At 35.2% G+C, this 144,179-nt stretch overlaps 1 protein-coding gene across 2 annotated transcripts; it reads right to left on the reverse strand.

The window, feature by feature from the left end:
• Positions 1–100,903: 100,903 nt before the first annotated feature.
• Positions 100,904–103,839, reverse strand: LOC149562267 (protein SULFUR DEFICIENCY-INDUCED 2-like). 2 transcript variants are annotated; one of them, XM_089825798.1, is made up of 6 exons: positions 103,521–103,839; positions 103,104–103,344; positions 102,797–103,009; positions 102,232–102,387; positions 102,088–102,149; positions 100,904–101,708 (listed from the first exon to the last, which is right to left on the reverse strand). In XM_089825798.1, the coding sequence occupies exons 2-6, from the start codon at positions 103,251–103,253 to the stop codon at positions 101,378–101,380; spliced, it is 912 nt and encodes a 303-aa protein (XP_089681924.1). In that variant the 5' UTR covers positions 103,254–103,344; positions 103,521–103,839; the 3' UTR covers positions 100,904–101,377. The 2 variants fall into 2 exon arrangements, with proteins under 2 accessions (XP_089681924.1, XP_089681925.1); XM_089825799.1 differs by having other exon boundaries at positions 102,797–103,013; positions 103,521–103,718.
• Between the last annotated feature and the right edge of the window lie 40,340 nt (positions 103,840–144,179).

Raw genomic sequence — 144,179 nt, forward strand, 5'->3', positions numbered from 1 at the left:
TGATGTTCCATTCTATAGCTATCTTTAATCTTGCTATGAGAGCCTCATATTCAGCTATATTGTTGGTGCTAGGGAATTGTAGCTTGAAGGCTTTTGGAATGTAATCTCCTTGAGGTGTCACCAACAATATTCCTACCCCTGATCCATGAGATGTATATGAGCCATCAAAATAAAGTTTCCATGGGGTCTGTTCTTCAATTAGATAGATATGCTCATCTGGAAATTCTGTGATCAAAGGATATGTATCTACTAGAGGTGCATCAGCTAGGTGATCTGCTATAGCTTGCCCTTTGATTGCCTTTTTGTCCACATACTGGATGTCAAATTCACTAAGGAGCATAACCCATTTGGCCAAACGGCCTGTAAGTGCTATTCTAGAGAGCATATACTTGAGAGGGTCGATCTTGGAGACTAGTTGGAGGTATGACTTAGCATGTAGTGGTGAAGCTTTTGAGTTGAGAAAACAACTGCCAAACAAGCTTTTTCCATAGGAGTATAATTGAGTTCATAACCAACTAGGGTTCTACTGATGTAGTAGATGGCTCTTTCTCTGTCGTAGTCATCGAGCTATGCTAGAAGTACCCCTAGAGCAGTAGGCGTTGCTGATATGTATAAGATCAAGGGACAACCAGGAACTGGTGGAACCAAGATAGGGGGATTGATGAGATACTGCTTGAGATGATCGAAGCTGCATTGACATAAAGGATCCCACTTGAATTTTTCATCCTTCTTTAGTAAATGTGCAAATGGCATACACATATCTACAAGCTGGGAGATGAAGCGTCAAATGGATTAAAGCTTTCCCTAAATAGTGCGAAGCTATCACAGCGTCTGGGGAGGAGGCATGTCTAAGATAGCCTTGACATTCTTGGGGTCGATCTCTATACCTCATTTAGAAACTATAAAGCCTATAAGCTTGCCAAATGTGATCCCAAAGACACATTTCTTGGGATTCAGCATGAGATGATATTTGGCTAACCTATCAAAGACTTTCTCTAGGTCAGCAAGATGATCCATGAAGGTGTGAGATTTAACCAAGATATCATCCACATAATCCTCCAAAATTCTATGGATAAGATCATGGAAAATGGTTGTCATAGCTCTTTGATAGGTAGCCCCAACATTCTTTAGGCCAAAAGTCATCATGTTGTAGCAAAAGGTTCCCCAAGAGGTAGTGAATGCTATCTTATGTTGATCCTCTTCTACAATCTTGATTTGATTATACCCAAAAAATCCATCCGTGAGGGACAGAATTTTATGTCCAACTGTAAGGTCTACAATCATATCTATGTTGGGTAAGGGAAAATCATCTTTTGGACAAGCTTTGTTAAGATCTCTGAAATCAGTGCAGATTCTGATGTCACCGGAAGGCTTAGTGACGGGGACCATGTTGGAGATCCACTCTGAGTAGTTGATAGGTCGAATAACCTTAGCAGCTAACATTCTTTCTAATTTAGCTTTGACCAGTAATGCCACCTTGGGGTGCATTTTTCTAAGCTTTTGTCTGACAGGCTTGATCTTTGGATCAACTGCAAGATGATGAACTACAAGCTTTGGATCAAGTCCTGGCATGTCCTGATATGACCATGCAAATTGGCCAATGTTCTCTCTTAAGACCTCAAAGAGGACGTCAGCTCAGTCTTGTGATAGGGATGCAACAATGTGAACAAGTTTGGGGATCTCTAAAGAATCGATGTTGACTTCTCTAGTATCCTCAATTAGAATAGAAGACACCTCTGGTTGATTATCTTGAGGAGGCAATGCTAAATCCTCATGTTCTGCTTGTGACTCTGGATTTTCTTGCTAAGGGGTTCTCTTTGCTGTCTTAGCTAGTCCCGAATTCACCTTAGTTCTAGTTTTGGCTGTATCAAAACTAGGTTGGGGATTTTATCCAAAATACCCCTTGGGATCTAGCTTATAGATATAGGCAAAATCTAGCTTTGTTTGCTTGTGAGGAGTTTTGGCTCGCATGAATCTCAGAAGTGCTTCCTCTGATGTGAACTCATCAATGTGTATGATGCTTTGTTGGTCCCAATCTATTAGTTGTGGATGGGCGAGTGGTAGGTCAATGAAATGGATGGATAGTTCTTAGAGAACAGAGTCTCCGAGGAAGATTTGGTCTAGGATACCATCATAGGCTCTCTTTTCAACTTCCTCAGGAATGTCTTCGATTTTGACAAGGTCACGATGAATGTTTGAAAAAGCGTGACCATTCTCATTGGTGCTCCTAGTTATGGGTATGCCAAAGCCAAGACCTGACTTTGATTCCCACTTGTGTGCTTTGATGGGGCATTATATGCCTCTTTCCTTTGGTCCTAGACCGCCACCTTGATAGTTCCATTTATCAGTGATGAGCTTATGTTCTTGGGGATACTTCTGGTTGAAGTGATCAAGGCATGCTTGATTTCTTGGAGTTGCATCCTTATGTAACCAATTGTTGACATCTAGAGTGAGCTCCTCATGAAGAGGGACTTTCAAGGATATAAAGGTTGTTGGGCCAAACTGTTTGGATCAAGGAGGTGGAATCTCCTTAGCTTTGTGATATGTCAGTTGTCCATGGACGTGTGGATCAAGTGGGAGTGCCTCGACAACAAATGCATCTAACAGACTATACTCTCCACAGCCTTTGTTATTGATCTTTATGGTAGATAGGGTGGAGGCGAGGATGGTTTCTGGGTCATTACAAGTGTGGGATGAGCCGGCGATGGCTATGCCGATATCAATTCTAGGGCAATGGTTTGTATATGAAGCTTCAACCACATTGCAGTAAGAAAAGGGTTCTAGATCGGCATGGATGGTTACCTTAGTGCCTTGATGCAGAAATTTGATGCACTAATGGTAAGTGGATGGAATGGCTTTCATGGCATGAATCCATGGGTGACCAAGGAGGATGTTAAATGGTAGGTTTAGATCAATAACATGGCAGAGTGTTTCTTGGATGATTGGCCCAACCTTGATTGGCAGCAAAATAGTTCCTTCTATGGTTCTTTCCAAGTTGTCATAAGCTTTGATGGTGATAACCTCACTGATGATATCTGCCTCAGTATACCCAGTGTGTTTTATGAATTTTAGGGTGCAAATATTCAAGGCTGATCCATTATCTATCATTACTCTTTTTACGGTGAAGTTGGATACCATGATGGCTATGTGAAGCGAAAGGGTGTGATCTGGCTCGACCATGGGTATGTCGGTGGGTTTGAATGATAGGGCACATGAGGAAGATAGGTGTCCAATGAGATTACAAAAATTAGTAGCATTGATATCTGAAGGGACACAGGATTCTATGAGAGCACTGTCAAGGATTTTTTTTATAGAGGATTGGTACAGAGAAGGTCAAAAATGGAGATTTGGGCTGGCATGTTCCCGAGGTGTTCCAAGATATTGTGCTGACTTTTTCATGGAGCTGATGGTGCTAGTGAAATTGGTGGGCTTGTGATGTTAAATCGTGCTCTTCGAGTGGTGACTACACACTCATTGTTTGGTCCTTGGATATTGATAACATTGACAGAAGGGTCTTTCTCAGATATACAACCTATGAGGCTACCATAGTCTATATAGGATGAAGTGTGGTCATTGTTCTTCCCATGCTATTGGTTTGGCTGGCGGTTGTTGGTGTTGTTGTTGTTGGTTTGGATAGATGCTTTTCCAGGATTTTGGTTGTTGTGAGGAGAAAAAGAATTTTGATAAATTTGTAAGCCTACATTGGGAGAGGTTTGGGTACCAACAATGATTTCTTTCCGATCAATGAGGTCCTACACATAATATTTCAGTTTCATGCATCTGAGGGTGGTGTGACCTTTTACCCTATGAAATTTGCAATACTCATTGTCTTTGTACCATGCAACTTTGGATTGGCCTGGGTCAATTTGCTAGGTAGGAGGAAATTTGATGAGGTTTTCCTTAGTCAATTTCTCAAAAATGACATCCAATGGCTCACCAAGGGGTGTATAATTTCTAGGTGCAGGTTGGAACTTGGGCTTTGGTCCTCCAGCTACATTGATGGCATTAGCTTGATTGCTAGACCCTTCAAAGTTGGGTCTTGGATTGTGGCCTTGATAGCTTTGGTGATTCTGGTGTTGGTAGTTGATAGCTTGTTGATTGTTTGGTTGATAAGGTGGGTTGGACTGATTTTGGGAAGGACCAACAATATTCACATGTCTGGTGTTAGTGACGTCGTCTGTTGCAATGTGCTTATTTTTGTTCCAATACCTAGACTTGTCATTGGAATGTGATTGATTTTGGTTGGCTTCCTTGTAAATCTTGACCACACCATCTTTAATGAGTCCTTGCTCAAGGATCATTCCTTTTTCTTTGATATCTTTGTAGGTCTTCAAATAGTTCATGGTCATGTGGTGAGCCAAGATGGGATGGCCATTATCAATAAATATTTTCACCAAATGGCATTCTGGCAAGGTGCAAGAGATGCGGGTGGTAAGGGTTTGCCATCTTTGCAGATATTCGAGAAGGCTTTCTCCACCTTTTTCTTAGTGTGGACAAGATCAACTACTGAGATCTCTGTTTCAACAAGATGGGCATATTGGGCTACAAATGCCTCAAACAATTTAGCAAAGTTTTTAATTGTGCCATATGGGATTCTATAAAACCATTCAAGAGCTGGCCTAGCCAAGCTTTTGGGAAAGAGATGCAAGAGGAAGACGTCACCGTATGCCACTTCTTAGCAGTGCATGTAAAATTCTTTGATATGTGTGACAGGGTCTCCTTTTCCTCTGAATTTGTCAAACTTGGGTATCTCAAAGTGTTTGGGAAATGGAGTCATAGTAATGGCTCTATCAAATGGATAAGGACACACAATCTCAAACTTGAATGTCTTCGGATCATTCCCTTCTTGGATGGCTTTTAGAGCTATCTTCATTTCTTCCCATTCTGAATTGATGGATGATGGCTGGGGTGCCCCCAATATAGGAGCACTCTGAGGTTGGTATGTGCTAGATGGGGCTACTGAATAGGGATGGCTTTAGGGGACTTACTAATAGGGATTGTACATTGCTTGAGCAACTGAATGGTGGATGATGGGTTGCTGAGGTGGAGGTGGCACATATTGCTGCATGTGTTGTGAGGCTTGCTGCTGATATTAGATTTGAGGTTGGGATTGAGGAACATAAGCTAGCTATGGGATAAATGGATTGCTTTTTGGAGGTAAGGTATAAGATGGTTGTGAAGCTTGGGGAAAGGATCGGGGAGCTTGTGGAACGTGACTTTGGATTTGATGAGTTTGACCAATATATGTGGGTTGTGCCCCCATTTGGGAAGGTATCTGCAAATAATTAGTGGCTGGCTGGGGTGGTGGATTACCTCCTAGAAGTGGCATAGAAAAATAGTTGGTAATAGGAGGTAATGGATTAGTTGGTGGTGGAGGTGGTGGGAATTGAAAGCTTGGGAATGGAGCTGATGGGGTTTGATAGCTTGGTGGCAAGAGCTTGGGTCACTTGAGAGCTTGGCAGAACATTAGTAGTAGCTTGTGGGGTTTGATAGCTTTGTGGAGTGAGGGTAGTAGCTTGTGGATTTTTGGTTGATGGCACTGAGCTCCAAGGACCTAGTGGAAATGATGGAATTGTGTTCTCAGCTGAGGTAAACAAGTTGGGGGTGATGAAAGGTTGATTACTTGGCCCCATGGGTGGCATCCCTATTGTATATTGCTGAAGTTGGCCAAAATGCTAGCACTGATTTGAGAGATGGGTGGATTTGGAAGGCTGGGTTGGAGAGCAGTAGCAGCAATAGTGAAGGGAGTTAATGGTGAGGTGTTTTGGTCAAAGATAGTTTGGAGTGGTGAGGTATGAACCAAGGGTGGAGTGGTGGTGGCTAGATTGGCTTGTGGAATGGAGATTTCAACTTGGGTGGAGGATGGTATGTTTGAGTCTGTTGGATCAAAAGGATTGGCTTAAGGCTCTTCTTTTGGCACATATTGAGGATAATCTGAATCATAAGAGCCTATGGGTGGTGGTAGCTACCCAATAATGGGTGAGATAGATCTGATAAGGGAGGAGGTCTTCCAAATTTGGAGGCTCCTATATTGTCCCTTTGTAAGTTAGCCATGATTGTTTCTTTGTTCTTGTCTATAATGGCGTTCACCAATACTGCATTTCCTGGTTGGTTCATGAAAGCTTCAATGTCAGTAGGTGATGGCATAGTGTTCTCTGGGCTGAAGGATGGTTGAGTGCTCAAGGGGAGCAATGTTGTTTGATCCAAATGATAGGGCTCCATTGTTTCCTTCTTCTTCTTGGCTAAGCGAGTGACAGGTGGCATGAAAATGTTCCTAGGGATGCAAATGGATGCAAAGGGGGAAGGCTTTTCTATGCAAATGATTTCCTAGGCTAAGGCAAAGCTATATGACAAACCTAAGGAGGATTGGGTTGGGGATTCTAACTTCAAAGATGTGTCACCAAATTATGAAAGGTTTGCTTTCCTATGTGCAAGCTTGGTAGTGATTGTGTCAACTTAAGGATGGACTAATGATCCTTTAGGAAGAACATGAGATTGACCACTTGTGTATCCCAACCTTTAGCTCAAGGTGATGAGGGATGACAAGTGACAAAGCTAGATTACCCTAGACAAAGCTCAGTCAAAGGGATAACCTTGGTGAGGCTAGTGGATTTGCAAGATGGTAGGAATGGCAGACTTTTGGCAAGGTGACAACAATTTTGAAGGCTTGGATGTGAAGTTTAGGCTTTTGGGATGCTAGCTAGGTTAGAGGGGATTGGTTTGGTTCTAAAGCAAAGATTTAAATGAGATGGGTGAGCTAAAATTCTTAAGGGGATGACTAAGGGTGGTTGGCTTACCTACAAGGATGACTCTAAAGTGGAGCTTATGCAAGAAGATGTGGAGGAACAAGGGGGCCTAATCATAGAAATCATGCCTAGTTGGTAAGGCATAAGCATGGTTAACTCTTGGATGCTTGCTAAATTTGATAGTGTGATCTAACCAGGCATCATGAAGGGCTTCATCGGTAGCTTTGTCTTCTACTTTGTGGAGTTTGGAAATTCGAGGGCTTAGTGTTACTTCTTTTTTCTTAGCTGCAATTTCTTGGTATGTTTGAGATGGCTTGAGTTTGGCTTTGTGAGACTTCTATTTGGGTTTGGGTTGTTCTGACATAAATTCCTAAATTTGCTTGGGTTAGAGAGATTTTGGTTGTTTTGCTTCAACTCGTTTAACTTCTAGAATATCCAGTGACTACGCTAAGTATGCCCTAAGCTAGGATTGACCAAGTTTGGCAAACATTCATTCAACAAGTAAAAAATCAAGCAATAGATAAGAACAACTAGATAGAAATTTTTGATTCTCAGAATGTGATACTTGCGCCAAGGAGTGTGTATGTTTTACAAATGTTTCGATCAGTCACTTCAAACACATTAACACCCTAGATGGTTGTCTACAAGGCTGACAGTTGGTTTAGCTAGGGAGTCCTCAATATACCCAAAGTATGTGAGGCCCAAATCCGTAGATGAAAACAAAAAGATGTCACATAGACAAGAGGAGCGGTAACCCACTTCTCCTCTTTCACTTCTCAAGGGTATAAAGTTCCTTGAGGCTTAGCCCGAGTGACAAAATCTTGATCCCAAGAGAGGTGTCTTTGGATTCACCTCCCGATCTTTATACTCCACCGAAATGCTAGAATTGAGGTCATCCCAAGGGGTGATAAAATCCCCAAGCAAGCCTCCTAAAATTTAAACAAGATTTTGGATCCTAATCTTATGCACCCAAAATGGCCTTGAAAGACGACAAGGGGAGAGAAGACTTGGATGATCTTGGGCTAAAAGACAGAATTCTTTTCCAACTGACGCTTAAGTTTTTCTGATCTAGACCTTGCAAACACACATGTTTAGGATGCAAATTTTCAATTCCAACTTGAAGCGTTAACAAAAGTAAAAATTGATCGAAGAATGAATACACCAAGAAGATTTAGGGTCAACAAAAGTAAATTCGCGCGCCCGGAGGCCCTCCATGTCAAGTATCGATTGATTTTTCTTTAAGGCATTCAAGATTGAGTGTGAGTTTGTTTTAAGCCCAAAATAAATATGTGTGAAACTTGGTTTCAAGCACGTGCCTAGAGGCCCTCCACGTCAAGATTTATTCAATTTTCATGCCCAAATGAAGTGTTAGCGAGACTAATGTTCATTCAAGAAATGTTCTAACTTAGAAAAACCAATAAAAACTCAAGTGAGTGGAGTTTGATTTTTGTGGAGCACTTAACACCTTCTTAGGTAGACCCATCCCCATATATGGCACTGATATTGCAACCAATGGTTAGAATGATGGGTGATTAAAGAGCGTTAGTCAACAACAAATTCACTCAAAGTGTCTTTATTTGTTTTTATAACTTAGAACGTTTCTAAAATGTAGATTCTTTTTATGCCCCAAAAGATGAAGTGTGAGATATTGTAATGATTAATTGACTTTTTGCATTCAAGATTGGATTTTTTGTTTTAATCATGCATTCATAAAAAAAACAAACTTGATTTTAATCCATGGCACTCAAGAGTGATTTTAGCAACATGCATTCAAAGACAAGTGATTAAATATTCAAGTTTTTTCCTTTGACCATTCAAGATTGAGATTTTGTGTGTTGTTTTAAGAACTTTGAAGTGCTTTATTTTAACCTTAGATCATTCAAGATTGTTTTTGATTCAAAAGTGAAAATGACTTCTTTGGACTTTGGTTTTTATTCAAGATTTTGTGTTCCAGTTTGCATGTTTTAAGCCCAAAAATGATATTCTTAGATTGTTTTGATGCATGAAAAACCTAAGAAACATTCAAGATTTTGCAACAAGAAATTTGTTTGGAACAAATAACAAAGCTTTTAGGAAAATTTTGGCAACCATTTAGGACTCTTAGTTTTCATGAGATTTTTAAAAGAACTTTAAAATATTTGCAAATGAGGTTCATTTTATCCTTGATTGATGCTTTGAGTTTGATTTAGATTTTAGTGTGCACTTAGTGTTGATTTTGAACCTTTTGAAATGGAAACTTGAAGTTCTTTTTAAATTCCCAAAAATGAAGTGTTCCTAACTTTGCATGAATGCATCTAAAACCTTGATGTTGCAAGGATGCAAATGATTGGATTGGTTTAGTTTCACTTGTTAAAAGATTTTTATTTTTATTTTTGCAAATTTTTAATTTTTTAATGGATTTAAGTATGATTTGGCGGTTCATTTTAAGCACTAAAAAGAAGTGTGTATGATTTTGCTTCCCTAAAAAAAAAGGCCAAGATCTCCCACAAGAAGAAGAAGAAGAAGTAGATGGAATAAGAAGACTATAGACAAGAAGAGGAAGAAGAATTCCAAGTGCTTTGTCCACTTATAAGCTTGAAAAATCTGCAAACACTATGAGATAGACTATGAGTTCCTTTGTCTTCTTCATGCTCATGTGGACCTACAAAACCAATTTATACAATCCTACCAATCACAAAAACAAGCAAAATTAGCCAAAATTAGCAAATGAAATACAAAACTTGACTAAAAAAGCTAATGAAGATGACCCATGCAGAGTCCCACCAGGCGTGACAAAATGTATATGAGCAATGTTAGTATGCTAATAGAAACCAAATTTAAATAAAGCTTCTACAAACTTAAATTTTTTTATAAACTTCAAGATAGATTAAGATGAGCTCTCAATTGACAATATGAGCCATTAATGGGCTCTCTCAATGAGAATCTCTCTTGTTGAGTGGCTTTGTATAAATAGATAGGATGTATGCTCAAGCTTATGCTTCAAAAAGGGCTTCAAATGGAGTTGGAATTTGGGTGTGAGTGTATGGTTTTGATGTAAAATGGCTTCTTAAAATGGCATTATGACTTTACTTCATGGATTGTGTTCTTTTGCAAAGGGGAAGGATCCAATTTATAGGAAAGAGGCTTGAGGGATTGAGGGCTAAGATGCAAGGATAGGGAAAAGCTCATGGAGGGCTCAGATTGCATGAAAGGAGAGCACATGGATTATGCTTTCTTACAGCCAATCAGGGAGTGACACATGTCATAGGGTGAGAGGATGGAGAAAAGGGAAAGGATGAGTCAAAAAAGGAGGCTCAAGGGATAAAATCATCATAAAGACCCTCATAATGGCTTGTAAGAGCAATGAAAGGGCTTGGAAGAGTCATTTATGGCCTAGTGGGCTTCATAAAGTTTTATGGTTGGGATATTTTGAAGGAGATGAGAGGAATTTCGACTTGGGCTTGATTAGGAAGGTCTTAAGCTTGCTTAAGATTGTGCAAATGATTAGAGGATGGATTAGGATGGTTTAGGATTAGCTTAGGGATAGGCAAGTGGATGGCATTTAATGAGGGTGGGTGAAGGAGGAGATATTTGTTAACTTTGGCTTGGGTTAGTAAATCTTAACCCATGTTTAGGGAATGTGACAAGGTTAGGAGGGGATTAGGATTAGGTTTAAAGACATCTTCTAGAAGAGTCTAGAGTTTGGATGAGGATAAAAACTTTCTAGAATAGTCTAGAACTTCCTAGGATGAGGATGAAGACTTTCTAGAAGAGTCTAGAACTTCTTAGGATGAGGATAAATTAGATTTTTAGGAAATAAATAAAATTTTATTTATTTCAAGGGTTTGGGTTGAGGAGATATTTATTAAAACTTTTTTAATAAACATGAGGATTAATATTTAATCTTAATTAAATATTTTGAGTTGGGATTAGGGGTAGGAAATGATGGGATTAGCCTTTAACCAAAATTAAAGAAGGATTAGAAGATTCTGGAAGAGGTTAGTGGTCTTAAGGAAATTGGCCAAGTTTTGCGCAAAAAATAATTTTTTTATTTATTTTGGGTATTTTGGTCAATTTATTAATTAAATAATTAATAAATAAGGAAATAATGTTTAAATAAGATTTAAACATTTTTGGGAGGGATTCCTTAATTAAATATTTTTAATTAAGATAAAGGGATTTAATGGCATAAAAATAAATAAATTAATTAATGATGATGTCATTAGGATTTTTTTCAAAAAATAAAAATACTTTATTTTTAAAGGATTTAGGTGTCTACAGGTAAAAGGTGATGCAATTGTTAAGTTTAAATCACAACCATTAGATTATACCCTGATCAATGACCATTTTTCAAAATTTTGGCATTACATACACAATTTGACTATTGGAGCATTAATGGTGTATCAAAGAGAATTTGTATAGAGAAATTTTGCATAAAACCTATGATTCATTCCATAATCAATTACAAAGCGAAAGAGATTTGAAGCACAGTGAACCAGAGCTTAGAGTTTGAATTTTTCACATAGTTAATTGTTGCAAATAGATTTTTTTTGAAACAAAAAATTTATGCGTGAGTGCCCAAAACTTTTGTCATCTAAAGAATTCTAGTGTAAATTTTATTGAATTGATAAAAATGCCTCTATGAAGATATTTATTAGGAAAGGTAGATTATGAACATAGGAATGTGAACGATGATTTCCTAGAACAATTACCCCTCTCCACCAATGAAGTAGCTAAAGGAAAAGAGTTGGTTCCTAAGAAACCTAAATTGTTGATTGGTGAAGGATTTTATGACAAGGCCAACTAGTTGGAGATGCCAAGACAACAATGGGTGGCCTTGAATTGTTCAAGAAATGGCTCTTAAAGAGAAAAAACATACCTCATTGAGTAATGTATGGGAATTCAACATTGGGAAGTTGATTATCCTAGGTGTTTTCTTTGACAATGACTTGCAAGGAGGGAAGAGAAAGATAGCTGGAAGATAATCCAACTAATTGCGAAGTGCTCCTTCCCTTGTCCCAATACTTCCCCCCGATCCTATTGTGGAGATCCCAAGTATGCTCTAGTAGCCAAAATTATATATAGCCACTAAACTGAATGAAGAAAATGCAAAAATATGGATGTTGCATGTAGAATTGGGTGTACAACATGAGGATAGGATCAGAGATCTACAATCCTATTTTTAGTGGATAGAGTTAATTGGACCCTATTTCATTTTAAGTTGTCTAGGTTGGTGGAGATATGGAGAGAATTGAATAATAATGAAGCCACTTTGAGATCAATTTTGTATAAGTGGATAAGCAGAGATGATTCCATCACTAATTTGTGCTTCTCTATCATTGATGTAATTGATGACCAAATAAAGAAAAAAATTGACCAAGCAAGTGATTTGATGATTTTTTATTAGAAAAGAGATATGTTGTAGAGAAGATTGAAAATGTGTTTCTCTAAATATCTCATTAAAAATATTGATCTCTTTCCCCATGTTCCGAAAAACTTACATACCATAAAAAATAAAGATGAATGGGAAATGAGTTAAAGGAGCTAATGGGCATTAGAATGAATGATGTAGTCAATAAAGATAACTACATTTGGTTTGTTAGAACCAATAAAGAGTTAGTCCAAGTGTAGCTATTCTTTGATTCTTTCCATGCAGATTTTGAGGAAATAAAGAGGTTGATCAAAGATGTATTGAGAAGAGAAAAGGATATATTGAATTTCAATTGGCTATATGACACAATTGTCAACCAATGGATGGCATATTATTCTTTGGCTACACAGTTGTTATAGGTGGCTTCATAGGAAGGGATCATAGATAAAGAAACATCCATAGAGGAATTGTAGTTGGTTGATACAACTACTCAAACTGATAATATAATAGATAATCAACACTTGCAATAGACATTCAAGTGTCAAAGCTTGGCACAAAAGAAGAAGATAAAGTGGTCCCACAACCTAACAAGCAACAGGAGAAAGAAGAACAATCATCAGGTGTAGTGGAGGAATATGAAACTACCAAAATAGAATTGGCCCCACCATAAAGCAACAAATGAAAAGATCATTCTATTATCAAGAAAAATACCACAAGTTTTGATTCTTCTTGTAAAGTTTTTTATAGAGATAGTTTTGTCCTTTTTTAAATTTTTTTATTTTAAGGAAAGATGTCATTTTGCCTCTAGACCTGAAGCTTGTTGCAACTCACACTATATAAGTGAGTTTCCAAGGCTAGAGGAGGGTTCGAATTTTTTTGTTACAACAAGTTTTTGTAAATTCTAGGTTGATTAATGCATAATGTAATTTTGTTGCAAATTTGAATATGAAATTTAATAGTGGTTGGTCTATACGTGTTATTTTTCTAACAAGGATAAGCATTCTTATTGTATACAATTTCAAGAAAGTTAACATAAATACAAAGAGTTAACTGTTCATCCTAAATCTCATTTCTTCACTTATCTCCATTTTGTTCTCTGGAATTCGATTGCAAAGTTCATTAAGTAAATAATCTAATCTAAAGGGTTATGTAAATGCTTAATGCAAGATGGGAAGAACTTTATGGTTTTCAATCTGAATATATGAGAAGTATGAGATCTAGAAGTGAATATTGATGATCTTTTCACAAAGTGTCAAGATAAGACCCAAAATTAGGAGTGTAGTCCTTGTGAGTTATAGCCCAATGGAAAAGGCACTAGCCATCCTTATCAGTTGATCTAATTGGAATGTTATGCTTAATGCAAAAAACATATATCAATCAATCTTTTAATGTTTTGTTGTTCAAATCCAAAATGGCATCCTATACTTGATTCGTGGGATTTATGGTTTGGTAAAGTAGCTAATTATCATCTCTTTATTGCTTTTGAATTATAAGAAAGAATGATAAATCATCTTTTATTTCTAGAGTTCATATTGAGAACATTGACTTTAGAGTAAAATAAGAATGAATTCCTAGGGTAAACCTGCATGAATCTTGTAGAATTCAAGAGGAAAAGACCAGAAGGTCTTTTTATTTTGTTTCTCAAAATACCCAAAATGGTTTTTAGCTCATTCCTAGGTTTTCTAACATTCTAAGAGGTAGTTGAAACTCTGTCAAATCAGAAGCCAAAAAAATGGCTACTCTACTATGGAGTTGTGTAAAGAAGTCCATTGTTTGAACTATTGTAGTCTCTGGTGTAATTTGTAAGTCTTTAGACATTCTTCAATTTTTGTTTTACCCATGTTCGTATTGGTCTCTTTCTAGTGACAAACCTTGATAATCTTAAAAAAAATTCAATACAACAGGATGAACATGACATGGGTTTTTTTCTGAATAATGCCTTGTCTACATTATAGAGTTTATTTTTCCCAAGTGTTTAGTATAAAAGTTTTTCTATATTGGGCCCTTGTGTCAGATCTACGACTAAGTGTTTTCTTTTCCCATGATTTTTTCCATTTTCCAAGCCATTTTAAAATTATTTTCCCTTCATTAGGTGGCAACTTGGTCAAAGGTTATATAGCTAGTGCTAAATATGTTTTAAAGTGATTAATCCAAAATGGTAGATAAAAGGAAAAATACAAGAGCATTCACAAAATCCAACCCAAAAGTGTCATTGTACATAGACTTACCTCATGTGGGTAGGAATAACCGAGCAAAGAAAAAGGGAGATTCGAACCACACATGGAAGCCTAGAGACAATGCCTTTGTTCAACAAATGATAGAAAGAGAATCCTCTTTTACAAATTCTAAATTTGAGAACACTAGACTTCTAGATGAAATATTCACAACCCCACTACCAAAAGAGAGGATATACCAAGATAAAATTTTCTTTTCTATAGGAGATGTCTCTTTTAGACCTAGTATGGAAAAAGAAGTAAACTATAGGAGGGAATACAAAAATGCTCTAAATATTAGACCAAAATCTAGACAATTTAAATAAATTGAGAGAAACCTCATAGATCTAGATGATCTAGCTGATTCAAAGAACACTACTACAAATACCATGAACTATTATCAAAAATTGAGAATCTTAGGAAGAAGGTTGCAGAAGAAGATACCAAATGCATTCATTTGGAAAAAGAGAATGAAGATATCACCAGGAATTCTCTCAAAGAAAGAGAAGCTTTTCTTTGAAGAACGTAGGCTTTGAAAGAGAAAAATAGAAAATTACAAGAGAGGACTTCTACTTTGCATACAGATGTTTTTGGGGATGTTGGAGAAATAAGATCAAAGATTCAAGACCAAGAACATTTCCTGAGAGAGAAGGGATGACTTGTCATCTTACATGTTCATCCTTACAAACCTATAGAGGAGAAATTTATAGATTTAACTATTAAGAACCCTAATAAAGGAAAATAAAAGGTTATAGGGATACAAATCAATGAACCTCGAGCTTCCACTAAAAATCCTATCATGTCCAAGCTTGATTTGGAGTTAGAAAAAGAAGAGAAGGAAAAATAATATCTGGCTAAAGAGCTTCAAAAGGTTGAAAATGAGGCTCCTGCTGTAGAAACAAGAAGGAAGGTACACTTTATCAAATCCACTTTTTCCCTATTATCCTGGCCAAATCAGCCTTCACAAGCCATGTCTTCTATTCTAATTTGTGCACCTATACTAACTAGCCAAAATTTCTCTAAGTCAACACCTACTTCGCCTTCCACAGTAGCTAGAAAAATACCTGCTACCTAACAAACCCAAATCCCTATGCAAACTCAAGGGGCAGGACCAAGCACTTCTAATATTGTAGGTTCCAAAGAAGACCTATCTAAATGGAGAAATATAAGCAGATGTCTTTTCTAGGTATACCTAGTTTTCCTCATCCTATCTCAAATGATTTGAGAGACACAGTCATTAAGTTTTCAGGCAATAATGCTATAACTGGTGAATAGAATCATAGAAAATTGATTAACATGTTAAATGATTATGAAGTAGAGCATGAGGATATAGTTATGAAGTTTTTTGTACATTCACCGACTAAAGATGCAAGGAATTGGTTTAGAAGGCTACCTAATGACAGTATTGGCTCTTTGAATGATTTAGAGAATCTTTTTAAGGATCAGTATGGTGATAACACTAATGCAATTTTTATGCTAAATGAGTTCAATAACATAAAGAAGAATCCAAATGAATCAAAATTTGACTTCAATGTAATATTCCAAAAGGGAATGTATAAGTTATTTAAAGTAATGAGATTAGGTGATGATGTATGTCTTACCACTTATTTCAATGCTTTTGCTAGTAAGATGGCCTATAAGAGGTAAAGATTCTAGGTCATTGAAGGATGCCTATAAGATGATTGTCAACATAGAGAATAATAGGAAAACATCTAGTAAGCTAGGGAGAAGAGATGATCCAAAGTTATTTAATCCTAGTGGTAGTAGAAAAGAGGGTGACAAGCCTATTACAACTAAGAAACCTAATGATGATAAAATGGATCAAGTTTTGAATCTACTTAAGAATCTAAATCCATATATAAATCTTGCAAATAAGCCAAATCCTAGTGAGAAGCCTCAATTCAATAACAATTACATTAAGCAAACCAGAATGCCGAACTATCCCTATACCACACAATGGAAATATGGTAAGCCCATTCCTAATCCTATCTAACGTACAAAGGATAAAGGTACACTAGATATCCTAAAGATAAATTCTATAAATATGATGGAAGATATGCCATGGTGTATTACATGTCAATCTCCTCATTCTACTAATTATTGCTTAGTTTCCCAATCTTTTTCAAAAAATCAGAAAACACATTGGGAAGAAGGTGAAGAAGAAAAGAGTCATGAAGATGTGGCATGTAATGTGATTAATTTAGGAGATAATGGTAAGGAATCTAATTTAGAAGACTCTGAGATCGATGTTGGTAGTCAGAGATATATATATCAATTGCATCATTAGCATGTATTTTCAGATGATGATGAGTAGGATGAAAATAGGATGTGCAACATGACATTAGACATCGAGCATATGAATTTGAGGAAACCATCTAATGAAGAAATTGATAGGATAACTACTGAGATGGTAGCCCAAGTGCATAGTACTTATAATCTCAGAAATAGAATAGTAAATAATACTGTTGAGAAAGGATTCGATATTTTCATCTAGGACAATCTCATAAAATGAATGGTCAAAATAAAGGGGATAATCCAATAATAGTCAAAATCAAGACACTCAAGGTCAATACACAAGACAAGAAAATGAATCTCGATGTCATCAGACAAGTGGAAGAACCTATTGTCCAAGTACAAATTACTAAAATTAATCAATTCAAACCTCTTGTATATGATCTTGTTGACATGATTTCTATTCTATTATGGGTTTCTATTAAAGTCCCACTATTTGAAATATTTAGGATAGAGAAACATTAGAGTAAAGCCATCTCTTGGTTAAGAGGAATAGGGAAAAATAATATTGTTGAAAATGTTAGAAACAATAGTCCACCAAAATAACTTATCATTTCCTCATCTAATTTTAACTGCATATAATAGATACTTAGATGTATCTCCCATAACCTTGGATAGTGAGAATACTCAACTAGTCATCCAAACCATCTTGATCTTTTTGTTGTTCTTCTGTCAGATACCACAAAAAACTATTATGTTGACATCAATGAAAAACTTAGTCATGAATGTAACATATCATCATAGTAACATATCTACAATACTAAGATGCGAGTGACTCCCTAGAGAGGGAAACCAAGCTTTCCTTCCTGCACTCTGCCAAACTTAAAGTTGATTCTTTCCTCCAAGTCAATTCTTAGATTTATAATGAAATAATGGGGTTGAGGAAGAAAGTGGAAACTTTGCAACATAACCAGGAGGCTGATTGGGCTATTATCAAACACTTGGAGGTGCAAATAGGATACATCCCAAAAAAACTTAAGGATTATGAGCAGAATCTTAGAATGCTTATCAAGGAAAGTGGAACAAAAATGGAGCAGGTTACTTCAAGCATCTGTGCTGCTGCGACGAGCCTAGGCAAAAGAGAAAATGAAGGAACCATATCTTTGGAGGGTCATAGCAATAGGACAAGACAGAGTTCAAGGAAGAAAGCCTTGATTGTTGCTACTTCTTCGGTCGCTAACTCCATCCAGGATATGGCTATGATTGGTAAGGAGGCAGTTAAGATTATCACGAAACTGCAATAGTTTCTTTGGGTCTTCTTTTCTAATTGGGTTCCTGCTTAGTTCCTTTTTGCTAGTTGTTACATTTGGTTCCTATGTTTGGTCCTATTTTCTAGTTTTTAGTTTAAAACTGTATTGGAGGTTCCAGGTCCTTGTAAAACCTGGGTTCTTTAATTGGACTATGTAAGTGGTTTCAGGTCCCTATAAAACTTGATTTTGGTGCTGCTTCTAGTAGGTTTAAGGACTCTTTTCCTAATGGTTGTCTTGATTTTTCCTTTTTGAGGATGTGAAAGGGTTTTGAGGTCCCTTCAAAACCTATTTTTACTATAATCTAAAACATATCTACAATACTCCCCCATAGGAATATAATCAGCATTCATGCTTCCAATAATCTCCCTCTTTGGCATTGATGGCAACATAGATGAAAAACATGTAGTTCCAAGAATACCAACAAAAGATTATTTATCTTTCTTTTCAAATCCTCTTCATCAATCATTCTCCCCCATTGACATACCTCAATGTACTTTTTGTCAAACTGTCATGCCATGTTGTACTTCTCTCAAACATGTTGTACTTCTTGTTCTTACTTTTCTTTTCTTCTCCTCATGATGTTTTTCATGTCATACTTCTCCCCCATTGACATAAATGTCAAAATTTTTAGCAACCATCAAACTCTACAACAACTCATTCTTACGAGCTCAAATGTCCAAAGACACTATTTAAAGCAACATCCAACAAGAGTCCTAGATGACTCTATCCATCACAAATTCTCCCCCATTCAAGAAGCATCAACATTCAATCTAGAAAAATAATGGTTCTTTGTTACACTAGACTAATGCATCATTGCATCATCTACTCTGATGTAGGAAGAGGCATAACCCCTAGCATACCTCACAAATACTTAGAAGTCTCTTTGGGAAGAGACTTAGTGAATATATCTATAATCTGCTCTCTAGTGCTCACATACTCCAATCTAATTTCCATTTTTGTAACTTTCTCTCTCAACATATGATACTTAATAGAAATGTGCTTAGTCCTTGAATACAACACTAGATTCTTAGACATATTTATTATGCTTGTGTTGTCATAATGCATGACAATAGGTTCACTAATTTCTATCCTTATATCCTTCAGCATCTGCTTCATCCAAATAACTTGATTGCAAATGTTTGTTGTTGCAACATATTTTGCTTTTTTCTATACTTTGTGATGTACAATCCTACTTCTTATTTAGCCAAGAAACCAATCTTCCTCCAAGAAAGAAGGCTCCACCTCTGGTGTTATTTTTTTCATCCATACTAAATGCCCAATCAGCATCAGTATAAGCACTTAGAGTAAAACCATTAGATCTATCATACCACAATCTAAACTCTGTTGTTCCTTTTAGATATCTAAATATCCTTTTGACCGCTACATAATGTGCTTCTCTGGGATTAGCTTGGAATCTTGCAACAATTCCAATTGCATTTTCTATATTCGGCCTTGTGTGAGTCAGATATTACAACCCTCCAATCATAAATCTATACTTCTACTCAATAGTAGGTGTCTCATCCTTTGTAGATAACGTGTGTCCAATTTACCAAAAAAATTTAGTAAATCCTTCAAGTACTTAGTCTAAGAAATAAAGATTCCTTCTTTATTTTGTAAAATCTATAATCCTAGAAAATATTTATTTTCTCCTATCATGCTCATCTCAAATTTTTTCTTCATCTCTTCAGCAAATTTGTCACTTTCATCATCATTTCTTGCAAATATGATATCATCAAAAAATATTACAAAAATTGTCAAACCATCATCAATTTCTTTCTAATATAGATTACTTTTTGCCATACCTTTTCTATATCCAAGCTTTCTCAAATGCGTGTCCAACCTTGCATACTAGGTTCTAGGTGCTTGCTTTAAGCCATACAATGCTTTCTTCAGTTTGCATACTATGTCCTTACCATTTGTCAAAGAAAAGCCTTCAGGCTGCTCTATGTATACTTCTAAAAAATCTCCATTCAAAAATGTTGACTTAACATCCATCTAATACACTTTGAATTTATTTAGTGTTGCATAGGCTAAGAATAATCTTACTACTTCTATTCTATCCATTGGAGCATAGGTCTTATCATAGTCTATTCCTTCTTTCTATAATGACCTTTACATACCAATCTTGCCTTGTTCCTTACAACTTCACCTTGTTCATTCATCTTGTTCCTGAATACCCATTTAGTTCTTATCATATTCTTGTTTTCTGGTTTGGGGACCAATTCCCATGTCTCATTCTTCACTATTTGATCCAATTCCTCTTTCATGGCTTGTTTCCAATAATCATCTTGACATGCTTCATCTGTGTTCTTAGGTTCAACTTAAAATATCAAAAATATAAGTTCTTCATTGACTTTGCTTCTTATTATCACACCTTTATCTTTGCTTCCAATGATCTACTTGGATTGTTGATTCTTCATCATATTCTTCCCTGAAGTAGGAGCTGTTATCTCAACTCTTAGCTCTACTAAAGGTTTCAAGCTTTTTTCCTACCTTAGCTCTCCTTCATTCTACAAATCATTGTTAGTCTCAAGAAATACTTCATCATTCCTTGGTTTAGTAACAACATCATCATCTAAATTATAATCAGCTATTCTCTCTTGTGTCCTAAATTTCTCATCAATTCTCACATTTTCACTTTCTATAATAGTCTTGGTTCTTAGATTATAAGGTCTATAAGCCTTTCTTTTCAATGAATAACCAAGAAACATACCTTCATCACTTCTAGCATCAAACTTACCAATATCATCATTTCTTTTGATATAACACTTACTACCAAAAATTCTAAAATACTTAAATATAGGTGAGTGACCAAACCACAGTTCATAAGGGATCTTGTTTGTGTCTTTCATGGCTTGCACTTTGTTCATAGCGTAAACTATTGTATTCACAACTTCTCTCCAAAACATCTTGGATACATCATTCTTAGCTAACATAGCTCATGTTGCTTCTGTAAATGACTTGTTCCTTATCTCTATAATTCCATTCTGTTTAGGGGTTCTCAGAGCTGATAACTATCCTTTGATTCCATTTTCTTCACAAAACATGTTAAACTCATTTGAATTAAATTCTTCTCCTCTATATGATCTTAAACATTTAATCTTCATATTAGATTTATTCTCAACTCTATTCTTAAATATCTTAAACTTATCAAATGCCTCAAATTTCTCTTTAAGAAATGCAACTCACGTCATTCTAGAAAAGTCATCAACTAGAATCATAAAATACCTTTCACCATAGAATCCTTTAGTCTTTGTAGGACCGCCAAGATTTGTGTGTACAATCTCCAATTTTGTTGTAGCAGTAAACTTCTTGCTAGGAAAAGAAGTTCTATTATGCTTTGCCAAAACACACTCCTTGCAAGTTGTATTAGTAGGTTTTACAATCCAATACATCCTCAATGTTAGTTTTAGCATCAAAAGTTATAGATCCAATATCTTTAACTTGGCATGTTGCATTGTTTCCAACTCTAACAATGCCTCCATCCTAAATTTTGAAGTTAAAAAACTTTTTCATATCACCAGTCATATGATGTGAATAACTACTATCAATTATCCAATTAGATTTCTTTTCAAACTATGACACTAAAGCTACTTTCTCTAGACTTTCTTCTTTAATTGCCACAAATCCTATTTCATCATCACTAGTACTTAATACTTGTTCATCAGAAACATTTTCTTCATTTGCATACAAACACTCTCTATCTCTTCTAGGTTTGTAATTTCCTTTATACCTTTTCTCTCTTTTAGGACACTTAGATGCATAATGACCATATTCATCACAAGTCCAACATTTAAAGATTTTCTTAGCACCTTTTTCTCTTCCCTCTAGTACTTGTGCTCCTTGATAAACTAGGTTGAATATTCAAGGCACTAAAAGTTGTCTCTATTCTAGTCAATTCTCTAGACTGTCTAAGCTCATTCTCAAGTGCTTTAAGTCTTCCAAGCAATGTTTCTTTTGTGAAATCTTTGTACAAGATATCAAAAATTGTATCATTTGAACTACTGACTTAAATGGCGGTGTTAGAGTCTTCAATATCTTCCATATAACCTCATCATCTTCTTTGGTTAATCCTTGAGATTTAATACTTGCAGTAATTTCTGATATCCTACCTACATATGTCCTTACATATTTGTCTTCCATCATTTTAGTATCTCGAAATGCACAAATCCAACTTTGCAGCCTCAACTTCTTAGAATGTGCATCATCTTCAAAACTAGTTTCCAAAGCTTTCCAAATCAAATGTGAAGTAGCAAGTGATTTTACCTGATTGTATTCAATTTTAGGAAGTGCAATCAATAGTACTTCTCTAGCTCTCATGTCACACATAAAAAGATCTCTTTCATCCTCGGTATAATTTTCCAAATCCTTTTCAGAAATTATTGTCTTTGTTGATTTTGTCAAGATCCAATATCCCAAACCCATACACAACAGAGGTGTCTTCATCTATTCCTTCCAACTATCATAATAATTTTCCATCAAACTTTAGACTATCTTTCTTGAACATTTTCACCATGGACCTCCCAAACTTGTTAAACTTTATCTTCAAGGACTTGATGCTTTGATAGCAATTGTTAGAAACAATAGTAAACCAAGATAAATGAGAGAGGGGGGTGAATCAGTAATCCAAAAATTAAAATATTTATCTTCTTTAAACAAAATTAACCATTCAACCAAAGTAAACAACAACCATAATAAGATACACATAGACAGTTATACTAGATATGTTAACTAGGGGAACCCTTGATCAGAGGGAAAACCCCTATGTGAATGATGCTCACAAGATGAGGTACTAATATAAATATTCCTTGTTAGGAGTCTATTACAATATTTAGTAAATATGAGTCCATGTTAGGAGACTTTGAATCTCTGTTAGGAGATTCCAACTCTATTAGGAGTTGTGCCAACCCTATTAGGAGTTGTGGTACAATGTATGCAAGATGAGCCCACTGCCCAAACATGCAATTTCAACTACAAGAAGAGCTCACTACTCAAAAATGTAATTTACTATTATGTTCTTCTTTTCTTTTTTATGCCAATTGAACCAATCACTGTTAGACCTTGTAGAGAAGTCACAAATTTTGGATCCAAATATCAAACCTCAAATCACTCAACAAAACCTCAGCAATAAAGTTTCCTTCACTTCTTCTTTGCCCTACTCAACTTCATGTTTCTCACTTTCTATTGCTTTCAATCACTTCATGTCACACTTGATAAAGGAAACTATCCTTCCTTTATACCAAGTCTAAAAAATAATTCCTTGAATCAGCTGCTAGACCTTCTTAATTAATCATTATAGGACCACATAAAGAACATGTTACACTTAATGATAACATTAATCTTCTGCCTTGCAACTTGAATATCTTTTCATACATGTGATAATATGATTAGAGAACTTAGCCACATCATCACAAACATGTCTTATTCACATCCCCAACCTTGATTCTCAGTATAATAATTCTACTAAAAGATATAACAAGTTTACGAGAACATGCTACTGTAAACTCTATCTTAGAACAGACATCACCAAAACTTACATAACTTCTTCTAGAGTTATCATTTCTTCATCCAATGTTAACTACATATACTAGATACTCAGACATATCTCCCATAACCTTGGATAGTGAGAATAATCAACTAGCCATCTATACCAACTTGATCTTTATGTTGTTCTTCTATCAGATACCATAGAAAACTGCTATGTTGACATCAATTACAAACTCAGTCATGAATGTAACATATCATCATAGTAACATATCTAGAATACTCCTCCATAGGAATATCATTAACATTCATGCTTTCAACAAAAAATGAGTCACCAATAAGGAAGGAGGTACCATTTGTATTAAAAGAAAAGGAAGACAAAGGAATCATGTCCCAAATACCTCAAATTTATTTGGATAATTCATCTGCAACCTATATATAAAATATTGATAATTTCTTTCTTAGTCTAATCATAAATGGTAAAACCCTAAAGAATCGCATGATTTATTTAGGAGCCTTAAATATTGTCATGCCATTTAAGATTATGGAAGCCCTTAGTTTGAAAGTAGATGCAAAGCAGGGTATGTGTAGAGCTATGGATGCAAGAGAGGTCCATGTCATAGGAACAAACAATGCATTGCATTTTAGATTAGTTGCCTACCTTGATGTTAACTTAGCAATGACTATCTTATTAGTTGATATTTCTCCATAATATGGAATGTCTCTCTCAAGAAAGTAGACCATTGCATGGGAGGTAGCCTACAATGTTATTATTCTTATGCCACATTTCACATAGGAGATAAAGTCATTAAGGTCGATAGAGAGCCAAGAGTTACCCATATGTGAGAAAACAATATTGATACAAATGATACATGTTTTCTAGATACAGAGATGAATTCTTTCAGAGCTAAAATCACCATTCAAGAAATTGAAAATCCAACCCCACTAATTTCACAAAAATTAGTAATGTGCATAGACTTTGGTTGGTTAGCTAAATACCTCAGTAACAAAGGATTGGACATCCTTTCACATTGACTCCATGATTGGACAAAAATCATGTGTTTTCCTAAGAATAACACACTAACTTTATTTTATTTTGTCAACCTGGGAGCATAAGCTTGAGAGGGTGGCTACAAAGTATATGCTATGGTTCCTCTTTTAGTCATTACAACTAAAATATAAAAGGAATGTTGAAGGAAACTAAGCTAGGAACTGAAACGATATCTTATCTTAAATCTTAGAGTAATGCTACAAATAGTAAATCTATTTATGCACCTATGTTGCAGGAATAGCTTAATGATTATGTTATCAATGGTTAACAGAAGTCTACTTTGCAAAGAAACAAACAAGGAAATGAAATCTATTCTAACAAAGTAGTTCACTCACCAAGTGGGCCCCTTGGATGAGTGAATAGAAAAGATGATCAAGATAGAAGATGGAAACTTGAACTTTGTATTTTATTTATTCATAGTAAGAGATTACATCTGATTAAAAACAAGATTGCACACTATTGTTATGGGAAATCAATCTATTCTATCTTTCTCCTAGCCAAAAGCTCCTTTCAAAGCTACAATGAGCATTATTTAAAGGAAAGATACAACAACTTCCTACTTCTATGATCACTCCATCAATGAGGATCAATTACATATTCATAAAGTTTACAACAGAACTATCATTAACAGTGATTTAACTCCTCCAAGAATATAGTAAGTTGAGGAAGCTATATTTGTGCACTGTCATAATAGAAATCACACAATAATCTGCTTGTTGCAGTGATTCATCAATCTGGTCATCTTTGACTTAGCGTTGAAATGTTGACTTTGAATATATGCGCCAAGTACCTACAAAATATTGAAAACAACAAGTTCTACATGCATATATATTCATTTCATCATCAATGTTAGAAAAGGTATAACATTCAAACTATCACTCTCTGTAAATCCTATGGCTATAGGAAGGAATCTACCCAAATATACCATGGATGAGGAAACATTTATCAACATGTAATATTCCTTCATTATACCATAGAAGTCCATAGATTCAAGAAAACACAACATATATAAACTATATATATACTTCAATCTTCACATCTTAACATATAGATAATATATTCATAAAAACATAAGTTCCTTTTCTTAGACCATAGAGTCATAAAATGTTTCTACAAAGATAATTTTCTAAAAACAAGAATGGTGTGTACTTGGAGAGTTTAATGCACAATATCTCATAATATCCTTCTTGCATCAAATTTTATAATTTCTACACATGTACAAGTCTGTCACCCAAACACATTGCAAACCATCATTGAAAGTTAAGTAACCACTTTTAATGTCCTTCATTTCATAATGACACAATCATAGAATGACAAGTAATCAACATGTGACATTAAGCATGCAATTATTTCCAGTCATCTCAATGAACTTTTGAAGTTACATGCAATTTAAAATTGATTTGAAAGAAAATATTAAATATTTCCTTCCCCCGACTAAATAAAGGCATGGGTCCACTAGGTCAAGATATGCAAGAGTGAATATTTATAAACAATACCAAATCCTAACAAAGCATGAATAATATAAAATAAAAATAATGCAATGTTATGCGGTAGGCAATTGTTGTAGGAAAGGTTTTATAGAAAAGATCATCGGAATTGTCAGAGTCATGGGATGGAATGGTAAGATGGAAGAGAGAGAAGGTGAAGTGTAATGGATGTCAAGAAAGTACTTTCAAGAAGAAAGTGTTTATTATGAATGCCTTGAATGAAGTCAAGAAGTATCAGGATTTGGGGTAGGAGACCCAGACTCTTAGGCTACAGGATCAAAAATATTCTCATTGTGCTAGAAATATTGCAGGAACTCTTCATGGCTAATTGGTTTATTGTAAAGCTTGAGATGATGCCCATTGACAAGTAACTTGAAACAAACAAGATCAATGATAGATAGTTGAACTACACCATTTGGAAATATGGAAATAATCTCATACGGTCCTAACTAGCGTGTTTGGAACTTCCCTAGGTTGTGCTAGTATTTTGAGTCATAAAGGAGTGCCCAATCTCCTACAGTTTACGTATTCTATTTGATAAACCTGTCATGCCACTAATTTCTCTAGTGTTGAATGAGCTTAGTATTGTTCAATGCAGATTTCTTCCATTCATCAAGACTGTTTAAACTCAAGATTCGGTTCTATTCGGCAATAGTGAGTTCTATCTCGAGCTCTAAGGTAGTCCTAAATGTTTTATATTCAAATTCTATAATTATTATTATTGACTTACCATAAACAAGATCAAAGGGAGTAAAAGTAGTTGTGGACTTCTAGGTGGTTCTATAAGCCCAGAGAGCTTTAGGAAAGCATGTGGCCCAATCCTTCTTATGGAGTACTATAGTCTTGGTGTGAATGGATTCTAGCTCTCTATTAATAACTTCTACTTGATCATTAGCCTAGGGATGATAAGGTGATGATTTACCATGCTTGATAGTATACTCCATAAGATTAGTTATCAAATTTGATATAAACTGAGTCCCTTGATCAGATGTCAATTGCCTAGGAGCATGAAATTGTGTGAAAATGGATTCATACAAAAAAAATTCCATGTTGATATGCCTTGGGTATTTCATGGGTATAGGTTCTACCCATTTGGTTGCATATTCAGTGTACACCAGAATGTAGAATTTTCCTTGTAAAGTAGGTTCAATGGGTCCTACAAAGTCAATCCCTTATTTGTCAAAGGGTGTGACAACTACTTGAGGCTATAGGGGCATTTCATTTGATTTACTGGGTCTTCCTAGTCATTGACATTTGTCACAATTCTTTGTATATCTGGCTGCATCCTTGTAAAAGCTTGGCCAATAATACCCAGTTGTCAAGATTTTGAAGGTTTTTTCTTTTGGCTACAAAGTTACCTCCATAGGGTTCATCATGACATGCCTTCAAGACATCATATGTTTCATACTCTCTTAGACACCTATGCAAGACTTGATTAGGTCCAATATAGAACATAAATATAGTAATCCATGAATAATTAAAGCTCTTCTCTGCTAGTAACTTTCTTGCTTGTGCAAAGTGAACTGGCATTTTACCTGTGGTGAGGTAGTTAGTAATATAAACATACCATGGGTTTTGTGTGGACAACAGAAAAAGGTGCTCATCTGGAAAACTATCATCAATGGTTGTAGGATCATTAGCGACATGTAACTAAGAGAGAAAGTTGGCTACCACATTGGCCTTATCAATTTTATCAACTATGGTGGTGTCAAATTCTTGCATGAGCAACAACCAACAAGCCAGTCTTCCTAAAATTCTAAGTTTGTTCACCAAATAATTTATAGTAGAATGGGCAGTGTGAACCAATATTTTGTATCCAGTAATATAGTGCCTAAACTTATCGAGGTCTTAGATGGCTACAAATAATTCCTTTTCAATGATTGCGTAATTAAATTTTTCACCTTAAAAATTCTTACTAATGAAATAAATGGCATGTTCAATTGAGTCTACTTTTTGTCCTAGCATGGCACCAATAGTATAGTCTGAGGCATTTGTATGAATGTGAAAAAGCAAGCCCCAATTGGGTCCTCTCAAAATAGAAATTTTGGTAAGAACTTCTTTAAGCTGCAGGAAGGATGTTGCACAATCAGAGTCCTAAGAAAATTATGTATCCTTTTTTATCAAGTTGTAGAGAGGTGTTGCAAGTTGACTGAAGTTTTTAATAAATCTTCTATAATATCCAACATGTCCCAAAAAACTATGTGCATCCTTCTACTTCTCTGGCCTAAGAAAGGTATTAATGACTTCAATCTTTGTTGGATCTACTTGGATGCCCTTAGATGAAATGAAATGGCCTAGCACTACCCCTTCATCATCATAAAAAATTTCTCACTATTTAGGGAAAGGTTATAGTCCTGACATCTTTTGAGTACTACTTCTAAATTTTCTTTTTCCTCTTAAAAAGTGACACCATAAATAGTAAAATAATCCATGTAGATCTCCATACAATGATAAATAGAAATATCTAAAAAGATACTGATGAAAACTCATTGAAATGTGGCTAGGGAATTGCACAAGCCAAAAGGAAAAGACTGAGTAGGCAAATGTTTCCCATAGGTAGGTGAAATTTTTTTTTTCCTTGATCTTCTGGGGCTATTTGAATTTGATTGTAACCATTGAAAACCATCTAGAAAAGAAAAATACTTTTTTCCAGCTAGGTCATCAAGGACTTGGTCTATAAATGGAAAGGGAAAATGGTCCTTCTTAGTGGTTGAATTGAGCTCCCTATAATCTACACAAACTCGCCATTTTCCTCCCTTCTTGGATAGTATAACCAGGGGTGATACCCAGTAGCTATTAGAGATGGGGTATATAAAACCAGCACTTAGTAGTTTCTATAATTTATTCTTGATTATATCTTTTATGATAGGGTTAACTCTCCTCTAAGGCTGTTGAATAGGTTTGAAGTCAGGGCTAATGTAAATCTTCTGAGTGCATAGGATAAGGTCTAATCCTTTCATGTCCATGTAATCCCAAGCAAATATGTTTTGATTCTCATGTAATAACTACAACATAGATTTCTATTTAGCGGGTGATAAGGCATTGTTTACATTCATTTCTTTTCCTAGACCAAGTTCCATTTTAATAACCTTATCTACCATGAATAATTGGGGAACATGAGAAGAATCCATCTCATGAGGTAATAATGAATGGAGAAATTATAATATTCTAAATGATATGGTGAATTCAAGGATGGTAAAATGGTTTCTAAGATACATTTAGCTTGAGGACACATTTGAGATTCTATTCCATATTTATTCAAAATAATGGAAGAAATTATTTCATCTTCTTCTCAAGCATCTATAAATGATTCTCTACCTATCATCATCAACTGATGGATGGAATTGATTTATGTATCATCATCACCCAAGTTCGGCCAGATTACTTGGTAATCTAGTAATAATGGTTGAGCAAGGGAATATAAAGTCAAGTTCTTGTATGCATATCATTGGATATTCTCATCTTCCCAAATCAGCAAGCTATATAAGCATTTGCAGTGACCAGCCATGGTCTTCCTAAAATCAAAGGATATCCTCCCATATTAGCCTTTGGGGAGAGAACAACAAAATCAGCTAAATACTATGAGGAATTTAAGGTGACTATAACATCTTCTATCACCCCATCTGGTTTAATGGTAGAGCTATCAGCAAGTTGAAGTATGGTGGGTATCTCTATAAGGCCAATGATATGCAACCGAGAAAATGCCTCCTTTGTCATGACATTAATAGATGCTCCTAGATCAATCAAAACATTTTGAACTTGGATCCCATGAATAGTGACTGTAACTACAAGACTCCTAGGGTCAGAGTATTTAGGTAAAGTTAATTTTTGTAGCATTAAGTCAGACAATTGTACTAGGACATGAATGGTTTTTGGACCTTTCTTCTTCCTTCCTAGCTACTTAATGCATGTTTCCTTAATAGCTTTACTATAGCCAAGGGCATCCTTAATAGCATCTAGCAATGGTATTTTTACTGTCATCTACTTCAGTAGATTAAGAAAATTAATGACTGCATGGTTCTCCACAGGTTGGCTTTGTTCTATCAACCTATGGGAAAATGAAGGTTCTTTGGCTATAGGAGAGGTCTACTAATTTTACTCACCTATATGCTTAGCTGGAGGATCTTCAACTTTAGTTATTATAGGCTTTTTGGGTTCAGGAAGAGTGGTGCCTAACCTTAAGTGAATATCATTCAATGAGATGGCATAGCTTTGTTGTTGAGCTTGTTGTTTAGGATTGTTCGGATTAGGATTATGTTGAACTAGTAGTTGGGTCTGCCTGGGAGGAGTATTAGTGGCTATACAAGGAGTCATTAGAGCTTATTGCTAAGGTGGTGGTAATAGGGTTTGCTGACTAGATTGGGTATTCCAATGTTGAAGTTGCTGCCAATCCTACTGAGGTTTTTTCCAACTATTATTTCTACTAAAACCAATATTTTGAAAAATAAAATCATTGATTATTATTATTGTAACTTTGAAGAGTATCTTTTGGCATACCTTTTCTTTGAGCCCATGGCCTTCTTTGAGCGACATAAAGTACCTCTCCATTTTCATCAATGGCTTTGAACTTGTTCGGCATTAGTTGTCTTCCACACTTGCAACAAAATTACATCTATAGTTCCTTTTCTTTTCTCTACAATGTGGATAGCATTCAGTCGACAAGGAATTAGCTTCATCTTTCTTTCTTCTAGCTTACATGGTGTCTAGCTGAGTGGCTACATCATTAATGATGTCTTACTTGAAATCTAATAACAAATTAGATAATTCCATCTTGGATACTCCTGAACTACCATTAGAATTGTGTGGTAGATCTCTAAGTCCCCTACCTTTCTTCACAGTACCTCCGAAATAATTCAAGCATATACTATGTATATCAGTCCAAGTATTTTGAGTGATATCTCCTCCTGCCATAAGGTCTAGAGCTTCAATTCTTCCATCATTTACACCTCTCAGAAAAAGATGTTTCTTTGATTCATCATTCAATTGATGCTATGTATTACGTTGCAGATTAAACATGAACTGGGAAATATAATCTTCCAAGGTTTCATCATCTTTTTGGGACATTTTGAAAATGTCATCCCCTTTCAAATCTTGACCCCTACAGTATTCCTTATATTTTATGAGAAACAAATTGCTCATTGCAGGCCAATCTACTATAACATTGGCACCCAACCCCATGAACCATCTTAGAGCAGCTTCTTTGAGGGTAGAAGGAAACAACTTTAGTTTGTGGCATCAATTATCTAGTCATAACTTCTACATAGTATGTCAAACTCAAAGAGAAAGGTTTCAGGGTCTCTAGTGATAAGGCCATAAAACTTGGGAAGCACAGCAACAAGTATGTTCTTCAAATTTTGGTTATCTTTCTAAGGAGGGATAGGAAAAGGAAATTTTGGTTGAGGCTAAGGCTAAACCATTTCTAGAGGGGGTATTGGTAGTGGTGCTTGATAGATGATAAATGAAAGTGGATTATCTTGGTATTCATGCTCAATAAAGATATCATTCAGATAGAAGGATTCATCAGAGGATGAGGGTATTTATTCTTGAGCAGCAATGAATGGATTTTCAAAAGGTTCTTCTTCATTCTCACTGTGAGGTTCTTCAGGTTCGAGATTTGAAATGTCTTCCTGAAATCTAAACTAACATAATGACTTCAGGGTTGAATTAGATTGGCACCTTCCCTAGAAACGGAGCCAAAAATGGTCAGTCAACTAAAAACCTCAGTAACAAAGGATTGGACATCCTTTCACATTGACTCGATGATTAGATAGAATCATGTGTTTTCCTAAGAATAACACACATACTTAATGTTGTTTTGTCAACCTGGACGCATAAGCTTGAGAGGGTGGTTGCAAAGTATATGCATTGATTCCTCTTTAGGTCATTACAACTAAAATAGGAAAGGAATGCTAAAGAAAACTAAGCTAGGAACTAAAATGGCATCTTATCTTAAAGCTTAAAGTAATTCTACAAAGAGTAAATCTATCTATGCACCTATGTTGTAGGAACAATATAATGATTCTATTATCAATGGCTAGAGGAATAGTAGAAGTCTACTTTTCAAAGAAAAAAATAAGGAAATAAAATATATTCTAACAAGTAGTTCACTCACCAAGTGGGCCCCCTTGGATGAATGAACAAAAAAGACAATCAAGACAAAAGATGGAAACTTGAACTTTGTATTCTATTCATTCATAGTAAGAGATTACATCTTATTTAAAACAAGATTACACACTGTTGTTATGAACAATCTATCTATTCTATCTTTCTCCTAGCCAAAAACTCCTTTCAAAGCTACAGTAGGCATTATTTAAAGGAAATCTACAACAACTTCCTACTTCTATGATCACTCCATCAATGAGGGTCAATTATAGATTCATAAAGTTTACAACAGAAATATCATTAACTACAATTTAACTCCTCCAAGAATATGGTAGGTTGAGGAAGCTATATTCATGTGCTACCATAATAGAAATCACACAATAATCTAGTTGTTACAATGATTCATCAATCTGGTTGGCTTTGACTTAGTGTTGAAATGCTGATTTTGAATATGCACGACAAGTACCTACAAAATATTGAATGCAACTACTTCCACATACATATATATTCATTTCATCATCAATGTTAGAAAAGGTATAATGTTCAAACTATCACTCTTTTCACATCCTATGGCTATAGGAAGGAATCTACCCAAACATAGCATGGATGAGGAAACATTTATCAGCATATAATATTCCTTCATTATACCATAAAAGTCCATAGATTCAAGAAAACATAGCATATCTAAACTATCTATACTTAAATCTTGATGTCTTAACATATAGATAATATATTCATAAAAATATAAGTTTCTTTGCTTAAACCATAGAGTCACAAAATTTTTTTGTAAGATAATTGTCTAAAAACAAGATAAAAGGTTCTCAAAATAATGGCCTTTTAGAGGCTCATAAGACTCTCAAAATATTTGGACTATGTATTTTGATGGGGCTAATTCTAAAGAAGGGTCAAGAGTTGGAGTAGTTTTCATATCTCCAAATAAGTATACATTTAGGTGCTCATTCACCCTAAATTTCACTTGTACCAATAACATTGCAGAGTATGAGGCCTTGTTGCATGGATTGAAAGTGCCAACAAATCATGGTATCAAAAATCTATATGTTATTGGTGATTCATAACTAGTTGTGTCTTAGATTAGGGAGACATATGCATCCAAGAATAAAAGGTTAAAACAATATAGGAATTCTATTTGGGATCAGATTGAAGCATTTGATGCTTTTGGTATTTCTTAGATGGACAAGAGTGATAAAAAGTTGGTTGATTTGCTAGCTAATGTAGCTATTAAACCTGATGATATACCATTTGTTGGTGTTTCTAATATTGAAATGTAAAACAAGACATCTATTCCTAATAATATAGAGAACTAAAAGGTATTTGAGGATGATAAAGATATTCTAAACTTTCTCCTCAATGAAGACAAATACCATGGCTAGGAATTGGATTGCAGTGCTTTGGTTCAAAATATAGATGGCAAGGAGACCATTTTTGGTCAAGAAAATTTGCAATTGAAAACAAATAAAGTGCCCAAAGGATTGATGGTATTAGAGAGTGTCTTTGACAATCAAGATAGAGTACATTTAGAAGTCAAAGATAAAAAACACAAGAGCTTGAAGAAGTGAACCTTGGAACAATTGAGTCACCTAAGAAAGTGTACATAGGTAAGAATCTATCTCCTGCAATTAGAAAATCATTGATTGATTTGTTAAGAAAATTTAAACATGTTTTTGCATGGTCATATGATGACCTTAAATCTTATAGGGAAGATCTTTTTCAGCATGTAATACCACTGAGAGCTAGTGTCAAGCCTTTTAGACAAAATCAAAGACATGTTAATCCCACATTAGCCCCCAAAATGTAAGAAGAGCTTATGAAGTTGATGGATGGAGGGATAATTAAGACTATTAGGCATTCTTCATGTGTGTCCAACCTAGTGCTAGTTAGGAAGAAAAATGGTGAAATTAGGTGTGTGTTGATTTTAGAAATTTGAACATTGCTTCCCTTAAAGATAACTATGGTTTGCCAAACATGGAGGCTATGTTGCAACAAGTAACTAGGTTAGAACTGATGTCCATGATGGATGGTTTCTCTAGATACAACCATGTATTGGTTGATGCAAAGGAATAGTTTAAGACAACTTTCACAACCACTCGGGGAACAAATGTGTATGTTTGGATGCCTTTTGGTTTGATAAATGCAAGAGCTACATATGTGTTGTAGCTGCTATCAATTGCACTAATATTATATGGATCAAACATCTACTGCAAGATATGAAGGAAGAAGTGAATGAGCCAGTGATATATTATTGTGATAATAAAAGTGCTATCAACATATCAAAGAACCCTGTAATGCATGTTAAAACCAAGCACATTGCAATCAAGTATCACTATGTAAGAGAATTGGTGGAAGACAAACAAGTGAAGATGGAATATGTGAGCACAAAGGAATAGATTGCTGACATCTTTACTAAAGCACTACCTAAAGATTCTTTTGAGTATCTTAGAGATAAGTTAGGGGTGATACCCCTAGCTAAGGCTACTTGAGGAAAAAGAAAGTCTGCCTTACATCAAATAAGCCGATTGTTGAAGATCTTACATATTGATGCAGAGGATGTTTACTTTAGGATTCTTTCCTAGAGTAGAAGATGCATTGAAGTTCCAAATCAGTCACAATCAAGGTGATAGAGGGAGAAGTTGAATGAACCTCAAAAAGTTACACCTACACACTAAGATGCTAAAATGTCTTTGGAATTGTTGTCAAAGAGGGAGAAATTGTGAAGAAACTAATCAATAGCATGTGATGAATGTGGTCAAAATAAGATAGAGGGAGAAGTTGACTGAAGTAATCAGAAGTTGATCAAAATAGTAGAAGATAAGCAATACAGAGGGAGAAGCAGAAATGAAGCAATCAGAATAGTAGAAGGAGATATAAAGCTACAATTTACTTTTTGGCATTTGATTTACTGTTCTAACCTAGTTAGCATTTGGTTAAATAGTTTAGTCTGATGGTTGATCAGTTTGGTTTGACATCAATGCCAAAGAGGGAGATTGTTGGAAATCTTATTGGAAAACTCATTATTGAAGATCAATGAGGATGATTTTTGTAAAGAAGGAAGATTGTTGTTTTCAACCATTGTTTTGTCATTGATGTCAAACCTGCTATTTGTAGGGATGATATTTGCTTATAAGATCCAAGTACTATCACTTAGTTGATTGATGAAGAGGATTTGATCAACAAGATGTAACAAGAGAACCTAAGGAAAAGGTTGAGTTATGATGTTGTAATGAAGTGCAAGGATTAGTTAAGACAATGGTTAAATGATGTATTGATAGCATATTCAAAGATACAAAGGTTGATCACACATAGAAACATTGGAGAAAGAAGTTTTAACAAGGATGATTGTAAAGCTTAAACTAAGATCATTAATGGGTTCCGAACAAGTTAGTTAAAGCTGAAAAAATTCCTAGTTGGAGCTAAGTAACAGAAAATTCTAGTGTGTTTTGAGTGAAGATCAAGTGTCGAGCATCAAAAAACCCTAGTTGGTGCCCAGTGATCTTCAGGTGCCAAGCATCGGGAAAAACACAATTGATGCCGAGTAACACAGTATGTGTCGAGCACCAGTATTTCAATAGTGTTGAGCTGCTACATTATTTTAAATGACAAAGATTCATCAAATCTGAGCCAACAAAGTGGTTGTCTTGAATTTTGTGATCGAGTTCGAAGACAACAATGATGAGCTAGTGGCACAGAATTCTATGTAAACCATTTTTGGGTGAATTCTAAAGGATTATTCAAGAAGTTTCTAGAGGAAACAAAATATGGGTTAGATGCAATGAATCCTACCTAATCCATGCAAATTGAAATTAAAGAATGGAAGAATCAAATGGAAAAAGAACTCCATGACTTCTATTTAAGAAGTCATAGACCAAGAAGCAAATGTTGCTGATACTGTTGCCGATTGTTGAAGATCTTACATATTGATGAAGAGGATGTTTACTTTAGGATTCTTTCCTAGAGTAGAAGATGCGTTGAAGTTCCAAATCAGTCACAATGAAGGTGATAGAGGGAGAAGTTGAATGAAGCAACGAGGGAAGAGAAAGGTAGGAAGACCATGTAGCCAATTATGAATTGTTGCTTCCCCTATCCTAATACTTCCCCCTAGTCCTATTGTGGAGATCCCAAGCACATAGCTAGAATTCTATATAGCTTATGAACTGAATGAAGAAAAAGAAAAAATATGGGTATTGGGTGTGCAACACGAGGATGGGAGCAGAGATACTATCTTGTTTTTAGTGGATAGAGTTAATTGGCCCCTATTTCATTTTGATTTGTCTAGGCTGGTGGACATATAGAGAGATTTGAATAATATGAAGCTACCTTGCGACAAATTTTGGATAAGTGGATCAATAGAGATGATTCCATCACTGCTTTGTGTTTCTCTGTTGTTGATGTAATTGATGATCAAATAGAGAAAACTTTTGACCAAGCAAGTGATTTTTTGATTTTTTATCAGAAAAGAGATATATGGTAGAGAAGATTGAAAAATTATTTCTCTAAATATCTCAATAAAAAATTTGATCTCTTTCCCCATGTTTTGAAAAGGTTATATACCATAAACAATAAAGAGGAATGTGGAAGTGAGTTAAAGGATCTAATGAGCTTTAGAATGAATGATGTAGTCAATAAAGATAACTACATTTTTTTTTCTAGAACCAATGAAGAGTTAGTCCAAGTGTAGCTATTCTTGGATTCTTTCTGTGAAATTTTTTAGGAAATAAAGAGGTTGGTCAAAGATGTGCTGAGAAGAGAAAAGGATATATTGACTTTCAATTGGTCAGATGACACAATTTTCAACAAGTGGATGGAATATTATTCTTCAACTACATGGTTGTTATAGGTGGTTTCATAGGAAGGGATCATAGATAAAGCAACATCCACAAAGGAATTTTAGTTGGTTGATACAACTACTCAAACTAATGATATGGTAGATAATCAAGAACTTGCAATAGACACCCTAGTGTCAGAGCCTAGCACAACAAAAGAAGATAAAGTAGTCTCATAGCCTGACGAGCAACAAGAGAAAGAAGATCAATCATCAAGTGTAGTGAGGTAATAGAAAAATGCCAAAATATGTTATCAAGAAAATGACCACAAGTTTTGATTCTTCTCGTGCATTTTTTGATAGTGATAGTTTTGTCCTTTTGTAACCTTTTTTGTTTTAAGGGTAGCTATCCTTTTCCCTTAAGGCCTAAAGCTTGGTGAAATTCACACTATATAAGTGAGTTTCCAAGGCTAGAGGAGGGTACAAATTTCTTTTTGTTAAAACAAGTTTTTGCAAATTATGAGTTGGTCCATGCATACTGTAACTTTTCGCAAAATTTGAATATGAAAGTTAACAGTGGCTGGTCTATATGTGTTATTTGTATCATGATTGTATACGATTTCAAGAAATTTGATAAAAATATAAAGAGTTAATTGTTCATCCCAAATCTTGTCTCTTCACTTATCTCCATTTTGTTCTCTAGAATTTGATTGCAAAGTTCATTAAGTTGCAGTTGTAATTCATTTTGAATTATATTTCCTTTTTCTTTTGCTAATAATATAATGGGTTACGTAAATGCTTAATGTAAAATGGGAAGAACCTTTTGGATTTCAATCTAAAGATATAATAAGTTTGAGATCTAGAAGTGAATATTGATGATCTTTTCATAAAGTGTCAAGATAAGACCCAAAAATAGGAGTGTAGTCTCGATGAGTTATATCCCAATGGACATGGCACTAGCCATCCTTATGAGCTGATCTAATTGGAATGATTTGAATAATTCAAAAAACATTTATCAATCAATCTTTTAATGTTATGTTGTTCTAATCCAAAATGTCAACCTATACTTGATTCATGTGATTTAGGGTTTGGTAAAGTAGCTAATTATCATCTCTTTATTGATTTTGAATTAGAAGAAAGAAGGCTAAATCATCTATTATTTTTGGAGTTCATATTGAGAACATTGATTTTAGAGTAAAATAAGAATGAATTCCTAGGGTAAAGCCACCTAAATCTTGCCGAATTCAAAGAGGAGAAGACCACAAGGTCTTGTTAGTTGGTCATTTTATTTTGTTTCTCAGAATACCCAGAATGGTTTTTAGCTAATTCCTAGGTTTTCTAACATTATAAGAGGTAGTTGAAACTCCATCAAATCAAAATCCAACACATTGATAAGTTCATTGTTGTCCACTAGGATGATTTGGTAGCTTATTCCAAGGAGGTTGAAGACCACTACAAGCATTTAGAGAAAAAAATTGTAAAATCTTTGAAGTATGGAGTTTCACTCAACTCAAAGAAGTGTACCTTTTGAGTAACAAAGGGTAAATATCTTGGCTATATAGTATCCAAATATGGAGTTAAGATTGATCCAGAAAGGGTGGCACTAATAGATAAGGTCCCAAAACCAAAAAATGTTAAGGGTATAGAATCTTTTTTTGGTTGAGTAAATTTTTTAAGAAGGTTTGTAACAATTTTTTCTGAGATTAGTAGACCTATCTCCAAAATTCTTAAGTAAGGTGCAGTGATAAATTGGGAGGGTGAAACATCAACTACCTTCTAAGAAATCAAGGATGCCATAAAAGATGCTCCAGTATTGAGAACACCAGATTATGCAAAACCCATGCATATTTTTTCATTTGCATCCTTTCACACTATTGCAACAATCCTCCTTTAAAAGAATGAAGAGGGGTATGAACAACCTATTACATTTTTCAATAAATCACTTTAGCCTGTAGAATTAAAATATGAAATTAATGAGAAACAGGCATATGTTCTTGTCAAATTTGTCAAAGCTTTTAGATGTTATCTTGTAGGTGTCATTATTATTGCATTTGTGCCTAGTGCAACTAATAAAGATATATTTTCCCAATAGGAGGTGTCTGGCAGAATATGCAAATGGATTAATAGAATCCAAGAGTGTAATATTGAGATTCATCTTAAAAAATTGGTAAGAGGCCAAGGATTAGCAAAATTGATGGCTCAGTCAAATTTGGATGCTAACCAGATGAATGTTGTAGATGAGGATCATAGGTCAAACATGTGATATGGATAATTGTGAATGGTATAGAAATGTTATATACTATTTGCAACATATGGAAGCTCCATCTCATTTGTCTAATAATGAGAAGAGGTCTATGAAGCTCCAGGAAATGAGATATATTTTTGCTAGTGTGAATCTATTGTGGAGAAATTTTGAAGGTATATTGTTGCAATGCATTAATCATAAGGAATCAAAAAATTACTCGCTAAAATACATTCAGGAGTATGTGGGGGTCATTACATGGAAAAAACCACTGCCCATAAGGTGATGAGAGTTGGCTTCTAGTGGCCAAGTTTATTTAAAGATACACATGCTCTAGTCAAGAAATGTGATCCTTGTCAAAGGTTTCCTAGAAGGTTAAAATTATCTAGAAACACCCCTTTAAAGTCAATAGAACTGCAAGCACCTTTTTAGAAATGGGGAATGGACTTCATAGGTGAAATATCAACTAAGTTCAGTATAGGTTACTCATGGATTTTAGTAGCAACAAACTATTTTACAAAATGGGTAGAGGTCATTCCTACCAAAAAAGCTACCAGCATAGTGGTAAACAATTTTCTGTTAAATAATATTATAACTAGATTTGGGTGTCCTAAAAGGATTATGACTGACAATGCTATGTGCTTTAGATCAAAGGAATTCATAAAATTTTGTGATAAATATGGCATTACAAGGTTAAGATCATCCCCTTATCATTCACAAGGGAATGGGTAGGATGGGTCTACAAATAAGAGTCTGCTAAAAATTATCAAGAGGATGTTGGATGATAATAAGAAGGCATCAAATTCCAAGCTTCATCTGGTAGTTTGGGCTGATAGAGTGACTGTTAAAAAGGAAATAAGTGTTTCACCTTTTGATTTAGTATATGAAATCCAAGCTAGAATGCCTCAAATTAAATTGATAGGCCTATATAATTATATCTAGATGTATGATGATGATATAATAGATGATATTCAGGAAAGAATAGATGAATTGGTAGGTTTGAATGAAATTACGAAGGAAGCCTCCACCAAGAATGAAAAGTTGCAGTTGCAAGAAAACCATTTATATGACAAGAAGGTAGTGGCAAGACAATTTGAGCTTGAAGACCTGATCCTAATGTGGAATGCAAGGATTGAAGACAAAGGTAAGCATGGCAAGCTTGATCAAATTTTGGCTTGGCACATACTTGATAGAATCCACATGGGGTGAAGATTCATATATCTTGAGGGAATCATATATCTTGAAGGAATTATCAAGAAATATTCTTGAATTGTCAATTCATGGAAAATTCTTGAAGAAGTACTTCTGTTGAAAGTACTTTTCTTTCCATGACAATAGTTTAGGTCTGTGTACATTTTGTGAATCTTGTGTGTAGGTGTGTTTCTCTATATATATTTGTTTTGTTTTCATGTGTGTGTTCCTTGCTCTCTAAAAAAAATTCATTCTTGTCAAGTGTGTGGTCTATTTATGCCAGAAATTCTAAGCCCTCATATGAATATGGATTATTCATCATCCCCAAATAGAGCCATTGTTGGCCTAGTTTTTCACCTTGTGAAAAGTCCTAAAAATTTGTTGTGAAAATCTAGTTTTTCTATTTGAGTAGTTAGGGTTTTCTATTTTCTTGTGCAATTTTACCCTAGAAAAAACCCTCTTTTTTGTGCCCTTCTATCTCACAAATTTCTATGATGTTTTTGAAAAAAATTAACATTTGTATACTTTGCTAGGGTAGGAAATTCAAATCAAACCCTAGATACTAATGTAAAGTAATTCAAAAAAACCCTAGTACCACTTTATGTTTTATTATATAAGGATTTTCTTTGTTAATTTTTAAATCTTTCACAAAATTGGGTTATTTTCCTAGCTCCTGATTCTGTTCAACCCATGGTTTTATCGTGGTTACCTTGTATCCTGCATAAATTACTTTTTTTCAACTCAAGTTGTGAGTTGTTGTGATGACCCTCAGTCTCCCTCAAGATCTAGGGTTGTCATTATGTCACTATGAAAAGATATTGTGGTTTTAGCCTTGGTGACATAACAACAAGTTGGCATCTATCATGTGGGACTACAAAAGGTGTAGGAGTCAGATGCATCTTCTTAGCCATCAAATCTCTTCAGGATCTATGGTCATTGATATGTCTCTTTGGATAGTTGTGCAAATTTTAAGTAAGGTCACATAACGATAGTGTGCCACCTATGAACAAGGCCCATCCATTATTATAATGCTTGAACTCAACACCAGCATAGATCTCCTGAAGATTGATGATTGTCAATATGCCACTAAGGAAATTTACAAGATTCTTAATCTTGGTGACATAACAACAACATGCCATGTGGAATACCACTACAACATTTGGGGTCAATTTGTGATGGTAATTTGCGACGGTGGTGTAATTAATGGTTTTTTTTTTTTTTGCAATTGTCCTGAACACCATCACAATACCAATTTTTGTGTTGTAATTGTGATGCCTACGTGAGTCAAAAGAAAAAAGAAAACACAACATAAATCATTCCCTATTTTTTTTATTATGGACAATTGCACATGAAATAAAGTGGAGAGCTTTGAATGAGGGTGGAGAGCTTTGAACGTTGTCATACCCTTGTCATTGGTGCATTTTGTTGTTGTGATCTCTACATTTCATTTCCATGTCCTTGCTCTATGATTTCATTATTGTGTATCTCTGCATTTTATGGTTGTGACCTTGCTTTGTGATTTGGTTGTTGTGCCCTTGCGATCTCTACATTTCATTTTCATTCCCTTGCTCTATGATTTTGTTTTCATACCCTTGCTCTAGGATTTTGTTTCCATTTCATACCCTTGTGATCTATGTGCCCTTGCTCTATGATTTTGTTGTCATGTTGTGCCCTTTCTCTATGATTTTGTTTTTGCGCTCTAGCTCTACAATTTTCTTCAAGGGAGCTATGTAAATGTTGGTTTCTTTTCCTTCTAAATAGGCATCTCTTTGCATTTCCTTCTAAACATGTATATTTAGAGATCTTTTTTAAGGTGTGTTGGAATTAACAAGTGGGAAGATTTACTTCTAAGAGGGGGGGTGAATCAGAAGTAACTAACTTTAACCTTTTCAAATCCTCTTTACTAAAACCATTCACATGCATCTAATTTAACTAATAAACATGAAAGTAAAGATATGCATGAAAATAGACAACACACAAATTTGGTAACCCACAAACCCTCCAAAAATGAGAAGGTAAAACTAGGGTGGGGATGACACCCACAAAATATCACTGCAGCAATGTGTAATTGTTCAAGGTTATAATGCTTGACCACTTCCAATGGTCTGACCTGTGAAAGGCATGTCTTGTTAAAGACTTTACACTCTATTAAAAGTGACCTGGTTAAATGATTTCACTACCCTGCTAAAAGTAGGCCTAGTTAAAGGACTTTTGTACATTCAATTGGAATGCCACCCTATTAAAGGATTTACCAATGGCTGCTAGGCCAACCTAAGTTCATAGGATTTCCATATCTAATACAATTGCTAGAGAGTATTAGAAAAATTTGACCTAATAGCTTTGCAATCTTCAATTTCTTATTCTAGATCCTTGTTTTGCTCTTGTTGTTTTGATCCTTGCTTGATCTGATATGTCACTCTGTGATGTCCTGATACTCTATTCTTCAACAACTAGATTATGTGATGTCCTGATATCTATATTATACTCGGCATTTTCTTGAGAATTTGGTTAAGTGTGTTGACACTCAAATGTCAAAACCATTCTAAGACCAACTATCTCCCCCTTTGACATGAGTGGCAAAAACACTTAACTAAACATTGTAAATTTGATCTATATGAGTATACTACATATTTTGTTCAGCATATGTACAAGACTTCAAAAACTTATTCAAAATTCTGTATACCTCAAAATCTTGTAACTCCCCCTAAGATAATGTGTCATTTCTATTCTTGTAACCAAAATTCTTGTGTTGAATATGTCTCATGCTGATATATCTGATACTCTTTGCCTTATCTGCCTTTACTATATCTGTGTACCCTATTTCTAAATCCTATTCTCTATACCTATTCCCTTTTCACATCTTCTTGAAGTTTTGCATCCTTTTTGGCTTTATTACTTCCTCAAAAATGTGAATATGAATATCTCCTCCTTTGAATATTCTTACTTTGCCAAAAAAAAAATATTTACCTCCATAATCATCTTGAGAGAAGCATCCCAATTATCTAAAGCTATCTCTAATGACTTGTGTTGGATGGTTGTCTCTACTGCAAGATGAACAAGGCCTTCTAAAGTAGAAAGATTTGGGTCTTTCTTTAGTACATTTTTTGCATAGGCCTGCTCCTTATGAAGTACTTCCAGATGTGGAGTTATGGAGGATTGAATCTGCATCAATTTTGCCTTAATGTTGGCCTCTTCTATTGTCAACACAGCTAAGTCCTTCTACGTGTGAAGTGTAGCTGCAAAATGCTTCTCACTCTGAGCTGGATCTTTTGGCAGTTGAGTGTTGGAGATCTTTAGATTTCACTCCAAGCTTAGTATCCTTTGGCTTGTTTCCTATGTGAAATATGAGGAATCACACAACTTGGTGTACAATGAGAATACATTCTCAAGTACTTTCTTCACTTTTTAAATCTTCTTTGCCAATTCAACTTGAGAAAGTGCTATTCCACTTGATATCTTCTCATTTACTTTCATCTAAAATTTCTTTTCTGACCATTCTAATAATTTGACATTAGTTTCTAGGTCCTCATTCTGTACTTGGTCCACAATGTTGGATAGTTGCTCCATTATGGGTTGAGTTTCATTAGGTACTTGCAAGCTAAATGCATTAAGAAATATTTCTTTGATTTCTACCAATGCTTGCTTTTGCCTATACTTAGTTTTTAGTATCTCTTGCCTCTTCCTCCTTTCTAGTGCCTCTTGCACTTCATTTATCTATTGCAAGTTCATGGTTCTTGAGTCATAGCTTGGTATAACTATTTCTTCATCAAGTGTAAGGTCTCCATAGTGAAGTACCCTTGCAACCTTGGTAATGCTCGAGCCTAGTGTTGATATCTACAATGGTACTGCATCAGTGCTCAACTTCTTATTGGGAGTCCCTGAGGTAGGCACATTTACCAACATTTTTATTACCTCTTGCTCCTTAGGGGTTTTCTCTACTTTTGTCTCCTCTTGTCTACTACCTTGATCAATAATGACAATTTGAGGTGGTGCACCTTGGGTTTGTGCTACAAGAACATCTTGCCTTGTTTGTTCCTTTGTTTGCTTCTCGATAGTTGTCATTCTAACTGTAGAATCAACCTTATTCTTCTTGCTCTTTAGGTTGCTCTATTGTAGTTGTGTGAGGTTGTGTATATTGTTCTTGTGTGGTTTCCTTCTCCCTTGTTATTTCTGCTATAGCTTTCTGCAGTTCATCAACACTCACCAAAACTAGATTTGTGCAAAGTTGTGCTTGCAGTGTAGATTAGTGAAGGATCTTCTTGAGATCCTCTACAGTTAAAGGATTGATGTTTTGATTTGAAGTGTCAAGAACATCCTGTACATTTATAGTATCTATAGGTTTTGTGTGTGGAGGGCTTGGTGGTGGCAGTTGGGTGTCTTGAACACTCTGTTGTTCTTGCTGCTCTTCAGCTATTGCCTCTTCACCATGTGTTGTCTCCACTTTATCTTTTTCTTTCTCTTTTTCTTCCTCTTTCTCATACTCTTCTTCTTCTTCATCATTCCTACCCTCAAATGGGTCTTCCTATCCTTCTTTTATAGTTGTCAATCCATAGATTAATTTCCACATTTGTGTGGACTTCTAGACAACATCTTCAATTTAGTTCTGCAAAATATTGAAGGCTCTGTATTTGGGTGCAAATTCTCTCCCATGATTCTTATTAGCCTTTTTTATTTGACCTTTAGTAAGGTCTGGCATTACATGAGCCAATGTAGACTCTCTTATTTCTTTCTCCATTTTGAGACAATAATACCACCTATTTTCCACTAATGAACTTAGCTCCTTAGGCATTGAAGTGTCTAGTTCAAGTGGGTTTGTCTTGAACTTAGCCATCATAGTGTAGATGGACTCTTCCACTATGCTTTGTTTTTCTTTTGACAACTTATTAAATTCTATGGTCTTTAGACTAGATAAATCTGCACTATCTCTAATATTATCACAAATGTTTTTTAATTTAGATGTGATGAAATGGCTTACCAATCTAAATTGATCTTCATCAAACTTTGTTATTTCCTCATTTGATTTAGCGGGTGCAACATATTTTCTCCTTTTCTTCTTCTCAGTAGGTCTTGCTTGTTCTGTTGCCTTTTTTTTTTCATACTCCTTTGCCCTTGTGTTGTAGCCCTTGTATCAGCCCTTGTGGTTGGCTTGGCTAGGCTTGGCTTTGCATGTTTCTTCTTCTTCCCTTTAGTTTGGGCAATTGGCTACTTCTGAGCTTTCCCTTTCTTTGACTCAGCCTTTGGTGCTTCCTACTCGACACCTTCTTCTTCATCTGCATCTTCTCCCATACCTTGGGTTAGGGCAAGTAGCCCTTGATCTTTCTCTTCTTCATCTCCCTCGGCATCTTCACCTTCTTCTTCTGCTTCTTCTAAAATGCCTTCTCCAAACTTGGCTTTGAGCTTCTTTACAAGCTTGTCCTTCTTCTTCAAAGTGGAGGCAGTCTTCATCTCCATATCCACCTTGGATCTCACCATGTCATAGGTTCCAAATTTTGGTGCATTCTTGTCAATTTCTTTTGCTAATAAAGTAGTTATTGCTACATATGCTTCATCTATATTTATCTCATATCCAAGAGGTCTCAACCATCTCACTCTTGGTATGGCCACTTGTATATATGTATAGTCAATATCTACAAGAAAACAAACTTAATCTACATGTTTTTCCACTAAAGAAACTGGAATTTTGAGCCTCTACTTCATTGATTTATTACAATCCTCAAAATAACTAGTCATCAAGGTCTCAAAATTAGCTCTCATATGCTCTATGTATTCATTAACCTGAGCCATGTTAGACCCATCATTCTTCCATGCTACTTTTCCAAAAGAAGGAAATTCATTCTGTACATAAAAGAAAATACATATCAAAAGAGCACCAAATTTGCATTGCGCTCCCTTTGCTCTCCTGATTGCTGGCAAATTTTCATTTATCTGTTGTAGTTGCAACTCTGCAAGATCATATGTATGATCCTTCACCATTTTATATCTTACATCCACTATAATACAAAGCACACTGTTGAGTCTACTGGACTAGTAGAATTTGTGTGCAATGACCCTAATAGAAAAGTCAACTAGAAGGTCTTGGATAGTATCAATTGTCATCCCTCTCTTATTCCATTTTGCACCTGTGTTCTTCTCAATTGCCTCCTTAGAGTCACTTCTAAGGGTCTTTGGCCGATCTAGGGTTGGGTACCCTGTCACTCTATGAACAATTCTCTTTGTGATCTTGATAGGACTATCCTCCAAACATAAACTACCATCATGCACTCAGCTCAACACTAGTCTAATCCATTCTATCTTGAATACGACAGGGAATTCTAGGGCTCGTGTTAAACCCTTCCTCTCAACAACTTTGTACTCTTCCTTCCATACTCCATTATCACAAAATTTCTCATATGCCTCCCTCATTTCCATATCACCTATGGCTCCTATCTTATAGTTATAACATTTCCTTACGTCTTGAGCCATTACAAATTTTGGGTCTATGATGGAAAGGGCTTCGGCTAGGTCATTTTTGTATGCAACCTCTGGATTGGATGAAAATCAGGTTGCCTGACCTCTTTGGATACTAATTAAAATTCAAATGTTTCCTTTTCCTGAGTTTTTCTTGAGCTAGATGCCATTTTACCAAACTAGGGTTTCAACACAAAGAAAACACGAAACTACGTAGCTCAACATAGTTGTAAATACCTTAAAATCGATGGAATCGTGCTGGAAAGTTGTTGAAATCTTCTTATACACTAGTTTCTTCTCTTGGAATTCACTTTGTGCTCTTTCTCATCTTTGCTCTACATTCTCAATGAAGAAAAATGAATGGAAACATGATAATATACCCTATTTTCATCACATTTAATGCTCAGCATGTTTACACCTATCCACTTAGTTTTTGAAGGATTTTACATTACTCAGCTTCCACTGCCTTTTCATCACTCGGCTCCTACTAATCATTCGGCTTGTATAGTCTTTGGCAATCAACTCAGCTTATACTAAATTTTTAGTCAGCATCTGAGGACAACTCAACAATAGTTGTGATCTCTTGAATTTTTAGCTTTGCATCTTTGTTCATGCAGATCCATTCTTTTTTAGTACTTTCTTTTCTAGGAACCGATGCTTGATGAAACTTTGTAAATCAGTCCCTTATGTATTCTCTTGCTTAGTTTGATGAAGTGTGACCACTTGACCTGTTAGGTGAAGTGATCCCTTCATTTGATGTGCTAACCTCATCTTTCTTCTTCCATGTCTTGTTCATTTCTCCTTTGATCTTTACCTTTGTCATTCTTTGAATTGGGTGCCTTTGACTTTGTTGGGCAATTCTTGCTAATATGACCAGTCTTCAAGCAACTAAAACATGTGGTTTGGCCCAACCATCTGCTGTAGTTTCCTCTAAAATGTGTCCTTATGCAATTTTCAAGAATGTGTCCATATTCCTAATAGTAATGACAGCTATACCTCATGTTGCAGTCCCAATTATGGTGATGACCATGGTTACCTTCCCTTGTTTCCTAATTTGATGTCCACATAGGCTTTGATCTACACTCAAAAGCTCTATGTCCATACTTATTGCAATTGTAGTAGTGATCTTCAAATTTTGGTGTTCTGATAGTCCTAATCTTGTAGTTATGTGCTTGATGTCCTTGCTTTTTGCACTTATGACAATAACTTGCATTCTTAGGCTTGTCATGATGATGGGCATTCTTACTCCTACATACATTATAAGTATGTCCCTTTTTACCATCGAAATGATAAGTAGGTTTAGTGTTCTTACCTTTGTTACTCCTTTCTTTAGCAGTCTTGGAGGATTCTCCTTGTTCATTGCTAGTGTAACCAAGTCCTGAAGTATCATTAGGTTTGTTGAAGCTCTCTTCAATCTCCTTCTCTATTTTCAGATCATTTTACAAGTGTTCATTTTGCATCTTCAATGTAGAGATCTCAATGTCTTTGACATTCAGTTCATGATGTGCATTCATCATCTGACTCAAGGTGCCTAGCTGCATGTTTGAGATTTGTGCAAGCTCGGTTGAATTCTCTTCCAATTTGTTGGCAAGGTTTCTCTTCCAATGGCTTGCCCTATGAAACACCTATCCTATTAAAGACTTTACACTCTATTAAAAGTGACCTGGTTAAAGGATTTCACTACCCTACTAAAAGTAGGTCTAGTTAAAGGACTTTTGTACATTCAATTGGAATGCCACCCTATTAAAGGATTTTAAAATTGCTGCTAGGCCAACCTAAGTCCATAGGATTTCCATAACTAATACAATTACTAGAGAGTATTAGAAAACTTTGACCTAATAGCTTTGCAATCTTCAATTGTTGATTCTAGATCCTCGTTCTACTCTTGTTGTTCTGATCCTTGCTTCATCTGATATGTAACTCTGTGATGTCCTAATACTCTATTCTTCAACAACTAGATTATGCCATGCTACTCTATTCTTCACTAAGTCATTTACCCTTCTGCACTTTTCTGTAATTCCCCCATGCACTTCTATCTTGCATATCCTCTCTTGCATAATAGGGCTTCATCCTCCTTTTAAAGATTTTGAAGACTTAGGGTTAGGTATGAATCTACAATCAATATTAGATCTTCATTGCCCACTCATTCCTTGCATTTTTCCTATTGGTTGCATGCCTTCTCCATTTTTCTTATTGGTTGCATGTTGATTACATAGGTAATGTGAAAGATTTGTTCTTATCTTCAAGATCCTTTGAGGGTTTACATTTGAGTTTGTGAAGGCACAAACTCATATGCTGATTTCTATGTTACTCAGCATATACTAGTTGTTGATACTCAGCACTTATAGAAAAATTGGCTCACTCGGCTCCTATAGAAATTTTATTTCACTTAGCATCTATAGTGACTCAGCACCTATACTTTTCTTGGCACTTGAACTTTACTCGGCACCTAAAGATTGCTCAGCACCTAAAGTTCACTCAACACCTATTGAATTCTCTAGCTTGGCATACATTGTAGCTCGGCCTCTGTATTATACTTGGCATTGTCTTGAGAATTTTGTTAAGTGTGTTGACAATCAAATGTCAAAACCATTCTAAGATGAACAAGGTGTTTATTACATCTTAGCACAACAAAAAAAAGTCATCCAGTTGCATACATATTCCAGAATCCAAATAATAAAATAATAATACTCAGTCAACCCATGCTAAGTGACTTACCTCAAGATCCTCCACAAAAATAATGCAAACTAGGAAAAATGGGCAAAGTTCACAAGAAATTTTACAAAAACATATCATAGCAGATATTTTTAGAAAGAAACTAGCCATAATCTAGTTAAATGGTTCTAATTGTTGATTAGCTGGGTTGATTAAAAATTATTGTAGAACTATCATCAAATTAGGTCAACACCATGTTCTGGCTTCCAAGCTAACAGTTCTTCAAGTGCATTATCTTGTAAAACATTAATTTTGTTGAACAATTGTAAACTTTTAGAAAGTGCATTATTGTTTTCATGTATATGTATGTATGTATGTATATATGTATGTATGTATGTATGTATGTATGTATATAGAGAGATCTTGCGGATTGTGGATTATGGATTATAAACAAAAAAGAAAATAAAACACAACATTAATCATTCCCCATTTGTTTTGATTGATTGTGGAGAGCTACACATGAAAGAGGGTGAAGAGCTTTGAATGAGGGTGGAGAGCTCTAAATGTTGGTGGAGATTAATTGAGATATAGGATTTTGTTTTTGTTCCCTTATGATTGTTGCATTTCATTTCCATGTTATGCCCTTGTTCTCTTCATGCCCTTGCTCTATGATTTTCTTCAAAGGGAGAAGAGGCACCTATGTAAATGTTTTTTTTTTTTTTTCCTTCTAAACATATATCTCTTGTTCATATATAATAGCTTTGGTCATATCCAAGGTTAACAAATTATGATGATTGTATGCATATGTGCATGTATGTATGTATATCAATTCACTATGTGAACTACTTTACATGCATACATACACACTTGCATAGTACTTGTGCTAAATTAAATTAATCATTCATGTATTGAATTCACACAAGGAATTATCCTTGCATTCAATCAAAATTATTCATACCAAACTAGTATGCAAAAACTTACAGATTATATTATCTCTTGGTGATTGAGCAAAGATCTTGTGCATTATATCATCTAGGTAACGATCAATTCATTCACATTAATTCATAATAGGATTGAGAAGATGATCCATTTATGTTACTTTATACTTGTTTTATTGAACATTTTATTTAGCATAATTAGTAATACTATAATTATATAGCTACAGCTAGTACTCTTGTTTAATTTTTTAACCATATACATTTAAGACTATTATTTTTCCTTAAAATTAGATATTATATTTGTTATCACTAAAACACAGCTTTAGATCTCTTATAGTTATCTTTTTTAATTTCAAAATATTCATATTTAATGTGAACAGTTTCCACTACTAGACAGTGGAATAGCCACAATGTGGAGCCACATAGCTCATGACTTTTTCCACCAAATTATATTTTTGCCCTTCAAAAATATTATAGGTGAACGTTCTTCTAATTTTCCATACATTTAATCTTTTTTCACTTGTCATTTGAGGTAATTTTCTATTCTGAGATAGAGATGTTTATCATAAGGATGGACATACCAATTTTGATAATCCCACTTTCAAAGTTGATTCCCTTATCAAATTAATGAAACTACTTGCAACTGACACCTTGATTTTTTGCAACTTTCCATATCAACCATTTAGACAACCATCTTCCTCCTACCTCATCATAGCACACAACCCTTGTTTGAGGTTTATATCTTAGTTCCTCTTGGGTTTTGAAGCTCATTTAACCTATTTCAAAATGGTTCCATTGGTTCAAGGAGGTTCATATGTTTGATAAGTTTAGTGTCCTCGATTGTTTAGTGGTTTCAATGTTCAAAAGGCTCTTAGCTTGGATCAGATTACTGATATTCAAAGACTTTGTAGTTCAGATTGAATGGTTCATATCAATTTGTGCAGATGCTTTCAAATGTCTCCAAGAACATTTATGTGTATTTTGGTTCATAATAGTCCATGGACCACAAATCAAAATCAAAGTTCACATTTCAAAGGTTCATAACATAAAACTAATGATTCAATTTGTTGGTTCATCAATCTGAATGTACAATTCAATGGTTCAAGTTTGATAGTTCCAAGTAGCCCAAACCATTTTAGAAGACCAAGTCCAATGATTTGTATCTAGCAATTTGATGATATAGAAATTCAATATGGAAAAGGATATATTGGCATCACAAATGAATCATCCCATATCCATAAACAACATCTAATATTTTGTAAGTCCCTCTTCTCTAAAGACCCAATACATGGAGCCATTATCATCATGAGTAGACTCACTCTCAGACGAATTCAACTGAAAATATTCATACCAAACTAAGTATGCATAAATCTATACTTATAAATTATATTATCTCTTGGTGATTGAGTAAAGATCAAATAGAGCTTTCTAAAGTGATAAAATTGCATATGCAGATGTATGTATGTATGTATGTGTGTGTGAGCATGTATGTATGTATCTATGTATGTATGTGTGTGTAAATGTGCATATGTATGTATTTATGTATGTATGTATGTATGTATGTATATATGTATTAATATATGTATGTAAGTATGTATGTATGTATATATGTATCTTTTTATCTCATTGTCATGCCCTTGTGATCTTTGTATATGTATATATATATACATAGACACACATATGTGTGTCTATGTATTTATATATGTATATTAATAGAGAGATCTCTCTATTAATATACATACATGCATGCATAGAAACACACACATGTGTGTGCGCGCGCGTATATATACACACACGTGTATACATAATGAGAAGCTTCTTTATAGATACATACATGCATAGACACACACATATGTGTGTATGTATGTATATATACACATACATATACATAAAGAGAAGCTTTTCCAATCACCTACTAGGGGAAATATAAAGAGATACATGTTTAGAAGGGAAAAAAGAACATTTACATAGTTACCTCTTTTCCCCTTGAAGAAAAACATAGAGCACTACTAAATTTAGGCCCGAATACACCACAAAATACACCATCATCACAAATTATCATCATAATTTGACCCCAAATATTGTAGTGCAAAGGGAACATAGATCACAAGTGCACAACACAAAAAAAAAATCACAAAGCAAGGGCACAGAGATCACAAGGGCATGACAATGAAATGTAGAGATAACAAGGGCATGGCAATGAAATGCAGCAATCACAAGGGCATGATAACAAAATCGTAGATCTCCATTGATCTCCACCAAGGACACAACAACAAAATATAGAGATCATAGCAACAAAATACATCAATGACAAGGGCATGATAATGGTCAAAGCTCTCCACCTTTGTTCAAAGCTCTCCACCCTCTTTCACGTGCAGCTCTCCACAATCAAAACAAATGGGGACTGATTTATGCCGTATTTTTTTTCTTTTTGTTTATATCTAAGATCAACTTCACTTATGTTATAACTCTGGCATAGGTGTTTGATCCTCGATAGCTTTCATTTCAACATTTCAACATTCAAATTTTCAAGTTTCCTCTTCATTATACTGTCCATTCCACCCTAAAAACCACTTTGTTACTTCATTAAAATCAGGACTTGAACAAAGCCAATGATACAAAACCTATTGCCACTTTGAAAAAAAAAATGTTGCTTCCAACATTGCAACCATATGATAAATGGGAATAGCACATGCCCAATCCATAGCCCAATTAAATTGGTCTAGTTGTTCATTAGTTGTGTTGATTATAAATTCCTCTAGAACTGTCATCAGATTAGGTACGATAAAATGAACAATCAGTTGTTCCTAGCTAGCAGGATCAAATACAGTTTTCCAAGGTCATAAAATTGAATATGCAGATGCATCACTTGAATGCCACACATGAAGCACATTCCCAACCTTGAAACACTCATATAAGAAATTGCAAAGAAAATGCATATGCAATACATGACAAATTGCACAACTTGTAGTCTTTATATATATAGAGAGATCTTTTTAAAGGTGCTTATTACATATTAGCCAAAATAGAAAATTTGATCTAGCTACATACATATTTCAGAATCCAAATAATTAAACAATAAAACTCACTCAACCCGTGCTAAGTGACTTTTCTTAAGATCCTGCACAAAAATAATGTAGACCAGGAAAAATGGCCAGAGTTTGCAAGAAGTTTCAGAAAAACATATCATAGTAGATATTTTTAGAAAGAAACTAGCCATAATCTTGTTATATTGGTCTAGTTGTTGATTAGTTGGGTTGATTAAAAATTTCTATAGAACTGTCATTAGATTAGGTACAATAAAATGAACAATCAGTTGTTCCCAGCTACTAGGATCAAATACAATTTTCCAAGGTGATAAAATTGCATATGTAGATGTATGTATCTATGTATCTATATGTATTTATAGGTATGTATGTATATATGTACGTATGTATATATATATATATATATACATACATATATACATATATATATATATGTATATATGTGTGTGTGTAATATGTATGTATATACATATATGTATATATGTATATACATACATATATACACACACACATATATACATACATATATACATATATATATATACATATACATATATACATATATATATATATGGATATATGTATATACATACATATATACATATATATATATATATGTATCTATGTATATACATATATATATATGTATATACATATATATATATATATACATATATATATATATATATATATATATATATATATATATATATATACATATGTGTGTGTGTGTGTGTGTGTGTGTATTAGGTGATGAAACTTATGGATATAGTTATATGGTTAAAAAATGGGCACGGTTATATATTCAGAAAATGGGAGTATGCTTACACTAAAACACGTCTCACATTTAAACAATTAGGGTTTTTTGTAAGTTGCTTGTGGACTCAAAAGGATTATCATTTGGTGTTGTGGGTTATAAATGGAAATCTCTTTATTGTCTAACTATGGAACTGATTTTGAATTGGTGGGTACATTGCATTTCATTCATAGATTCAATAAACCTTTTGGTAGTGTGAGTTGTAAAGGGATTTCATGTTTATGATATGCTAATGGAGATGAGTTTCTTAATTGTAACTTTAATTGGTACATATGTGTGTAGGTAATGAAAGGATTAGAAGTTCCTGATGATCTAAAAATGGAAATGAGTTTCATACAAGTTGAAATGGTTCATGTGTAAATTATAAATCTTTTGGTATGGTGAAGTAGGTAGAGATTTTTTTTCATGATTTAATGTGTATGTTGTAAATTATCTTGTAGAATTTTTTTTTTGGTCTCATTATGGGTCTAACTTTCATATATATTAGATTGCTATTGGGAATCATGTGTAGACTTAAATATAGATCTTTTGGTATTTTTTTTGTGGACTACCTCTAGTAATAACCTTAATTATCACTAGTCATCACCCAGAGTTTGCATCCTACAAGGGAATATTGCAAGTCATCGTAGTTAAATGGAGAGAAGATTATGTAATACTTGTGTTTGGTGTTGAGGAAGGCAAGTGGAGACCAAAAAAAATTTCCTCTATCCTTTCCACATGACAAAAACGTTAATCCAATTTCATTCATTTTTGCGATCTGCACATCTGATGGCTTTCCCCATCCAAAATCAACCTTGTACAATGGAATCTTAGAGAGCTTATTTCATTAGTTCCATATACATACCCATCCATCATTGCAATCAACTTGTGTTATGCCATGAGATTCTCCCTTCTTCAACCGACCAACAAGTGGATAAAAATGCACTAAAATTGATGAGAGGCTTTTGTTCATGTGCTCTATGAATGAAGAGTACAACGAGAGGATTATATATGTCCACTAATGGAAGGTGATTAGACTTTATGATTTCAAGCATACTTTGTGTCCAACAATGAGACAAAGATGAGAAACAATTTGTTATTCCTCTAAATGTAGATGCAATACATGAAAAATTACACAACTTGTAGTCCTCTCGATATTTGGAATGTAAATTCTCAAAGACACTTGCAAGTGACTCCAATGTAAGAGTATCTACCACAAAAATTTTCTTGCATATGTTGCCACAGACTATCTCTCATGCCTTAAATTATAATCAAACTTATGAATACCTGCCTCTACCATATTTAAAATCAACTTCACATTGAGTTGTAACTCTAGCATAGGTGTTTGATCTTCGATAGATTTCATTTTAGCATTTCAGTATTCAATTTTTCAAATTTTCCCTTCATTATATGTTTGGTTTATCATTGATTTCCTCCAGTTTGATTATGATGCATCTCAACTAGTTGCTCCAATGATGCAATCACCCATCTATCACTAGATTATGCAAGCACTTGTTATTTTATAGAATCTACTGCCACTTTGGAAAAAATTTTGCCTCCAACATTAAAACCATATGATAAATGGGAATAACAGATTCCCAAGCCATAACCCAATTAAATTGGTACTTTTTGATTAGCTGGGTTGATTACAAATTCTTTTATAATTGTCATCATATTAGGTACAATAAAACAAACAATCAATTGTTCCCAGCTAGTAGGATCAAATACAATTTTCCAGGTGATAAAATTGCATATGCAGATGCATCACTTGAATACCATGGATGAAGCACAATGTATTGTCATGCTCTCCCTACGAGGATCCCAGATATCTACTACTATTGTTAATTTGGGCATCACTATATGATCCAAAATTTTATGAAGTACTAAAGCTAGTAGTAAACTCGCCCATGTCTCTAGAAAATGTACCATAGTTTTAGGGTCCCTTGGCTCCTAGGAATTTGTAGTAGCTACTCTCATAGCTAGAAAAATAACTTTAGTGAAGAGTTGAGTGTAAGGAGTTGAAGAAGCAAGTTCTGCTTCTGTATAAATACCAAAATCACAAGGCTCATTCCCTTACAAAAGCCATAACCCAGTTAAATATATGTATATATACAAGCCATAACCCAGTTAAATGGGTCTAGTTGCTAATTATCTAGGTTGATTACAAATTCCTATAGAATTGTCATCAGATTAGGTATAATAAAATGAACAATCGGTTGTTCCTAACTAGCAGGATCAAATACAATTTTTGAAGGTGATAAAATTTCATATGCAAATGCATCACTTGAATGCTAGGCATGAAGCACATTCCCCAATTTATAATGAATGGTTTGATGTAAAGGCTCCATATGCTAGCCCAATAATGGAAGCCAAGGATGTAACCATGCATGTATTGGCACACTCTCCTTGCGAGGATCCCAAGTATCTACTATTGTTGCTGCAATAGAAAAGAAAATGTAGATGCAATACATATATTGCTATAGGCCATATGGAGGACTGTCTAAAATAAACAAAAAAGAAAAGAAAACATGACATTAATCATTCCCCATTTGTTTTGTATAAATACCATAATCATGAGGCTCATTCCCTTGTAGAAGCCTCTACAACAATGACATTACCTCCAAACCATGCAAAGGATGCAGATGTATGTATGTATGTACGTATGTATGTATGTATGTATGTATGTATATATGTATGTATGTGTGTGTATATGTATGTTTATTTATGTATGTATATATGTATGTATGTATATATGTATGTATATGTATGTATGTATGTATGTATGCATGTATGTATGTATGTAGGTATATACATATATATACAAATTAGGGAAAATGGGTAGAGTTAATGTCATTGTTAATGGGAATTATATTTCCCCTACATACATACATTATATATATACATATTGCCTAGTAACTCTACATTATTTTTGTGTAGCATCTTGAGCTAAGTCACTTGGCACAGGTTGAGTGAGTTTTATTGTTTAATTATTTGGATTTCGGAATATGTATGTAGCAAGATCAATTTTTCTTTTGTGCTAAGATGTAATAAGCACCTTAAAAAATATCTCCTTGTATACATACATACATGCATGCATGCATGCATGCATACATACATAGTATGTATTTATGTATGTATCATGTGGAGATCTAGGATTTTGTTGCCATACCCTTGTGATCGTTGCATTTCATTGTTGTGCCCTTGTGATCTCTGCATCTGATCGTCATGCCCTTCTAATCTATGCATCTCATTTATTTTATTGTACCTAATATGATGACAATTCTTTAGGAATTTGTATCAACCTAGCTAATCAGCAACTAGACCCATTTAACTAGGTTATCGCTTGTTTCTTTCTAAAAATATCTACTATCATATGTTTTTGTAAAATTTCTTGTGAACTCTACCCATTTTTCATGGTCTACATTATTTTTGTGGAGGAGCTTGAGGTAAGTCACTTAGCACCTTAAAAAAGATCTCTCTATGTGTGTGTGTGTGTGTGTGTGTGTGTGTGTACACAATACATACATACATAACTATACACATACATGCATACATACGTAGGTACATGTATGTATATGTATGTGTGTGTGCCCTTGTGATCTTTGCATCTCATTATCATGCCCTTGTGATCTCTATATATGTAATGTTAGAGTAAATAATTAATTTACTAATTATTTATTCTATTTACTTAAGCTTACTTAGGTTAACGCATTTATTTATTAGTTGTAGCCTAGGAATTTGTTATAAGTTGTTGACAATATGGGAGTTTGTTCTCTCCTAAGTCATACTTATCCTCTCACATTGTTCAAGGACTTTCCACCTCATGTGGATGTATGCTTAGTTGTCACACTTATCTCCTAGAATCTTCTAGCTTGTTCTAGGAGATTCCATGAGGCGTTTATAAATGGTCTCTCCCTCATTGTATTTCATAACATCATAACGCATTCTTATTGTAAATACATATTTTCTTGTGTTTGCATACTTGTTGTCTCTCATGTCTATTTAGGGTTTTATTCCCTTTTTTGATGCTCTTCCTTCCTTGGCTTCCCTTTGACAGGTTTTCGCATGTAGGTGATCTTGGGCATCTTTGGAGTTGGATTTCATCAACTCCAACATGGTATCAGAGCCTCCCTACTCTTGCTTTGTTGAAGAATTTTTGAAGCCATGATTTGGAGTCACAAACCCTAGTTTGTTTGTGCATTTTTCTTCAAATTAGGAGAACAACAAATTTTTGGAGCACTTTCAGCCCAAACGGATGCTGCCATTAGATCTGAAGGGCATTTTCAACTAAGATCCATATAAAAATTGTCAATTTTAGAGATAGAGCTCTGAGAGGCAAAAAAAATTAGTTGCAGGCTTCCATATGGACTGTATGGATGATTTTAGCAACAAAAAAATAAATTTAAAACTTATTTAGGTGCGCCCCCCAACAGCCACCGAGGAGCCACCGTCGCGCAACCCGCACACTGCTTGTCGGCCGCTGCCACTGCCAGCACTATCGCAGGGCTGCCATAGACCGACCACCGCTAGTGGGCCACCCAGCCATCGCCTGCACTAGTAGCTCCGCCCAATGCTTGGCTCTATTCCACCGCTTCATCGCCTATTGCAGCTCCTCCACCTTCGAACCTCCACTCGCCAACTTAGCAGTCAATGTACATAGCTACTATTACACTCAGCAAATGACATGCGGTCTTTTGGTGTACATTCAGCCTTTGCCCACATTAGCTTCTATAGTGCCGGTACACATGGTCCTACCCACGTGTCTTTTGAGCACAGTCAGCGCAGTCTCCTCCTGACATGTGGTAGGGTTTTCATGTGGCTCTTTTCCATGTAGCACCTGCCACGTCAGCTGCTTGCCATGTGGTGTGCCACATGGCTTTCTTTTTTGTTGGGATGGCCATTAAGTTGTCAAATTTAGGATAGTGAAATGTTGACATTAGCATGACATCAGCACTGCATTAGCATACCTTCTTGCACCTCTGCAAGGTCCTTTTTGACCTACCTTCAATTTTTTTGCCATAACTTAAGCATATAGAGGTATTTTTCTGATCCGAAAGAAGCACTGAAAAGCTAGTTCCAAGATGGAGACATTGGTGCAAGTATTTTTAGGTTTTGATACATTTTTATTGCTCTTATTTTAGTTAAAGTTTGAAGTTGTGTTTTTTACTTCGGCAAGCATTTCTTTTTCGTCCCATTGCCATTTTTTGAAAATGTTATATTTACGAAAAGTTGGTTCTGTCTACTTTTTAAAAATGTTGTCATTTCCTTCAAACTCTACGCCATGCTCTTTCTATCATTATTTTGGCATTTTTGGTCCATGGTGGATATCTTGGGTGTTTTAGGTCCGAGGATCATTTTCCTGGCATGGTTTCCTTTGTTTTGGGTTGTACTATGTTTTGTTGCAGCTTGTTTTCAATTTTGATCATTGTAGCTATCATTTTGAAGCATTTTTATGTATCACACTAAGATAAAATGTCACTCTTACATTCCAAAGATCATGAACGTTGTTTTAAGTAAGTTGTACATGCACTATTTTCATAAAGCACCATGGGGGGGATAGTAGTTGCCATGTTTGTACCATCTTCCTTTGTTAAGTGAGTGTCCCTTCCATGATATTAGCCCCATGCAGTGTCAGTGTGACTGTGTCTTTATAGGAATTTATACCTCTTCCTCTCTTGTCGTTCTTGGTTCGTCTGCAGGAGACTTTGGCCCACCTTCTCAGTTGCCTATCATCTCACCCAATTTGCATTAAGGGGGGGTTATTCTGTTGTTCTAATGCTTCTATGGTTCAATGGTTCGTTAGTGTGAGCTATGTATTCAGTGGTTGATCCTATATACAAGGCGATTGCAATGGCTAGCTACCTATGCATTTCGGTGAGATGGATCATCTACCATGTAGACATGCTCGGTTCATGCCTTCTTCTTCCATGGAGGTTCTTCAGATCAATAGTTTTCTTCTTGATGGCAGATTTGCGACTTCTTCATGCTTTAGAGATGCTCTTCATGATCACTCTTTGTTCCTGTTTTAGGGGACATTTCCCTAGTTGGAGGCTTCTTTAGTTCTTCACTAGGTTCTTACCTCTTTTTGGGGGAAGGTTTTTCCCACATGGTTTTCTCTCTTTCCCTATTTATAGAGGTTGCATTTCTTTTGCATTTGTACATGGGTACCTAACATGGCCTCGTTGCCAGGACCCATTCTGCATTTATGCATTTCTTAGTTTTGTGAGCTTAAGACATTTCCCTAAGTTGCACTTAAGGGGGGGTGTTAGAGTAAATAATTAATTTACTAATTATTTATTCTATTTACTTAAGCTTACTTAGGTTAATGCATTTATTTATTAGTTGTAGCCTAGGAGTTTGTTATAAGTTTTTGACAATATGGGAGTTTGTTCTCTCCTAGGTCATACTTATCCTCTCACATTGTTTGAGGACTTTCCACCTCATGTCTATGTATTCTTAGTTGTCACACTTATCTCCTAGCATCTTTTAGCTTGTTCTAGGAGATTCCATGAGGCCTTTGTAAATGGTTTCTCCCTCATTGTATTTCATAACATCATAACGCATTCTTATTGTAAATACATATTTTCTTGTGTTTGCATACTTGTTGTATCTCATGTCCATTTAGAATTTTATTCCCTTGCTCCACACTCTTCCTTCCTTGGCTTCCCTTTGACAAGTTTTCACAAGTAGGTGATCTTGGGCGTCTTCGGAGTTGGATTTCATCAACTCCAACACATATGTATGTATATACATATGTATATGTATACATACATACATACATACACATATGTGTGTCTATGTATGTATGTATATAAACAAAGAGATCTTGGCACAATAGAAAAATAATAAAACTCATGCAACACGTAGCATGGCCACAGATGCGATGCCAATGCCCATTGGTAAGTATATTCCTCTTTTTCTCTCTCATTTTTCATGTGTTTATTTCACTTGAAATATTATTTCTTAGGGGGCATTTTTTAATATTGGATTCATTTTATGCAAGAGACGATGAGGACATTCCTGGATGTACCCGTGTTAGATATATGGGAATCAATAAAGAATTGTGATGAATTTCTTGTGAGAAATGAAGATGGACTTCCCCTGAGAGTAGTAGGAGGCAATGAGGACATTCCAAGTACTTTAAAGATTGATAATTTCTTACGGATTTTAGATGTTGGGGGGGCGGGGGGTGGCAAATGAGCTTCCACCTTCACTGGTTCATCCTACTTAGTAGAGAATATTAAACTATTCTCAAAACCAAGTGAAGCTCAACATTAACCTTATATGATTACATGACAACTAACTATGTGAATCTCTTGGTTTCAGGCAATGCAGAAGGAGGCTATAGTTCAATATGCAATCTCAATTCATATGCATACGACATCAAGTGTAGATGAAAAATGCAACAAGTTTGCAATTTTTGTTAAAGGTCTTTAATTAGGTATTTTAAGCTATAGACCATCACGAAAATTCTCTTGGCCATAGCAACTAGAGTTCTAATGTTCATGATGGTCTATAATTTTAAAAACTTAATAGACCTATTAAATAAATGTAATCATGCTACATTTTTTAAGTTTTACATGTTTTCCATGCATATAGAATGTAGCTGCATGTGTACATTCTTGGTTCAGAGTGGTAGATTCTTATTTTGGATATGACAATAAAATGACATGCACCAAAAGATGGGAAAATGATGCCACTTTTACAAGTATGGAACCTTTTTTTGCACTTTAAAGATTGATCATTTCCTAAATATTTTAGATGTTAATGGGGAATTTACATGTTGCGGGATGGGGTGGGGGGGGGGGGAATGAGCTTCAATCTTCACGTGGTTGGCCCTACTTACTAGAGAATATTAAACTATTCTTGAAACCAAGTGAAGCTCAACATTAACCTATGATTGTATGGTAACTAAATTTGTGAATCTATTGGTTTCAGGCAATGTAGAAGGATGTCATAGTTTAATATACAATCTCAATTCATATGTATACGACATCAGGTGGAGCTAAAAAAACAAACAAGTTTGCATTTTTGTTAGAGGTTTGCATAGACTTATTAAATAAATGTAAACATACTAGGTTTTTTCAGCTCCTTCTATTGTCCATGTATACAGAACATAGTTGCACATGCATTCTCAATTCAAAGCAGCAAAATCTTATTTTGGATGCAACAGAAAAATGATATGCACTAGAAGATGGGAAAATGATGTCACTTTTGCAGGTCTAGAACCTTTTTTTATACTTCAAAGATTGATCATTTCTTAAATATCTTTGATCTTAATGAGGAATTTAGATGTTGGTTGGGGGGAGGGAGGCAAATGAGCTTCCACCTTCACGTTGTTGGCCCTGATTAATAGAGAATATTAAACTATTATAAAAATCAAGTGAAGTTCAATATTAACCTATGATTGCATGACAACTAATCTATGCAGAGCTTTGCAAATTTTTTTAAAAAAATTATAGATAATGCAGCAATTTGTCACAATTGTGATGACTTGTCCAATGGACAATCATCACTCTGACAAAATTACCATTGCCACTACAACAGAAACCACTGATGGTTGGGCATTGCTCCAACATTATTTCCATCACACACACATCGCTATTGTGACACCCCTTCAACTGAATGCCCATCGAGCTTACAGAAATGATGTTGGATCTATGATGGTCGGCTAAAACTATAGGTCATTGTAATTGTGATGGTGTATCATCAAACCTCTAACAGCGTGAAGAGGAACTCTTCACATTGTTTTTTCAAAATTGTGACTGCTTTATCCATTGTAATTACAACAGAAGCCCACGTTGTCACAATTTGTGATAGCAAAAGTCTGATGCCCATTTGACATGGGCCAATTCCAGTCATTGTCTCTCATCTAATGGGTGACCTTCGCAATTGGAGCCCAAATGTAGTAGTGGTGGGACCAATTTGAGTTAACCAAATGCATTAATAACAAGGAGCAATGCTAGTCATTGATATGGTTAAAGATTTAAGGGTTTTCATTATGTCACGATCAAAAGATTTAGGTCTTTTAACCAAGGCGATATAGCAATGGGTTGACGCATGTCCCTATGAGCCAGTGTAGGTCAAAAGGCATAGTACTTTTCTCAACTATCAAATCAAGGATCAATTCAAGGTTTTAATTATGTCACTATGAAATATGTAGGGTTTTTAACCTTGGAAACTGGTTGGGGAGAACCTGGCCGGAGGTACAGACCCTGGAGGAACTGTGGGGGGCCTGGGAAGATTGTTGGGTTGAGTTCCGTGTCTTTTGAGAATGATGTTTTGTCTGGACATGTTTAAGACACTATTTATGGGGTCTATGATCTGCCCTTGGATTTCGCCTTCGTTTCTCGTTGTTGGGTCAAGATAAAGAGGAAAAGAAAGATAATGTGGAATCAAATAAAGTTTATTCCTCTATTGGAGAGAAGACAGGGTCCTCAGATCAGAAGAGCTGGTCTTCACTTTTCGGCAGGAAGCCTACTGGAAAATCTTCTTTCCCACTAGTGACTTCGAAAACTAGTTGGGAGAAAGGTGAGTTCTAGGTTTTTATCCCTGATCCCTTAGTGGAATTCTTTGTTTCCTCCATGGATTTTACGCTAGTGGGAAAATTTTTGGGGGCAAGACCAGATATTGATTCTCTAAGGATAATGATTAAGAGGAAATGGGCTATTTGTGGGGAAGTGGATATTGCTCCCATGCTAAATGGTTTCTTTCTGTTTATTTTTAACTGTAAGGAAGATATGGAAATGGTTCTTTGTGGAGGCCCTTGGCCTTTTGGAAAAAGTTCTCTTACTATCAAAAAGTGGGAGCCTAATATGGTTTTATCTGACTCCTTCTTCCTTACTACCCCTATTTGGGCCAGACTTCCCGGTCTTCCTCTTGAATTCTGGCATGAGGACATTTTTAAGGGTATTGTCAGCTCTTTTGGTGAACTGGTGGCTCTGGATAATGCTACTGTGACCAGATCCAAACTCCATAGTGCTAGACTGTATGTGAAGGTGGCGGATCTGAATCATCTCCCAGACAAAGTGGAATTAATTTCTAAGCTTGGTAAGAAAACCTAAGAAATGTTTTTTGAAGATCTTCCTAATGCTTTTTATGCTTGTAATAAGCAGGGTCATTTAGTTAAAAACTATCCTTCCAAGAGCAAAAATCTCTTCAGTACTGAGAAGGTACCGAATAAGACTAAGGTTCAGCAAAAGAAGGTTTGGAAACCTAAACATGTCCAGCCCACAGAGAAGAAAGAGTATGAGAATGCAAAAGTTCCACTAGCTATTGTGGATACTGGTTCTAAGCCTCTTCTTGAGGATGGGGCTAGGCTCGTGTCTGATACGGAGAAACAAAACTCTGAAAAAGAAGTGATTGGCTTACAACTTGATCCCATTTTACCTGAACAAGGAATAGATGAGCTGTCGAACTTATCAAAGCAAATTGTTCTCTATCGAAAGATGGAGGATAAATGGGGTGATCTGGATGAGAAGTTGGAGCTTGAGGAAGGAGAATTCTTGGCTGAATCAGGAGCCCATAGTGAGGAAAAACAAACTCAGTCCAGGGAGTTGCAGGCTTTTGACCCTATTTTTTCACAGGATACTTTTATAAAGGACCTTCCTGTCCTAGAAGATGTCAAAGAAGATGGAGGTATCGCACAGCTTAAACTAAACTCAAGGAAAAGGACTGAAAAAAAAAGAATAATATGAAGGGGGTCAAGACTCGAAGCAGTAAACTTGATTCACATACTAAAGTGAATCCCAAAGCCTTGACTCTGGTAAAATCTAGTAAAAAATTAGACCAGCAGTCCAAGTTGAAACTAGATGTTGGGTCCCTGGATGGATGTGGAAGGAAATATTCTAAGAAAACTAGGGAGATAGAAAGCTTGCAGAATATTGCTGATGGTTGTCAAGCAACTATTCTGGATTATAACCCTAAAAAATGGAAATGAAAATTATTACCTAGAATATTAGGGGGTTGAACAGTTATCATAAACTAGATGTTGTTAGGAATTTTGTTAGAGAACAAAAACCTGATTTTCTTCTAGTACAGGAAACAAAGATGAATAAAGAGAAAGCAGAGCAAATAAAAGCTTTTAAAAATTACTCTTTAAATGCTAGTAGTTCAAAAGGTGCTTTAGGGGGTATCCTGATGCTATGGAAAAAAGATTGCATTGTTGGGACAATTTTGAGTGCCAATAAATACTTTATGATTGCTAAAATTACCAGTGCTAATCAAAATGAGGACTGGTATATTGTGAATATATATGCACCCAACATGAAAAGCCAAAGGAAGAATGTTTGGGATTCTATATCCAACTTTTAAAGTATAGATTACTCTGGATGATGGATAATCATGGGAGACTTTAATGTCCCTCTTTATGATCATGAAAAAATGGGAGGTAATGTTACCCAGCTTGAAGAAAGAATGGACCTAAGGGAGTTTATTAACAAAGAAGGCCTATTGGATATGGATCTTCATGGCATCCAGTTCACTTGGAGTAATAAGAGAGTTGGTAAAGATTGTATTCAAGCTAGGCTTGATCATGTTCTTATCTCTCCGGATTGGTCTAAAGATTTCATCTGCAAACTGGAAGCCCACCAGAAAATTCGTTCTGATCATTTCCCTCTTATCTTCTCTGCTATCAAGTTTAGCTCGAAGAGGAATTTTCCTTTTAGATTTGAAAAAATGTGGATGAAGCACCCTCAGTTTGAAAGAAAAATGGAAGAATGGTGGAATATCAAAATTGATGGTACTACTCTCTTCAGAGTGACTTCTAAACTTAAAAATGTCAAAAAGAAAGTTAAAATTTGGAACAAAAATTTCTTTGGGAACATCTTTGAGAATAAATTTGTTTTGAAAGAGGAGATCCAAAATATTCAGGATAAAATTCAGAAGGAGGGATACACCCCTAACCTTCTTGTAGAATAAACTGATAAGGTGTCTCAATACCATGACATCATTACAAAAGAGGAGATCTACTGGAGGCAAAGATCTAGATTGATATGGCTGACTAAAGGAGATAAAAATACCAAATTTTTCCATCTATCCACACTAAAGCATAGAGCCAAATCTCACATTTCAAATCTTATGAAGGGAGATTTGAAGATTAAGGAGGATAAGGACATCATGGACGAAATGGTGAATTTTTTCTCAGGGCTAATGATAGTGGATCCCCTCATCAATTTGGAACATCAGGCTGAGTTTCTCAGAGTGATCCCCACTCTGGTTTCTAAGGATCAGAACAAATTGTTAAGCTCAATTCCTAAGAATGATGAAATTTTCAAAGCTATTTGTTCTCTAGGAGGAGATAAAGCTCCTGTTCCTGATGGCTTTCCCATGTTTTTCTTTCAAAATTTTTGGAAACTTGTAGGAAAAGATGTTTGTGATGCGGTGAAGGAATTCTTTGGGGAAAAACAAATGCTGAAGGAAGTTATTTCCACCTTCCTGTGCCTGATCCCTAAGAAAATTGGAGCTGACTCGCCTGACCAGTTTAGGCCGATCAGTCTTTGTAATTCTTTATATAAAATTATCTCCAAAGTTCTTACTTCAAGACTACTTCAAGTGACCCCTTTGCTCATTGCTGACCAACAAAATGGCTTCACTCCAGGTAGACAAATCCTCAACTCTATTATTTCGACTCATGAGAATATTCATTCCTTATCTTGTTCTAACAATCAAGGTTTTGTAATGAAAGTGGACATTGCTAAGGCTTATGACAGAGTTGATTGGTCTTTCCTCTCTAATATTTTTCTTGCCTTTGACTTTGATAAGAAGGTTGTTGGACTGATTCATCAGTTAATCTCTTCTTCTTCTATTGTTGTCCTGGTTAATGGTAGCTCTTCTCTTTTTATTAATCCCTCTTGGGGATTGAGACAAGGGGACCCTCTTTCCCCCATCCTTTTTGTTATTATGGTTGATTGTTTGGGGAGGTACATTGGGGATCTAGTGTGTAGAGGAGTCATTAAGGGTTTGCAACCCTCTTCCCATCCTCTTATTTGTTCACATGGCCAATTTTTTGATGATACCATTTTTATGGGGAAATCCAAAGTCAAGGAAGCCAAAAATTTGAAGCAAGCTTTAAATCTTTTTTCCTCTGCTTCTAGTCAACTGGTTAATTGGAATAAAAGTGTTGTGTTTTTTATCAATACCCCCATTCTTAGACAACATAAAATTGCCAAAATCCTTGGATGTTCTATTGGTTCTCTCCCTTCTTCCTATCTGGGTCTTCCTTTAGGCTTGAAGGTTTTGAATTCCTTCTGGGAAGACCTCATTAACAAATTCAACAAGAAGTTGGCAGGTTGGAAAGGGAACCTTTTAAGCCAGGCTGGTAAATTAATTCTTCTTAGAGCTTCTCTCCAAAGTATACCAACTTTTGCCTTAAGTCTCTTCAAAATCCCCACTAAATTTGTTGAGGCTATTGATAAAATTCAAAGGAATTTTTTATGGACTGGTTCAGAGGAAAAAAAGAGAATACCTTTAATTTCTTGGGGTCATGTTTGTAAACCAGTCAGGGAAGGTGGTCTGTGTATCCGAAAAATCAGAAGCATGAATCAAGCTCTTCTAGCTAAACAAGGATGGCGTGTGTTCCATGAGAAGAAAGAATGGAGTACCATTTGGAAACACAAGTACCTCCCTAATTCTGTTTCTCTTCCTGATTTCTTCTCCTCTGCTGATGTTATTCATCCCTCCTCAATTTGGGGAGTTGTGCAAGGTACTAAGAAAATGCTTGGAGAAGGGTGCTCTTGGAAAATTGGCAATGGGTCTAGGGTGAGTTTTTGGGAAGATGTTTGGCTTAAGGATCACCCCCTGATTGAAGATGTTCAAGATCTGAATCAAGTTGACTTATGCAAGCAGAGATATGGCACTCTTGTTAGTCATTATTGGCAGAATGATTCCTGAGTTAACTTGAAGGACATTGATCAAAGTTTCTATCACATCCAATTATTCTCAATGTTGTTTCTCTCCACCCTTCTTTTGAGGATGAGATTATTTGGTATGTTGATCCTAGTGGGCAATACAAGGTTTCTTCTCTCTTTGCTTCTAAGGAGAAGGAAAATCACCCCTTGTGGTCTCAGGCTTGGATTAAGGGTCTCATTCCTAAAATTAATTTCTTCTTTTGGGTCCTGCTTCAAAATAAAATTCTGACCCTTGATAACTTGCAAAAAAGAGGTATAAATTTGGTGAATAGGTGTATTTTATGTAAGAATTGTTTTGAAGATAGAGACCACCTATTTCTAAACTGCTCTTATTCCCAGATGGTTTGGACTGAGATCCTAATGTATTGGAACTTGACTTGGGTTCATCATAAAAATTTGGAATCTTCTTTTAAAAGCTAGAAATGCCCATCTAAGAATTTTGATGTTCAATTTCTATGGAAAATTACTCTGCCTCATCTCTGCTGGGGTATTTGGAAAGAAAGGAATAATAGAATTTTTAGAAACAGAGAGGTTCCTAGATGGGTGCTTGGTCAGAATATTATTAGAGCTTGTAAGGAGAATTTCAGATCTCTGAAAATATCTGATCAAACCTTTCCTATTGATAATCCTATGTTTCCTAAAAACCCTAAGACTCAAAATGATAACCCAAGATTGAATGTCACTTGGAGTTCCCCTTCGAATGGTTGGATTAAAGGAAACTTTGATGGTGCTGCTAAGGGAAATCCGGGGAATGCGGGTTGTGGAGGTCTGTTGAGAGATCATATGGGAATAGTTAAAGATGCTATAGCTATCCCTATAGGTCAGACTAATAGTCACATTGTTGAAGCTACGGCGGCCCTTTATACTATAAAAATTGTAGTGGATTTGGGATGTCCAAAATTATTGTTGGAAGGTGACTCTTTAAATATTATTAATATCCTTAATAATAAAAGTGTTATCTCATGGTCGATAGAGGCCACTATCAAGGAGATTAAATACCTTATTCAAAAATTTGAAAAAGTTGTCATATCTCATACCTTTTGGGAGGCCAACGGTGCTGCTGATTGGGTTGCCAACTATGTTGTCCTAACAGGGAAAATGGTGAGGTGGACCGATGAATTAACTAATCAAGTTGATCTCAAAGCAATTATTCATTATGAAGCTATCCATGCGCAGGTGGGTAAGATTTGAAAAGATTGGAAAGTTAATGATTTCGTGGAGTGATCAAATTATTGCCATATTTTCATCCCCTATGAAGTACACTCAAATGAATGCGACGCGGTGTTCGCACATTTCTTCGAACAAAGGTGTCTCTTTTGGTGGGAATAAAAACAGATTTCTTTCTAACCCTCTCTTTCTATGCGTCTGGTTTTTCTGGTTTGAATGTGTTTACTATTCTCTGCTGATGGGGGCAAACCGCACAAACAAGAACCAAAAAAATGTGAGACATGGAAGGCTTGCAAGGATGTTTGGAAAATTCTGTAGAAAGGAAAAGTGACTCATTACATGGAGTGACTCAATGGTTTTAAGCCACACATCACTACAGCTTTCTTTAAGAACTGGTCCAATGACAAAGTCACTCTCCATGGTGTGACTGTGAAACTTACGGAGGAGTTTATTGCTGAGATCACGGGGCTTCCTATGGTGGGCATAAAATTCACTAAAAAAACTAGTATTTCAAATGCAGCCTACAAAAATTTTTTGAAAATGGAAGAAGAGGAGAAGCTTCTGGAAAAGAATGGTGATTTCTTTGATGCGAACCAGATAAAGGAGATCTGGAGGGATGTTCTCTGCTGCATCCGTGAGTATTTCATACTTGATGGAAGAAATAAAAGAGTTCATAAATGTCATTTTGTTTTTTTAAATCATTTCAGATATAAAGATAGAATATCTTTCCCCTTCTTTTTGCAGTTTTCTTTACTTAATAGTTTAGAAGCCCATAAGAAAAAGGAATCCAGACCCATTCTTCATGAAGGTCTGATCCTTCTTATTGAGGGATATTGTAAAAATAAGCACATTGCCTCTACTCCCTCTAAGGACAAGAAGAAAGAGCCCATTAAGAGTAAGAAGGGTGACTCTGTTAAAGGTAAAGAAAATGCCCTGAATTTGAAACCCGCTACCTCTCAAGTTCTTGAGGATGAGGAGTCTGAGACTGATAATTCGAAAAGCTATGAGAATTGGAAACTTGAGGATGAGGATGATACTGAAACTGGATAGTTAAGTTCTAATTTGGACGGTTATCCAGAGACTGAAGATAATAATGAAAAAGGAAAAGAGGAAAACAATAGTGAAGGTAATTTTGAACAGAGTAAATCTAATAATGAGGGTAACCAGGTTATTTCTAGTGGGGGTAATAAAGTGGAAGATAACACTGTCAGGAATCCTATTGAGAAGAATAAGGAGGACCATACGGCTATTACTGCTTCTCCTGTTAAGGGGATAGAGGAAGAAAAAAGGAAGGACTCTGCTCATCCTGAGGACTATGTCGAGGGTCGAAAGGAGGATCAAACGGAAATGGAGGATATCAATGACAATGTCTGCTCCCCCCCACACGAGACTGCTGAAGATGATTGTGATGCTATGCAGAGGGATACCATGCTTACCTTCCTACATTCTGCTAAGGAGAAAGCCGACACCAGTCTCAAGGTTGATTCTTGGATATACAACGAAATAATGGGTTTGAAGAAAAAGGTGGAAATTCTGCAACATAACCTGGATACTATCAATGCTAAACTTAGTCATATGGAAGGACAGATGGGAGACATCCCTAAAAAACTTAACAACTATGATCAGAACCTCAAAATGTTAATCAATGAGAGTAGCACTAAGATGGAACAAGTCACCTCGAGTATTTGTGCAGCAGCTGCAAGCTTGGGCAAAAGGGTGAATGAAGATATCATTTCGACTGAGGGTTTGAGCAAAAGAACAAGGCAGAGCTTGAGGAAGAGTGCTATGAAATTTGTTGCTACTATGGATGTTGTTTCCATTCAAGAGACTGCTGCAATTGGTAAGGAAGCAACTAAATTGATCCTGGAGCTGCAATAGTGGCACTGGGGTGGGTTCTCTGGTATGGTGCCTGTCTGGTTTTGGTCGCTGGTTGGGGACTCTAGTCTTGGTTTCTGGTTTTTTTTAGTTTAGACTGTTTGTGGTTCCAGGTCCCTGTAAAACCTAGGTTAGTTTGTTTTTGGACTTTTCTAGTGGTTTCAGGTCCCTGTAAAACCTGATTTTGATACTATTCTTCAGTTTGTTGCAGGTTTTTTCCTGGTTGGGCTGTCTTGCTTTATCTTTCTATTTTTTGTTAAAGGGTTTCAGGGTCCCTTCAAAACTTGCTTTTACCGTAATCTAAAACATAGCGATATGATGACATGTGGCCCATGTGTTGTAACGATTACAAAAAGGATGTTGATAAAAGAGGAGGTTGAGTGTCATTTGTTTTCCACAATCCATTAGTAAAAACTGGTCTTACTTCTGGAATTTGATTGTGTTGTAAGTTTTTTGCATCAACGTTTCGGATCACACACAGTGATCCATCATATGGTTTCCACATGTTGCGGCACAATTGGTTTAACCACTAGGTGATGAGGTGAAAAATGAATCAGCAACTAAAATAAGTCATGTCCATCATATTTTTGCAGATCAATGGCCCCTTTTCAAATTTTGAGGCAAAGTATACATCCCTACTTGTTGTAAGAAATTTATGAAAATTAAATGCCTCTCACGTGAATTAGTAGAGTAACTATAATGGAAAAGCTAACAGTTCATTCTGAAAAGAGATCATTGAAGAATCAGAGTACAATGATAGTTGAAACTTATCTTTGTGTAAAGCTAAATCATAAGCTACTACAATAACGAGATACTACAACAACAAGCTGAAAATTTTGATCCTAGTAAGTGAATTTCTCTCTCCTAGAAGAATTTTGATAGTTGTTTCTATTTTTTCACAATGCCTCCAAAGAAGGTTTCTCTGGGAAAAGTGATTACCAGCATACAAATATTCACGATGATTATTTGGAACAATTGAATTAGTCCACTAATGATGTAGTTCAAATGAAGAAACCAATCCTTGTTACTCCAAAGTTGAAAGTGGTCAAGGGTTTCTATGACATAGGAAACTAGACTTGAGATGCAACAACATCTAAAACTAGGCTATAACTTTTCAAAAAATGGTTTTCATAGAGAAAATTATTTGCCCCACACGGTAACAATTGGAACTTTGACCTTGGAAAATTAGTTGTTCTAGGAGTGTACATGGATTCAGACCTTCTCACTTTAGTAGCCAAAATGTGTGATCCAATAACTAGGTTTGTAAGGGGGATGAACAGGGAATGTTTAGTGAAAATAGCACCCAAAGAGATTCAGGAAGTGTTCGTTATGGACCCTACTTCATAGTACAATGATGTCATTGAATTTCATGAATTAGAAAAGGAATACCAATCTATGAAAGTGAAAATTGGGCAAGGAGCATTGAGGAGACACCTTGCAACTACTAGGAATTTGACATTAGTCATAGCCTCAACCTAGGAACCTTTTAAGAAGCAATTTTTCAATTCCCATACCCTAGATATATATGTCCTTATGTAGGGTTTTTGGTGAGGATGAACAAGACTTTATGCCAATAAAATTCATGTATATGATGGTGTAGATTTCATGCTTTGGGGTTAGTATTATTTTCAATTTTGCCTCTTTTCTAGCTAAATAAATCCATGTGGGATTGATTGGGATTGCAAAAGGAAAGATAGAGAAAATATTTGGGTGGTATTCAATATTGATGCATATGTTCCTGTTCAAAGGGGTCACTTATTTTTAAAAAGAGATGCAATTGAAAAGAGAACATGAGGGACAACTTTTGCTTATTCAATTGTGGAGCACAGACATGTCGTGGGATGCAAGTGAGGCTAGTTTTGTTAGGTTCGATAGGTATTTTGCAAAAAAGATGAGGATGCTCTTATCAACTGATAACCCAAGGATTCCTAAGTTACATTTGGATTTTATTAGACTTATGGATTCCCCTAAATAATTTAAAAGTCTCCCATAATTGGGCAGATATTATCCCATATCCAATTTCTACTATGTTCAGATTATATGGATTTCAAGGGACTCTGTATGTGCTACCATACCAAGTTCCTCTAAAGGTTGGTTTATTAGAGATATTATGGTAAATGGGTGGATTAGAGGAACTAGAACTAATAGGTGGATCAAGAGGTTATGTTTTTCCAACATGCATTGTTGCACACCAATTTGTAATTACTAAAGGGGGTCGAGCTTTCTTATATAAAATTTTGAACCCTTACAAAATGGCTATCTCCCATGCATGATTTTTAAAAATGAGGAATTTTTTGAATTATTCAGGAATAGAGCAAAAGCTAAAGCTCATGCACATGATTTTTATTACCTTGAGGATATTATAAGAAATGAGTTTTCCTTGCAAGAGTAAGAGATGAAAAATGAAAAATTGAGAGTTTACTCTAGGGTGTTGGAGTTTGTGAATTATTTTGAGCCAGGTTACAATCCATTGTCTAAGGCTAAAACAATGGTTGACAAGGTAAACAAGTGGATGACGATCTTTGCAGAGATAATGGATACTCTAAATGAAAAGAAGTCCATCCTCATCAGAACTTATCCTAATAAAGAAAGAGAATTCATGAAGCAACTATCTTTCACTCATGTTGTGGGTTTAGGGCAATTAGTTGTTTAGAAGAGAGTTGATTATAGTTTATTCAACAAAGGGAATAAAAAAATAGAAGCAGATACCTTTGTCTCCCCAGCTCATAAGAGACCTCTAATTGAGGAAAAGCCATCAAAGCTAGCTCCCAAGAGACAAAGAACTAGAGAAGATTCCATGACTCAGGGGGCAACTTATACACTATCTTAGTCACCCCTTCACTTAGGAGAAGAACAACTCACAATTGAGCTAATGGAGCAGCTTGGAAGCCAGGGTGGAGTTTTCATTACCACAATTGAACTAAAAGAAGGAACTTTGCAAGAACCCACTATGCCTAGCTTGGAGTTGAATGTAGCTAACTTCGAGGGAAAAGAGATAGACCTTGTGATTGAACAAGCTAGCTATTAATTTTATATTAGATGATAGCTTCATTAAATCAAGAGCTTTTTTATCAGTTTGAATAGAGAATGAATATTATTAATTTTGAAGAGAGGTGTCACAAAAGGAAAATAGAGTAGCCTGATAAGGAAGAATTTTTTATACAAAATGAAATCAAGGATGAAATGATGCAAGATTTTAATAGAATAACTCCTAGAGAAGGAAGAAGAATGATGAAAAAAGCTGAAGTGTTACTTCTCCCTGATTGGGATATTACAGATGTTACGATTTTTGATGCAGTGAGGAAAGGAATGAACATTGAGGAACAAAAATACAAAGCATTAGGTGGTGTGAAATAGAGTGAAGATCATGTTTCCTAGTGACTCAAATATAATAGGCAACCTGATCATAAAAAGTGTACAAGCCACTCCTAATGAGGAGGTTGCATAACTAAATGTTGGAACAGTGAACCTTGCACTGACTATTGCAAGGAAGGAAAAGAAATGTGTACATGAGCTATGGGTATAGTATGAACAAGTCTTGGTAGCCTATAATGAGGAGGTTAAGAAGAGGCTAGGACTTGAGAATGAAATTTTTAAATATAAAGGATGGAAAATTAGAATATCAGAAATTGGGGAGTCATCCAAGAGACTAATTACTTCCTCACCTGCTCCTCCACCACCAACTAGCCCTATAATTGAGATTCCTGACACTCCTATACATCAAGAAGATACCACTAAAGAGGACATGGAGGAAGAAAAGGATAGGCTCAAGATTGTATAAGAAGAAACATGGCAGAGATATGAGCAAAAGGTAAGGGAAGCAATGCTATTCTTTGTTTATGACATTGATACCATGAGACTACATTACATGGTTAGTCAATTACTCTCTATCAATAAAACCCCTAGAAATGAATTGAGAGAAATCTTAAATAAATGGGTAGAAAGAGAGGAGGTAATGACAAAGATATGCATCGAAATAATTGATAAGAGGAATGATGATTACCAAGTTGAAAGAACATATGACCAAGTAATTGTCTTATTGGATTTTGATATGAAAAGGGAGTTAGTATCTAGAGAAAGATTGGGTCATGTATCTCCAGGTGTCAGAACAAAAGTTTCATTTTCTTTCCTCCATTGTTCATAAAAGGACATGAGATAAAGACTTTAATAGACTAGGATGAAGACATTTTGGCTATGATGAATGATAAAGTAAGCCATAAATAAGATATAATGCCAATGGTTTATTTATAGATATTGTTGAAAAATTGGCATATGCTAGAAGACTCTATAAAAAAATTATATCTAAAGCAAAGTTTCTCAAAAGTGAATGGAAGGATATTGTTAGTAAGGAGAAAGAAGTCATCAGTTATGATTGGCCTAATGATGCAACATGATTAATGGGTGGCCAAGTATGTATCAAAAATTGAACCTTCATGGGTAGCAGTAGATGATAGATTGTAGAATATTTTAACATCTACTTAAGATTGATGACACAATTCCTCAACCAACGCAAGAAACTAAAAGCATCATACCAAAAGTTATTGAGGAAAAGAATGATCAGCCACTTGCTATAGATATTAAAGTATCAAAACCAAGCATAACAGAAGAAGAAAAGATGGCCCCACAACATGAGAAAAAACAAAAAGAAAAGTACCAACCATTAGGTATTGTTGAGGAACAAGAAATTGCCAAAACATAACAGACCCCGCCACCAAGCAGTGAATAAAGAAGTCTTTATGTTATCCAGCTAAAGGCCACAAATATTTTTGTTCTTCTTGCATAGAAATGAAAGTGGAATTTTTTCATATATGTAAATCTTTTATTTTGGATAGTTGTTCTTTTCCTCTAGACCTGAAGCTTGATGTAACTCACACTATATAAGTGAGTTTCCAAGGCTAGAGAGGAGTTCAAGTTTCATTTGGTTGAACTAAGTTCGTACATTCTGAGTTAGTCCATGCATACTGTAATTTTGCGCCAAAATTGAATAGAAAGTTAATAGTTGTTGGTCTAGTTGTGTGATGATCTTATTGGGATGGTCATTAAATTATACACAATTTCAAAGAAATTAATACAAATGCAGAAAGTTAAATGTTCATCCTAGATCTTATCTCTTCACTCATCTATATTTTGTTCTCTGGGATTTAATAGCAAAGTTTATTAAATTTTAGTTTTAATTCATTTTGAATTATATTTCAATTTGATTTTGTTGATAATCTAATGGGTTATGTAAATGCTTAACGTAAATTGGAAGAACTTTATGGTTTTTATTGAAGATATGATAAGTATGAGATCTAGAAATGAACATTGATAATCTTTTCATAAAGTTTCAAGATGAGATCCTAAAGTAGATGTCTAATTCCTATGAGTTTGTAGCCTAATAGATAATGCATTGGTCATCTTTGAAGTTGGTGAAAGGTCAACTTGTGCTTGACTCATGAAGTTCTAGGGTTTGATAAAGTAGCCATTTGTCATCTCTTTTATTGTTCTAGAGATAGAAGAAAGAAGGTCGAGCTAGCTGTTATTTTTGAAGTTCATATCAAGAATTTAAATATTCATTGAATAAGAATGAATTCCTAGGTAAAGTCATTGAATCTTGCAGAATTCAAAGTGGAGAAGACCTTAGAGTCTTGTTAGTTGGTCCTTTTTTTAGTTTTCATATCAGAACACCCATTATGGTTGTTATTGTAAATAATTAATTATTATTACACTTTACTTAAGTTTACTTAGGATAATGCATTTTTATATTAGTTGTCATGTAGAAACTTAGGAATATGCATAGACATATGAGTTGTCTTGTTGACAACACAGGAGTTAGCAACTTATTTGAGCACATGGTGTCTAAAACATCTCCTTATGAGATACACCTATATAAACTTATCATCTCATCATCGCACAAACTCATGTGTTCAATGGAGGAAAATCTACCTTTGGTAGACATGTGCTAAGTTGTAATCCTTATCTCTTTGTTGAATCCTAGTCATTCTAGTTGCCTTTATATATAGGCACTTCTAGTGTGTATTCATCTCATATCCAATTATCTGATATCCATTCTCATTTGATCATCATTAGTCTCTCTTGTTCTATCTATTGAGCTTCTTGATCTTGGTGTTGAATTATTGCCTTAGGAAAATTCTTACATGGTATCAGAACTATACCAAATTCTTACATGGTATCAAAGTTATACCAAATTATTACATGGTATCAGAGATATACCAAATTCTTACATGGTATCAGAGCCATAGGAGTTTCATTGCATAGTCATTGGAGAGAGAAAATTTTGCAAGTCAAGGTTGGAGCTTGCTAGTGCAAATCAAATATTGGTATCACATTCAGAAGGTCAAAAAACCCCCAAATTGACTTTTTTCATTAAAATTAGACATTTGAGGTGAAATCTAGAGTCATTTGATTTTTGGAGGTGCGACAGCAGCAATTCAAGAAAAATAATTACAGAGATGATTTTCAAACAGTGATATCTCTCTCATACAAACTACTTTTTCCAAGCAATTTTTTTATTTTGGGGTAGAATTTCGTGATCTATATTGGTGCAAGTTGTTTACAATCCCTATTCCTAAATTTTTCTACAAATCACAAATCCCAATTTTTTCAACTTCAAAGGCTTAGTTCAGGCTCATCTAGACACGTATCTAGGTGCTATTTTTTTTAGAGTGCAAGATTTTTTGTCTACTTTCCAGATATGGTATCAGCTTGGAGTAATTCTAAGTAGACATAGTACTTTCAAATTTTGGTCTCATTTTGGCCTATTGGCACTTGTAATTAATTAGATCCTTGAGAGGTCTTGTGTCTTATCTTGTTGAGTCTGATATAGCTCCATATTTGTTGTTGTAACCATCAAAACCAGAAGTCCACTTACACCTTAAATTGGCAAGCGGCCATTGTAATTGCACTAAATATAAAGTGGAAATTCATGCATTAGGGGGGGGGTTTCTTTGTTTTTTTTTGCATTCTGGGGGTGCATACATTATTTGATCTCATGGAGTCATGTCAAAAGTTTCACTTTGGTTTAAGATTTAAATTAACAAAAAGGAACTATCAGAAATGGAGTGCTTTGATGATTGATCATCTAAGAGAACATAAGGAAGTGTTTCCTTATCTATATTCGAAGATATTTCCACCTAATACTAATTGAGGACATCTTTCTCTTCTTCTTCACTTTATAGATAATAGTATGAGTAAGGAATCTTTTGCTCCTCTTAGTAAGGCAAGTAGTCCTCATGACGTTTGGATGTGTCTTTGGGAAGCATATGGAGATCCACATGTCCCTCCATTACCACTGGACATTCTACCTCTAGTCACTCCAGTTGTGGTACCTATAACTCTAGTTGATATCATACCTCTTGATGCTCTTGTTGCTTCTATTGATCTAGTTCCAGCCACAGATGCTCTTGATTCAATATAGCAAGAAACACCATGTCTTCCCATTTCAACTTCATGGGATAACTTCCTTCCAGACATTGCAGTATTGTTTGTGGAGTCTTACATTGAAGATGTGGGAGACATTCTTGATGACATCCATCTTCTCTTTTTTGAGGAAAATTATTCTGCACTTGTTGCGAGGGAACACTCTGACCCTCAACCAATTGATCTTTCTTTTGAGACTGACATGATTGTGGACACTTATTTTCAGCAATTGGAGGAGGACTCTTTTACTTCAAAGGAGACATATTAGTCTTTGGAGATTGTATTCTAGTTTCCTCAGACATCATATCTTTTGAGGATTCTTCCTACTAGTTGGGGAGCATTCTCTACTACACCTATGGCACAACTTATTCCTACAAGGAGGAACATCAATCAGTTTTCATGGTGTAGCTTCTTCAGTCATCAAGGAGCTTCTTTCATGGGTGTGAATTCATCATTGAGGGGAGGCTACATTGCTTCTCTTCCCATATCTTCCTATAAGGATGATTCCTTGTCTTTGGAGGTTGATTCACTTTCATACATGAACATGTCACCTTGTTTGCCACCTTCTTTTGGGCATCTACCAGATTGGATTGTGGCATCTACATTCATCAAGGACTTGCCAACATATGAGCAGACGTCAGAGGCAGCATCCATAACATACTACATATAAATTTTTCATCCATCTTCCTATCCAGAATGGGAAGTATACTTGCACCTATACTTGGTGTATCTTCTTCCTAAAGGGAGAAATGTCATTTGTAGGCGTTGGATACTTTTTTGTCTTCATGTCATCCTTGCAAGAGATTATTAAATGTGATGGGATACCATCATGTATTTTTTCTTATCGGGGATATATGCTTGTACATGCATGATGTATGTCATACTATGGGGGTCTTGATATCTCCATCCTTGCATGCATCTTGTATTTCTTCATCTCTCTTTTTTGAGGAGTTTTTTCCCATGAGGTTTTCCCTCTTTCTCTATTTTCAAAGAGATTGCATTACATTGCATTGCATCACATTATATGTAGAGCATTGCATTTGTACATGGGTACCTAACATGGCCTAGTAGCCGGGACCCACATTACATCTTGCATTTACCTTTGTGAGCTTAAGTGCATTCCCCTAAGTTGCACTTAAGGGGGGGTGTTAGTGTAAATAATTAATTATTATTACTCTTTACTTAAGTTTACTTAGGATAATGCATTTTTATATTAGTTGTCATGTAGAAACTTAGGAATATGCATAAACATATGAGTTGTCTTGTTGACAACACAGGAGTTAGCAACTTATTTGAGGACATGGTGTCTACAACATCTCATCATCATAGAAACTCATGTGCTCAATGGAGGATAATCCACCTTTGGTGGACATGAGCTGAGTTGTAATCCTTATCTCTTTGTTGACTCCTAGTCATTCTAGTTGCCTTTATATTCAAGCACTTCTAGTCTGTATTCATCTCATATCTAATCATTTGATATCCATTCTCATTTTATCATCAAATGTCTCTCTTGTGCTATCTATTGAGCTTCTTGATCTTGGCGTTGAATTATTGTCTTAGGCAAATTATTACATAGTATCAAAGCTATACCAAATTCTTACAATGATCTTTAGCTAATTCCTAGGTTTTCTAATCATCTAAGAGGTAGTTGAGATTATGTCAAATTAGAAGCCAACAAGGGGGTCATAGTTGGGATCATATCTATTCATCGCATCCAACACATTCTTGTATTCAAGCCACTTTCTCTTGTTCTCCGCCCATTATTCTTCATCATAAATATTTCTAATATAATCCTCAAGAATGTGAAAAACATGATCAACCTCTTCAAGTCTACCTCTTTTTTTGAATAAATTATGGGAAACCTCAAGGTCACTACATTTAGATACACTATCCCCCATACCATAGGGTTCAAGGACCTTAACCAAGTGTTCCCAGCCCACTTTTGTGAGTGCAAAGTGGTGGGATAAACTGTGATCAAGGAAGAAAGTGCCCCAATTCTTTCCCATTAATTCCCTTTCTTGAATTTCTCCAATCTGCCTAATAACTTCAAGAAAATTGATTCTTGTTGTGACATGATAAGGTAAAACAAATGGAAACCCCAAGAGACCATGTACTTCAATGATTGTGATGACAAGGTATGTGATAATGTCCCCCTAATCATGTTGTATACCCGATTTGAACTTTCTCTCTCTTGGCTTTAGTAACTCTAGTAACTCTATAGGGATCCTTAGTGGATTTACAACTAGTCTAGCCCTAAGTATGGATGCCAAATAATAGTAATAAAGGAAATAGAAAGATTTCAAGCTATCCCTTGACAATATTGTAGACAAAGTCTTCATTAGTATAGACTCGCTATTTCATACTCTATTTAATTACATGAACTTATCAAAATATTCAACAATTTTCAATTAAATTGTATGAATCAAGAAAGAATACTACAAAGAAAATCATTTGAATTCTTATTCAAGTTTATAAGACCCGCATGTATCTTTTTGCAACAAAACCTAGATTATCATATATTATAAGAAAAATAGTATACCGAATTTGAATTGACATGTATAGATATTCTCATGGAATGTTATACCCATTGCGTCCTCCTAACAATTAGGATAGGGAGTAGTTTGTATCCTATAAATTATTTGCAAAAAACTTCAAAGGAAAAGGCTCTTGGTTGAGGTATCCCACATTAAAAATTATTGACCTTGCCTTAGATAAATGAGTAAGAAGTATCTTACCTTTCACTATATTCCTGGTTTTTGCATACTAAATTTGTAATTTACCCAAATCTATGTCTTCTAGGGTCCGAGACATTCAGTTCTGTCAAACACTTTTGTAATTTAATCAACACTCACAATGAATAGAACTTCACCACTAATGTCTTTAATCACCCTAGCCACTGGAACATATTTATCTGCTAAGGTGAGAAGTAGGTCCATATCCAAATAGACATCGGGGACAACCAGCCTACCAAGGTCAAAATTTTAGGCATTTGAATTAGGGTTTGATAGGTTAGCTCAACCATAAAATTGGTTAAATGGCTTTAATCCTAAAATTGGAAGTTTAGAATCCTTTTATATTCCCAAATTTATCCCACAACCCATCAGCAATCTTCCTACGTGCCTTAGTCAAATTCCCAGTTATTTCTTTATCATTTATTGAGGGTTTGAGGGTTTGAGCTAGTCTAAGAAATCATCATACACTTTCCTATATTGGTGGTGAACTTTTTCTGAGTGCTTTCTAAAAGGTGACATCTTTGTAACTAGGATTTTAGTTAATGACTACAAAATTAGAATTCTTCCTGCCGAAATCCTTAAATAATTGCTACAACCCTTGTCACTTTAAAAAATATAATAAAATCAACTCACTCTAAATCAAAGAACAAAATCCTCCACACCAATTTATCATTAGAGACCTTACACGCATGAAAATACTCAAATTAGGGCACAAGCAACTTATGGGCTATTAGCAGAATTTTAGACTCAATTTCAATTGCAAAGAACTCCTTCAAATCGTTGAACAGTTGCAAAGAACTACAATCAAACTTTTGTAAGGGTAGAGTGAAAGAAAAAGTTCACTTGTTCTTTTAACTTCATCACTATAGATCATTTTTATTATTAATTCATATGTGTAAGAAAATAGTCGAAAGGATGAAGAGCTACAACTTTAATTTCAGTCGTCAATCTCCATCTACGTTGCTTAATCAGATTGCAACAAAAAGCCTACTTTATTTTGATCAACAACATGTCTTGAGGGGATCTACACTTCATCCAATCAAAAAACTCATGATGACACTCTAGCACATAAAACTTATTTTCTCTCCATCTAGGACACATGTTGGCATCCCATGATCTCATGATAGATTAATATCACACATTTTTCAGCACAAGACTATGGGAATTTTTGGTCTTCATGTTCTTCACTAGTGTCTTCTCCATAGTGAGATTTTTGCAAAGGAAAGACAAAACTTGAGAAACTTTATCATTAAATTAAAACATTGTCATTGAAAATATCTACATGCATTTATATTGACCAATTAGTTGCTCGTCATTTACCTTTAATGCATTTGAGCTTAATACATGATGGTTTCATGACACATAGTTCATCCATGTAGGAAATATGGTATACTCCAACTAAGAAGGTCCCACTTCAAGTACCTCTAATGGCCTTGGACACATAGCAAGATCATGCAATCCCATGTTAGTAGGGGGCAGGGGCAATATGGGACTAGCACAATAATAGAAGAATAGGCAATAATATGTTTGGGGGTCTATCGTGTAAGTTCCAACACAAGATCACTAGTCATCCGATATTAATCTCCCAGTTGGCTCAAAATAGAGGGATGATATTTTCATCTCACTAATATCATCACAAATATTTGTTCATTTCAAATGAGCATGTATGTCAACATAGTCATTCTCTTCAGAATACATAACTCAAAACACCTCATTGCCTCATCAATTGCCTAATCCAATTAGAAAAGATACATGTCACTAAGCAAGACACATAGCTAGCCCTACACACTACCAACTACCACTATGGCTATGTAGAACCATCTCAAAATTCCACAATCAATAAAATTTTATCATCTTCTAGCATGGGATCATAGGATTTATTGATCTCCAATATCTGAACTTTAACCTTTTCCTAGCACTCATAGAAAGGTAAATAATAACTAGCTTCTTTTCTTACATAGTCATTTATCACCATCAATTTTTAACATATGCTAAACTATGGATCTATTAGTAATATGATAAATAAGCAAGGTATTTATAAAGAAAAAAACTTCAGATATCGGACCCATTGAAAAGGATAGGTGGTAGCAATATGATCTCGTGATTGGCTAGAAAGATAAGCTAACACCATCATGGGATTATGGGAGGTTGACACATAGCTCATGGGTGAAATGGAACATAAACCTTGTCTCAAAAATATACTTAAGTTGGGACACTAGGGAAAAATTCACATCACCCATATAATAAAATGCATACCTAGCTAATTCCAAACAGTGGCCCCATCGACAATCACTTGACCCATCAAAAAAGTGATGAAAAGAAACACAAAATTATAACATAATTTAGGGAAAGGTAAGGGTTTTAACAATGTTTTTAACGGTAAGGAACAAAAACCCTAAGGTAAGAAACCTAGTTGTAGACACAAACTAGGAATATAAATAATTTTCAAAACCATGACTACCACACTTAATTAAATTTCCTAACATTTCCAAGGTATCTCTTCATAATGATATCCTAAATTGATTCAACCATTAATAACCTAGCTCAAACTATCTCTTCCTTACAGTAATAGCTTGCTTCCTTGACTCAATCCAATTTCAATGTTTTCACATAAGACCTTTATAATCCTTTGTCCTTCAACATTATACAAGCCATTATTCCTACCATCGTTGAGAGACCTTGTCTTGAAACTTACAATGGCAAGGGTGATCATGTGACTCATGTTAAAACCTTCCAAACCTTGTGTAGTGATTTTTATCATGACTATAGGTTCATGACAATAGGTTCATGACTAAGTTGTTCACTATGACCTTTCAAGATAAAAATTTTCAATGGTATTTCTTATCACCTCCTCATTTAATTGATTCCTTTAAAAATATTTCTAATTCTTTCATTCAACAATTTCAAAATAATATTGGTGCTCAAGTTTCTTTTACTAATTTAATGCATTGTACACCAACTAATTAGAAAAAAAAATTGTGACTTCATTGATATTTGAACATTTGCATGATCAAATTTATTATCATGTGGTTTATATAAAATGAATATTTATTTCGAATTTACAAAAAAGTATTAGAGATAAGATTATCCTTACCAATTTTTCTTCTTTTTGATAGTTATGTACAATACTTTATCATTATCAACTATGAGTAATTTAGTTTGAGAAAAAAACTCCAATGGTTCCTATTACCATTGATAAGAGTGATATTGCATCACATCCTAATAACTTTTATAAGCCTAACTATTACATCAAGATCAATAAATCATCCAACAAAATAGATGATCAAGTACCAACAATGCCCAAAGTTGTGGCTCAATTATCCTCCATTTTTAGTCCTAATAGTACTTTTACTCTATTATCTAAATCTTTGCATAATGTGATGATAAAGTTAATAAATGCTAAAATTATTAAGCTTCCTCGTATCAAACCAATTAACCCTAACAAACCTCTTTCTATATGCTTTGATTGTAAATGATTTTCCAATATCGCCATCAATCTAATCATGATACTGAAAAGTGTTATTCTTCAAAGATATTATCCAACCTATCATTGATTCTAATGCTATATGTTCATTATGATATTAATCATGGAAAAAAATCTATTGAACCTCTTAATTATAATTTGTAAATTTACACTAATCCTTTCCATCTAATTCTACTAATATAATTGTACAACCTTTATCTTCTAGTACACAAATTATTTATGATGGTAGAGATAAATAAGGAAACCATTTTGTCAATCATGTTGAGCTTATCCAACCTAAACTTAAACCTAAACCTCAACCTCAATCTTACATTACCTTTAATCACAATGAGACAATTAAAGTACCTGATGGTACTCTTTACATTGTTCCTAGGGTTGTTGGTGTTCCTTTATGTAGTATCCTTATTGACCCTTCTTCCATGGTGAATACCATAACTAAAGAGAATCTTTCAATAAACATTTGAAAAAATAATTATATGATACATCTAACGCTTGGATTTACACTTGCAATAGTTTCCTTAATCATCCTCATGGTTCCATCACTCTTCATCTAGTACCCTATAACAAAATTGTGGATGCTACCTTCCTTGTTATTCCTATTTCTAATCAATTTCAAGTTAAGCTTGTTATTCCTTGGCTCTCTTCCATGCAATTCATGGATTATCCTATTCAAAAATGCCTCAGGTTACCTCATGATGGTGAGATCAATACCATTAACCATAGTCTTTATCATCCTTACATGCCTCGAGACAATGTTGGCCTCAATTTATTTTGGCCTTATTTACCTCAATCTCCTCCAATGTTTCATGTTTATTTCTTTCAATCATATCAACATTTTAATTTAAGAAGATTGAACTTAGCCAATCCAAGATTGATCATATTCCTAGTCTTCTTCTGATACTACTTATTCCTTCATTATTAACTTCTTCACCTCCTATTACACATCCTTTTTGTTTCTATCTCTCAACCTATTATGGTTCCTTTAGTTCTTCCTTCACAAGGATAAATGAACCCAATTCTGATTGATCCTACACCAGGTAAAATATATATAAAGACTAAATGTAATTTATAATATCATGATCATCACCATAAGTATTAAGATAGAGCTCGTGATCGTGCATCTAAAACTATTTCATCACCTCACACACATTTTTCTTCACTTCCTCTGGACCATCCCATGATTGATCCTATGGAGGAAGTGACTTTGAATACACAAGACAATACTATTTGTATCTTAGATTCTATTACAATTAATCTTGATGAAGAAGATACTCTTGATTTTGTTCATGATACTAATAACGATATGCATGCTAGTGATTTTTGATGACTTATATGTGACTATTGATCTTGGTCATGATTTACTAGTTATTTTTTCTAAATAATTATACATCACTCATAGTAACAAGCACAATGGCATGTCTTCAAAATATGATCCTTGTTTTGAATAGGTTATCGTTCCTTCTATTATATTTGATGTTTCTCCTCTTACAATTTTTCCACCTTCCCTAAACATTATACATCAATATAGGGGGAAGGAAATACATGCTTGATTATCTCCTCTTGAGTGGTGGATTTTATGTGTTTTCCTATTGCAATATATTTCCCCCATAATGTGTTTCTTGTTATATGTTTTATCTAGATTTTGTAAAATGATCCATGTTTCTTTTTTGGTGCAAGGTGATAATGGAATTCAACATTTCGTAATCATTCTTCTATTTGTATCTAACTTCTTCTATATGTTGTTACATGTTTTGTTTTATATGTGTTTCATTTTGTAAATGTGCCTTTGTGTACTAAACTTAGGATGATGCAACATGGTAGCACCTATTCTTTTTGGTCTCCATGATTTTATCCCAAAAAGACTCTTTTTTGTAACTCTTACATGTCCCTCTTTCATTGTTTTGTAGTACTTTGTCTTTCAGAAAATTAGAAATTTTCAAGTGGACATAATATTTTAAATATTATCATAAGGCCATACTAACCTCAAATTTGGTAGAGCCCTCTTGTGCTCTCCTTTTCATGTACTTATTTTGCTTGATGTGACCCTTCTTACATTACTAACAATCCTTAAGGTGTAATCATCACATTTTAGATCCCTGCATGGATTTCTAGCTATTATTAAAGCCTAATCCTTGCATTTTGGATCCTTTCTTGGATTATGAACAATCCTTAAATCTTGATCCCTGTATTTTCATCCCTTTTAACCCCTTAAGGACATATAAATCCTTAAGCTCATATCACTTTTATCGGATTCCCTTTTTTAGAGATGCAAATCTTAAGGATGAATCCTTGATGGGTTGACTAGCATACCACACAAACATGTTAGACTATCAATGTTATCTCTCTTTGCATCATGTTTTTTTGTGTGATTCATAGTAAGACGTGCATTCTTATTGGGTTGAGGAAATCACACACTTTTGTTTCCTTTTTGCTTAGTTATGTCTCTCTTGTCATAATTTTGGATTTGATGAGGACTAAAGTCTATTGGGGGCTTGATGTTTCTTTGTCTCGGTTTGTTATAAGATCATCTCATGTGTTTTATCTACTTTACCATGAGTATGAGTTCAACTTGTACTCCTAGTAAAGTAGGGGCTAAATGAACCATCTTAAAAGTTAGTACCCATTATTTTGGAATCTGAAGACTTCTTAGGACCCATTTTAATGCTCTCCTAGAACATGGATGCATTTATGCTTAATTTCCCACATTTTCCTCAAGTTTTTATGTATGATAATTTCTTCTCCACTCTTGAGATTCTAGAGATAAATGAAAAGCCAAAATGCCTCCCAAGTACAAGTCAAGTTTAATCTATACTTGGTATAGGTTGAGGTCAACCTACACATAAAGGGTTTTGTTTGTGAGTTTACAAGCCCATTTTGAGCAGGGTATACTTTAAGAAACTTCCCCTTCAGAAAAGGTGTAAAACTCTTGAAAAAAAAATTATGGCAAAAAGTTTTGGTTTACAAAGAAAAAATAATAATCTTCATTGGTGAATCATTCATAGTCTCTCGAACAATGTGTAAAATATAGGTGAATTATGTTGTTTATATATATATATGGGAATAAAAAAATATTTCATAGTACAATATTAATTTTGTGGGTGAATTATCTCATTATACTACACATGAAATATATACATTGGCGAATTTATTTTTTTCAAAGTTAAAACATTAATTTTGTGGGCAAATTGATTCATTGTGCTAGATAGAAAATATATACATTATAAAATTATGGTTAAATTCTATAATAATATTACAATAAATTAAATTCTTACAAAATAAGTAAATTAAAAAATTATATGGTTCCTATCTATTTCCTTATCTAATTATGCACCTTGAACATTAATATTCATTGTTTTTTATAAGAGTCCAAAGTCAAGATTAATTATTATCATGGGTTTTGATGATTATTTTATTTTTATTTATTAAGTCCTAGTCCAGATATCTCCGACCTCATTGTATTTATCTTCTATTTTGTCTGGAGAGGAAAATTTACTTCATAGACTTTAGACCTGCAAAATCCATCTGCTCAATGAGATCTTCATTCAATTTTCTAGGTGGCACTTCATTGTCTGTCTTATGCTTCTTCTCAGCTTTGCCCTATTTAACCTTCTTTGTTTTCCTCTTCTATGTTGAACCAGAACTCTCCATGATACCTTCTAAAAACTTCTTCTAGTATAATTCTCTATAAAAATTTGGATGTCAAACAACAATTTCACAGCTTCCTTCTGAAAATTCATGAACAAAATCCAGTAATGATTGTCTTTTTATTGCCAAACATATTACATTCATGCATTTACTCTCTCACACAAATCAAAACATAAAGCCATTTTTAATCGTTGTAACAAATGAACTGGTTGTCATAAGTCACCTTATGCAATTATCTCTGCACCTTGCAAAATATATTCAAACATTTGATTGTTGTAGCTCTTAGCAATAAAAATATGTCTGCAAATAGATAACTATTTTCAATTTCATGTCTATCACTATAGCAATGGTGACACTTCCATCGCTCATCGTTATACCTCCATTGCACAAAATGTGATCCACAATCAATTTTTGCTATTGCTATAACTCACAGTGGCACCTCTTTTATAATACATCCATCCATCGCTATAAACTATAGTGATCACCAAGCTTCATTGCTTATTGCCAGAGCACATCTATTCACTCTTTGATCATCGATAATCACTACATATCACAATGACAACTTCCATCTCATCGCTAGTTGCCAAAGCTGAAACCTTGTCATTTTGATTAGTGATAATCACTATATCTCATGGCGATCTTCTTACTTTATCGTTGATCGCTATATCTTTTTTGTGTTTTCACCGCATAGTGATAGATTCTTATCACTATAACATACAATGATGTATGAAGACTTATCGCTCATCGCTTAAGTGAAATTGCATCTCCTCCACTCTCCACTAAGATCTATCGTCATAGTGTATAGCGATAATCCAATCCTATCACTGATCGCCAAGAATCTATAACCTCTACTCTGCTCAGTGGTGAACCCAAATCTCTATATGATATAATGATGCTTTATCATGTCTATGATATTAACCCAACTATTGTCGTTGTAGGATATAGCGATACATGTACCATCTCTATAGCTATAGAGATAATCTAAAAAATGAGGATATCTCTTAGATTTAAAATAGATCAAAGCCAAGATCAATCAATATATACTGCCATATGATGAGTAAGCCCCTAGGAGTGCAATTTGCAACAAGGGCCTTCGATTTGGATGATAAATAGTCATTTTTTTGTCAAAACACAAAGAGATGTAGTAAGTGATTCCTTTATTTGATCATAAAATCTACCTAGAACATATAAATGGTAAGTAATGAAAGCAAGTAAAAGGTGAACAAATATTTGCAAAATATTTAGTTCCGCTAGTGGCTCTTATTGGGGACATGCACCCTTGTGGGTGCAGTGAGAATTCAGCTATCTATGGAACAAGAAGACCAAAAATTAAGAAAAGAGAAAAAATAACAATATACACAAAACTCGCTCTAGAGGAACTCCCAAATTGACGAACTAGGTTTCCTATGGAATGATGATCCAATTCTGGGAACTCCTAATAGCAATTTTCCAATTGAATTGATTTGAAATGGAAGAGCACTGTTCATATTTTTATTTTTATTTTGAGGTGTGGTTGTCCAATCCACAGAATAAAGTTAAATAAAAGGAAAAAGGGTTATGAAGCATGAGATTTGGTGTGGTGTATTTATCAACAATCATTCATATCAATTTGGTAACAAGAAAAATACACATACATATTAATAAAAAATATAGTAACAAAAATCATGAACTATAGTTTTGTAAAGTATTCAACAAATGTTATATGACTGAATATGGAAGAAGTAGAGTATAACTATAAATGCCTAAAAAGTAAAAAGTAAATGCTAAATCTCTTCATTGACTCGATCAATGAGACTATGATGCTTCTATATCCCATATGGACTCCAGATCCTAAAACTGACTTGTATTAACAGGTTCCTCTTCACTCAAAGTTGGGTATTCAAAATCCAAAAAATCTTCATCTTCATTGTGACTCTAAGACCAAGATCCATCATTTATGTCAAAATCAGCAATAGCACCACCAACTTTTGAGTTTTGCAAAGGCCTTGTCTTTTGCGCATGGAATTCCAAATTGTCAATGACCTATCATAAGGAAAATCTATAATATTGTACTGAGTTACAAACAACCTCAAGCAAGTTTCCAAATTTCTATCTAGTTTGTTTCTAATTTTTTATTTCATAAACCCCAATGCACTAAAAACTCTCTCATCTTCCACTGGCCCCAATATCATTGTTTGACATAAATCAACAAGTTTGAAATATTTTGATATTGAATTACACAATACTTCACTCTAAATCATCCTTTTCTAAATCCTTGTTATTGAACTAGGATCAAATGGATTCTCAAAGTTTTCTGTCAATATAGAAAAATTATTGAAACTTTTTGAGAAGATTTGACATCAAATCCACAAGGAAACAATGGTCCACAAGGCTACTTTAAAAGTTCAATAGACTGGAAAATAAAGCATTTTAACAAATATATTTCTAAAATCTTATTTTATTCCATCATCAATTCAACATTTGAAGCATAGTAAGAAGAAGTAATCAAAGTTGCCAACTTTAATATTTAAACATAATCAAAATTGATAAAAATAATAACAACTATTGATGGAGGAAGTCAAAACAATTACGCCAATCGTGCTAGGGCATCAATTGTCAACATAAATATGCAAATTTTTTATTTCAAACAAACTGTAACATTTAGGAGAGTGAATACACTCTATAAATCATGAGATTTGCAATTTTTCAATGGAACTAAACCGTGCATAACAAAAATTATGAGGACAATGATGATCTAGAACGCATGAATCCAGAAGGAATGAAAAAAAAAAGACGTCAAGGCAACACAAACATAATAGTCAAATTTGAATCTGATATTTATCTCTTTGCAGCCTAGAAGTAGAAATATGGTCCAATTTGCACTCTTGCCCTTAATAGCAAGTATTTTGTGAAAGATTTTACAAAATGGAAGGAATCTCTATGATCTATCCCGCCTAAAATGTAGAATCGTTGAAAATAGCTTTGTAGTCTTTTCCAAATAATAATCAGCAATTAGAATTTATATCAATAGATTCCAATTTCCATGAGGCGAAATGAGTCGACTCCTCCCATGCAAAATGAAAAACCATTGGCGAAATGGGCCAACTAAAGAAAAATAAAATAAAATACATTGGACAAACCCTACATATGCATGCAAATCTATTGCATGGAGACTTGGCAAACATGGCATCGGTTACAATAACTAGGTCGGCTGCATGAAAGCGAATAATAGTAGCAATGAAGTCAAATGCAGATTCTTGCTTGGTGATTGGTAGTAATAATGACCTGTAAGGAAACTTGGCAATAAAGAATATAATCATTTCCACATAGCCCATAATAGATCTAAAATAAACATGGAATTAAAATCCACATGCAAGAGAATAGACAACATACCCACAAAATGTGACACAAGATATACCCTAGGAAACCCTCATTGAGGGAAAAACCCAGCCTCCGAAAGCATCCATCACCATGTATTATTCAGCAAAAAATACCATTGCCATACAACCATGGAAGCCTTCATGGCCATAGCCACAACCGAGCAAACTATTTGAACAAGCATGAATCCACACATCCCATGCCATGCTTTCAACCTTCACAAATGCTCCCTTGGCTAACCTATCAAGCCTTGTCCCGCTCAACTCTTGCCTTTTGTCTTCTCCTTGTCACTCTCTCTATACAATAACTACCCTTGTGGCTACTTATATAGTAGCAAGTCCCACAAAACCACTAAGTGGTATTACATAAACCATGTGCTAAAACCATGTGCTACCTAACCCACTGACCCCACATTTAATATTGGCCATTTAATTCTTTTCCCCAATATTAAATAATTACATGAAATATTTTCACAATGTTACAATACAACTTATCAAGAATATTCCATAGGAATCTTTAAATGTTGCACGTCCATCTAGGTACAACATTACATAATAAAATAACAATATTATGCAATGTGTGCAACACCCATTATCTCAACATGACCTGCTAACCCAACCATGGTGGGTGATTGGGCCACCAAGTAATGGCTCAAAAATTGCCAAAATTAACACCAAAAAATGTCAGAATTTGCTTAGTTACAAATATTTGTCACTAAAAGACACCCTGATTTTGAGGTTTATTATTTCTTTCACTCTAAGTCTAGCTGCCCCTTTTAATTTTGATCTCAAAATTGGTATAAAAGGAGGCTTACTCACCTCATTTTTATATACACTCAATATAAAATCTCTATGAGCATTTCACCAATAAATTGAAAGAAAGTGATCAATTTGCATTCAAGGAGTTCAATCCAAGAAAGAAAGGATTCATTGGGTGTGTGCACCAAGATGGTGTACAAAAAAGTGGATGCCACAAGAAAAAGAAAAAACTTCAAAAATTTGGTTGGGCTATTTAAAATTTCAATAAGCAGTCAAGCTTGGTTACCAAGCATAGAAAAAATATATAAAAAATAAAACTTGATTGGGTTTTGAAACCACATTAGGTTCTAATGGAAAAACATTCTTCATAACCCAATAAAGTTCAAAGGATGAAGATTTATTCAAAAACATAATTGGGTTATGGAGAAGAGGAAATAACAATCTTACTTCTTCAAAACTCAACTAGGTTTTGAAGAAATAAAAGTTAGGCTCTACTCTGGAAGCCATAACTTTTACATCTAAAGTTTGATTGTCTCTGTTCAAAATGCTTTGGAAATATATTAATGATATCTACAATATAATGGAACTAAAACAATCATAGGACATCAATATTTTTGTTTCCATCCATTTGAATCAAGTATGGTGTAAAAATGGTAGTCATTGTTTCCCAAACACACAACCAATAGGTAGATAACAGTGTTATCATATTTTACCTCTTTCTCTCAATACTCCATCTCAGGATCTATCCCTTAATATCTCTATCCCTCTCATTAATTCCTAACCTCTATCATTCTCTCACCAACTCTAAATCTCTCTCTAACTCATAACCCTTAATCTCTCTCTCTAACTAACTACTAACCATTTTCTCTATTTGACTAAACCCTAACCCCACTATCTCTTAGGAGTGAGGTTAGGGATTATTCAAAGAGAGAGGAAGCTTAGGGATTAGTTAGAGAGAGAGAGAGAGAGAGAGAGAGAGAGAGAGAGAGAGAGAGAGAGAGAGAGAGAGAGAGAGAGAGAGAGAGAGAGATGTTAAGGATTAAGGGTTAGAGAGACATGTTATGAGTTAGTAAGAGAATGAGAGAGGTTAGGAGTTTGTAAGAGAGAGAGATCTAAGGGGTGCGTGTGTGTGTGTGTGTGTGTGTGTGTGTGTGTGTGTGAGAGAGAGAGAGAGAGAGAGGTTATTAATTCCAGGAGAGAATGAGAGACCTTAGGAGTTGCTGAGACAGAAGGATATAGGTTATTATTTCATGTGAGGATGAGCGGTTAGGAGTTATTCAGAGAGAGAGAGAGGTGGGGGTTAGGGGTTTGTGTGTGTGTGAGAGAGAGAGAGAGGGGGGGTTAATGGTTACAAGTTAGAGAGAGAGGATATTAGTTAGTGAGATAATGATAAAGTTAGGAGTTATAGAGAGAGAGAGAGAGGTTAGGAGTTAGTAAGAGAGAGCTTGGGGGGGGGGGGAGAGAGAGAGAGATTAGGGGTTAGTCGAAGAGAGGGGGGTTAGAGGTTATATATATATATATATATATAGAGAGAGAGAGAGAGAGAGGTCACGAGTTAGGGAGATAATGAGAGAGGTTAGGAGTTATTAATAGAGAGAGCTTAGGAGTTAGTGAGTGAGTGTAAGAGAGAGGGGGGTGGGGATAAGAGGAGTGGGGAGAGAGAGAGAGAGAGAGAGAGAGAGAGAGTTCAAAACATGTTATAATTATTTTTTACCTATTTGTTGCATGTTTAGGAAATACTAAGCATGTATTTTATACCATGTTTTATTCAAACGGATAGAAAATGATTTTATATCTCCGAGGATTTTTTAGCTACATCATGTCATAAAGCTCTTGAATATCTTTCCAATGTATTTTGAATGGAGTCAATCAAACTTTGTATGTGAAAGTTATGGGTTCTAAGTAGAACTTATTTCTATTTCTTCAAAACCTAATTGGGTTTTGAATAAGTAAAAATTATTTCTTCATAACCCAATCAGGTTTTATAACTTGATTGAGTTACTTGAATCCTAGAAACCTAATGGGGTTATGGCCTGGTAACAACCTAGAGAAATGACCCAAAGGCTTAGGAGCTTGTTTTCCCTCCATTTTTTCCTTAAGACATTTTTTCATCCTCTAAGATGAGTTCTCATCTTAGCCTTCATCAAGTTTGAAAATAGTGAAGTGGGTATTTTTGAAATCACCACCATAATCTCACGCATCTTCTTAGCTTTGTAACCATATAAATTCTCTATTTTTGGAGAACATTAGCATTGTAAACTTTAATTATTTTTACCAATATCTTGACAACCCTCACAAACATATGTCTATTTTTTTATAATAAATTTTGATATCCATAACCAAATTCAAAATAAATTTACATATTATTGTTCTATACTTGATTCTATACACTTTAAAGAGAAATAATTGACTATTTTGGTGCAAGTTATGCCCAACACACAAACAAGTACTAGAATTTTAGGATGTGGTCACTTAGAGAAATCATAAAAAATTAAATATTCATCATAAGATTACAACAACAACAAAAACATAAATTCTAGAACTCACTCTTACCTATCATCCTACCAAAGGGATTTTTAAAATATTAAATATAACTATGTCTTTTGTGAAGCACACGAAAACAACTATGTTATGTTTTTCTAAAAGAATCAGGAACTATTTTTCATGTGCACGAAGTTTGGCCTACCTAATCTTATCCACTTTTAAAAGTAGATTCAAATTACTACAATTTTTATTTTTTACATATCTTCTCATTATGAGTGGATTATCCTCAAACGTGTCATCTAAATTTAGGTTTACCTTATTTCAGAAGAAAGGTGTCCACTTATAACCTCCCCTTTTGTGCACCATCCTGGTGCATGTATCCCATTAAAGGACCTCAATCCATTCAATGAAGCATGCATTTCCTTCAATAGATCTAGATTCTTTCTTCATTGGAGATAGTGGAGTTGGTCATCAATAGAGGAGATCTATATTCATCAATAAAGCACTCAAGCATTTGAGCATACTTATATCCATGCTATGATTTGTCACATGTACATCTATTTCATTTTTTAAGAAATCCTACATCATACGTACATCTACATACAAGCATTCATACATCTTTCCATTTTTCTTGTGCATAAGAATGATTCACATACTTTTAGATCTACAAAATCAGGAATTGTAGATCTAGTGTTATAGTCTCTGTCGAAACTTCATATTCTTAGATTTTGTACAAAGTGGGTATAGGTCAACCTATAGCACAAGCTTGACCTATACCCCATAAGTAGAACTATTTCTAGGGCTTCTAGATTTTTCAGGTAACAAATTTCAACTCATAGATTCCATATCAGACTCAATTTATGTTCTTGTTATAGTTTGACAATTTGTTTTTAGATATGATCTTATTTCCCCTACTATCCCTCAAGGTGAGCTTGATTTCCTCTTTTTCATTTCATGGAATTTATTTTGGCATATTAGATTAGATATCTTTATGTACTTAATTTTTCTATATGTTTCAACTTTACTTGCATCACATTTAGTCAATTAATTTACATTAGTCAAATATAATAAATTAATCTATACATTAAAGGGAAAGGCCACCAATTGAAATGTATCCTTTAGTATTCACACTTTCAAGGACTTGGCTTTAGCAATGGAAACCCTACATCCATTTAGGGTTGTGTTAATCTAACTTGGGTTCTCTCGAAGGATATGATTAATGGTCTCTATTTTTCTTTCCCTACAATGCGTAAAAGGTTAGATAACACCTCTATTCCCCTATGAATCTAATATTATATGATGCATGCCACTTAAGATAATTCTTACTAACTTGTCAATTTTCTCACTACATTTGGATCCCTATTGGTCAAGTTAACTACCTTGAAATATGAATATTTCTAATTAAAAATACAAATAGGCTTATTACTAGTACAAATATGATTACTACCAAAATAAAAGAAATGAGATTGAATCCACCACTAATAGCATCATCACTAATACTTTTCCATACAAAAATAATATATTGGTTTGGTGTTAATTACATTAACATACACTATCATCAACACGTAGTTATTCTCTTTCTAGGTTCACATTCACTTCACATAAAAGCATCACACAAGTCTCACAAACAAATAAAATCATCATTCTTCTAAACTTCTTGATGTCATCAACCAAGTTGGCCTAAAACCAATTTGGAAAGGATCAAATCAAATAATTCTTGTAGTGGTAAAGGATGAAACATGGACCACCTCACTCAACACAACATGCCTTGCACATATCAATATGCTATACCATCCTCAATTGATACTTTTGATGTAAATGGATATGGTAAACACATTAGATGGTAATGGTTGACACTAAAACATAAATGAACATACTCCAAATAGAAGCAAACCTAAACAATTGATCCACAATATATTGGACACAAAATAGAACCACCACCAAAACAAATAAGGATAAACATTTAAAGAACATTCTTCAATGAATACCTTTTCAGATACACCAAGGTTAATGGTACACATTAATTAATATAGAAAAACCACAAATATGCGGGGATATGTTGACATCAATGGAAACTATATGAACAACATCAGCTTTGCATTCTAAAGGGTATAGAATATTCAACATCATTCCTTTCATCAATGCTACCACTATGATTGTCACAACCTTCAATTAGATGGATGTTCCATTCTTTATGTAGGGCACAATATAAGAATCTAGATTTACTATCTTGGCCACCATAATTGTTGTTTATCCCTAAGCCTTAGGGAAATCAATCCATAGGTGGCCTTCTTTGTTATAGTCTGTACACTAGGTTTCTTTCAATTTTGTGCTCTCTCTTTCTAGATCTCTTGTTGTTTAACCAACTTTTTAAACTAAAAATTGAACATCTTTAAGTGTTCCTGTGATTTTACCCTTATACGTCCTTCTCTAATGTTTTTCTTATTTTTAGTAACAATAGATATCAAAATAGTATATTTATCAAAAACACTACCATCTAGTCTTATGCAAATACCTTTTTGTAGTTTGAAAATGAACTATTATATCTTTTGTTTCTCTAAATGAGACTTCTATTTTTTTATAGAATTCCTTAAATATTTTATCATAATTCTTCACTTATTCATCCCCTCCTTGTATTAGAGTGCTCATCTTACTTACACTCTCATCTTCTTTGGCCATGGGTGTTTTTATTTTGAAATTTCATTAATGATTTATTATTTCGTGTGGTCTTTATCTAATAGCTTCCTTAATAGTAACATATTTCCACAACTCTTTGGACCTCTTCCTCTTTCCATTTTATATTCCCTTGGTTACTAATGCACTTTTATAAGGTAGAAGTCAAGTGGATATATTTCTAATTTATTGTATCTACTTAGTTATTATTTTTTGTTTCTTGATCTCATAAAATATTTTGAATGCGAAAATTTTCCTTGATGCTATCAACATAGCCAACATTAGCAAGAAATTTGAGGGACACATATCAAAGTTATGATTCCTAGTGCCCTTAGTCTTGTATCTTTATACCACAACCTCAATCTCATTGAGGGTACAAAGAATCATATATGTATCAAAGGTTATTTGTAAATCAAAATAGGAACATTATATACAATATAATAGATCGGGATGCAATAGTATTTGTATACATTATATTAAATTGGTATATGTTATATATCCTTTTAACTCTTTACATCCATGTATACATCCTTTTTATCTCCTTTTCCTTTTCTCCTTACTTCATTCTATTGGTAAATGTATCTCACAATATACATGAGATGTGACCATTAGGTAGTATCCCTAGCCTACTTTATATGCTCCAAGTCTTAGCTTTCGTGGACATCATGTGGTAAGATGTAGAAAGTTCTTCAAATAAATCATTGTCCTTGTCTATTGCTAACAAGTGATATTGAAAATATCATATGTATAAATACAAATGGCATATATAATAATTATGTTAATATAATCTATTAACCCTTTTGAAATTAATTTGTGCTCTTATTATCTTCCCATATGATATGTGATATCCAGTACATACGAAATTGGGCCCTTAGGTAGTATCCCTAGTCTACTTCTTATGCTCCAAATCTCAGCTTCCATGACGATCATGTGGTGAGATGCAAGAAGTTCTTCGAAACTATATTTTTACTTATTCGTACCAACAAGTGATACTAGAAATAACATATATAGACATGCAAATGGTGCCTATGATAATTATGTAAATATACATTTAAGTGATATATAATACATGATATACAACACTTGGTAGTATCCCTAGTCTACTTCCTACACTTTGAGTCTTAGCTTTCATGGGCATGATGTGGTGAGATGCAACAAGTCCATATTTGTGTTTGTGTCTATATCTTGTCAACAAATGTTACTGAAAAAAACATATATAGACGTGCAAATAGTGTACATGATGATTATGTAAATACAATTCCTTATGTCTTTTGAAGTTAAATTGTTCTTTAATTATCTTCCCATATGAAATCAACTCTCCTTAAGTAGTATCCCTAATCTACTTCCTATACTCCAAGTCTTAGCTTTTGTGAATATCATGTGGTGAGATGCAACAAGTTCTTCATATTTCTCTTCGTGCATATTTCCTATCAACAAATGTTCTGAAAATAACATATGTAGACATGCAAATAGTATATATGATGATTATGCAAATAGAATTCCTTATCTTTTTTTAAATTAAATTGCAATTTTAATATCTTCCATATGAAATCAAGCATGCATTGGCTTTCCTTAAGTAGTATCCCTACTCTACTTCCTACACTCCAAATCATAGCTTTTGTAGACATCATATGGTGAGATGCAACAAATTCTTCATATTTCTTCACATTTCTCTAAGTATAGCTAATATGGATATTGCTCAACTCCAACTTCAAATGATCAATTTGCAATTGTTAGATATCGACCGAGGAAGAAATAGTCTGAACTTGAAAACAAACAATCCTCCTTAAAAATTGAAACAGAACAACAGTTGAAATCATGGGCATCTATTTGCAACAACCCCATCTCCACTTCCACTTATCTCCCTAGAGTGGAGAAGCTAGTCCAAACTAAGATAACAGATGAAAGGGTCAAGCGCGCCCGTGAGCTCAACTTGCGAATTTGTGGTCTCCCTCTTCCTCCTCATCCTTCTTCAGAGTCTCTTGCAGCAGGTTACTCTTTCCTCAAGGACCAATTGGATATCACTGACATCACACTAGATTGTGCCTAGGTTGGGCATGATAGCACCCTCTTTATCTGGTTCCACTCACTTATTGACCGCCTTCAGGTTCTTAGGGCAAAGGGGAAGCTTTTCCCTCTCTCTATCAAGATTTATTTTGATGAGGATCCTACTAGATCACTAGTGACCGAACTTAAACAAGGTCGAGTTCTTGTTATGGCTGCTCGACAGGAGGGTAAGTGGGTAGTGATCAAAAACCTCAAGACGGTGATTCATGATACTTATCCTGCAGGTTGGGAGTCAAGGTTGGCCTCTAAGGCCATATGACATGCACAGTGTGTACAACTTCGCCACACACAAATACTCAATCTCTCCCTCCCTCGCTCTCTCTCTTCTTCCTCTGTTATTTGACTTTTTTCTTATTCTTTCGTGAATACTGTTTGGTGTTCCTGGTCTGTTGTTTGACTTTGTTCTTGTTCTTTCATGAATATCGTTTGGTGTTCCTATTTTAGGTTGTCTTCTTGGTTGTAAGCTCTCAATCACATAGACCCATTTGTGGTCTTTTGTTGGACATTAATGTATTTCTCTTATCTTATCTATGTGTGTATTTCTTTTCAACAAATGTTATTGAAAATAACATATGTAGACATAGAAATAGTGTCTATGATAATTATGCTTGAATATAATTCCTTATCTCTTTTGAAGTTGAATTGTGCTTTTATTCTTCCCATATGAAGTCAAGCATGCATTGACTTGACATGTAATGAAAAAGCAACATTTATAAGAAATGTGTGACAAGTCCAATCATAATAGATTGGAGAAACTCATGGAAATTTTCTCATTAAAATTGGAAAGTTTTGAGTTTAGACATTGAATGAAATAAATGTGATATGGTTTAACAATGAACGAAGAACTAAAGCAATAAATATCAAAATAAAGAGCATATATGTAAATTAAATATAAATAGACAAATAATAATTGATACACAACTATGAAAGGGTTATTCTCATTGTGTATTTGTTAAAATGATTAGTTAAGTGTATTTGTTAGATGCTTGGTTAAGTAGTAGTGTTGTTGTGACCACCAAGATTCAAATTTCAATTTAACCATAATGAATGAAGTATCAATAAATGATTAAATCAAATATAAATATGTTAATACAATATAAATTTCACTAACTATTCTTAAATTGTTGAGAGAAAATTGCATGCTCTTATTATTATTGCATACAATTTACTTGAAGAAAAGCTATATAGTCACATAAATATTTTTACAAAAAACAAAATACAAAATATCTATCCAAATGTAACTTGGTCTATGGGTGAAGTTGAAAAGTTTTTAAAAAGCTAACCAGGAATCAAGTATCGTTGGATTGTGTCCATGTAATAAATACAGATACTTGGTAGATGACATCCATTGGAATATGTACATATATTATGTCCCTGAACTATTGATTTACTGAGTTATTGATTTACTGTTGAAGTTGAGTGATTCCGAATGAACCCTCCTCAGATTTTTATCCCACCAGAAAAGAATTCCTCTCAATTGTTTTTTGGGGGCTTTATTAAAAACAAATTTACATACGCTCAGCTCAATATTTACCATTTATCAAAAACTAATGCCTATAAAATCTCGGACTTCTCTTCAATTGAATCTGTAAAATACGGTCAAAACCAGCAAAAACATGACACGTACCATCAATTTACAGAACTCCGTATAACAAACATCTCCATCTCCATCCCATCCCCATCCCAGTAAATATAGAGAGGAAATTTCTTCAGGCTGCCTGAACCTTGTAAAATTTGATGTCTAGAAAGCTACGGCCGTCAACTGCTCAAAGACCCGCAGTCGATTTCTTCTGCGGCCCATCTGAGAACCCCAATTCCACTCTGGCAATTGCATGTCAAAATCCGATTCTGCTTCTTCTTCTACTTCAACTTGTAGTGTAGCATTATCTTGAATTTTGAGGGCCCGAAGCTGCTTGAGTAATTCCTCTGTTCGATCCAAAGACTTGTGCTCTTTGCTGCTTGAGAGTGCCTCCTGGAGAACATTGATGGCCTCCTCGACCTTCCCCTGCTTCATCAGGCATATGCTCAAATTGCAGGCTTTGTTCTCGTCCGGATCGATTAACTGCGCTTTTCTGAAGAAAAAGTTTAATCCATCAAAGATTTAGAAACATTAGGCTTTTCTCAGTCTACTGCTAATTACCTTCAAGGTTAAACAATCACTGAATATTTCACATATTGAATTTTCTGATGACAATTTGATACATCTTTTTACTTTTTAAATCTGATGACGAGAGTGTGATGAGACATGATGATAAAATATCGAAACGATACAAGATCTAATCAACAATCTAGTCAGCGGATTTCAGAGTATTCTCAGCAAAGATTTTAAATAGGTTTGTTCATCCTTATTGGCTTAAATTTGCCTAAAATATTCTTAAAATTATAACTGCAAAGCTTTTGTTGAAGTAAAGCTATGGGCTGATAAGAATGACGGGCAAAAAATTCAGTCACCTGTAGACGATTTCAGCAGCGGCGAAGTTGAGCTGCTGCATGTATGCCCATCCCAAATTGCCCTGCCAGTAACCGTTACAGTTAACCTTTGCTCTGTTGAAAGAGAATTAGATTTCAGCCGTAATAAACGGTAAAATAATGTACCAGAAGTCGAGTAGTCTCTTGCTTTATTGAGAGTTGAAACTTCTTTCCATGTGAGCGTGCTGTTTTGGTAGCCTTCCCATTAAATGCAGCCCCGCGCTGAATTAGACAAAGCTTGTGCTTCAGCAGCTCGATTTGTTCATCTAGTCTGCCACATTTCTACCCGCAATAACCACAAAATATTCAGCAAAAAGATAAAAGATTGTCAATGCGCAATAGTTTTTCAGAGACTTTTGTCTGTAAATATCTAGTTTGGTAATTTTCATAATTTGCCTTCCGCTTTTGCCTCTATCGTCACAATAATGGATCATTGCAGAGTGTAATTCTAAATTTTTTATGATAAAAAATTCTCATAGATTCGTTTGTTCAACCCTACATTCTTCAAATTATGTGAATTTTTATTCTTCAGCTTCAATTTTCTACAAATTCTTGTTTCAACCTCAATTTCAAAAATAAAAACATTTTTTTTGTGAATTGTGATTTACCTTTCACTTTAAGAATTGCGGAGTTTCCATGAAAATATTCAAAACATTAAGTATTCAGTGTAAAGTAAAATGGAGATGCGTACCTTATAGAGATCAAGTAGCACATTATCAAGAGACTCCTGCGCTTGGTCAGAACACAGGTGTCTGAAGGATTTGATGGCTGCAATAGCCTCTTCGGATCTGTTGTGCTGCTTCATGACGACAGCCATATCTTTGAGCGCGCTATCAACGCGGTCCCTGGCATTAATGGCTTGCCAGAAGAGGACAATTGCTCCCTCCGGATCCTTCTCTACAAGCTGTCTTCACAAACCGAAGCTAATTTCATTACAAAGTCCAAAAACCAAGGAAAAGCAAGAAAATCTGTCAATAAAATAAGGGAAAATAGGCGACCTGGAGGTGCTTGGCTCTGCCGTATGGAGTGTCTGCAAAGGGAACCTTGTACATCGCATGAAGCGGATCCTTCTTTAAACTTACTGAGAACGTTTTCTCTTCACAACACAGTGGAACAGGAACAGGAGCCTTTTCTCTTCTCACCTCCATTCTCTTCCCAAACTCCTTTCTTTCTCTACAATCCTCCCTAGCTGAATAAAGCCTCCTCAGAATCCAGACAAACAGCTATGAATATCGAAACCTGCAACATAAATTTTCAACAAAACAAGGTCAAAGATCAAAATTTACAGCCTATCAGACATCAAACATTCAGACATCCAAAACAAGTTGTTCAAATGATATTCTTCCGAGAGATTAGCAGGCAGAGAACTGATCTGTGCACTTGTCAGAAAGAAATAAAAGAGATGTGAAGTCTACCTCAAAGCATTCAACTCCGGCAGCTCAGCGAAAGATTTGCTCAGGATTGCAGCGAACTGAATGGTTTCCTTGCAGGGAAAATTTGTGTTTACTGGCAGAGAAGATGGATATAAACCCCCATGGACGAACCTGGATGGAATTCGGTCCAGATACATGTTGGGATAAATGAACCTTTCCCCTTCTTTTTATGAAAATAATAAATCCGCACAGCCTTTTTTCCGAAAAGAAGTCCTCCGCCGTAGGGGCCACACGTATTCCTTCGAGCACAAGAATAAATTTGACAGTCACGTATTCCAACTAGAAGATTAGTTGTTGGTGTGGACTTGTATGGTCCTTCAATTGGTTTATATAGAGCCCTGGCATTAGTCTATGATGATTACTTGTCACATGCATTAAGCATTACTATATTTTTCTTCAATAAAACAAAATATATGATGATTAACCAAATATTTCAAACTTCTACTCTAAATGTTTATTCTTTTTTTTAAACATTTTATTTTCTAAATTTTAGAATGGTTAGACATGTAAAATGGTGGGGTATTTAGTCAGGCGAATTTCTAATAAGGTTGTTCTTGTGTGAGACAATCTCATTTTGGTTGCCAAATCTACTTGTGGTTTGCAGTTTAACATTATAAGCAGAATATGTTTCTCCAATAGTAAAGGAGATATTGCATTCATGGATAATGGTAACTTTAATGACTTCAATTATACATGCATGTATAACATTGCCCTTCTAAACATTTACTACTTAAAAAATAGACTAGCAATAATTAACACTACTTGTTCTCATATTCCCATTTTTCTTTCCTTAACTAAAAACTAAAATATCAGGGTAACAGTATAACAGTAAAACATAAAACACAAACACTAAAAATAAAATAAAGCTATCATTTTTCATTTGGAACTTTCAAATATTTTTGTGTCTCCCATTGCTTATAGTTTTGTATGGGAGTTATAACAATTAAAAACTAAAGGTCAAGTTGAAAAATCATTTGATCCCTAGGGAGTCCCTCTATTTTCCACTAACATTATTTGAATTAAGGCTTAAAATCCCTATAAATTGAATAGATATTTCTCTTGTATAGAAAAGGTTGCAATAATTGTTTAACGGTTTTGTGAAAAGTATTATCATTATAAGGTGTTGAATGTCCCAAACAAATGAGAGGTGGGGTGAAGCACTTGTCCAATTAATTTTGTATCACTTTCACATATATGGATTCAATAGATTAATAATTTGTCCACTTAGTCAAATCAAATGTAAACATGAAAGAAAAAACATGTAGTGCCTCTCTCATTTGATTTATGTAAGTCATCCTGATGGATGCAACCTTATAGATCTCTCCTTGAGAAGGGATCGTGATTGGGACCATGAGTGGTCTACACTCTTGAGGTGATTGGATTTATGTTACTGTATCAGTTGCTTTGATTATGCTTATGGCTAATTTATGAGATTATGATGTGTTAGATGGTTCACTGAGGTTTGTGCTAGTGGTTACCAAGATCGATTTGGTATCATGATGTTGATCCATGATTACCCTGAGATGTGTGCAGAGATTGCACTGTGTACTATTATTGTGCTACACTGGACTAGGTTCCTATAGTAGTGGTTAGTCATGTTTATGATTGTGTTTGCTTATGTGTTTTAAGTGCATTTTCATGTTGTCTATACAACCATTACTAAATGCTTAAATAATTAGAAATGGATTGTCCATGTTAGATTCATTGGTTATGTGTTGCGGATATTTACCTTGTTATATTTTGATCTAAGAGATACTTGTTACTCATGTTATGTTTTACATTTGAGATGACCTAAGAGTCAGATGTTATACTTTGATTTCAGTATCATAGATGTTAGACTACTATGTTGTTCAGTTGATCATATTGCATGATGATGTCATTTTGAGATGACAGTGTGTTTTATGATGATATCTGGTTATCTGGTATTTGGACATATCTCTGATTATGTTATGTGGTGAATTTAATGTTATGGTTATTTACTTCATTTTTGCGTTGTTATGCTTTATGCGAACGTGAGTGATGCAAATGGATTATTTCAGTATAATTAAATAAATGGTTAAATTAGTCATTTAATGCATTTATTGCTTCGACTATGTTATAATATGCAATTGCACTTGATCGTTTTGTTTACTGTGCAAGATTTATATCCCTGGAGTGTTACATGGAGTTAGTGATTCAGCCATTCATATTTTACCAATGTCATCCCTATATAGTCGATGTATCCTTATTTTAATTTTTTAATTAATCCTTTCGATGATTATTAAATCTAAACTCATTTGTATTTTGTGATTAGACTAGTGAGTGTGTTTGTGCATTTAGAGGTTCGCATTGTCATGAAAGTTGTGAAGAAAAATTTTGTGATTTTGGGTTTTCGGGCTTTTAATTTTATTGAATTTAATTTATGGCAGCTTTGGTATAGATGAATTCATATTACTAGGAATAGTCTATTTTCATTTGGGTCAATTTGGGGTTTAATTAGGTTGGCTGATTATTTGCCCTAATTGATTATTCACTCGAAATGTGAATAAGTATTGAAAAAGGAATTTAATTCCTCACTTCTCACTTTTGAATTAGAAAGTTTGAGAGTAAAACCCAAAATTCTCTTCATGAGGATTTATTGTTTTGTTTGTTATCGAAGCTATGGGTGTGAGATCGTTGCGAGATTGATCTCGTTGGATCCAGCTCGAGGAGACCTTGGATTGCTGCAATTTTTAGCTATTTCTACAGGATTTTTATTTTATGGTTCATATTCTCGTTTTTCCCTTTTGGTTGTGAGGTAGGGCTCTCCCGTTTTATTGTTTCTGCTCCGTTTCAACTTCTATTTTTAGTAGTCATTTGTTAGAAGGTCGAGAACTAGTGTTCCCCTCTATTTCTATTTGTTGGTCCTGCCCGGTTGGTCGAGTATGAACAGTTTCTCTATTTTCAGGATGGGGATTTGGGGTTTCGCGCCGTTATGCTATCTGTTTTTGCATACGGTGTCTGAACCCAGATTTTATTGGATTTTTGTGACTTTTATGCCCAAAGACCAAATGGGTTTTAATTTTGAATTTTTCTAGTTTTGGGAGTTTTTACCTCATTTTGTGTGTCACCTTGTTTTCTCAAGTTTTCCTGGCATGAGTTTGGTCATGGACCTAGATCATCCATTTGGATGTCACTCAGACCATTATTGCACTTTTATATTTGCATTGGGATGTGTGTCACATTCGTAGTCCTGACTTTGTGTTCGATTGAGTGCTTTTATACTTGGTGAAATTGTTTCTTTTGGACCCTTGTTATTGTTTCATGGACACTAGGATAATTCGTGTAGAATCCATACTCCTGGATTGAGCTCGATTGAGTCAGTTCATGATGTATCATTTTATCATTTATTGGGATTCGTGTAGAATTCATCCTCTCAAGTTTGTTTTCAGTTGAATGTATTTTTCTTTTGTTCTCATCTAATCCTTCTATTATGATCTTCGTGATGGTGGTACGACACACATGAGTACATGTGCGTACATTTGTTAGGTGACTTGCGAGGCCTGATCTTTCATGGTACTTATGGGAGTTATGACATTGGGTTTGGATTGGGAACATGCATGCCTGCAAACACTCATCATTAGATGAGCATGGGTAGGGTAGAGTAGCATATGGAGGAGGCTTTTATCTCATAACCTGGTGTTTATGGCACCAGAGGGTTGGTATAGGAAGTTTTAAGTAAGTGCTAAATAAATTGTATAAATGGTAATAAAACTTAAGATAATAAAAAAGCTTCAGTGTGAGAGCCTTTTGTTGGGAAGTTGAGTCTGCACAGTTCCAAGCTTGGGCTTTTCGATGCCAAGCGACTATCCATGATGTCAGGCCCTACATAATAGCCCATTGAGCGTCTGACCAGGACCTGTAGTTTATGCATTGTCTATGTTCTTGGTTTCAATCATCATACTATTTGGCATGAGTGCTAGCCATGGACATTTGCTTTATGTGTGTTTGTGGTTGGATCATTATCTCCATCAACACGACGGGTGTGGACCTACGGGTTCCACATGGTTGGGAGGCATAGCTACCTATACCACTGCTGGGGACCGATTTACAAAGACGATCTTTTGTCCTAGTGCGACCATTGTTAGATGTTTTCACTTGGTACTTCAATTTTTGAAGTATGTCTTCTTGTGATTTATGCTTTCATTTGAATGCTTTGATATCATGTTTAGATGATGTTAGTTTATTTGACGCATTCTTATATTATGATGTAAAGCATATGATAGATGATGTGGTTGATTTATTGGAATATCTAATGCTTTACTTTTAGCATGTTAGATTTCCTTATTCTTATGTTGTAGCACATTTTAGTAGTGACGTCCTTATAAGATAGCACCGACGATCTGGTCAGTAGTATGGGATGTTACGTGTGGGGGATGGCTAGGACCCACATGGTCTTATGATGCTATTATGGTTGGGAGGAACCGTGTACTTAGTTTGGTTTAGTTATTGTGATGTTATTTCTATACATTGTGATGTTGCTTCTATACACTGCGATGTTGTTTTTAGTATGTCCTTTTTACTGTTATGGTTTAGATGGATAGATTTCCCTCTTTCTTGTTTCATGGCATCTTGTTGTTTATACACTCGAGTTTTCATTCCTCAACTTATGTGGATCTGATACTCCCTAGTGTGGAGGTTTGATTTCCCATTTTATCCCTTGTTTTGGCCCTTAGAGTAATTCTTTCTTTCTCTGGACGACCATGCATCAGCATTGGGCAATTCTTTAAAGTATCGCATGTCCAAAGGAGAAGAATCGTGCGATACAGTAAAGTATTGCATGCCCTTGTAAACTCTATGTGTGACACTCTGTTGTATCGCACACCTCTTGGAGAAAGAACGTACAATACTAGTAAGGTATTGCACACCTTCTTGAGAAGTGTCATCCAAACACTGATTATATCGTACATCTTCATTAGAAAGGTCATACGATACTAGAAAGTATCGTACTATGTTGATTTAAAGTATCGCTTAGGTTTTGGAAAAACTTACCCAAGTGAACAGTAGGCACTTTTCAATTTGTCTAGAAGTTTTTTTTGAGGTGTTTGGACTACCCTCTTTGGTGTTCTTGAATAACTTGGAATTGTATTTCGACTTTGGTATGTTTTGGATTCAGAATCATTTGCATTCTTTCGTGGTTTTTCATTTTTTTTTGGTGGTGGTGTTTGGAGATTCATTTGTTGCTGGGTTTGTTGGTGTAGTCTTATGTTGTGATCTTTGTGATCCATGTATGATGTTGTCATGTGGATTCATACTTGTAAAAATATATATATCTTGGTTTGTATTGCATCCTTGTTCTAAGGATCTTCAGGTGGTGCATTACATCTAGTATTAGAGCCCATGTTCAAACATTGGGATCTATGTGTACATGTTGTCCATATGGTTGATGTTGCATTAGTGTGAGTGTGAGTGTCTTGGTGAGAACTTGTGAGTTTTGTTGCTTTGGCATCTACTTGTTATGGACTTGCTTGCCCAGTAGATGTAACTAGAGTAGTGTGAGGAGAAGGAAGTGAGTCTTTCCTTGTTTATAGATGGAATCGATGTGCCTTGTTTGGTTGGTTGCATGTGTGACCCTTCTTGAATGGAGCCATTGATTGGTGGTCAGGTGTTGGCTTTGAGTGCCTCTTTTTGTTCTCCTTGTGGAGTGAGGTGCATTGTTTCCCTGTTTTCTCCTATTTGTAAGTAAATAAATGAATATTAATTGTGATTCTATGTTATTTCGTTATACTAATTAAATGGTTCCTTTCATTGAGAAATGAGTGTTTATTGTGAATCATTGCAAAGGAGTACATTTTGCATTAGATCCTTTGGGTTAATAACTTAAGTCACCAATCTAATTACTTCATAAGCTTATGGAAATTCTATTAAATTGATGGATATCTAAATGTTGCATTGCATGGAAAAATAATTAAGAATATTATTGTAGTCTACATATGCATGAAACTAGTGATGGTTTACTGCTTGAGGTGTGTGTGTATTCTCTAGCATTGTTAGGATGATATATTCCTTAGCATTGTGTGGTGATTTATCCCTCTGGTGTGACTATTCTCAGTCATCACATGTAATGTGAATTTTTTGATGCCTTATTTTATTTGGCTGGAGGTATTTTCCTCATGTTGTTGGGTAGCATTGGTTTTTAGTATTTTCCTTTCTTGGAACAGTCATCAAATTTTCTCTGACACTCTCTTTTGTGGCTATTGCCACACTTGAATTATTGTTGAAATGAGCTCTTTTGTGATTTACTGTTGGAATTGACAATTTCCCATTTGGAATTTTGTTTTGGTTCATAATGACTATTTTGAATGTATTTTAATTGTTGCCCAGTTGTGTGTTGTGACTCTACCATGTTCATCTCGAACCTCTAGTATTACGTACAAGGGATAATATCATAGAGAACATACTAGTGTAGTTGTCATAGATGTAAGGTTGTTAATGTAATTGGATGGTTAAATGTTGATTAAACTTAATGCATTTCTGGAAAGAGATTTGAAAAGATATGTACTTGTTGTATGGAAAGTGACTCTTGAACCCTTGCTTTGAAAACCTTTCAGTTCTTTGTGCATTAATTTTTGTGTTATGTTTAACTAATGAAATTATGAGAGAGAAGTAATGATGGTTGCAGTGTGTGAATTACCTTTTAGTTCATTTCTTATGTCATTTTGGGCATGTGTGTTCTTTGGTTGTTTTGGACGTTTTGTTTGTTGCTTGTCTTAGTGAAAAAGATGGTTTGAGTTGCCTATGATGTTTTATCTTTGAGTAGTGATTCAAACTCTTATATCTTAGGACTCTCTAAGCTCCATCTTGTTGTAGGCCTCATCGATATCTTTCTGACTCTTTTCAAACAGAGTGAATCAGAGTTCGGACGTAAAAATTATGGCCTTTGGAGTGAAGGCATTTTTTGTGTTGATTTGAAATTGTGTGCGAGAATCAAGTGGTCATGCACTTTCTCACTTGGTTCATTGCATTTTCTCACCTGGTTTTATGAGAAACTTCACGCGAGACTGTGCTGATGCAAAATTTAGCCTGGGGAACAACAAGCAACTCTTTGACACTTCTAAAGATGCAAATTGATGTTTCGAGTACCCTTTATCAAGTAGAGACCAATTCAAGCATTACATATCACATTTATGGTCGTTGGAGAAGTTTAACCATTCATGTTGTTCTTAGGGAGGTGTTAACAAATCTTCATAATCTACTAGGTACTTGTTGGGATTCATGCTTGGGTTTGTGTGTTTCCTATAACACCGTCCCACCTTTGTGAGAAGAAGTGTGGACTGTAAGCATTTCTTGCTTGAGGTGGATGTTGTTTTGTTGTTTGAGAGTGACTCAGTCTTTTGATGAGTCTAGATCCACTTTTTGGACATTGACTTTGGTGCATCTCCTTATTCTTTTCTCTCTTGAGAAAGTAGGCTAGTGTGGTTATGCTACTAGCTTAGTTAGTGTTGTTGGATGAATATTTTGATGGTTGGTGGAACTACAAGTTTCCCTAACGCATCTTCCCTCTCAGTCCTAATACTCTGTATTTTCTTTTTCTCTAATCTTATATCTTCAAGAGGACTATCTCAATCAAGTTGCTCTTTGACCGTTGGCTTAAGGCTAGAGATTTAGTTTAGTGATAGGTTGGATGTGTATTCCCAACATGGTGCTGGAGGGACATGGTATCATTGGACACATGTTACCATCTTGTGAGTTGGTATGAAGTTATTGCATGATTTTGTCCATTAATGAAATTCTTTGCAACCTTGTAGAAGGTGATATCTTGTCTGGTTGGGTTATGTAACCCTAGTTCACAATGATAGTTGACATTTTTGTAACATAGAGACTATGTCCTCCTATGTTGGGTGGTTGTAGTGGTGAGTATCATTTGGAGTGTGTGATTTTGTTAGTAAATCATCATCCTCTATGCTCAAATGGCAAGTTTACATGGATTCAAGGATGCTCATGTGTGGCATGATAGTATTCTTTAGAATTTTGGGATGATATTCCCCCATGATTTTGATTCTTTTTAGAAGTGGCTAGTGTTTTGACCTTGTGTTGTGGTCACATGGTAGGTGCATGTTTAGTTGGGCACCTGTTGACAAGGTAGAGTGAATTTTTCCTTACCTTGTATTGTTGACTGTATTTTTAGATGGGTTTTTCCTAGCACATAGGAAGTTCCTTGTTGGAGGAGCTTGTGTCAATGTGACACCTATTCCCTTGCAGTTAACCTATCTGGGGGTTGACGAGATAGTTTGAGAATATTGGAGTGATTTGGTTGGACTTGTGAAGAAGTTGATGAGTCATTCCTTTTGTTCGGTTTTGATTTTATTCTTGATGTGTTTGGTTCTATTTGTGGATTGCAAGGTTCCAAGAGTAAACTTAGTCTTTGGGGGGATGATGTAGTGCCTCTCCCATTTGATTTTTGTAAGTCATCTCGATGGATGCAACCTTGTAGATCTCTCCTTTAGAAGGTATCGTGATTGGGACCATGAGTGGTCTACACCCTTGACGTGATTGGATTTATGTTACTGTATCAGTTGCTTTGATTATGCTTATGGTTAATTTATGAGATTATGATGTGTTAGATGGTTCATTGAGGTTTGTGCCAATGGTTACCTAGATCGATATGGTATCATGATGTTGATTCATGATTACCCTAAGATGTGTGTAGAGATTGCACTGTCTACCATCACAGTGCTACACTGGACTAGGTTCCCGTAGCAGTGGTTAGTCATGTTTATGGCAGTGTTTTCTTATGTGTTTTAAGTTCCTTTTCATGTTGTTTATACAACTATTATTAAAAGCTTAAATAATTAGAAATGGATTGTCCATGTTCGATTCATTGGTTATGTGTTGCAAGTATTTACTTTGTTATATTTTGATCTGAGAGACACTTGTTACTCATGTTATGTTTTATATTTGAGATGACCTGAGGGTCGGATGTTATACTTTGATTTCAATATCATAGATGTTAGACTACTATGTTGTTCAATTGATCATATTCCATGATGATGCCATTTTGAGATGACAGTGTGTTTTATGATGATATCTGGTTATCCAATATTTGGACTTATCTCTGATTATGCTATGTGGTGAATTTAATGTTATGGTTATTTACTTCATTCCTACATTGTTATGATTTATGTGAATGTGAGTGATGTAAATGGATTATTTCAGTTCAATTAAATACATGGTTAAATCATTCATTTAATACATTCATTCCTTCAACTATTTTATAATATGCAATTGCAGTGGTACATGGAGTTAGTAATTCAGCCATTCATATTTTACCAATGTCATCCCTGTATGGTCGACGTATCCTTATTTTAATTGTTTAATTAATCCTTTCAATGATTATTAAATTTGAACTCATTTGCATTTGTGATTAGACCAGTGAGTGTGTCTGTGCATTTAGAGGTTTGCATTGTTGCGAAAGTTGTTAAGGAAATTTCTATGATTTTGGGTTTTTGAGCTTTTAATTTTATTCAATTTAATTCCTGGCAGCTTTGCCAAAGATGAATTCCTATTACTAGGAATAGCCTATTTTCATTTGGGTTGATTCAAGGTTTAACTAGGTTGGCTGGTTATTTGCCCTAATCGATTATTCACTTGAAAAGTGAATAAGTATCGAAAAAGGAACTTAATTCCTCACTTCTCACTTTTGAATTAGAAAGTTTAAGAATAAAACCCAAAATCCTCTTCATGAGGATTTACTGTTTTGTTCATTATGAGAGCTACGGGCGTGGGATTGTCACAAGATTGATCTTGTTGGATCCATCTTGGGGAGACCTTGGATTGCCACGATTTTCAGCTACTTTTGCAAAAAATTTATTTTATGATTCAGATTCTCATTTTTCCCTTTTGGTTGTGAGGTAGGGCTCTCTTGTTTTATTATTTTTGCTTTGTTTCAACTTTTGTTTTTAGTAGTCATTTGTTAAGAGGTCGAGAACTAGTATTCCCTTCCGTTTCTATTTGTTGGTTCTGCTTGGTTGGTCAGGTATGAACATTTTTCCTATTTTTAGGATAGGAGTATTGGGTTTTGCATAGTTATGTTGGTCATTTTTGCATATGGTGTCCATACCTAGATTTTATTGGGATTTTGTGACTTTTATGCCCAAAGACCAAATGGGTTTTAATTTTTGGTTTTTACCTCATTTTGCGTGCTACCCTATTTTCTCAAGTTTTCCTAGCATGAGTTTGGTCATGGACTTGGGTAATCTATTTAGATTTTAGTTAGACCATTGTTGTACTTTTATGTTTGCATTGGGATGTGTACCACATTCATACTCCTGACTTTGTGTTAGGTTGAGTGATTTAATACCTCGTGATATTGTTTCTTTTGGACCCATTTTATTGTTTCATGGGCACTAGGATTCGTGTAGAATCCATACTCTTAGATTGAGGCTGGTTGAGTGAGTTCATGATGTTTGGTCTTGTTACATCATTGGCATTCGTGTAGAATCCATACTCTCAAATTGAGGCCAGTTGAGTGAGGTCCTGATGTATGGTTTTATTGTTTGTCGAGATTCATGTAGAATCCATCCTCTCGAGTCTATTTTCAATTGAGTGTATTTTGTTTGTGTTCTCATCCAGTCCTTGTGTTATGATCTTCATGATGGTGGTGCACCACACACTAGTATGCGTGTGTACATTTGTGGGTGAATTGTGAGGCTCGATCTTTTGTGGTACTTTTGGGAGTTATGATCATTGCAGTTGGGATGGGAATATGCATGCCTACAGGCACTCATTGTTGGATGAGCATGGGTAGGGTAGGGTAGCATACAGAGGGGGTTTCTATCTCGCAACCTGGTGTTTATGGTGCCAAAGCATTGGAAAAGGAAGTTTTAAGTAAGTGATAACTAAATAAAATGTATGAATGGTAATAAAACTTAAGATAATAAAAATAATTCAATGTGAGAGCCTTCCATTGGAAAGTTGAGTCTGCACAGTTCCAAGCTTGGGCTTTTGGATGCCAAGTGACCCTCCATGATGTCAGGCCCTATATAGTAGCTCTTCGAGTGTCTGACCAGGACCTATAGTTTATGCATTATCTATGTTCTTGGTTTCAATCATCATACTATCTAGCATGAGTGTTAGCCATGGATAATTTCTTTATGTGTGTTTGTGGTTGGATCATTATCTCCATCATCACAGTGGGTGTGGACCTATGGGTTCCACATGGTTGGGAGATGTAGCTACTTATACCACTGTTGGGGACCAGTGTACAAAGACGATCTTTTGTCCTAGTGCAACTGTTGCTAGATGCTTTCATTAGAATGCTTGGATATCATATTTAGATTATGTTAGTTTATTTGACACATTCCTATATTATGATGTTTAGCATATGATAGATTATGTGGTTGATTTATTAGAATATCTGATGCTTTACTTTTAATATGTTATTTTTCCTTATTCTTATGTTGTAGCACGTTTTAGTAGTGACGTCCTCATAAGATAGCACCAACGATCTGGTTGGTAGTTTGGGATGCTACGCATGGGGAATGGCTAGGACCCATGATGGTCCTATGATGCTATTACAGTTGGGAGGAACCACATACCTAGTTTGGTTGTTCAATTATTGCGATGTTATTTATGTACAGTGTAATGTTGCTTCTATACAATGTGATGTTACTTTCAGTATGTCCTTTTTACTGCTATGGTTTAGATGGATCTCCTCTTTCTTGTTTCATGGCATGTTGTTGTTTATGCACTTGAGTGTTCGTTCCTTGATCTACATGGATCTAGTACTCCCTGGTGTGGAGGTTTGATTTCCTATTTTATTCTTTGTTTTGGCCCTTAAGAGTAATTCTTTCTTTCTCTGGGCAACCATGCATCAGCATTGGGCAATACTTTAAAGTATCACACGTCCAAAGTAGAAGAATCGTGTGATATTGGAAATTATCACATGCCTTTGTAAACTATATTGTGTGACACTCTATTGTATCACACGCCTCTTGGAGAAAGATCGCACGATACTGGAAAGTATCATATACCCTTGTAAACTCTATCGTGTGACACTCTATTGTATCGCACACCTCTTGGATAAAGATCGTGCGATATTGATAAAGTATCACACACCTTCTTAAGAAGTGTCACTCAATCCTTGATTGTATTGCACACCTTCATTAGAAGGTCATACAATATTGGAAAGTATCATACTGTGTTGATTTAAAGTATCACATGGGTTTTGGAAAAACCTGTCTAGGCAGATAGTGGGCACTTTTCAATTTGTCTGGAAGTTTTTTTGAGGTGTTTGGACTACCCTCTTGAATGTTCACGAATACCTTGGAATTGTATTTTGACTTCAGTATATTTTGGATTCGGAATCATTTGCATTCTTCTATGGTTTGTCATTTTTGTTTGGTGGTGATGTTTGGAGATTCGTTGGTTGCTCGATTTTTTGGTGTAATCTTTCATTGCAATCTTTGTGAATCTTGTATGATGTTGTCATGTGCATTCATACTTGTAAAAAAAATAAAAGCTTGGCTTGTATTGAATCCTTGTTACAATGATCTCTAGGCAGGGCATTAAAAAACACATGAATCGTACACAATTAACACATGAATTTTATGTGGAAAACCTGATACGAGAACCATGTAGAAGTTAATAATCATGAATAAAAATATTGATTAAGGTGATTTTTGCATAGGGTAACTCACTACCAAAATATTCATTATGGGTGGAATTGCTTCATTGAGAAAGAGGAAACAAGAGGAGATTTTCCACTAGAGTACGGGTACGGGTTTCAAGAGAAACCCCTAGCTCACTTCCTTTGGGATCGAATGGCAAAAATATGCATGCTCTACTAACAACCTGAGTTCACATTTTTTCAAAAAATTTGCATTGCATTTCACAAATTTTCTTCTTAATCAACCTCCTTACTCATCTATCACAACCATCTGCTTATTTGTATTGAGCTTACAAATATGATATCACCAAGAAATCCATCAAGAAGATAATTTGAAATGGATCTAGACTAGTCATTTCCAAAATGAGGAATGTGTTGTGATGTGGAACCCAATCAGACTCAGATGTTTATTCGGTGTGGTTTCCCCCCATATTATTTCTATAAGGGTTAGGGTCAGCACCCCTTGTGAGGTCCTAGGGCAGCACCCCAAGTGCACTCCCTGTTGCAGTACAAGGTGGGGTTGAGGAGCAACACCCCTGCGAGGGTTTTTGAGGGTAGTGCCTCTGAAGCCAAAAATGACCCTACTACTATAAAAGGTGTCAATTGCTATTTTTGTACTGAATGACTTATTCTAGCCCTAATTTTGTAAGTGGCAAAAGCTTTGTATAAAATGGCTTAGGGTTAGGGATTTCATAATGTATGGTGATATTGTAGCTTCTTGCAGCAGTATTGAGCTATAAGGGATTGCAAATTGTAATTACTGGATAATAATAATATTCTACTTGTTGTTGGTGGAAGTAGCCCATGGATTGGGTGAACCACATTAAATCTTTGTATCTTGTGTTCTCTTATGTGTGATCTATTATTTTCTGATATTCGTTATATTTGCATGTAATTGTTATTTAAGTCTGGTTAATCCTAATAGAATGGAAGTGAACTACACCGTACATGCTTTCTCAACCAAATAGAACATTACCCAAATGCGTTAGTAATTTAAACCCAAAATAAATAACACATTTAGCAATTATGTCTTTGGAGCATATCAACATGACCCAAAATAGAAAAATAATAAAACTATACTACCACAAATCATATATGAAAAAATAGATAATTTTGGCCACTAACAAACACAACCATCATAGAATACACCCTTAGAACACATTTATTCTAAGCACTATTCTTCTAGAGCTCTAGACTCTAGACCAACAAAACCTCAAAACCACATCAATACAATAGGAATATTGAGCACAATACCAACCACCAAAGTAGTATGTTGTCATCAATGACAACCTTACTAACACATCAATAACTTTGCAACATTATCAACACTATCAACAATTTTCCATCCAAGACAACCATATAGAATACTAACATAGCAATAACATCATCAACTTTGCAACATCAACAAAAAAGTTTGATTAAGTAAAATAGGTTTTACAGGGATCCTGAAACCCAAAAGTTTTTACAACATATCTGAAATATAGATAATAAAAAAAGTCCAACACCCATGCATATGCTTAAAAAAGCCAAAAACTAACAACATGCCCATGACCAGGAGACAAAAAGCCTACAACCCTATAAGGAGACGAAAAAAAATAGAACACTAAAAATTAATTCTCCTTATCAAGAACCTACAGGGTCTCTGCAACTTCATTGGCCTTTCGGTTGTCCACGCCCTCCTGGTCCTGGTTCTGGACGTCCTCCTGATCCCTAGTCTCTTTATGATCATCTTAGCCTACCTAATATCTAAGCTAGCCTTCTCCATCACATCCCTGCCAAATCTAGCACTCATCAGAGAATCCCCCAGACTAACAATATTCTCGTTCAGGGTATTCAAAGTGGCAATCATCTGATTAGCTAGGTTATGGTGTGTGGATTCCAACCTTTGGACTTTTTGTTCAACCTTGGTGATTCTCTCCTCCTGGTCGGCATTGTGTCCCTGGACGCTACTATGCCATTGGCTTCCATCTTGGTATCTCTTCTCTTCGTTGTGCCCTTGGTTGCAGCTATTTTTTTGGTTTCCTTCCTGGCTTCTTTTCCCCTTAAGGTCTTCAATTTTATGAAACAACCATTTGATAGACCAAAAATTGTCTATCATGTTGTTCTTAGCATTTTTTAGAAGGTTAAACCCAATTTCTGGTGCACTATCTGAGATAATGACTAGGGCTGGATCAATTAGATCATCATCGTGGGCATTGCCATCAAAGTCTTCCATCACTTGGATATTCAGTGGTTCCCTGACAATCCCCATATTCGTGGTGTTCGTGTTAAACTTCCTCTATGCCCTCCTCCTGTTCTTCATTACCACTTCCCCACTTTTTTTCACCAGCATATATGTCATCTCCTTAGGTAGAGAAAGAGCAGGGTCGGGGGTCTCAGGAATCTGGACATTGGTAAGTTCCTGTAGCGGGTCATCATCAGCTTTTCTTTTCCTAGGTTTCCCTGGCATATCAGTTAAAACCTCCTACCCCTTTTCACTTTCCCTCCCCTTCAACTCCTCCTTCAAATTTTCCTCCCCCTTCTCCTCTTCCTCTGATTCTATCACCTCATCTTCATTGTCATCCTCCTCTTCCTCCTGAGGCTCAAACCTTGGGGGAATAAGGGGAAGGCTTCTAGGGCTCTTTCTATAGGGGATGCGGGTAGAAGGGGTGACATTCCTTTCTTCCTTAGGGATTTTTCCTTTAGAGGAGGTATTATCCTCGTCATCAAATTTTATGGTGTGCACTTCCTTAGATTTCGAACTCCCAGTTTCCTTAGATGCACTCCTAGTATCCCGAGGGATTTTTCCCTTGTCTGAGTCTTCAGATACTCGTAGACCAAGAGGAGTAATCCTTCATGAAGGCCGCAGTTAGCAGTGGATTTCTGCTTAAAACCCTTGATACCCTTTCTCATAGAGGTGAAAAGATAAAAAGGAAGAGAGATTTTGATACCATGCCTAAAATGATTAAGCAGAATGAAATGATGCGTCCTGATCCTATCAAATCTAAGGTCTAGAGAAATATATTCAATGATGACCCTAAGGACATACCTCCACATCTTTTTAATGGACTCCATCTCGTAATACGTCTCTGCCTTGACAAGTTTCTTCCTCTCATCTTCGTCCTTCACAAATTATTTGACAACATTGGCCGACATTTTCTTATCCCTGAAGAAGTTAATCCTTTCCAGGGGGATCTCCGTAACCTGGGCAATCAACTCTGCATTGACATGGTGGGTGACCCCATCAATTTTTACTTTCCTATTTTTCCACGAATCCACCATTAACTTGGTGATTTCCACATCAAAGCCATGGAGCTTCTCCAAAAATTTAGTAATACCACCCTTTTCCAACTTACGCCAAACCTTCCTTTTATTTTTCTAGTTCTTCGCCTCTCCCGACGGCTCCCTTCTGATTCTCTCACCTACCATGGTTGCCTCTTGTTCAAAAAGCCTCCCACTACTCACTGAATTACAGACTTTGGCCTGCTTCAAAATGCGAAACTCGAGAATGTTTTTGCAAATTTTAGTGGTTCTATTCATGATAGCCCATAAATCGTGCCAAAAGTACATGCTATAATTATTTGAAAAGAGTTTCGTAGGATTTTTAATAACTCCCAATCCGACATGCAATTTGGCATATCTAAGCATTATTAAATTGGGATTCTTTTGGTACTTCCCTAGATTTGGTCTTGTCAGATTAAATCAATCACAGCCGTTGAAAAGCCGTCACTGACATGCCATGTCATCGCCAAATTTTTGGCTACTGCTTCATTAGCGAACCAATCTATCGCTGAATTAGCTTCCCTGTACACGTGGCTAATATGGATCTTTTTGAATTTACCTAGGTCAAACTTTAGCTCCTCTATTACATTCACTATAGTCCAAGAAGGCTTAATCTAGCCTTTAAGGCAATTTATGATATTTAAAGAGTCCCCCTCTAGCTAGAGGTTCTCAATCCCAGAAGCGAGGGCCAGTTTAACAATGTGACTTGCCACATTGGCTTCTGCAAAATGATTAGTCTGATGTCCAAGAGGGTAGGATAAAGCTGTTACACCTCCTCCGTAACTATTTTTGATGATGCCTCCACTGCTAGCAGGATCGGCGTTCCCTTTAGACGCCCCATCAAAATTGGCTTTATGCCAATTTTCAAGGGGGAGTAACCACCTGGCCTCCTATATTTTCCTATCCCTAGCCTTTTCCCTTGCTTTTCTATTCCCACCTTCTTCAATGTTTCCTCCCTTTGTGATAGCGAAGTTCTCCTTCATTAATCCATCAATTTTCTCAGCAATAACAAACTCGGGAGATTCTCTATCTCTAAAGATTTGGTTATTACATTCTTTCCAAATTACCCAACAAAAATGTGGAAGGGACCATGAGCTAATTAACTGAGTTATCAAGCCAAGGTGTGAGCTCTTCCATTGGCTGAAGAACTCCTGGATGTTAGCCGAGGGACACTAGTTGACCCCAAAATCCTTGGTCAGAAGGTTCCAAACCTTGGAAGAATAGGGACAATGAATAAATAAGCGATTGATTGTCTCCAAATCATGCTTACATAAACTGCACCTATTGGGGATAATCTACCCTCTCTTAGCCAAATTGTCCAAAGTGAAAAATTTGTCTTAGAGGAGAAGCCAGAAAAAGATGCTAATTTTTGGTGTAAGACTAGGAGTCTAGGCCTTAGCCTAGATGGGTTTCTCCATTTTGTCCCACAAGGAGAAATATCTAGAGGCCACAGATTATAGCCCATTCGGGTTATCTCCCCAAATGACTTCATCCCTCTTGTTGTTAATAACTATAGCATTTAGGCTAATCATCAAAGAATTAAGGTCCGAAGATATCATAGATAGGTCATGCCAACCTAGGCCAGATCTATAGTCAATGACTTTCAGGCCATATCTTCTTATGCAAAACTCTACCCATCTTCCATAACTAAGATGATCAATAAGAGGCCCCAGGCTCGTCCAGTTGTCCTGCCAAAACAAAATATTGTCACCTTTACCAACTTTCCATTTAGCCTTGGACTTAGCCAAAAAAATTTCCTTTAGGATCTCGTTCCATATGTAAGATTCTTGAGGAGTTTCAGTCTCATCGAGCAAGAAACTAAGAGACTGTCTGCTCAGGTATTTCTCAATCATGATATCCCTCCATACTCTGGTGCATTGAAAAATGCACCAGATCTATTTGGCTAATAAGGCGATATTAAGATGTCTAATTTTTCTAATACCAAGACCCCCATAGCATTTGGGAAGGCAAACATGGTCCCAAGCAACAAGATGATATCTCTTGTGCTCTTCAACTCCTGTCCAGAGAAAGTCCCTCTGAATCTTCTCCATTCTATCCACATACTTTGCCGAAATCCCAAAAAATTAAAGGATAAGTGGGAAGATTTTGGAATATAGATTTCACTAGAGTGCATTTGCCTGCCTGGCTAAGGGTGGGACCTTTCTAGCCAGCTAATTTCTTGTTGAATGTATCTAGGATGTTGTTCCAAAAAGACTCTAGGGGTCTGGACCCCAAAGGTAAACCAAGGTAAGTAGCTAGAAGAGTCCCAAGATCCGAGCAATTTTCCTCTATCTCTCCAGTGGTGTGTTGATGAAATAGACCAAACTCTTTTCCCAATTTATGGCCTAGCCAAAACCCCTAGTGTAGGCATTCAACAAACCCTTGAACACTCTGGCCTCCTAAATAGAAGCATCTCCCCCCAAAATAGTATCATCCACAAATTGTTGGTGAGTGAAAGAAGAATGACTTGAAGAAGGCTTGAGACCTTGCAGACTCCAGTCCTATCTTTTTCTCAGAATAAGCCTTCCCAAACAATTAGCCAAAATGATAAAGAGAACAGGGGATAGGGAATCACCCTGTCTCAACCCTCTCAAAGGGAAAAAGAAATTTGAGGGGGAGCCATTTACCAAAACAGACAAAGAAGGGTAAGAGACAAGCTGAAGAATAAGTTTACAAACTTGCGCATCAAAACCAAAAGCCTGGAGGACAGCCATTAAGAAATTCCAATCCACCCTATCATAAGCTTTAGACATATCTAGCTTAAGCAGAAAGCCTTCCCTCTTGCCCGCCTCAAGAGAGTGAATCACCTCATGCACTGTGATAATGGAATTGAGAATTTACCTCCCTAGGAAAAAACCAAATTGCTATGGGGAAATAATCAGATGGAGAACACTAAGGATCCTAGAGGTAGGGACTTTAGATATGATTTTGTAGAAAGAATTGCATAAACTAATAGACCTGAACTTATCCATCGAATATGCCCCCGAGATTTTTGGTATGAGAACCATTAAAGTAGCATTGAGTTCCTTCAAAAGATTTTTGGCACTGAAGAATTCTTGCACAACCTTCACAACATCCTCTTTGACCACCTCCCAATACACCTGGAAAAAGAAAGATGGGAAGCCATCTGGGCCAGGAGCCTTGTCATTCGAAAGGGAATTGAGAGCTTGAAAGACTTCCTCCAGGGATGGGATAGCTTTTAGCATAGAGTTGTGGTGGGCTTGCAACAGAGAGGGGATAGCAAATAAAATGTCCTTTTGGTCAGGCACTGAGAGTGAAGGATCCTTGGTGAGAAGAGAGGAGAAAAATTGCATAGCTTCATCCGCTATATCATCATCCTTAGATAGCATAGTCTGACCTTTCTTGATGCTAGAGATCCTATTGTTAGCATGGTGTTTAAGGGTGGATAAATGGAAGAACTTGGTATTCTAGTCCCCTTCTTTAAGCCAATTAACTCTTGATCTTTGTTTCCAAAAATGTTCTTCCTTGGAAATGATGTTGTGGAGGTTAGAGATGATAGACCTTTCCTCCAACCAATTCTAGTCATTATATCCAACTTGTTGAATCTCTTCCTGGACTGTGTGAAGCTAATTAGTCTTCTCATCCTTGTCATGAAAAATATGGCCAAAGTCTAACCTATTCTAAACTTTAATATTTCTTTTCACATTCTTCAATTTTTGGGCTACCCTGAATATTTCAGTACCCTTGACTTCAATATTCCACCATGCAGAGATCTTGGACTCCAAAGCCAGATGGGAAATCCACATTTTCTTGAACCGAAAAGGAAAAGTCCATTTGATCATTAAAGGGCAAATAGAGAGCAAAATGGGGGAATGATCTAATCCCACTCTGGGGAGAAGGGAGAGTTTATAGGAATGAGATTGCAACCAAAAAGGGAAGATAAGGGCTCTGTCAAGACAGACTTGGATACATTTCCCTCCAACTCTCCTATTAGACCAAGTGAATCTACCCCCCAAGAGATCAACATCCATGTAAGCCAAATTGTTAATGAAATTTGAGAGCTCTAACTTGCTTTCTTGATTTGGAGCAAGGCCTCCACATTTGTCATCATCAGTGAGGGGGGAATTGAAGTCCCCCATGATAATCCCTTTGTTTATGTTATTAGTTCTAAATACCTCTAAGATCTTAGCCCAAAAGGCTTTCCTCTCCCTTTTAGAGTTGGGGGCGTACAAATTTAGAATAAACCAGGAGTCATCACTATGAGCATGGGACACCTTACATAGGAGGGCATTACCTTCGTTATAAATGGTAGAGATCTGATACACCTTGTTGTTATAGAGAATCAACACCCCTCCTAAAGCTCCCTCCGAGTTAGTAGCCTCGTTGCTCATGAATTTATTGAAAGAGAGTTTGCCTACCACATCTTTTCTCATTTTGGTTTCTTGGATCAACAAAAAATTAGCTCTTTGATCTCTGATCATCTTCCTAACTACCTCCTATTTATGAGCCCCATTTAAGCCCCTTATATTCCAAGATATGATCTTCATTTTTTACTTCCAGAGAATTCCTTAATGGTTCTCTGGCTCCCACCTGCCAGGTTCTTTCTGGTTTCTTCTTGCAATAACTGATTAGATATTTCCTTCCTGGCTTCATGGGTGTAACCCCAACATCAACCTTAACCTTGCTTCTAGTTGTCGCTACTGATAGAGGGGGGTGGTCACAATTTTGATTCTTCTTTTTTTTCACCAAACTCCAGCCTTCTAAACTGTCTTGAGAACAGTTATCAATCCAATCTTCCCATTGAGAGATCTGGTCTGGGGAGGATTTGTTAACAAGCTCTAGGAGCTTTGTCCCCAACTCATTGGAATCTGGTAGAATCATAAGAGGAGCAGCCATACTTCTCTCCTGACCAGATCCATTACCAAAAAGTCTATCACATTGATTGTGATTAGTGATTCCATCACAATGGTTGTGATCCTTCGACCTCAAGGGAACAACATCATCATTTTTGGGGGATCCTGAGTCAGAGAACCTTGTGGTCTCCATCCGAGGGGTCTCTTGCCTTTCCTCATTCAAACGGGGGGTCTCCTACCTTTATACATTCTACACATTCTCAGGTAGCACATTGTCTCCTCCCACATCTGTGGCATCAACAAATGGGTCTGCAGTAGCAGGTTTCTCTGGAACTGCAGCACTATTCTAGACTCCATCTAGCTTTCTCGAGATAGGGTGATTATGACCATTACCAATCTTCATATCCTCCCTACTCTCCCTAGTTTCAGGTTGCTTTGAAGGTTTATGTGTCCAAATCAGTTTCTTCTTCCCCTTGACCAAAGTGCTAGTGAGTTTGGATTTCTTCTTTGCTTTGGTAGAGGTATCAGAAGCCTTACTCTTCTACTTGTCTTCAAGAGCCTTACTCTTCTACTTGTCAGCCCTAGGGCATTGATTTGCCTTATGTCTAGCCTTGAGACAAAGGAAACAGGCAAAAGGCACTATTTTATAGATCAGTTTTTGAACATGCACTCCAAGTTTGGAGTGAAAAGCCACAGTTTTCGGCATGTTTGTACCTTCTTGGACTCCTATGCAAATGCAAGCATAGTTAAGATGTCTTTTAGAGGCTATAATAGGATCAATAGATAAAAATTCTCCAAAAGTCCTGGCTAGCCCTACAAAAACATCTTCATTCCAAAATTTTAAGGGCGGTTCGAGAAGCCTAACCCAAACAAGGGCTTGAACAAAGAATGAGTCATTAAAATTCAACTAAGATGACCACTTCTAGAGAACCAATGTGGAATGACCAATAGCCCACTATCCTTCACATAGAATGTTGGAAAGGTCTTCCATGCATGTGAATTCAAATGATAGAAAGCCCTTTGCCATAGCCGTGACTGAAACTTGACCTTTGAGAACCCATGACTTCTTAATGAAAGTCCTCCTGATGACTTGATCCCAAAAAGAGATGACTATTTAGAGGATCCTGGGTGGTCCGCTTTGGGAACCAAAGGAATCTTGTCCATTCCCTTGGGGGGAGCATCTGGGTCCCCTTCAGCATTCTCCGATTGACCCCTTGTACTAGAAGATGCTTGACCGTCCCCCGCTTATGACCTGTGTTCCAATCCAAGGTTCCAATTCTGACATTCTTGAGGAGTCCCACCCTTTTCAAAATTCAAATTTTGAAACCCTCTCTTACCTCCATTCGTACTCACCATCTTCACCATACATTAATAATAAAGTTTGCAACATCAAAGCTACAATATTAACACCATACTCCCCTTATATACACCAGAAGTTTAAAAATATATATATAGTTTAATAGAATGATAGTTTAGACACTCAAAAAATGGTTTGTGTCTACTATTTCATCACCTTTACATCCTAACCTATCCCATTTTCTCATTTCACTAACTTTGCTCTTTTGGCCAACTTGATCATCATTCAATCAAAATGGAAATCATCTTAGAATCAATTCAAAACCATTTCAATGTCATCTTATCATCATCGATCCTTTAGGCATTTTTATGTCCTTCGGTGCCTTATCAACATTCATTAATTCATGTTATGTTTCCTTGCATGTCATCATTCCATCATTTGATCACTTGGCATTGTCATGTCCCTCAGTGCCTTGTCATCTTATCCCATCAATTGTTATCATTCATCTGGTATCATTTATTTCATCAATTTGATCATGGCTTTGAATAATCCAATATCATCATATTTGATGTACATTTATATCATAATCCTTTAATAGGGTTATTCCTTGTATTTATTTTATCATTTGGCCAATCATTTCTATTAATTTCTCTTATAGGAATAAATAACCCATGCTTTATTCATGTGTCTTTAATCATTTAATCCATTTCATTTTATTCATCCTCTTTTGTTAATTATTTCCAATTAATTAATATTTATTGATTAATTGTTCTATTTCCATGAATTTTGGGAATTTTCTATCTCATAATTCTAATTTCCATTTATGGAGGGATTTATGAGTTTTTAAATTCAAAAATCTTAACTCTTACACATACCCACTATTTGTGCTTACACATCCTATTTTCTAGATTCCACTCTTACACCTTCCATCTTTCCAACTCTTATACCTTCCATCTTTCCAACTCTTATACTTTCCATTCCCTTTCTTATACCTTTCCTTTCATTTTCCACTTAATCTATTAATTGTTTTTGCATGTTTCTATGTACATCTCTTACAACTTGTCATAATGTGCCATTTTATGAAACATTTTCCATTTTAAATCTCTTAATCATGGCAATTTTCCAATTTGTGCAATTTAACTATGACAATTTCCAATTGCACATTTTCCTTCCAATTTTGCATTTTGGCTCTCAAATCCTATAAATTGAACCTCTTTGCACTTGTTTTGGCTAACCACATTCTTCTAACCATGTTATCCTATTATTCTCAATATCTTGTCATTTTTTCATATCATATCATTATCTTGCTTTCAATTGTAGGTACATCTTGTCAACATCAAGAGCTACAACAAATTCAAATTTATAGATTTATAGAGAAGAAAGGAGAGCATCAGAGCTACATTTGAAAGGGGGTTTCTTGTTGTAATCTCTTTTGATTTCAAATGGCTTTTATGTTTGGATTAGATTTGTTTGCATAGTTTTATATGAGATTAGTGGTTCTCTCATTTATGCAAATTTACTCTTTTTCTAGTCCTACAAATAGTAAAATACCATATGTTACCACAATAATTATGAGGGTATATAAAATCCATAGGTAATTATAACTTATTAAAATTTATCATAGATATGCATAATATTGTATTGTAGTACAAGGCTATCATCATAATACAGAGGCAAACATATTTATCACAACTAGTTGACTCAAAGAAAATACAACATTGTCCAACATTATTCTTTAGCCATGAAAACCATCCATGATTATGTTCAATGTATATGGAAATTTTTTCTAGTAAATAAGTTTAAAAGAAAATATTTATAAAATAGAGCAAAAATTTTAATTGATTTTTTTTCAAAATGGTAACCTTTTTTTAGTATTGGTAAATCATGTGATAGTGTAAAATAACATCTCTTTTAATAATACATCACATGTTATCCCACAATTAAATAATATCTATTGTGACATTACATTGCTTATGTCACAATAAACTAAATTATTAAATTTACTAACTATACACTATCCTACAAAGATTTTTAAATCTTATATCACATTCAACAATCTTTATATATAGTATCTAGAGATTGTCTACTATTATTTATTCAATTTATGTCATGTTATTATACCATCCTAAATTGTAAGCACTTATGATTGGATACTCAATTTGGCCTTATTTTAGTGTTATTGAGCATCAATGTATGTAATGCTTGATCTAACTTTGTATCACTTATCATTATGGCATTTTCTCTACCTTTACAACCCATTTATCATATTTCTATGCATTTTGGAGGGATAATTCTATGTAACCGGACTATTCCCCTTGGTTTTCCCTCAAATTCTAATTGAGGGCTCATCTCATTGGTTAAGAGGGAAATATTAAATCTTTTTCAATTCCTTCAGGCTTTGAGCTCTAAAATGTTGTGAGAGTTATATGAATAGATCATCTCTCCTTATTTTGGTAACTATGATCAATAATTTGAATCTACTCTTTATATTTCAATAAGTGTTCAAGCATCCAAGGAATCTTTTGAAGCTCTTTAAGAAGTATTTGTAGATCTATGCATTTTTTAAGGGCATCCTTGATTCTTCTCTACATTTAAATATCCAACAAATATATACAACTATATCCAAGAAACTTACAAATATCTTTATAGATGTCATAACACCAAGTTTATTTATGAAAGTATACGAATTTACATTGTAGATATAACATATACTTTACATTTATAAGCCTCCCTTTCATGCATATTTGATTTCTATTTCAAGGTTGATTCCTCAACTATTTCTACACAACATTTTCCTTGCTTTCTATGCGCAAGTATAGGTGGCATCCGCATCAGATCAAACTTTGGAAGTTCGAGACACCATGAATAATCTAACTAAAAAAAGTCAAAAGTGAATGGAATAGGTCAACCTAGGTGACCTAGTCCCTCTATATATGCTTCAAATTGATTATATAGGTTACTTATATCCTCTAGAGCTCATTTTTGTTATTTTTACTGAGTTTGATTATGTAGGTTACTTATATCCTCTAGAGCTCATTTTTGTTATTTTTACTGAGTTGTCTGATTTTGTTAGCCCATGCATCTTTTAAATTGTCTCTTAAACTTATCTAACCCTCTATCTTACATTATTCAATCATATTCTCCCTAATGAATTCCTAAAATTTACAGAATAGAGGATTGTTGCACCTTCTTAGCACTTAATTCTTGCTTGAGTATAGCAGAACAACTTCCTTTGAATGTAACTAAAGAAATGGTTAGGTGTTTCATTAAGGAACCACTCTATTCACCCTAACCACATTCTTTTATGTTATGTTTTGGTGAGTCTAATTCCTTATTATATTGTTATATTAGCGCTTTTTGGTTCTTCTTTACCTTACATTTGGTATACACAACAAGTAACATTTTTACTCTAGCTTTGCATCTAAATCATGTTTGTATGTGTTATTTTATTTCATGTTCAATTATGTCTTAATTCATGTTGCATGAAATTGATGAGTGTATGAATTTCTATTTAATTTTTTCTACTTGCATTTGCATTATTTAGACATATCTCTCTTTCATTTCTTTGTTCATAAGTGTCATAACCTTGAGTCCTACCTATAGCATTTAGATAATAATAAGCCATAGAATTGTGGGTTCCTTTGTCCCTGAGTCTTCTATGTATCATAGGGATCTTGATGATACCACTATGCCTACTAATGATATTCTAACTTTTGTTGATGATCTCTCTTACCACTCTTTCATGATGAAGATGAGACCTTGAGAGTTCCTCCTATCCAAGTGCAATTTTGTTTCCTTAATTTTGGAAAAAAATGAGTAATGGTTATGTTAATGGAATTCTAATATGGAATCCATCTCCATAATAAAAGGTATGAGGAAGATGATTTACAATGATGAGAATGGCTTTGATTTTTTGCATGTTATTTCCCATCTTATTAATGTCAATATTTGATATAGGCTCATCTTAGCTTCCTCAAACTCTTGCATCAATCAAAAAAAAAATCCCCTTTAGTTCATTTACATTCTTTTCCTATTGTTCACTATCCATTAGTTGGTGATCCTTCTAATTGGCTCATAATATTGTGTGAACCTAATAGCTTGTTCAGGACATCACATGGAATCTATGTGTAGGTTTACATCCTCATCTATTTTTTCTTGATGGAGATTTATTAAGTTTTGGGTTTGGACCTATGTGTTCTTCATGGTAGTGGTTATATCCAAGTTATTAGATCTTATGAAGCACCTTTATGTCTTACAAACTAGTTGAATTTTTTCATGATCGTATGTTCATGGTTGATCTCCTTTTTTGATTGTACATGATTGTATATCAATTTGGGGGAATTCTTATAGATTTTAGTCCTTACCTATTTGTTAGATGCATTTTATTCATTCTCAAGTAACGTAATCTCCTTGGTTGAATTGTGGCTTGCAAACTTGCATATATTGTTAAAAGAATCCTTCTTTAGAGAGCTCTCAACAATTATCTCATTAAAGTTTATCATCAAGCATGGATTTGGATTTTTACATATAATCATGCATGTGATTCTTATAATGTAAGTCAACATGTTGTTGGGAAAATATGATGTAAATCTTGATTTTGTGTTAATGTAATGCCTGGATGGGCATGTTTAGTTTAAGTTATCAATTGTTTCCATTGTATTGACTCAGTCTGCATGGTTGGACTATCTCCATTGGGGAAACTTTGACCATGAACCCATTAAGACTAAAACTATCTAATATTTTTCTTATGATATAGGTATATCTTAACCTAAGACTAATGTTGAGACTTGCATTCCTATTCCTACTTAATTGCATAATGTTCTCACCTATATTCCAAGTCTCATGACTATGTTTGTTTCAAACATTAATCCTACACAATGTAATATTGGAAGTATTCCTAATCTTGTCGCTCCTCCTACAAGTGATCCATGCATTTCACAACCATCATTCATATTAGATTACAACATTGTATCATTTTCATATTGTATTGGCTAAAATTAGAAGCACTTCAATTTAGGACCTTTTAGCTCCTCTTTATTATGCTTTCATTGTACACTTTCTCTTGGAGTGCGCACTTTCCTAGGATAATTTTAGGTAGGACCTAACACATTCTCGTTGATTTCTCCTTTTCTCACTCAAGTGCCAAGGTAGGATATAATTTATATGTATCCTCCTCATTATATGTCCTATTTCCTTATTCTAATCTTGATTTATCAATCCCCGATGCACATTGCAACTTGATCTTTTGCAGTCCAAGAATCCTGGGTTACAACTCCAAGGTTTGGTCTCCTAGGAAATAGGCAAACCCAAGCTGATTTGTTCTCTAATGTTTACATAGTTTGGTTCCGGGACCTATTTCAAGTTTCAAGTTGATTCCCACTCATTATAGTCAGCTCCTGCAGGGGTAATCTCAAAAATTCACTATAACAAGACCTTAATGACCTCATTGGCATGGGTAGAAGCAAGATACAAGCATGCTTGGATACCCCAATCTGACATAGATAAAGTGCAAGGTGGAAGCTAAGGGTTGAATCTAATTCATTCAATGTCAAAGCAATGTCTTCATCAACATCTTCTAATTCAAGCATTCAAACACCATGAAGATGCAAGGGGATCATGAAGATGGTTATAGTACTTTAGAATTGGGGGCTTGTTATGATTTCTATGTTATGTTCAAATCTACTATTTTTCTCTTTATATTTTTCACACATTCATACTTACATGCACATTTACATGCCAATGTTTCATTCATATAGTAGATTCTTAGCATGTTTACCTCTTTACAGTCTAGATCTATAATTTAGAATTCATTAACACAATAATATTTCTAATGCCTATTTCTATATTTTTTGTAATGATTGCAAATCTATAGTCAGAAGTTCAATCATAGTTTTAGATTTACAATTTTCAGATAGAAAAGATATATTCGCTTGCATATTTTGAGGTGTGTAACATACCATTTATTTCATATTTTAGTATAGACCTATTTCCATTTCTCAATTAGGTTGATTGCATATATTTAGCACCTAGGTCTATCTTATACTTGTTATTAAATTAATTGGTTTAATTCACATTCACATTGTCAACTTCAAGTAAATTTATATTGCAAGAAAGAGACCTCTCTTGCATACTTCCTTAATGATATTCTTGTTTAGTATTGGGATTTCTAAATTGTAGTTATGCTTTTGTTAATCTAACTTGAATTTCTTTAAGAGATATGTTTAGAAGTCCCCCTTTCTCTTGTGTTGAATAGATTAGGGAGACTGTGTTAATCTTGTTTGCATTGTTAGACACATTGATGTCATTTCCCCCCTAAACATTTATGTGAACCCAACATTAACCCTCCTCTATTTAATCTTGGTAGTTAGATCTTCGTTTTATATCAATCTCCTTTATGTTTGTGTAGTTATATTTCATTAACATAAAAGTACAAAAAAATCTTGCTTTATTAGATTTGCATTTCATTTTTACTTAAAGAAAACTACAAAAAAAAATCTATATAATTTTATTGTGAGTAGTTTGCTTTACTTTCGAGATGTGTGAATTCTTTCATGACTACTTTGATGATGCATTCATTAGTGAACCTCTTGAGGTTTCAAGTAGTGAATTGTTGGATGTAATAAATGAGATCCTAAATGAATCAATTCCTTTATCATCTTCCTCTACACCTTTCCAAGCCAACCTTTATGATAGGTTTTTATCATGGCTTCCTTTTTGTGAGACTATCTGTAATTTTGAGCCCATTAAATTGGTTCTTTTTGCTAAGACTCTTATAGCCTATAAAGGATGTCCTCCTCAACAACCACTCATTACTCTTAAGGGTTGTCCTCAAAACAATCAGCCTCTTATAATTCTTAAAGGAAAGTCAAATTACACTAAGGTAGCCCATACCTATTGGACATGGAATAATAGTCAACCTAATATTTTAGTTGTTCCTACTTCTTTACCCTCATCTTAATTGGTGCTTCCTCAAGCACCTTTTTTCCTAGTTCCTTAGGAAAGGAGTATGGTCTTGTTGAGAGATTGCATGCTACTCCTACTAAGATCTCCCTGTGGGAACTTCTTCAAGCCTCCCCTACTTATCATGAATCTTTTCAAATGGCTTTGTCTACCATTCCTATTCTTCCACCTAATGAAGATAACGTCAATTTATTTTTAGAGTGTGTTGAGCGACATAATTTCATAATGACAACAACAGAAATTTGTGTGAATTTATCTCTTGAAAAGCCAATAAAATATCAACTCCAAGGTTCCAAGAGGTTATTTTTCAAGTGAATGGGTAGCTCAATTGAAGATAAATGTTTTTTTAACAAGGAGGCCTTTTTTGGTCCATTGAAGTATAATCTACAACTCAATGACACTTAGAAAATATTTAGTAGAAGACAATATGTTTGTATTTTCTAATTTTATGGTGATGCATGCAAGTCTAAACTAATATAAATTTCTAACTTAACTATATTTTCATGAAAATAAAATTACAAAGAAATAAGGTAATGAGAAAGATAAAAAAATTGTTGAAAATGAAATCTAAATGGACGTAAGCCACAACGGTGACATGTTTATAAATTAAATCTTCAAAGGGGATGGTAGGAAACCAAAGAATTGAAAGCAATGCAATTGTAATCTCTCTTATCAAATCATCAATGAAACTTTGTAAGATGGTGTGATTTTTAACAACTCATTAAATCGTGCAGCCATAGAAAGTGTGCACAGGTGAGGCAAATTACTATATGCATGTAATAATCCTCCTCTTAAATTCATCACAATAGAGGTATTATGCATGACTAATCATGACACCTAGAATAATAAAATTGCACAAACACTTCAAACAATAAGACTATTAGATCCTTCGTTATTCATGAATTATTAGTTCACAAAGAGAATGCACATTTCAACAAGAATCACTACATAGAAAATAAGAGCACCAATAACATATTTTTTATTGCATAAAATTTTGGCCTTGAATACATATTACATACATGTATTTATAGTGAACCCTCTCCTTCATGTAAATTATAGAGCTAGGGTTTTCCCCATGCAAAGAGTATGCTAAAACTAATAAAATAAATATAAATATATACAAACTAACCCCTAATATGGTGCTAAGTAAGCTTACACACTTTTTTTCATCAATTAAATGGTGCATGGGCTTTTACATAACTTAAAACTATAAAGAGAAGAAGAAGATAGAAGAGAGACATTTCTCCATTGAATTTGGAGCTTAGAAGCCTTCCAAAAATAGCAAATCAACCTCCTCCATGCATATGTACCAATTAACCACCACTGAAGCTCAAAAAATTAAACTTTGGTGCATGAAAATGCCAAATTTAGGAACTAGTAGTTAACCATCGACACAATTCTAAGTGGTCATAAATTGTTGCACCTATAAAGCTTCAAATTTGCACACTTGTGGAGTTGAAGACTTGTGAAGTTGTAGAGTTACTAACCTCTCTGGAACCAAAACTACAAAATTTATTCTCAGTCAAAAAACTCAATTTTTGACATTTGGGTTTTGTTCCCCTTCATCCAAAATGATGCATGGATTGGTTGTCTCAAACTTGTCTATAACAATTGTGATCTCTAAAGGATCTAGTAAAATCAAGGGTCTCATATTTAGTCATCACCTTTCCATAATAGCTATAAACTTCCTGGCATGTTTCTTCAAAACTGGGCACTCTTCTGTCCAATTCCTTGAGTGCTTTACCACCATTGAAAAATACTTCTAAGGTCATCCTCGAAAGATACTACCTTAAAGGTAGCTCAGAATTATTGTGTAACTACCTCTGAAGAACACAAGATTCTTCAGGAGTCATCATAAAAAATCTCTAGGCTGGCCCTATTATATAGCCTATCTACCTCCATGGTTTTGGCTTGTATCTTATCTCGTATATCCTAGATGTCATTGAACATTAGAAGCATAACTTGGTTACTAGCTTTAATTTTCTCGATCCATTCATCAAATCTATCTAACTCCTAAGGAGTGAAAAATAGTTAATAACATCTTATAGCATTACCCTTTTATTGTTTAAACCTTCTCTAAGTCCTTTAACCTTGATTCAATTTCATTAGTCAATCTGAACTCTATATCAATCGTGCCTCCTAACTTTTTGATGTAGGAGCATCTTGGGTTAATGGGCAATCTTGAATCAACCAAAAATATTGCCTTTGTTTTCTATACCAATTTTTTATTCATGGAGTAGTCATTGTTTCTCATGGTTTTAAGTTATGGGTGGTTGGCATCTTAATGAGGACCCATTTCTGATCCTTACCTTAAGTGCATGAAATCTAATGTTCTTTGTGTTTGGACTTCTGTGCCTCTTTCTTTGCTCACTTTTCACTACTTGTTTCATCCAGTGTAGTATAGATTTTTTTTCAGCATAATTTCCTACAATGACATGGTATCTTGCACTATTGGGGAATGTCTCTTGGATTATGTGTGGACCTATCTTCAGGAGCATGGATTCTCTTTTGGTAAATTATTGGTTCTTTTTTTTCTCTTCCAAGGTAGGACCTATTTTATAATTAAATGTTTGACATGCTAACTTGTGGTCTTTTTGGGGCTTGGACTAGGTTTAGGAAAGTAGTCTAGAAGTAGGAAGAGGAGCAATAGTAAGTAAGAAAGTATCAAGATAGTGAGCTTTGGAATTGTAATTCTTTGTACTGGTTGTAATAGGAAGGCCTTATAGCTTGACAAATATATATTTAATCATGCAAGATATCTAATCAATCAGTACAAATTTATGAATAAAGTTGGTCTCTCTTGTTGAATCTATGTGTTTTCTTATGTGTGTACTCTTGGAGATGTGTTAGGAGATTGGAACCAATCCTTTCCTCTTTCCTACCTTGCATCACTTTGACATGATTTCCTATATGTCGTGTAATAGCCACATGTTTACTTATATCTACTCCATTCCTATCTCCTTAATATTGTGCCTCCATCTATAGAAGGAATCTAAAAATTAATCCCAAGGTGGTGGAGTTGGAGCTTCTTCTGTCAGGGGTAGCCTTCAAATTAGCCTTAGGGTTAGTTGGATCAATGGGACCCACTACCTCCTTTACATAATCCCAAAAAAAAATATTTCTTCAAAACTTGAATCTCCTCTTCATATCTATCTAATTGGTAGAAAACCTACCTCAATACCATAGTGGTCATCACTTTCCATGTATCCTTGGTGAGCTTCCTGAGCACTATTTCTTACATCTCACAATCATGTGGATCTACAATCTGGACATCGACATGTGATGACATATGGAAACCTATGCTACTAGGTTATCTTTCATATCACTCATTACAAAAGCCAACCATTAAGGATCCTATTGGATAGGTGTTGGAAGTAGTAAGGCACTAGTGAGAACTATCATTCCCTCATATGCCTTCGTGACATATGTCCTCTTTTGGGCTTCGACCATCTAAGTCAACCATTTAGGTGTCTTGCCCACTTTAGATAGGTATTTTCTTGGTGATAGAGTTTCCACTAATGCCAAACCCTTTCTTTTATCTACACTTATTTTTGGGATTTTCTCCATCCTTGGTTGTTCATGCTCCTACATGACTACTATTTGCCTAAGAGTGGATGGAGTCATGGTTACCTATAGAGTAGTCTCCCCTTGTATAGAAGCTTGTTCTTCTTATGTCTCACTCTTTTCAAGTTCCTTACTTTTCTCTCCCTCCTCCAATTCCTATCTTTGTAAAGGTGGAGGCATAGTTATAGTATCTTTCTTAGGTGGAGGAGTAGACCCTAATTGGTCAGGGGGAAAGAAAGTGTCAAACTACTCAGGCACCAAAAGTTTAGTTTGTGTAAAAACACACCCTTCATGTTTTGTCCTTGGTGTTTCCCTTATAACCCCTCCTTTTGTGTATGTCTTAGCTAGAAGGATTTCAAAATTGGTTAGGTTAAAGGTATTATAAACATCTCTAGTAGTGGTTTTTGTCCATCCCTCTTTCTCTTGATCTATAGAGTCTTTAATCACAACATGTTGCTCTTGTGTTGAGGGAGGGGTCTATGTTTGGCTTTGTCTCCTCTCTTCTTAGGTTGCCTTAGTTGATTGTGTCCTTTGATTGAGATGAATATATTCCTCTTCTTCATGCTTCTTCCTCTTTAGGATCCTCGAGTATGATCTCAAGAATGATAGGAGAGACACTATGTTTCTTTTTCCTCAACCTCGCACCTTTCTAACCTACTATGATTGTCCAAGTGCAACCTCTTCTTGAGCCTCTTACTTAGGTACTTGCTCTTTTTCCAAAGTTTATTTTCTCTCTGTAGAATTCATCTTCCTCTATTTGGTCTTCTCCTCATGATGGTAGTATGTGACATCTTTGTCATCCCTATAAACTATCTCTGTGCACACCGAAAGGCAAAAGAATAAGTAGGAGTTGTTATTGTTACTCATTCTCTCTTCTTCTAAGACATGCTAGAGACTTTAGTGATGGATTTTCTAGAAATGGTTCCCATGGGAAAGCTTTCTTGACCCAATCTATGGTTAGCTTAATAATATGTCAAGTGCGATGCATTATATAATTGTTCTCCTCATGATGCACCTCGGTATTTTGAATGTGCTTGTTGAAGACTTTATCCTTGTTATATAAGGGGTCTAGGGTCTTTGTTGAATCTTTGACCCATGCCTTGTTTAAGATTCATAATCCTAGGACCTTTTCTATCAAGATGAGGTCCATTTTGTAGTAATCCATATTCCTAACCTCATAGTGATATACAAAATTGATCCAATTATCTTCTATAGAGGAATCGAGTACAAACATCTTGCCTTCAATATGTCAAAACATGTCATTATTATCAAAGTTGGGGCAAGCAATATGTAAATCCTCTAGCGGGAAGTCTTCTCATTCTGCATCAAAAGTGTGGATATCTTGCTTCTATTTGATCTCATAAGGTTCGATGGTGATGGGCCATTTACAAGACTTATAATGTTTTTCACAGATCCTATCATAAGCAGAACTAAGTCACTTGGCTATTTCAACAATATGAGCTTATCTGATGGATATCAAGGGAGCTTCTTTGGATGTAATGATGAGCCAACCACCCATATGTATGTGAAAGTTTGAAACTATATAAAATAGGTTCCTATTTATGTTACCCTTGTGATTGCTTCTAGAAATATTATTTTAGCATAATCCCCCTCTAGGAATCTAACAATTCCAAAGATGAAGGCATCATTCACAATCTTATATTTGGAGTTGCGCTCCTTCAACTTCTTCTTGACTAACTACAGATACACTATGTATGGTCATGCATTGTTGTCGAATGCCACCCCCTTCCTTGTCAATCCTAAGTAGTTTTCCTTAGCTATGAGATAGTATATGACACAAGAGGTCATGTAAAACCTAGGATTTGTCTTTACTATTTGCATCTACTCATCTAAGGATTCACTGCGAAGAGTGCCCCAATCAATCATATTGGTCCTCATTATTATCATCTCAATTGAGTGGACCATCCATGTCTCTAAGTGCCTAGTTGTCAGGAGTCCCATTACTCTGCTCAATAATATGATGTAGTATCTCATATCTATAATCATATAGCCTCTGGTCATGTCCACTTTTCCAACCTTCTTCTGCTGAGGAGTTTTCTCTATCGTGTAATATTTTATCAACCTCTTTATTATTTTTCTTATACCAATTGAGTTTTGTATAGAAAGAGATGTTGTATTATTCTTATCTAGTAGGGAGGTGGAAGACCCTTTCAATATTGTCTAGTCAGATGTCCAAAACAATCTCTCCTATGATGTCCTTTCCCACCTTCTCATTAAGGACATAATTCTAAGCCAAAGCTATAATAAGATTATAATATTGCGCTAATGTTGGGTGGGATGTTGCATTTACTAGGTCATTATGAATCATAGTTGTGACAAACTTAGACCTCTTATGAGGCTTCTGCATAGAATGAGGAATTCATTCAAGTTCATCTGTCCAAGTTTAGTATCTTTGATCTCTAAATGCAAGTTCATGAAGTTGGACTTGTGTGAGAACCCTTTATATTGAAGGTTACTAATTTAGGTGAGGTCTTCATTGTAGCTGATGATGAAGATTCCATGGTAATCTACACAAAATGATAAATATATGTAAGTTATATGTGTTTAGAAAATAAAAAGACTTTAGATGACTCAAAAAAGATAGAGAAAAAATCCTAAAATTGAGGAATTGGTTGAGAAAGGTGCAAAACTTGAAACTACGTACTCGCACACCTTACACACTATGTAAGGTGTAAAGGGTGAAAAAACTCTACAAAGGGAAAGGAGTCTAGAATGGGGAATGCGCACATGTTGTGCACCTTGCACACTTGTATAGGTGTGTAAGGTGTGCAAGGTGCTCAAGTGCACATTATGTGTATCTTGGAGATGGTGGTGCACGCATGGCAATCGAGAGGAGACACAAAGGTTGCGAAATTGCACAAAGGTGGCCTTATCAATGATACAAATTGGGAATATGTAGAGGTTGTGGAGGATGTAAAGGTTTCTATGTGTGCGTGTCTACAATCTAGGAAGCTGATGACAATAATGAGTGGACTTGAGACCTTGCCAAGGTATTTATAGGCAAGGATTGGCATGTAGTACAAGGAGTTGGACACCTATATAAGATGCACAAGGTGTGCACCTCCCCACTTGTGTACTATAAGGGGTGCCTTTATTTTTTGCACCTTTCGTAAGGTATGCACTTATGCAGTGTTTGAGTACAAACACATTTTAATTTAGACTTTGGATGATGTTGCCTTTTCTCAACTACCAGACTCAGGACATGGTACTCCTAATCACCCAAGCACCTCAGAAGACACCTTGTTCTGAAAACAAGATTCCCATGACCTACAAGAAAAATGGGCTCCCATTTTATTTATTTTTTCAAAAATGGGGTGTGTATTGTGAAACCACAAAAGATTACGTGCATGCCGTATCAACTCCTCCTCAAATTTTTACTCAAGAATATTTTCCTCCCAAAGAAGTGAAAAACCAATATGATTCCCTTGTGGTTGTTCTCATTGATGGGAATCTCATTGATATAAATTTAATTAATAATGGATCAGGTTTGAATGTGTGTATTTTAGACATGCTGAAAGATATTTAGGCCAATATGTCCACTATAATACTAGATAATATTCCAAATTGTGGCTTTGATAACATTGATAATGGAAAAGGAGGTTGAAGGTCTGGGAGAAGCTGAGGGAAGGTGGCATTTCAAATTACATTGAGAAATTCCATGGCTGGAACCCTAAGGTTACTGAACTTATGGTCATGTCTTGGAGAGAAGGGAAAGTTAAGATTGATGAACTTGATTTCCAATTTGGTGAAGGTGTTTGACTCCCCTTCCAAGGGCGTCAAATTCCTTAGGGATAAGAAAGTTTCCCTCAATGTTGTTAAAGACTTTGCCAAGAATGCCAAGGAGATGAAGGATTTGGTGAAGATGACTGCATACTATGAACCAACTTCAATTTAAAAACTATGGTGGTTCATTCTTAAGGCAATTTTCGCTTATATTATGTTGGACACAAGGTATGATAGAGTTTGTACCCATCACTTTGTCATCCTTAACTACTTTAGGTATGGCACTAAGATCTCCATCCCCTACTACCTCTTCTTCTCATTAAATAAGAATATCATGAGATATAAGATGATATTGTATGCTAACCTGACTTTCCATGAGGGCCTATTGTTATTGATTTATGAGCACTTTAAGGCTCAAACCCATGGCAGATCCATAGCCCATAAAGTGGAGTCCTCAAAGGACACAAAAAGCTCGTGTATCTCATCTAACATTGAGGATAGTGTTGGGCTTCATTCATATGATGAAGAAGGGGTAATCAAGATTATAAAGGATTTGGGCAAAAACAAGAAGAAAAGTGAACCCAAAATGAATATAATCAAGGTTGGGAAAGGCTTGACGAGTAAAATTATTAAGTCTAAGGTTAATTTTGTTGAGGACTATAATGAAGAGGATGAGTGAATAGAAATGGAGGAGAAGGATAATATAAAAGATGAGGGTACTAGCAAAGTCCCAATTCATAGGAAGGTGGAAAGCCTAGCCAAGAGGAGAAGGGGCAACGAAATGGACATAGATCAGGATTCTAGTAAGGGATAATATACCCCTATCCATGCTTAGGACGAGAGAAATAAGCATTATGGCATGAAAAAAACCACCTATACTTTCAGCTCTAAGGGCAAGAACACGATCTGGAGAAACTTTGAAACTCAAACTGCAAAAATGGGCATTGTGAGAGAAACTATCTAGCCCAAGGTCTTGGAGGGGAATGATGGAAGAGTTCATTTGGAGTAACTTATTGATTCGGCCATGGTGATTCTCAATGACAATGCCAGGGAGGTGGAGATGAATCTCCTCAACAATGCCTGCAACAACATGGTAGACAACTTCCATTCTATCAAGTGGATTTTTCATGAAATAGAGGAGATAAAGAAAAAGTTGCAAGGTCTAGAAAGGAAGGAAGGGGAAGATTGGATTGACAGAATCAACAAAATGGATATCAGAGTTACTAAGGTGGAAAAAATAATGGAAAGGATGGAGAGCTCTCTCCACAATACTGCTAACTAGAGCTTCAATATTATCAAAGACTTAAATGATAATATCAAACAGTTGCATAGTATGATGGAGGTTAACATAGGGATGAAAGATGACATGGAAAATGAGGACAATAGGGTAACAAAAGAGGATGTCAACCCCCTTGTTGAGAGCCTAAGCAACAAAATGAGATCGAACAAGAAGAAGAGGGATAGGGATGACTCTCTTGATGACATACAATTGATGAGTGAAGTGATAGAGACCATGGAAATGCTAGAGCTCAAGGCTACAGAGTTGATCAAAGATATGGTGCGCTAATTGATTCCCCTGTCTTTTTTGTTTTTCCTTCAATTTTTTGTCTGCTAGGCTTGCTTGCTCCTTCAGAGGCTGTGTTTTATTTTGTCAAGTTCTCGTGGCCCTCTATGGCCTGTTGTTTCTTGTTGAATTGCTTCATTCTCAAGACATAATGTTAGTTTATTTTGTTTACTATTGGGTTTCAGGCACCCATTAAAACCTATTTTACCTAATCAAAAACACTGCTATGAAGATTTTTGGAATTATAACTTTACCTATTAGAGTGGGTCTAGTTATCCTAGATACTCTAATTCATGTTATACCTGGACCTCTCAATTACAATCTCATTTTGGGAAGAACTTGGTTGCATAACGTGCATGTTATTCCCTCAATGATTCATCATAAAGTCAAATTCATTAATAATAATGTGATGTCACTCTTCACATAGATGAACACTAAGTCTATTAAAGTATTGGAACCTAGTGAAAGAAAACAAGAAACTAAGTCTAAAAATGAAACTCAATTGGATGAAGATTCTTCCTCTTCCACTCTATCTGATGATGATTGAAGCACTTTAGATTTCACTTCTACTTTCATTGAAGAATATTGAGTTTCTTAAATTTCTTTTATGAAGCTTCAAGAAAAACCTAAAGTTGAAGTTGTTGCTTCTAGTCCTCTTTCAAGAGAATTGAGTAATAAATTTGTTGTTACTTCATATAATGAAACAATTGAGACGATTAAACATGATTCTTATGATATGGTGACCTATGAAGCTCCTTTAACTCTTTCTGATATGGTTTTTTTGTTATGGTCTCAGTTATCATTTTCTCACTAAGGGTTTAATAGTAGAGGTTGTGGAAATTTTGAACAGAGAGTGCATGCTCCTCTAACAAATGATGGTTGTGAACACACTTATGGTTTGTAATCCTCATAAGTAACCTACATTTTTTTTGAATGTTAATAAAATTTATAGTGGTCCTCTAAAATTAGTGAACCTGTATCTTAACACATTAGATCAAAAACCATCTTTTGATGTCATTTCCTCTAACTATGCTATAGCAGAATTCTTAGGGGTGTCTAATGATTTGCCTTCTTTTTATCACAATAAGAGAAGGCCATATTGTTTGAATATTGATGGATATTTTATGGAAGAGAGTGAGAGTAAATTATGTTTTGATTATTTCCCATGTGAAGAAGACTCTCAGAAAAGAAATCTCTTAATCATTGATACTTTGGATGTGCAAGTCAATCCTAATGATCCTAAGAAGGTTTTCAAATTGGAAAATATTTAGATGAAGATGAACAAAAGTAACACATTGATCTTCTTCTTGATTTCTTGCATATTTTTTCTTGGATATATTTGCACATGTCTGGCATTGATCCTAAGATCATTACTCATAATATAGTTCTTGCACCAAATGTTAAACTAGTTAAGCAAAAGATTTATAAGATAAATCTTAGCATCACTCTTCTTGTCAAGGCTGAAATAGAGAATCTCTTGGATATATGTTTCATGTCCTAAAGATTATTCCCCTTGCACTAGTACATTTGCCCTTTATTTTTTACCAACATTTTTGACCAAAGGTCATTTTGGCTTGTGATTTTCAATTTTTTTGTTATATGTCCCAACAAGTTCAAAATTTTGACCTTATATAAGTTTGTTGTCAAAATTTTGACATCAATTAAGGTTATTGTCAAAATTTCAATGAATTTGGGATATAAATAAAAATAAAATTGAAATTCATTTCATTTTGTCATCTCCATGAGCAAGAGGAAGGGATTAAGTGCACTGTCATCAAGCAAACAGGTATGATCTATGCACTTTCATCCACGTGCTCCTTTCATAATTTACTGTATAATGCCCTACCTTATTCCAATATTCTCTCATCCATTCCTCACCAAGAATACACCTGAGGTCAGAGCCATTCACTTTATGTACAATGCAATGAAGGTTGTTCATAAGAAATAGGTACGACAAAACCACGTCTTTGTACAAGTCATCCTTCTTGTCAATCTTGCACATTAGTGTGAAGACACTCCATTCCTTCTCCACTAAAATCCTAATATAATGAGTCTGTGACTAGGGAATAATGAAATATAATGAATGATGGTAGATTATAGATTATGAAATGATTGTAGATGATATGATAAAATATAATGAATGTAGACCATTGCTTAGTGCCCTCATATGATTTTATTTTATTTTATGTTCAATCTTTTAGACCTACATGGGTTTGCATTTTGTTGCCTCACTAGTCTAACCGTGAGTTGCTCCTAGTTTGTGTGTATTCCTCCTTCTAATCATTGATTCTTCATTGTAGCACCTTAATTTGTACATGTATTAGGGGAAGAACTTGAGAGCTAAGATATAGTGTTGGAGATGATTAGGCCCAAAGTGTGTATGTTTAAAATTGTTCTTTCAATCATTTGACAAAGGGTTTGACATCTCTATAGTGATCTTTCACACACACCAAATTTAATCTCAACTAATGATATGTGCCTACTACATGTTGACTATCTATACATACCAGTACTCCAAAATCATCCATTTCATGCACTCGTCTTTACACAATGTCTTTCTATTTTATTTCTACTTACATGCCCATTTCATTTCATATGATATCTGAAAATTATGTCAATCAAAGCTCTCAATAATGCCCTAGTTTTTCAATTCATTCATTCATTTAGGATTCACTAGTAAATTCATTCATTCTATTAGGTTTGTAAAGGATAATAAGATTAAAGATTAAATGCAGTACAATAGATAAAGAGAGTGTCTAAAACATCATATTAAAGAGAATTATAATTATGTTGTTGTGTTGAATCTAGTTGA

This window comes from Cupressus sempervirens, chromosome 4 (assembly GCF_028749045.1).
Source record: "Cupressus sempervirens isolate cs-2001-9-10 chromosome 4, ASM2874904v1, whole genome shotgun sequence".
Taxonomy (NCBI): Eukaryota; Viridiplantae; Streptophyta; class Pinopsida; order Cupressales; family Cupressaceae; genus Cupressus; species Cupressus sempervirens.

Coding starts and splice junctions, on each gene's coding strand:
- LOC149562267 (XM_089825798.1), bottom strand. CDS start 103,253: ATGGAGGTGAGAAGAGAAAAGGCTCCTGTTCCTGTTCCACTGTGTTGT. Junction 103,010..103,103: donor GCAGAGCCAAGCACCTCCAG/GTCGCCTATTTT, acceptor TTGTGAAGACAG/CTTGTAGAGAAGGATCCGGA. Junction 102,150..102,231: donor AAGAGACTACTCGACTTCTG/GTACATTATTTT, acceptor GGTTACTGGCAG/GGCAATTTGGGATGGGCATA.